At 37.9% G+C, this 125,827-nt stretch overlaps 2 protein-coding genes and 2 long non-coding RNA genes across 5 annotated transcripts; 3 read left to right on the top strand and 1 right to left on the bottom strand.

The window, feature by feature from the left end:
• The first annotated feature begins 5,000 nt into the window (after positions 1-5,000).
• LOC149090880 (uncharacterized) lies at positions 5,001-117,841 on the top strand. The gene is made up of 2 exons (XM_089264660.1): positions 5,001-5,745; positions 117,315-117,841. Exons 1-2 carry the CDS (start codon positions 5,234-5,236, stop codon positions 117,838-117,840), a joined length of 1,038 nt encoding a protein of 345 aa, XP_089120786.1. The 5' UTR covers positions 5,001-5,233; the 3' UTR covers position 117,841.
• LOC149090882 (uncharacterized) lies at positions 11,639-14,444 on the top strand. 2 transcript variants are annotated; one of them, XR_016197354.1, is made up of 3 exons: positions 11,639-11,976; positions 13,989-14,221; positions 14,306-14,444. It is a non-coding gene; the product is annotated as an uncharacterized LOC149090882 (long non-coding RNA). The 2 variants fall into 2 exon arrangements; XR_016197353.1 differs by lacking the exon at positions 11,639-11,976 and having other exon boundaries at positions 13,792-14,090; positions 14,127-14,221.
• LOC149090881 (uncharacterized) lies at positions 30,386-31,003 on the top strand. Its single transcript, XR_016197486.1, has 2 exons — positions 30,386-30,631; positions 30,708-31,003. It is a non-coding gene; the product is annotated as an uncharacterized LOC149090881 (long non-coding RNA).
• ArgRS (arginine--tRNA ligase-like protein) lies at positions 39,621-64,812 on the bottom strand. Its single transcript, XM_089264641.1, has 6 exons — positions 64,794-64,812; positions 63,909-63,994; positions 63,681-63,821; positions 63,285-63,622; positions 62,899-63,228; positions 39,621-43,510 (listed from the first exon to the last, which is right to left on the bottom strand). The coding sequence occupies exons 2-6, from the start codon at positions 63,981-63,983 to the stop codon at positions 42,361-42,363; spliced, it is 2,034 nt and encodes a 677-aa protein (XP_089120767.1). The 5' UTR covers positions 63,984-63,994; positions 64,794-64,812; the 3' UTR covers positions 39,621-42,360.
• Positions 117,842-125,827: the final 7,986 nt, after the last annotated feature.

Here is a 125,827-nt window from a genome sequence, read left to right as displayed (position 1 = left end):
ACGCAGGTCACAAATACTCATACATGTAGCAAGGGACTACAAGTGTGTGTGTGCATGCCTGTCGCGGGATCATATTCTTTATGCGCCTCAACGCATTCATACCCTTCCCTTAAATATGTATCGAAACCCTAACATTTTGTTTGCATGAATGTCGCAAACGATTTTAAGATTTCGGTATACTCTTCACTCAAAAGACAAGAGCTGGGACCGTCGCGAAGAAATTTCAATTTTTGTGCGCTGCTTAGCTTCATGAGAGAGAGAGTTAGAGAGAGAGAGGGAGAGTAAGACAAAAAACGAAAAGCGCATACATGACCATTTCGTTTGCGTGCTTAGAGCGCCCTGATTTCCTCGTGCTATCTTTCATTACCCGAGCCAGCCACTACCAAGCCGAGCGAATACGAAGTTGGCCGGGCCCTGCTAGACAGATTTTGCGGCGTGGAAATTTTAATTTCTGCTGCATTTCTTTAATTTCTACTGTAATCCCAATTGCCAATATGAGCTGCTGCAAAAAATCTTGCACGTTCAGGCAGGCAGTGCACTCTGCACAAGCGCAATTTGTAAATTGCTGGTTGTGTGATAATATGATGCATATTAAATGTGCAGGTCTCACTGGTCGTGATTACGACAAGATTATGTCCACAGTAAAAATTGGTAGTGGGGGTGTTCGCTGGTCTTGTCCGATTTGTTTAGAAAAACAGATCAAATTTTCTAAAATGTACAGCGCTGTAAGGGCTTAGTTTTTTAAACTGAAAAAGATATTTAAGCAGGTATTCAGTGATATGGCTGCAGCTGAAGAAATATTCACCCAGTATAATTTCGAGAGTCCTCCTTCTCACTTGGAGTCTTCATCGTTGTTGGTACCTCTTTCTGTACCAACATCGTCACCTAATTTGCTTGGCCCTCCCTCACCTAGCGCTTCAGTTTTGTCATCCGCTCCTAACTCACTTGATCCTATATCACCTGTTCCTGAAGCTATTGGTTCTTCTGTCGAGGCTGCTATTGAAACTCAGGTCTCTGTTCAAAAATTGAAATCTTCCGATTGTTGTTCAAGCCATGAGTGTCAATAATTCAGCCACTCCCGGCATATCCTTATCAGTCGTCTCTCCTCGAAAGCAAATTTTTTTATCTAGGCTTTCATCTGATACGACTTGTGAGGCAGCAGTATCTGCTTTTATTGCAAGCAAGACTTTGGCTAATGTTTTTATATCGAAGTTTAGCTTCGCATCTCCGCGTGAAATGGCCTCTTTCAAGATAAATGTGCCGGTAGAATATTTTAAAACTTTATGTGATCCAAACTTCTGGCCACCTCATGTAGTTCTTCATGAATTTACACCTAAAATCGTAACAGATCGACTCCGATTTCTGTAAATCTACCTTCGGTGCAATCGTCATCAAACATTGCACCAAAAAACTAAATACTTTCCAATCTTCTTCGCAGCTGTCTCTGATTTATCAAAGTGTACGTGGCTTAAATTCTACACTGAAAAGTCTCTTCTTACACAGTTTAAGCGTACAATATGATATTATTGCATTCACTGAAACGCGGCTAAGTAATAATATTCATAATAGTGAAATCATTTCAAGTAATATCACTATTTATAGACTCGACCGTTCAATGCGCAGAAGGGGTGGTGTATTATTTGCGGTTAAATCCAGTATCCTCTCCGATGTGTTCACCTTTTCGTCCCTTCATAAAGCGTTGATTTTGGGGGTTAAATTAACTCTCCCATCGCGCTCATTGTTTATCACATGCTCTTATATCCCTCCCTCTTCTGATTTACAAGTCTAATTATATTAAAGAAGTTTATGAACATGTGAATAATAGAGACTTGCTTCTTTTGTTGGGGGATTTTAATATTGTCAAGAAACTTGTAATACAAATTACTTTATTCCGACAATTAATCACTATCTTTTTGATGAATTGTTTAGCCTATCTCTGTTTCAGATTAACTCTATTTCTAATCATCTAAATCGCACACTAGATCTTGTGTTTATTAATCATGATTCGCTCATTAATGTCGTGAGATCGACTCCTTTCTGCACACCTGAAGATATTAACTGTTGATAATCATCTCAATTATACTTATCGCAAATGCGATTTTGTTTTGCTTAATGAATTAATTAATTCAACAGACTGGTCTATTTTATATAAGTTGAATGATATTAATTTGGCAGCATCGCTTTTTATAACCTGAACCCATTGAAAATGGGAAATCAGGGTATAATGGTTTTGTTAAAAGTATGTAACAGGCAGAAGGAGGCGTGGCAGACCCCACAAAGTATATATATTCTTGATCAGGGCGACAAGCTGAGTCGATTTGGCCCTGTCCGTCTGTCTGTCCGTCCGTCCGTCCGTCCGTCCGTATGTATGAACGCGTCGATTTCAGAAGATATAAGAGCTAGAGACTTCAACTTTTTTTTGAAATGTCCGTATATATAACGCGGATATCGAGATTATCATTAAAAAACGATAACTCATTCCGATACTTTTTTATCGATAAAAAACCTTATCGAAGATCACTTAAAAAATTATATCTCCTACATCTTTCAAGCTAGAGTCTCCAAATTGAAAATGTATATTAAGACGCATGTCATACAATTTCGGTTTTTGTTAAAATTTACCCCCCACCTCTAAATCCACCCCCTCACCCTCGTCTTTGTAAAAGTCGTCTATCAAATACTAGAAACTTGTGCTTCGGCATACACATACATTTTAACATTATGATCGGGGCGACAAGCTGAGTCGATTTGGCCCTGTCCGTCTGTCTGTCCGTCCGTCCGTCCGTCCGTCCGTCCGTCCGTCCGTCCGTATGTATGAACGCGTCGATTTCAGAAGATATAAGAGCTAGAGACTTCAACTTTTTTTTAAAATGTCCGTATATATCACGCGCATATCGAGTTTATCACTAAAAAACGATAACTCATTCCGATACTTTTTTATCGATAAAAAACCTTATCGACGATCACTTAAAGAATTATATCTCCTACATCTTTCAAGCTAGAGTCTCCAAATTTAAAATGTACATAAAGATGTATTTTATACAATTTCGGTTTTTGTTAAAATTTACCCCCCACCCCTAAATCCACCCCCTCACCCTCATCTTTGTAAAAGTCGTATATCAAATACTAGAGACTTGTGATTCGGTATACACATACATTTTAACATTATGATTACGTTCTGAAAGTTTCATTACGATCGTACGTCTAGAAATTAAATTATTCAACAAATAAGTTCTCATAATATCGCCAACACTGCAGCGCAACCCAAGCGCAATTGGCTATATATGTATGTGTATGTATGTATGTATGTGAGTGTGTGTGTGCGCGTGTGTTTGTTTGTATGTGTATGTGTGTGCGTGTATTTGTTTGTATGCGTGTGTGTGTGTGCGTGTGCGTGTGTGTGTGCTAACTATTATTGAAATATCAGTTGCTTGTAGGGTTCAGGGGATCTCGTAGTCGAGAAGTAATACGCAATACGAGTTTGCTTTATTTTTTCGATAACTCATCCGATAACTCTTTTATCGAGAATAATCGAAAAATTGATTTTGTTTTTTGAGCCTCATCGGAGTACTATTAGACGTGGAGACGTTGAGATTTACTGTGTATATACATATGATGAATACAAACATTTTGTAATCAACAGATTTTGGATACCACGCCCCTTTCGCTCCCAATTTGTAAAAAACGTATTTCAAGTACTAGAGACTTGTGCTTTGGAATGTACACACATTTGGACCATATAACTACGCCCTGAACATTTCATTAAGATCGGGCGCGTGAGGGTGTATGCATGTGTATGTATGTGTGCGTGCATAAAAGAAGTGCAGAATGATAAGAATATTAGCTTGGAGGGTTCAGGGTATCTCCTAGTCGAGCAGTCTCGACTAGAGTCTTACTTGTTTTATTCTACACTAAACTCTATTCTGGATGCTTGTGTCCCTCTCTGCCGTATTTTGCCAGTTTCAAAAAAGCCACATTGGTTTACCAAGACTCTTTTGAACTTGAGAAACATTAAAAATAAATGCTTTAAAAATTATAAAAAGTCTGGTTCAAGTTTTGACTGGTCCAAATATTCCGTTGCCAAGTTAAACTTCAATCTTTTAAAATCTAGCTGTTATGAGAATTATCTTATTCGTTGCAATCGTTAGTTTGCTCGAGATCCCAAACAATATTATTCATTTGTAAACTTGAAGCGTAAATCTTCTGGTTTGCCGTCCTCGCTTGTCCTTGGTGGTGAAAAAACTTACAATGACCAGTATTCCTCTGATCTATTTGCTGATTTTTATACCCAGTGGCATATCGTGGTTCACTTGTCACTTGTCACATCCCAATACTTTGTGGCACTGTGACCGAAGAGTAACTCACGCACATGTGTATGTATGTATGTATGTATGTATATGTGTGTGGTATAGGGACAGCCAAGTTACTCGCGGTATATATGTATTTAAGCACCTGAGTTAGCCTATCAGAATGCATTTTTAAAAAATGTAGTATCTGATCAGTGGGCAAAATGGGATGCGATTATCGATCCCTTGCATATTTGTATGTACATACATTTACAGGTGCATGCAAGTAAAAAAAAAGTGTAAAAAATGCAAGTGCGCTTGTCAGTGTAGTCAGTCAGCTACTGAAATATAAGCGCGCCTCTTCAAAACCCAAAATCGTTCGCACAATTTTAAGTTGAGGTAGGCACACGCCAATGCTCATGTCCCATGCTTACACACATGCACATACACACACGCACATATAAAGGCACAAAGGCAGTCAACTGTCGCAGCGACTGTGACCTAAAGGGCGCCTGTTTCAGGTGTGGAGAGATGGGTCACAGTGCAAAAGCATGCAATAAGCCACCAAAATGTAGCCTCTGCATCCGGAAAGGTGAAAAGCAGACGGACCATTCAGCAGGCAGTTTCAAGTGCCCATCTTACCGTGAAGCTGCTCGTAAAATGAAATGTTAAGGTTCTTGCAGCTTAACCTAAATCATTGTATTGCTGCCCAAGACCTTCTTGAGCAGACCGTTAGAGAAAAATGTATAGACGTAGCTTTTCTCAGTGAGCCCCACCACTGTATAACCAGCTGCCCTAGGACATGGTCAACTGACGTTAATGGCAAAGCTGCGTTGTGGGTATGCGGCAACTCAACGAACGTACTTTCGAATGTTAAGTCATTCAATGGGTTCGTACGCGGCCGATATGGCAACTTATGGCTTTACAGCTGCTATCTGGCCACCAACATGCAGCTCAGTGAATTCACGACGGTGCTCGACGAGCTTGCCGAGGATGCTAGGGGTCGGAAGGCCATTATAGCTGGAGATTTTAACTCCTGGGCGTTAGAATGGGGTAGCCTCACAACAAATGCCAGAGGTCGTATCCTACTGGAGATCTTCGCAACACTAGATGTTGCACTGCTCAACACTGGGCACGAGTACACCTTCAGTCGGGCGGGATACGGATCTGTCATCGACATTACTTTTGTCACTTCATCCCTCTTTCGGGGAGCAACATGGAGCCATTGCGATAGCTATACGGGCAGCGATCATACGGCACTTCTATTCACAATAGGTGAGCCACCTGCCAGGGCGTCACCCTTGTGGAGGGAGTCGTATCGGCTAGATACTTTTGATCCCGCGGTCTTTTCTGAGGCCATTCAGTCTCTGGGCACAATTGGTAATGCTGAGGCCAGAGCATGCCAAATGGTAGCCCAAATACAGAGTGCCTGCAATAGCAGTATGCTACGCCGCAAGCAGTTCACGCGACAACAAGAGCCTACGTATTGGTGGAATGCACAAATAGGTGACATTCGTCGCAAATGCATCCAGGCGAGAAGAAGCTACCAACGGGCTCGCGGTAGGTCTACGTTTTTAGAAAAACAATTAGCTTACCAGGCAGCTAGAAGACAGTTGAAGAGGGCCATTCGGGCAAGCAAAAGAGAATGTTTTTTAGAGTTGTGCGACTCAGCCGAATATGACCCTTGGGGCAGGGCATATAAGATAGTAGTTAAAAGACTATACGCAGGTAGACAGGTGCAGCCTACGGATCGTCTGGAGCTTAAATCGATTGTGGAAACGCTCTTTCCAGAAAGTTTAAGCTCCATTCACGCCCCTCGGTCCGAGTCTGCTGATCAGGGCTCAATGAGCACTGAAATTGTTTTAGTCACAGAGGAAGAAATTATATTAACTCTCCGGGGTCTTAGAACCAACACTGCTCCAGGGCCGGACGGGATCCCAAATCGTGCGCTAAAGCTAGCCCTCGCCTTGCACCCTAATACGTTCGCTGAATTATTCAACGAATGTTTAATACAAGAGACGTTCCCGGCAAAATGGAAAGCCCAGAACCTGGTGTTGCTACCCAAGGCTGGCAAACCACCAGATGAGCCATCTTCATACAGACCGATCTGCCTCTTAGACACCATGGGAAAGGTGTTTGAGAAATTGATCTGCTCCAGACTGGAGACTGCGATTACTAGCGCCGGAGGCCTGTCACCAAACCAATTTGGATTCCGGAAGGCCCGGTCAACAACGGATGCGCTAAACAAAGTTGTTGGTCTGGCCACCTCCGCCATCCATGGCACGAGATGGAAGCATGGGACGAAGCAATACTGCATTATTGCGACCCTGGACGTAAAGAATGCCTTCAATACAGCTAGTTGGGATATGATACTGAATGCGCTGTCACAATGTAATATCCCTAAATATCTTAAAGAAACAATAAAGAGTTACTTCAGAGGAAGAACACTGGTATACAATACGAGTGAGGGTCCCCAAACTCATACAGTGTCAGCTGGAGTACCCCAAGGCTCAGTGCTGGGGCCTCTCCTATGGAATATCATGTACGACGGCGTACTGCGCTTGGAACTACCAACAGGTGCGCACACCATCGGCTTTGCTGATGATGTAGCTGTCGTAGCCATAGGAAAGGAGCTCAAAGATACAGAGGATATGTGCAGCGAAAGTATCAATCGCATACGAAGCTGGTTGACTGGGGCTGGGCTCGAGCTAGCGGCACACAAAAGTTGTCCTAGTCAGCAGTCGCAAAAGAGTGGAAACTGCCAATATAAAGATCGGCAGCGTCACCATTGCGTCAAAGAGGGCGATAAAGTATCTTGGTGTCATGATAGACACAAGATTAACTTTCCGCGAGCACTTAGAGTATGTGCAAAAAAAGGCAGCTGATTCTTGTAGAGCTCTCTCGAGAATTATGCTTAACACGCGGGTACCTAAACAGCAACGACGTCTCCTTCTAATGAGCGTCATTAGGTCCGTCATCCTCTATGCTGCGCCCATATGGGCAAGAGCGATGGCAACGCCGAGCTACAGCCGGGGCATTTGCGCGGTCTACAGACTGAGCGCAATCAGAGTCAGATGCGCTTTCAGGACTATCTCCGATGACGCGGCGCTCGTCATAGCTGGTATGGTACCACTGGAGTACTTGGTCGCCGAAGCCGTGGAGCGAAATTCGCACGCGCCTGTGCGACCCAACGCTATCAGGACGAACAGCATTGCACGATGGCAAAGAAAGTGGAATAGCTCAGCTAAAGGGCGGTGGACGCACAAGCTCATCCCGGAGCTTGAACCATGGGTCAACCGCAAGCACGGCGAGGTAAACTACTACCTTACGCAGATCCTCTCGGGACATGGATGCTTTCGGAGCTATTTGAAGCGCTTTGGCCACGAGGAATCTGACGAGTGCCCCTGGTGCGAGCGAGGGCGCGTGGAAGACGCCAACCACATTCTTTTCGAATGTGGACGGTTCCTGGAGGAGAGGCGTCGTCTGGAAGAGGCAGTGGGCCGCTCCATCAGAGCGGACAACATTGTCAACACCATGCTGGAATCGGAGGAAGCTTGGGAACTAACAAGCACCTTCGCGGCCACAGTGATGATGGAGCTCCGCAGAGTCGAGCGAATGAGAAGTCGAGCTGTCCCAGGCTAAGGTAGCGCACAGTGCTTGCGAAGCAATGCTTTACGGCCGTCCCGCAAGCATCGCGCACTATCCTAGCCACCACGCAACTTGCACCTGTATAATTATAAAATCTGTTAATAAACGAATATAAAAAAAAAAAAAAAACAAAGGCAGTCAAAGGCTTCTACAATGATCACCCCATCATTTGTGAGCATCGCGGCTTCTGCGTACACACAATCAAACATATGTATGTATGCATGTGTGAGTAGTTCACAAGATCTACCAAATGCGAATTCGGGGCTCTGAAATCGCTACAGGCACCTACACACACAGGCACACAAATGCTCATAATACATATAGTAACAGAGACTGTGTGTGTGCACGCTCGTCGCGAAAGCATTTTCACTATGAGCACCAACGCTTTCATACCCTTCCCACAAGTAATATCGAAGACACATATACATATTTTGTACGAGATTGGCAAACGGTTTAAAGAGTTCGGTATACTCTTCACACAGAAGGGAAGGCATGGGTTCTTGCTGCGAAGAAATTTTAATTTTCGTGAGCTGCTGCTTGTGCTCACATGCATACACACATATACACATTTGAGAGAGCAAAGAGCACCGAGAGAGAGAGAGAGAGAGCAAAGGAAACATTGAGCACAGAGGGATCTTTTGTTCAACCATCGACCATCTCGGTCGAGCGCATGAAGCAGAATGATTGTGCTTTCGAATATTTTCGTTGCCTGAACCTAAAAGTGAGGAGCCGAGCAAATACGAAGCTGTGTGGGTCGTAATGTCAAAAAAAAAAAAGCGTGCAAAACACTTTACACTACGTGTTCGGTCTATGTGTTCTCTTTTTAGTGATATAATCAAAAAGCATAATTGTTTTGTACTAAATTTTTGTAAAGCCAAATTGAATTTGAAATAAGAATAAATGCCCCTTTGTAAACATAGCATCATGTATACGGACTGTGAATGAGTATTCCGCAGTCGGTAGCGCCCGAGAAAGTACAGCTCCAAGAGCTACATTTTTTATACCCTGAACCCATTAAAAATGGGAAATCAGGGTATAATGGTTTTGTTGAAATGTATGTAACAGGCAGAAGGAGGCGTGGCAGACCCCACAAAGTATATATATTCTTGATCAGGGCGACGAGCTGAGTCGATTTAGCCCTGTCCGTCTGTCCGTCCGTCCGTCCGTCTGTCCGTATGTTTGAACGCGTCGATTTCAGAAGATGTAAGAGCTAGAGACTTCAACTTTTTTTTTAAATGTTCGTTTATATCACGCTCATATCGAGTTTATCACTAAAAAACGATAACTCATTCCGATACTTTTTTATCGATAAAAAACCTTATCGACGATCACTTAAAAAATTATATCTCCTATATATCGTATATCAAATACTAGAGACTTGTGCTTCGGTATACACATACATTTAAACATCATGATTACGTTCTGAAAGTTTAATTACGATCGTACGTCTAGAAATTAAATTATTCAACAAATAAGTTCTCCTAATATTGCCAACACTGCAGCGCAACCCAAGCGTGATCGCCTGTATATGTGAGTGTGCATGTGAGCGTGTGTTTGTTTGTTTGTATGTTTTTTTTTTTTTATATTCGTTTATTAACAGTTTTTTATAATAATACAAGATGCAAGTTGCGTGGTGGCCAGGATAGTGCGCGATGCTTGCGGGACGGCCGTAAAGCATTGCGTCGCAAGCACTGTGCGCTACCTTAGCCTGGGACAGCTCGACTTCTCATTCGCTCAACTCTGCGGAGCTCCATCATCACTGTGGCCGCGAAGTTGCTTGTTAGTTCCCAAGCTTCCTCCGATTCCAGCATGGCGTTGACAATGTTGTCCGCTCTGATGGAGCGGCCCACTGCCTCTTCCAGACGACGCCTCTCCTCCAGGAACCGTCCACATTCGAAAAGAATGTGGTTGGCGTCTTCCACGTGCCCTCGCTCGCACCAGGGGCACTCGTCAGATTCCTCGTGGCCAAAGCGCTTCAAATAGCTCCGAAAGCATCCATGTCCCGAGAGAATCTGCGTAAGGTAGAAGTTTACCTCGCCGTGCTTGCGGTTGACATGATTCAAGCTCGGGGATGAGCTTGTGCGTCCACCGCCCTTTAGCTGAGCTATTCCACTTTCTTTGCCATCGTGCAATGCTGTTCGCCCTGATAGCGTTGGGTCGCGCAGGCGCGTGCGAATTTCGCTCCACGGCTTCGGCGACCAAGCACTCCAGTGGTAGCATACCAGCTATGACGAGCGCCGCGTCATCGGAGATAGTCCTGAAAGCGCAGCTGACTCTGATTGCGCTCAGTCTGTAGATCGCGCAAACGCCCCGGCTGTAGCTCGGCGTTGCCATCGCTCTTGTCCATATGGGCGCAGCATAGAGGATGACGGACCTAATGACGCTCATTAGAAGGAGACGTCGTTGCTGTTTAGGTACCCGCGTGTTAAGCATAATTCTCGAGAGAGCTCTACAAGAATCAGCTGCCTTTTTTTGCACATACTCTAAGTGCTCGCGGAAAGTTAATCTTGTGTCTATCATGACACCAAGATACTTTATCGCCCTCTTTGACGCAATGGTGACGCTGCCGATCTTTATATTGGCAGTTTCCACTCTTTTGCGACTGCTGACTAGGACAACTTTTGTGTGCCGCTAGCTCGAGCCCAGCTCCAGTCAACCAGCTTCGTATGCGATTGATACTTTCGCTGCACATATCCTCTGTATCTTTGAGCTCCTTTCCTATGGCTACGACAGCTACATCAGCAAAGCCGATGGTGTGCGCACCTGTTGGTAGTTCCAAGCGCAGTACGCCGTCGTACATGATATTCCATAGGAGAGGCCCCAGCACTGAGCCTTGGGGTACTCCAGCTGACACAGTATGAGTTTGGGGACCCTCACTCGTATTGTATACCAGTGTTCTTCCTCTGAAGTAACTCTTTATTGTTTCTTTAAGATATTTATGGATATTATATAGTGACAGCGCATTCAGTATCATATCCCAACTAGCTGTATTGAAGGCATTCTTTACGTCCAGGGTCGCAATAATGCAGTATTGCTTCGTCCCATGCTTCCATCTTGTGCCATGGATGGCGGAGGTGGCCAGACCAACAACTTTGTTTAGCGCATCCGTTGTTGACCGGGCCTTCCGGAAACCAAATTGATTAGGCGACAGGCCTCCGGCGCTAGCAATAGAAGCTTCCAGTCTAGAGCGAATCAGTTTCTCAAACACCTTTCCCATGGTGTCTAAGAGACAGATCGGTCTGTATGAAGATGGCTCATCTGGTGGTTCGCCAGCCTTGGGTAGCAACACCAGGTTCTGGGCTTTCCATTTTGCCGGGAACGTCTCTTGTATTAAACATACGTTGAATAATTCAGCGAACGTATTAGGGTGCAAGGCGAGGGCTAGCTTTAGTGCACGATTTGGGATCCCGTCCGGCCCTGGAGCAGTGTTGGTTCTAAGACCCCGGAGAGTTAATATAATTTCTTCCTCTGTGACTAAAACAATTTCAGTGCTCATTGAGCCCTGATCAGCAGACTCGGACCCAATGGCGTGAATGGAGCTTAAACTTTCTGGAAAGAGCGTTTCCACAATCGATTTAAGCTCCAGACGATCCGTAGGCTGCACCTGTCTACCTGTGTATAGTCTTTTAAATACTATCTTATATGCCCTGCCCCAAGGGTCATATTCGGCTGAGTCGCACAACTCTAAAAAAACATTCTCTTTTGCTTGCCCGAATAGCCCTCTTCAACTGTCTTCTAGCTGCCTGGTAAGCTAATTGATTCTCTAAAAACGTAGACCTACCGCGAGCCCGTTGGTAGCTTCTTCTCGCCTGGATGCATTTGCGACGAATGTCACCTATTTGTGCATTCCACCAATACGTAGGCTCTTGTTGTCGCGTGAACTGCTTGCGGCGTAGCATACTGCTATTGCAGGCACTCTGTATTTGGGCTACCATTTGGCATGCTCTGGCCTCAGCATTACCAATTGTGCCCAGAGACTGAATGGCATCAGAAAAGACCGCGGGATCAAAAGTATCTAGCCGATACGACTTCCTCCACAAGGGTGACGCCCTGGCAGGTGGCTCACCTATTGTGAATAGAAGTGCCGTATGATCGCTGCCCGTATAGCTATCGCAATGGCTCCATGTTGCTCCCCGAAAGAGGGATGAAGTGACAAAAGTAATGTCGATAACAGATCCGTATCCCGCCCGACTGAAGGTGTACTCGTGCCCAGTGTTGAGCAGTGCAACATCTAGTGTTGCGAAGATCTCCAGTAGGATACGACCTCTGGCATTTGTTGTGAGGCTACCCCATTCTAACGCCCAGGAGTTAAAATCTCCAGCTATAATGGCCCTCCGACCCCTAGCATCCTCGGCAAGCTCGTCGAGCACCGTCGTGAATTCACTGAGCTGCATGATGGGGGCCAGATAGCAACTGTAAAGCCATAAGTTACCATATCGGGCGCGTACGAACCCATTGAATGACTTAACATTCGTAAGTACGTTCGTTGAGTTGCCGCATACCCACAACGCAGCTTTGCCATTAACGTCTGTTGACCATACGTCTATACATTTTTCCCTAACGGTCTGCTCAAGAAGGTCTTGGGCAGCAATACAATGATTTAAGTTAAGCTGCAAGAACCTTAACATTTCATTTTACGAGCAGCTTCACGATAAGATGGGCACTTGAAACTGCCTGCTGAATGGTCCGTCTGCTTTTCACCTTTCCGGATGCATAGGCTACATTTTGGTGGGTTGGTGCATGCTTTTGCACTGTGACCCATCTCTCCACACCTGAAACAGGCGCCCTTTAGGTCACAGTCGCTGCGACAGTTTTCTGCCATATGACCGTAATCGAGGCACTTGAAACAGCGTTTAGGCTGTTCCACGGCTCGAATACGGCATTCTATTCTAATTTTGGACAGCTCGAGCAGAGTTTTAGCTTTACCAATTGGGAGAGCAACCGTAGCTCTTTGCTGTCCACCAAAAGCTGGCCGAAGCGATTTGTTAGCCTCAATGGGGAGTGAGCTATCCTTCAACTCCACCCTGATTGCCTCCAAGATCTCCTCTTTGCTCGCTAGCTCATCTAGGTCGCGAATCTCAATTTGAGCTGATTCGGTGTTTTAACTACCGCTCGGTCACCCAAGGCTTTGCCTACAGCTTCGTGCAGAGCCTCAGCGCTATGCTCCGGCTTCCTACTCAGTTGCAACAAAAGGTCCCCCTTAGCGGTCTTCCTAATTCCTTGGACGTCGCCACTCAGATGCTTTAAATTTGGGTCGCTCTTGACCACGCGAAGCATGTCCGCATAGCTGCAACCACCTACACCTGAAACCGCGATGGCGTCGCTTCTGGAACGTTTTTGCAGCGGCTTGCGTCCCTTAACAACCGTCCAACTGTTCGAATTCGTCTGCCGACCTACCTGGTTGGTTTTAACGGCTGCAGCCCGTAGAACCATTGGCTCTATTGGATTTGCTGCGCTTTTATTGTGCCTCGGCTTTTTCGAGGGAGTTTTCCTCTGCTGCTGTAGCACTAACGCTCGCTGTTTTAGCCTTCTGAGCTACTTCTTTGATCAGCGTGGTCTGCACCTCGCAGTCTTTGACCGGTCGGTTGCAGAACGCTTCGGCCGTCTTGTGGAGACTGACCAGCCTAGCCAGCTTCTCTCTCATTAGTGCATTTATATGACGCTGCCCCCCAAATAGGGCAGACAAACCCTCTAGCGTAACTCCTATTTGAGCTAACGCTTCTTTTAAAGACTTGGGTGCCTGGCACTCAGCCACTGGAGACTGGTTACAAGTCGACAGCTGCGGCAACGCCCTCTGTTGTTGCTGCAACGAGGAACGGCACGCGAAGGCTTGCAGCACCTCCTCCATCATGGCCTCCATATTGCTCCAACTACCACGGCGTGAAGCCTGTAGTGGGCACTGCCTACTAATATAATTTGAGTTTAGAGACCACAGTAACTTAAAGTCAACCTAACTACAGCGAGAGCCCGAAAGTATGCACTACTTTTAATACCTGCTACCTCACGCCAGCAGCTGGGTTGCTGTCTTTGCTGAGACTTAGCAACTCACCAAAGTTAGTGAGCAGCTGATTGTCCGCTGCAATTTCCAGCACTACTAACAGCTGTTAGAGTGAATGCACCTGATTATTTATTATTTGCACAAATGTGACGCCTAATGTGACAAATTATTTCGCGTTTAAAAAGAAAGGGAAGGAGAAAAGCCCTGACGCCAAAAACAGTGACGCTATTGCCCCCTCTCTTGCACCACCGGATTGTACCACTGGGGTACTCCGCGAGACCGCCGCGAAGTAAGTTTTGATTGTTTTTTGCCGTCGCTGGGTGCGTCGCGCCCACAGCAACCACGTTGTCTACAGTTCTTTCTACTTTCACAGGGAAAAACACAGATCAAGCTATTGTCCACGGTGGATCACGATGACGTCGACCGTACTCCACGAAAACGCAACTCGAACTCCTCTGTTTGTTTATATGTTTGTGTGTGTGTGCGTGTGTTTGTTTGCATGCGTGTGTGTGTGCATGAATTTGTTTGTATGAGTGCGTGTGGGTGTGCTAATTATTATTGAAATATCAGTTGCTTGTAGGGTTCAGGGGATCTCGTAGTCGAGCAGTCTCGACTAGAGCTTTCTTGTTTTTTTTTTTTTTTTGTGGGTTGAGGTAGGCGAAAATGCTTTATGCACCGTCAGTCAGGTCGTCATTCTGACCGGTGTGTCGTACTGCATGACTGCTTACCGACTAAAAAATCCTCCTCTTCTGGGGCTCGAAACCACCTTGGAGCCAGGAGTTATCCAGCATTAACCTACAAGGTGGAGCCCCATATTGTGCTCCAAGTGAGCGTTGCCCTCTGTGCCTGCGTCCAAGTCATACTTCTTCCGCCGAAGAACCTTTTCGGCGAAGTCATAGACTTTTTTCCAAGCATCTATGCTACTGCACATTTGCTGTACTAATGTCTCTACTTTGACTTCTCCAACTGTTTCTGCCAAGTCGATTCTTTCTTCCGACCACCTGTTGCAGTTGAAGAAGTGTGTTCTGCATCGTCCATTGCATTTTCGCAGTAAATAAAGCTAGATTCGGCTTATTTAGATACTTTCGAAAGTATCCATATCCGGAGAGTAGTTGTGTCAAATAGAACGACATTTCACAGAGTTTTCTATTTACCCACTTCTCTAGATCGGGGATTATTCTAGCGGTCCATCTTCCATACCTTTCGCATGACTATCTCGCCTTCCACGAGACTATGGTTTGCTGTCGTATACTCTTTGCCGCCTGTTCTGCGAATTCTCCACTTTGCCGAAGATTCCATATTTTTTTGCGCTCTTGGGCAAGCAAGTCAACCGGTATGACTACTGCTATCACAGTCACGGCAGCCCTTATCCTTAAGGCTGCTCTTCGTTGCACTGATAACATCGGTTTTCGCCTTATATTCGCCTATAAGTTGACCGCCCACACTTCACTTCCATATAGCAATATTGCATTTGTCGCTTCCATGAGAAGTCTTCGTTTTCCTGCCGTCGGGCCGTCAATGTTTGCCATCAGCCTACTCAAAGACCCCGTTGCTGTCGCTGTTTTCCGCGTGGCATGCTTCAGCTGTTCCCAGAAGGTAAGTTTACTGTCTAGTCTAACGCCTAGATAGTTCACTGTCCTCTGAGTCCTTATAAGGTTTCCGCTTACTCGCATATAATTTTCGGTTGGGATCTGCTTCCCCGTGAACAGAAGTAACTCTGTGTTATGAGTGAAAAGTTCCAATCCTCGAGAGCTGAGCCACGTCTGCGTGCGGGTCATGACTTGGGTAAGACTCTTGAGCCTCTACGGTGTTTCTGGCAGTAATAACGGCTGCGATATCGTCGGCATAACCAATTAGGAAAGTGTTTTCAGGCATTTCCAGTCTTAGGATGTCGTCGTAGCTGATATTCTACAGGTCTGGTCCCAGGATTGACCCCTGTGCAGCTCCTCCAGTCACTTTATACCGTTTCGTACCAGTCTGTGTGGAGTACAGGAGGAGTATTCGATCCTGAAAATAGCTCCTGATCATATTCATCAGGCACTCCGGTATATGGAAACGATGCTCCAAGGAAGTAAGCATATTGGTCCACCTTACACTCTGAACCCGTGTTGCCTGGGGCTAAGTCCTCCAGCGGTCTCTACTGCGGCAAGTAGTCTGGGTCTTATGAGCTTTTCTAACAGCTTCCCCGCTGTGTTCAGCATACACAATGGGCGATAAGCCGAAGGTGAGTTGGGATCGCCTTTGCCTTTGCTAATGAGCACCAGTCTCTGTTCTTTCCACGCTTATGGGAATATCCTTTCTTTTAGACATGCCTTATACATCCTAAGGAGAAAAGTAGGCCGTTCTGATGCTATCACCTTCAGTACCTCTGCCGGTATATTATCTGGTCCCGGCGCATTCTTATTCTTTAGGGAGAGAGCCGCAATTGAGTTGTTCCTCGGTGAAATTTGGGACTGAACCATCGAACTCTACGGGTTTTCGCACATGCGTCTCGTGGATGTGTGTTGGAAATAGTGTTTCCACTATGTGATCCATCGTTTTATCCTCCACGCTTGGCACTGCTCCGTAGTTTCTCAACTTCTTCATGACTATCTTGTAGCCAAGTCTCCAAGGATCTTTATTTATATCTTTGCAGAGCTCTATCCACTTGTCATGCTTACTGCGTGTGATAGCAATCGACAGTTCTTTTCTCGCAATCTTAGCTGCTAACGCTTCCGTCATAAAATTTCCAGAGTGCCGTGACCTTGTTAGCCCTCTTCTACATTGTATGCATACTTTCCTTTTTTCTGCAATATCGTGGTTCCACCAGTACGCATGTCGTCTACCTCCGTGTTTGCTGTGCGTTTTTGGCATCGAAACGTCACACGCTCTTTCCATAGCTGTTAGGCTTCTTTCGACCACTTGCTTCGAGGTCAATGTGCCGTCAAACTGTCGTTCACGTCTATCTAGTTCAGCTAGTAATTTTCCTGTATCTACATTGCTTATGTCCCATCTGTGGAAAGTCTTTCTTGGGCATGGTGGAGGGTTTTTCTGATTGATATATATATATATATATATATATGATATATACTCGTGATCACTGCCCGTGAAGTCATCGAGTATCTTCCAGTCCTTTATCCGATCTACGATGTGTTCGGATCCAAAGATTACGTCCGGTATTGTGCCTTCACATCCCGGCCTATGAGAGGTAGCTCTGCCTCCGCGGTTTGCTACCACTAACCCGGACCTAGCAGCCATATCCATGATTTTCCGTCCTCTAGAGTTAGTAGAGGACATTCCCCAGTCTACTGTTCGTGCATTCAGATCGCCTGCCACAATGAAGGGCCGCCGTCGATCCATGAGCAGATCCTCGACTGCATCCAGTTTATTCTGGAAGCTGTTTATGTCATCGCTAGGAGTCAGGTAGCAACTGACTACTGCGACTTCTCTGAAGCGTGCGTAGACGTAGCAGTTTCCCATCCTGCTTTCTAGTGGCCGTTGTCCACTACTACTGGGGATCCATATGGCAGCAGAGGATGACACTACTCTAACCAGACACCGGTTTCTTTTCATGTATTGCTTGTATTGCTCACTGATGATCACTACATCAATAGCATGTTCTGCTACTATCTGTGTCAAAAGTGCATCCGCCGTTTTGCTCCGGTGTAGATTACTTTGGAGACAACATTTGCTGTAGTTTGTCGAGTGCATGGGCATTTGTGCGATCCCGGCATGTGATCAACAGAAGTGCGCCCTGCATCCGGGCAAATGCAGCATTTTGGTGGTTTTGTGCAGTATTTCATCTTGTGACCTGATTCAGCACATTTAATGCAGATGCCACCACCACTTCGGTCCGGTCTTGTACAGTTGGTCTGCAGATGACCGACCACAAAGCATCTGTAGCATCTGCGGATGGGCTTACACATCCTGGGCCTAGTCCTGACAAAGCCAAATTTAATATCTGAGCTCAGCAACGTCTCCGCTAATTGGCTTTCTAAAGTTACAAAAGCCCTTACTTGCTCTCGACTGTTTGGTGCAGTGACTTTTATGCGCAAGTCCGCTAATGAATTGTCAAGGACTTGTCGCACTGCCTCAGCCACCTCAGACTCTACAGTTAGTGAGTTAAGATCTCGGATCTCCACTGTCGCTGTAGACTTTAACTCGGCTACCGTAGCTGTTTTTTTAACGGTAGCCTTTAGTTTTTCAACCAGCTCCGGTTGTAACTTTTCCCCTTTGCTCAGTTCTACAAGGAGTGCCCCGGATCGGGTTTTCCTTATGCCTCTCACATTTGCCTTTTAGTCCTGTAGATTTGTGCTGCGTATGTTTCGTAAAACATCTTCGTAGCTTTGTCCACTTTCAGGTTTTATGAGGACTGCTTCTGTGCGGGGAGGTTTTTTCTTCTCTTTCTTTGTTGGTTGTGCTACTGCTTTTGGCTTCACTGCAGGTGCCGAAGTAGTCTTTTCCGCACTTTGTTTCGAAGCCCCTTTTCTGGTGACTTTTTGCCACAGATTCTGTTGTCCCTTGCAAAGGTTTTTGCCGGACTTCCAAGATCCGTGCCTCTCTCTCTGCTGCTGGTTCTAATATTTTATGCTTAGTTGCTTCAGCTTCCAGCTTCTTCCAGGAGTTCCTGCAGTATCCTAGATTATCGAGCAAATCGTCTAGGTCGGATACCCCGCTTTTAACATCCAGACTGATGTTTTTTGCTTAGCGACAGCGGTTTTTATACCTGCTTCAGCGGTGTCGGTTTTTGGAGTTTCCTCCACACTTCTTGGCGCCTGTGCTACAGGGCTCCTTTGCATCTTTGAGCTTTTGCCAAAGCGCAATCTTGGGCTTGTGTCAGTTGTAATCTGGAATTGGGTCGTTGGCAATGAGTTGTTTTAGTTTTTCAAAAGCGTTAATATATTCTGGATTTTTAATGTCTATTTTTGGCTATGTCTGCAAAATTTTGAATAAATTTTCTATAGTGACCAGTTAATCCAGGAAAACTTTTTATTTCTTTAGTTTTTGTTGGAATTGGATAGTACACAATTGCTTTTATCTTATCAGGATTGGGTTTTATTCCATCCTTAGTTATGACATATCATAGGAAGGTAGTTTCTTGTTTTAGAAACTCGCATTTGTCAAGTTGTAATTTGAGATTGGCTTCAGAAAGCTTCTCGTAAACTAATTGAGTGTAGGTGTTCTTTTAAGGATGTCTAATAAACAATTATATAGTCAAGATATACTAAACAGTGCTTATTTAATAATGTTCGCGGGACATTATTCATGCAACGTTGAAAGGTTGCAGGTGCATTCTTTAATCTAAACGATATTCATAGTGGCCATGTTTAGTGGAGAAAGCTATTTTGTATGGAATATGGATGCATTCAAGTTGATGAAATCCTTTTGCAAGGTCTATTGTTGTGCATCTACCTAGCTTTCCTAAAATCACGTCCATATTTGGTATTGGGTGTCTGTCATTTATGGTTACGTCATTTAATTTTCTGTAGCCAATCACGGTTCTAAATTTGTCTACCAGAAGCATCTTGCTTTTTAGGTACGATCTATATACAATATAAATTTTCCTTCTTCATTTAAATGGTCTAGTCGGTAAGTGTTAGAATTCTTAGGTTTGTAATCGGAATATCGTTGATTAATTTATACTTTCCATTGTATAAATTTACAGTTTGGGATTTATAATACATAATGGCTTCTGATTCTGACAGCAGTGTTTTACCAATTAGTAGATCATAATTTGGTAAAAATTGATGTAAAAGAAATTCGTAATTATTTTGAACAAGTTGATGGAAAGAAGATTAATTTTTTTTGTGATACTTAAAGGTCCATTACTAGTTTGAATAAGACAGTCGGTATCATGAATTGGTATATTAAAAACATTGGATGTCATAATATTTACAGTAGATCCTGTATCTATTAAACAAATTTTCGGCTTGCTCGATTTCTATTTCATTTGGTTGTTCTATCTCTTGTTCGGCTGTGGCTGTTGGTGTGTATGTGTAGTCTGAGCTTTGTGGGTGACTTTGTTCTTGGTAATATTGAGGATAGTATTCATAGTAAGAAGCTGATTGAGCTTTCTTGGTAATATTGAGGATAGTGTAAGATCAGAAGCGTTTTTCTGTCTAGCATGAGTTCAGAGTATGGGGATGCTGTTCTAACTAAACTAATGAGCCGTATATGAAATTCAGCGCATCGTAGGTGCAACGTTTATTCGTAGAGTTCTTGATATACACTAAAAGTACAAACGTATGAGCAAGCGCAGCTTGCTTAGAGCTAGGCGAATTAATGCAAGTAATAAGAGTTCACCACGCAAGAGATATAGAGTAATTAGGGTGAACCCAAATGTAAAAATATAGGTATAAAATTCAAGTTAACAATAAGATAAGTGAATTTGGCCCAACATCCCGGCCCCATTGAATGACGCAGTCTTTCAAGAGACAGGAAGAATCGCTATTTTGTGAACTGGTCTCCGGATTATGCCTTTGGTAGTGCGGACATCTACCACTCGTACTCGTTGATCTCGTCCAGGAATTGTAGCTGTAATGCGACCCATTATCCACTTCTGAGAAGGTACGTTGTCTTCATGTATGAGAACCATGTCCCCGATAGAGATACTGGGTGATGGTTTGGTTCACTTGTGGCGCACGTTCAGCTCATTGAAGTAGTCTGTCAACCAGCGTCGCCAAAAATATTGTTTGATACCAGTTATCAAACGCCAGCGATCCAAAGATCTCAACTGTTCATCTTCTATATTGTGTTCAGGCAATGCTCGCAGGGAGTCTCCAACTAGAAAGTGACCAGGTGTCAGAGCACCCAAGTCCCTTGGATCTGATGATAGTGGTGTGAGTGGGCGTGAGTTGAGGATGGCTTCTACTGTGATTGTGGCCAATTCCTCAAACGTGCAGCGGGCGTTCATAAGGCTGCGCGTCATAATAGCCTTGGCGCTTTTAACTGCGGCTTCCCAGAGGCCTCCAAAGTGTGGTGCTCTGGGTGGGATGAAACGAAAGTTTATGAATTCATTTGTGCAAAAACTAATAATTGACTGTTGATTTTCTTGCTTGAAGAAGTAGGTTCGCAGTTCCTTTAATTGATTGCTTGCTCCAGTGAAATTCGTGGCATTGTCGCAAAATATATCCACAGGCAATCCTCGTCGTGCAATCATGCGCCTCAACGCGGCTAAGAAAGCATCCGTTGAAAGGTCAGATACCACTTCGATATGCACAGTTTTGGTGGCGAAGCATACAAATATGGCAATGTAGGCCTTGCGAGGAGCCTTGCCCTGAATGCGGAGATAGACGTTGACTGGTCCACAAAAGTCAACTCCACAGTGAGCGAAAGGTCTCGATGGCGTCAATCGCTCTACAGGCAGATTTCCCATGAGTTGCTGTTGCAACTTTGGCTTGTAGCGCACACAGTGCACGCACCTTCTGACAAAAGAGCGAGCCAGGTCTCGAGCATTTACGATCCAGAATTGCAGACGAATTAGTGCGACAAGTGCCTTTGAGCCAGCATGATAGTGTTGCACATGAAGAAACTGCACGTAGTGACGAACAAAATCACCTTTGCTGGGAAGTATGATTGGATGTTTCTGAACCTCCGGAGCATTTGCCAATTCGGGACGGCCGCCAACCTTCAATAGTTGACATCCGTCTGTAATCTGTAAAAATGGATTTAGAAATTTTATATGACTTGATATTTGCCTATTTTTGTTCAAAGCGTGAATTTCATCTGCGAAGTGTTGCTGCTGCAGATTGAACCTCGCCGTCCGCTGCAACTGTGCGTGCGTAAATGCAGCATCCATATGCACGTATGGAAGCGTCACAGAATCCATGCAAATGCAACTCCTTGTTGTTCGGCTGCATACAGAATCGAGGTATTTTCAGCGACTCTAGTGAAGTAAGTGATGCAGCAAACGATTTCCAAGCATTTAGCTTTTAGGTTTTGCGGCACAGACTCATCCCATTGTAATTTGACTATCCACAGTTCCTATAGAATGATCTTTGCTGTCACAATAATTGGCGCTACCAATCCCAATGGATCAAAAAGTGAAGATGCCACAGATAAAATTGTCCTCTTGGTGATTGCATCAACGGAGCATTTGGGTCGATAGGCAAATAGCAACACATCCAGACCTTGGTTCCATGCTAAGCCCAATGTGCTAGTAACTGAGCCATCTTCTAGATTCAAATCTTTGATCGTGCTGTCGTCGACAAAGTCCGGATGATTCGAATGCCATTTTGCTAATTCAAATTTGCCCTTGCCAAGTACTTCGATGACCTTTGCCTTGAGTTGTTGCAGGCCTTCTGCTGTGTCATGCCCACAAATAAAGTCATCCACGTAGAATGATGAATTTATAGCTTGTGTTAGAGCGTTAAAATGAAAAACACTCCACATTTGCCGAATTCAAGATCTTAACTGAACTGTTTATTGCTTAAAATCCTAGTTCTTATATACCTAACAGAGACTCTTAAAACTACTTCCAGTCACTGGAAGGGTGCATTTTCTCACACAAACAAGTGCCCAGATGTTTACTTAAGTGTCCCTTTTTTTGAATCTTTGGGCCCAGGCTCACGTTACATTTACATATATTAGACGCTGCATTGGTCGCTGCAACTAAGGGATGACATATTTATTACTTTGTGTCGGATAACGCGCAGGTTATTCGAGTACTGTCTCTATTTTTATTATTATGTATGTTCATGTTTGAACATTCTGCCAGGGCCCCAAAAATGTTGTGGTTGTAAAAATTTTTATTTTTTGTTCGATGACTCGCAGGTCATCCAGTATTCGCATGTTTTCAAACATTCTGCCAGAGGGGCCAAAAATATATTTGCTTTTTTGTTTTCATTTTAATATTAGTTTGATAACGCGCAGGTTATCGAATAAATTTTTTTGTCGGATAACGCGCAGGTTATCGAGTATTTTTCTGTATATTTTTTATATTTCAAATTATATGGGACCAGGAAATGTTATAGCTTTTAATCGCCTCTTTACATTACATTTTCTTATTGTATATATGATTAATATTAATGCAATCAAAATACTTATTAACATAGAAGCATGACCTGATATGTGATGAAAATGGAGCCCTTTTAATTCTATATGGCTCTCCTTCATTTGCTGTATTGCTATTTGTAAATGCTCAATTTCTTTCGTATGATTTATTCTTGACAGTGCTAATGGGTTCCTTTCGTTGTAAGTAATTGATATATTTCTTTTAGTTCTGTACCTGTCCTTTTCCCTGGTAAGACTAAATTCTCGGACAAACTTTCTTTTATCTTGGCTATTTCTTCCCCAAATTGGTAAGGCTTCAATATAACCGGGCTTAATCTGCTATGATTTATATCAATTAGCATATTTATTACCCCTGTTTGAATCTTGTCACATTCTTCAATTAAGGCATTTAATTGATTTGTTATCATAAAGAAATTAATTGCTTCCTTATACACATAATACGATTCTTTTAGCAATTCTGTCATATTGTCTATACGTATATTCATGTCATTGAAATGAATATTGATTTCCTCAGTGGTTCTTTTGAGTATATTTGCTGTGGAATCTATTATTGATGTCTGTTTCTCACTCAATTTTTTTTATGTTATGTTGGTTGTCTAATAAACTGACCATGTTTTCTTCCATTTGTTCTCGATCGTCTGCATCCATTATCCCAAATAGCAAGTGATATAATGAGCCCATGAATTCGAAAGGTGCACGTTTGGTTCTTGGTTTATTTTGTAGTATAAATAGTTTGTTATTATCTTCTAATTCTGCTATTCGTCTTTTTGTATTATTTAGTATTATATTACATTGGTCCTCGAAACTCTGTAGTTTCGTACACACTGCTCTCATTTTCCCTTCTAATTCACTCCCTTTCTTTAACATGTCAAAATATGAATCTAGGTTATAGTAAATAATTAGATCCCATGATGAGGTTACTATTTCTACTTCACCCATTGGATCTAAATAGATTGCTGAGTTGTTACCTAATTTTGAAATTGTTATCTTATCGCTTTTCGTTACTTCTGCACTTGATACCTGACAGAAGAGAGCTAAGACTAGCATTGCCATTAGTACTTTTAGTCTTGATCCTCCTTTCCCTCTGCTAGATTGTCTTGTGCTTCTTAGGTCTGAGTCTTCATTTTTTAATTCACCTAGCTGACATACTTTATTGATTGGTCGTGTAACTAACCCTTCTTGAGATTTAACTTTTACGACTCTAACTTTATTGTCTTGGCCTTTGTGAACTTCTTTTATTATCCCTAGTGGCCATCTAGCAGGGTGACAATTTTCATCCTTTCTTAATACTATTTGCCCTTCTTCTAAATTTGGCATCTCTTTTTTCCATTTATTTCTTTGCTGAAGGGTATATAAATAGTCATTTTTCCACTTATTCCAAAAATCTCTCCTCATTTTTTGGATCAGTTTCCATCTATCTAGGTTTCCTATTTTTTCTTCTCCTGTTGACTCCACTTCACTTACTGTGGGTCTACCTATTAAAAAATGTCCTGGAGTTAGTACTTCGATATTATCGATATCATCCCCTGTAGTGTATAGAGGTCTGGAGTTTAAGACTGCTTCAATTTGACATAATAGTGTCGTCATTTCTTCAAGGTTAAATTGCTATCTCCTATTACTCTTTTTAAATGATATTTTACTGATTTTACTCCCGCTTCCCAGATTCCTCCAAAGTGAGGGCTTGCCGCCGGGATAAAATGCCACTTTATTTGTTCTTTTTCTAACGTTGAAGAAATTTTTGTATTTTCTTGAATTGTTTTCTTAAATTCTTTTTCTAGTTTTTTAGCTGCTCCTACAAAATTTGTACCGTTATCAGAATATATGTTTAAGCATTTTCCTCTCCTTGCAATAAATCTTCTCATTGCAGCTAAAAATGCATCTGACGTTAAGTCACTAACTGCTTCTAAGTGTATAGCTTTTGTTGCCATGCACACAAATAATGCTATGTACCCTTTATACATTTTTTGCCCACGATACTTAGAACATTTCATATAATAAGGCCCTGCATAGTCTATTCCCGTATTCAAGAATGGGTATGACATTGTAATTCTATTCATAGGGAGATTTGCCATTATTTGTTGTGTGGGTGTATGATTATATCTAGTGCATGTAATACAATTACGTAAGTATTTCTTTAGACAGTTTCTGAGTCCAATTATCCAATATTTTCTTTGAATATAGTTTCTCATTACATTAATACCTCCGTGCAGAGTGATAGTGTGCGCATCTTTAATTATTAAGTTAACTAAATGGCATTTGTCAAGAATAATTGGATGCTTTACGTCAAATCCAATACTAGCTTTCTCTAATCTTCCTCCTACTCGAAGTATTCCCTTTTCATCTAAAAATGGATTCAAACTAATTATTTTACTCTTATTTTGTAAATATTTTTTCCCCAACAGCTTTCCTATTTCTGTTCTAAACTGACATGCTTGTTGTTGTTTAATAATTAATATTCTAGCGTTATTTAATTCTTCTACTGTTATATATTTTTGCGGCTTTTGTATCGTTTTTTTGGTTATGATTTTAATAAATCTAATAATAAATGCTACTACTTTTTGTAATTTTTGCATACAAGAATATCGTTTGATTAATTCACCTATTATATTCTTTTCTGAGTTCACACTTATTTTTTCTTCATCTACATTTTCTTCTTCTTTTGGCCAATGGTTCTTTGATTTGGCTAACCACTTTGGCCCATTCCACCAAATTTCGCATTCTACTAATTTATAAGTATTGATTCCTCTGGATGCTATATCTGCTGGATTGTCTTCTGATTTTACATGATTCCATTTAATTTCTGACATTTTCCTAATCTCATCCGTTCTTTTTCTAATGAATTTATTTTTATTCAATCCGTTTTGGATCCAAGCTAATGTGATAGTGGAATCACTCCACGCAAAGATTTCAACATTAATTTTAATCGATTCTGTTATTTTAGAAATGAGTTTTGTCAAAAGATGGGCAGCGCATAGTTCCAATTTGGGAATAGTTTTACGATTTTTCTTGGGATTAACTTTACATTTACTAGCTAATATCATTACCGAATTACCTACTTTGGCATATACTACTGCTGCATAGGCTTTTTCAGAAGCATCAGCAAACCCATGAAACTGTACTTCAATATCTTTTTGTATTTTGACCCACCTAGGTATTCTTAGGTTTTGTAGATGTTTCAAATTATCTTGATACTCTTTCCATCTTTGATTTCTTCTTTGGATAGTTCTTCATCCCATTTTTTATCAGTTAGCCATAGCTTTTGCATAAACAGTTTCCCTATTATGGTCACTGGAGCTAACCACCCTAAGGGATCATATATTTTAGCAAGTGTTGATAAGACTGTTCTTTTATTTATTGTTTTAATATTGTTGTCAGTGAAACTAAATTTGAATTCATCTTTGAGGGGTTCCCACTGTAGACCTAATGTTTTTATTGACTCATTCTCTTCAATGCTTAACACCTTATTTTCTTCATTTCTGTCTATTTCTTCAATTATTTCTGATTTATTTGAAATCCACTTTCTCAGATTAAATCCTACTTTTGCTAGTTCACTGGAAACACATTCAACAATTTCTTTACAGTTTTGTATGGACTCAGCGCCTGTCATAAGATCGTCCATATAAAAATCTGTTTTAATTATTTATTATGTCTAAAAGAACTCTAGTGGCTAAGTAAGGAGCTGATGCAGTACCATAAGTGACTGTGGTAAGCTTAAAGTTCTTTAGTTTTTTACTTGGAGAATCTCTCCAGACAATATATTGAAATTCTTGGTCATGTTTTGCTATTTTTATTTGCCTATACATTTTTTCTATATCTGCTGATACTACATATTCCCAGCGTCGCCATTTTAATATAATGTCAAATATATCTTTTTGAACTCTTGGTCCCGTCCACATAATGTCATTTAGACTTTTCTTATTTGTTGTTTTTGCAGATGCGTCAAAAACTACCCTTAGCTTCGTTGTCAGAGTACTATCTCTTAACACTGCCTGATGTGGTAAATAATATTTTCCTTCTTTATTTGTAGATATCATATGTCCTAACTGCAAGTAGTCGTTCATGAAATTTGTGTAGTCTGTTCTTAATTTTTCATTTTTTTGCAGCTTTTTCTCTAAGCTAAGAAATCGAGCTATAGCTTGTGGCTTTGATTCTCCTAATTCATTTTCTTCTTTGAACGGAATTGTTACAACATATCTACCCCTTGAATCAATTTTTGTTGTATTCTGAAAATTTTTCTCACAAAATTCTATCTCTTTGACATCTTCTTCTTCTTCGTTTTCTAATTCCCAGAACCGATCTAGGTCTTCTATTGCAATACTTGTCGCTACTATCGTTGTTTTACCTTTTGATTTTGTACAACCTGATACAATCCAACCAAATTCAGTCTTTTGCCCAAGTAATCCATCTATCTTTACTATCCCATCTTTTAGTACGTGTGGATATAAGTCTGCACCTATTATTATGTCTACACGACCTGGTTTATAAAATTGTGGATCAGCTAAAGTGAAATTGTGCCATTGAGCCATGTCTATATTTGCTTTACTAACTGGGAGAGCTTTCATTAACTTTGATAATATGATGGCCTCAACCCTAAACTGTTCTTTATTTGGTTCTCTAGGTTTTATTATTAGCTTAACTTTGTGTTTCGACCTACAAGTATTTTCTGATGAGACACCACTTATTTCTGTCTCATTTCTGATTCTGGGTAAATTTAGCAACTGTGCGGCCTCCTCAGATATAATTGTTTTTTGAGATCCACTATCTATTAAGGCTCTTAAGTTAATATAATTCCCCTTTATTGCTTTAACTTTAATTATCGCTGTGGCTAATAAGGCCTCTTCATTTGTTACTACTGTATTAACTTTTTCTGTATTTATATGTAACATTGTATGATGAGGCTTCTTACAAAAGTAACAATTCATGCTACTTGTACACCTATTAGTATTCGTGTGTCTTAAACACCTCAAACATAACTGTATCTTTCTTGCAGCATCCAATCTTTCTCTTGGGACCATTGCCTTAAATTTCGTGCATTGCGTGGTACTATGACCTACTACTTTGCATATAGGACAATTGTAACCAGAGTGAATTTTCTTTTCCTCCTTATTTGAAGTGGATAATGAACAATGTCGCTGATCTAAGTAGTCTATTACGTCAGTCAGTAATTGTATTTCTTTTGTCTTTTTTATTTGGCTTTCGTATAATTGAAGTGCCTCTTTACTAAATTTTCTTAGTATTATGTGTGCAAAGATTTTATCAACTTCTTCTGAAAGTTGAGCCTTACTTTTAATTATATGTATTGACTCATTAATTGTATCAATAAAATAATTGATACTTTTGGATGAGTCAATATTTAAATTTGGAAGGTCCATTATTCGGTTCAATTGTTCCGAAAAAATTTTCCTTTTATTTTCATATCGCTTGGTAAGTAATTCCCAAGCGGTAGAATAATTATCTGCGGACCCCGTTAATAAATGAGCAACTATGCTCTTTGCTTCTCCTCGTAATGAGGATTTTAAGTAACTGAATTTGATAGAAGGAGTTAAATCTTCTCTTCTATCAATAAGGTCGCAAAATAATTCAGCGAATAAATCCCAATCTTTGACATCTCCAAAAAATATTGGGACTTGAATTTTTGGTAGACCCGGAAGGTTATCCATTTTTTCGTGGATTATGGGTTGAATTGGGGTGCCTTTTTTGGCTTCTAACGCACTGATTGCATTTTGCACATCAAAATCTAATTCATTAACCTCTTCGTCAAACATTTTGTTTGACACATATTTATTTCTTAGCTCGTGAACTAGCTTTGAAACTTTATTCCATAAATATTTAATTTTATTCTTTCGAATCTCGAAGATTCCTACGTTTCCTTTTGCAATGTCCTCATATACTTCTACTAAATATAGTTTTAACTGTTCGACTTTGCTTTCAAACTCTACTTCTTCTTCAGAGCTTTTGTGAACTGTGACTGCTCTAACATGCTTCACATCTTTATCTTCTTCTTTCTCATAATTTCTAATTTCAAATCTTGTATGCTTTTCATCGCTTTATCAAATTCCTTATTGTTAAAGTATGCATGGTCTATTACCCCTACTTTTAACAATAAGGTATGATTATTTTCTAATTCTTCTTTTATTTTTTCTAACTCTCCTAAAATTTCGCTCGGTGGCCTAATTTCCTCAGATGAGTCTAGTTTTTTCAATCTGGACACTAAGTCCGATTGCATTTTCAAGAGCTTTATCACTTTTTCTGACAGCATTCTTTTTATTTTTATTTATATTTATTAAAAAAATTAAACTACGACTTATCTTTATGTTATCCGCGCTGTCCTCCTGTTGATCCAGTCTTCTCTGAAGGGGGCGCCTGATGATCTTGGTGATATTCCTCTTCCCGTTGGCCACTGACGGTTCTGATGAGTCGCTTTCTTTCGTCGAATTTCGCTGTAGTTTTACTCTGTCTCTCTTTTTGGATGGAGAACAGAAACCTTTTGGTAGTATTCTGCCTCTTCGCACTTTGCGCGAGAGAACAGAATTACTTCGATTTTTTATTTTTTTGAACCGAATTTTTCGGATTTTTATTTATTATTATTATTTTTTTTTTTTTTTTGTCTCCGCACTTCACGCGAGAGAACAGAATCACTTCAATTTTTGTTTTTGTTTTTTGTTTTTCTCTCTCCGCACTTCACGAGAGAACCGAACTTTTCGGATTTTTAAATTTTTTTTTTTTTTTTTCTAGTCCCTTTTTGGGAATGCAGACCCACCAGCACTACAAATTTTCTTTTTTTTAAATTTGAGCACCACTTTTAGTTTATATATGTATATACTCTGTCTCTTACCACTGGCGGGGGAAAACAGAGTAATATACTATATTTTGTCTTAAGCTGAGTTTTAAAACTATCAGCATTAAGACGCTGGTTCCTTTCTCTGTGTCTCTTACCACGGGTGGGGGAAAACACAGAGAACGCCGAAGGACCAAAATGTTAGAGCGTTAAAATGAAAAACACTCCACATTTGCCGAATTCAAGATCTTAACTGCACTGTTTATTGCTTAAAATCCTAGTTCTTATATACCTAACAGAGACTTAAAACTACTTCCAGTCACTGGAAGGGTGCATTTTCTCACACAAACAAGTGCCCAGATGTTTACTTAAGTGTCCCTTTTTTTGAATCTTTGGGCCCAGGCTCACGTTACATTTACATATATTAGACGCTGCATTGGTCGCTGCAACTAAGGGATGACATATTTATTACTTTGTGTCGGATAACGCGCAGGTTATTCGAGTACTGTCTCTATTTTTATTATTATGTATGTTCATGTTTGAACAGCTTGTGATCCCAATTTGTGAGTTTGCATATGTAGATCAGCCAAATATTTCATACTGCGTATGGCGAGATATGGTGCTGAGGCCGTACCATATGTGTTTAGTGAATATGTCCGTAGTGGCTTGTCTGTTGAATCCAAAGAATGTATTGGAACTTGCGGTCACGATAGTCCACCAATACTTGCCTGAACATTTTCACAACATCTGCAGTCAGTGCATATTTGTACGTTCGAAAGCGTAGCAGAAGCGTATATAGATCAGTCTGAATAGTCGGTCCAACCATTAGCAAATCATTGAGTGATTGTTGCGATGAAGATCGATTTGAGGCATCGAAGACAACTCTGAGCTTCGTTGAAGTGCTATTTGGCTTGAAGACGCAGTGATGTGGTATGTAATTATGTGGCTCGTCAACCCTTGGTGAGTGTACCAAACTCATATGATTTAAATCTTCATATTCGCGCAGAAATGCTATGTATGCTGCCTTTAGCTCGGGATTGCGATTTAAGCGCCGTTCCAGTGACTCGAATCTCAGCTTAGCAGACTCGTATGAAGATCCTAGATGTCGTGGGTCATCCTTGAATGGTAGCCGAACAATAATTCTACCATCTGCTTGTTGGCGTACAGAGCGAGTAAACATTTGTTCGCACTGCAGTTGCTCAGGTATGAACTTGTCGATTGGTTTACTCAAATCTTCGATACGCCAGAGTCATTCCAAATTGTTGTTTATTGACTCCTCCTGTGAGAGCGAGTAGCAGTGCGTCTTTTGCTGTCCCCCCTTATAGCGTCCAGACACAATCCATCCAAGTAACGTTTTCTGAAGCATAGGAAGGTTGGGACCCAATTTGATTTGTCCCACTGCAAGAATTTCAAAAAATGTTTCGGTGCCAATAAGTAAATCGATATGACGAGTTTTGTGAAACTTCTCATCAGCTAAAGGTGTGTTCTTCGGTATGTTCCATGATGAAGTGTCGATGTCCGATTCTGGCTGATAGGCAATGTGTGACGTTACGCAGAAATCAATGGGCATCTTGAAATCCTCCAAGGGTGATTTGATTGTGGCCGAAGTGCCAAACTTGATGTATGTGTGTGACTCACCGACGCTACAGATTCGCATGTGCCGTTTGACCTTTGGCAAGCGTAGTGGTTGTGCGAACTGTTCTGAGATGAAGTTCACCTGTGAGCAAGAATCCAATAGAGCACGACCGATCCTGTAGTTTCCAGATGCATCCATGACCTCAACGATGGCCATTGCTAGAATGACTTGGTCTGTTCGATTGGTGTGTGTATGTGTCACCACATCATTTGAATTCGAGCCGCTGGGCAACATAGTTGTCGATCTACTCACAGCTGCCTCTCGATGTAGTAAGCTGTGATGAAGTCTCGAGCAACATCGACATCGTTGAGTAGAAGGACACTTGGTTGCCTGGTGGCCCTTGCCAAGACAGTTTAGACACAGACCATGTCGTTTCGCTGCTTCATAGCGCTCTGCAACCGACATCTCTTTAAGTCGACTGCAACGTGAGACTCGATGCTCTGAGCTAAGACAAAGAGGACATGAGTGAGTTGAACAATTAAAAGACAAACCATGTCGCGTGGTTGTCTGGCTTCGTGGTTTGCTAGCAGTTGCTGTACGGGCCTGGCTCGATTCGGACTTACCGCATGATTCCAAATATTGGCAATGCCTCTAAACTACCTGTACACATAAGTCCCACGTAGGCAACTTGGAATAATCCAATGATTCGTTCCATTTGCGCTTAGTTTCCATGTCCATCTTATCCATAACAATGGCTATTAACATTGCCTGTGCGATTTGTGCCTCGTTGCCTAATGATTTTAGCGAGTTGTACAATGCTGTAGAGTTGTCAATCAAACTTCGAATTTCGAGGCTGTTTGACTTTGATACACTCTTGAGCATAAATAACGACGAGATATTGTCCAAGAACACTAATTTTGGATTGTCGTAGCGTTGATTCAAGCGATCAAGTGCCTTTCGGTAGTTTTCAGGTGTGATCTGAAATGCCTTTACCGTTTCTAATGCTGATCCCTTTAAGCAGCTGATTAGTTGATTAAACTTCTCGATGTTTGATAAGCTGTTCTGTTGATCCACCATTTGGTTGAATAGCGCACTAAAATTCTTATAGTCCGCATAATTTCCATCAAATGTAGGTAACGCAAGTCTGGGCAGCTTGGCCGACGATAAGAATGTGGGCCCAGATACCGCAGCGAATGTTGATTCGTGTATATCCTCCGTGAGTTGCTCTGTAATGCAAACCTTTATTTCTACATACAGTTCCTCCAATGCGGTGCGTCCTGTATCGGTCGAACATTCCTTTTCAATTTGAGTCTGCAATACCATTGCTTGCTTAAAGTAAGCTTCCAAAATTTCCAAGCGACACTTTAATTCAGCTTGAACTGGTGCAGATTTCCCTTCTCTTAATTTGGGATCGACAACATTGCGGATGCGGCTAATATTGCGGCGAGTATTCGCGCGCTGTGTTTTAAGGCTCTCCAGAGACATTATTCGATCAACAACAACTTTATGGGTTTATTTAAATAACGATGATCAAATTCACTACCAGAGTTAAACCCAAATTGCACAAAATATTTATTAGCGCGAAGAAAAATGCAAGTGACAAATTTCACTCAACTGAGCTAATGTTGCGTGATGAATATAAGAGCGACGAATAATGCAAGAGACAAATTCCACTCAACTGAGCTTGCAGAAATTCGGCGATGAGTTTCACTCAATAATATCATATAATATCAAGTGAAAAGAGTAATTCCAGCGGTGAATTGTATATGTATATGTGTATGTAAGTGCGTTTGTGATTAACCGCACTTATGTATTTCGAATTCGACGAATATGATTTATCCAAACGTTTGACGAATATGATAGTAAGCGCACTGCCAATAACTTGCTGCTGCGATCGCGAGGGGATCGTAGGGGTAGCGAAGTGACGAAGATTGCAAAGCAGAAGCTGCTTTGCTGCGAGAGATTGACGAAACGAAGAAGATGACTCGGTGATGCGACGGCGGGGGTCACAGAGCGACAGCGAAGTCAACCAAAGCGAATGACCGGTGCGAACAGCAAGGCAAGCGAGTGCATGCACAACTAATAGCTTGTATGCTGATATATCCCACTTATACACAGAAGTATGTATGCAGAATATGTCTGTACATAAGCCAAATTATAACTCTAAATGCGTTCCACGGAACTTGAACAGCAATGCCCCACGTTGGGCGCCAAAATTGTTCAGAGTTCAGAGTATGGGGATGCTGTTCTAACTAAACTAATGAGCCGTATATGAAATTCAGCGCATCGTAGGTGCAACGTTTATTCGTAGAGTTCTTGATATACACTAAAAGTACAAACGTATGAGAAAGCGCAGCTTGCTTAGAGCTAGGCGAATTAATGCAAGTAATAAGAGTTCACCACGCAAGAGAGATAGAGTAATTAGGGTGAACCCAAATGTAAAAATATAGGTATAAAATTCAAGTTAACAATAAGATAAGTGAATTTGGCCCAACAGATAGTATTCGTAGCAAGAAGCTAATCGATTATAATATACTTTCTGCATATAATCGTGATAATTTATTTCTCCTTGATTTCTAGTTTCTTCATCTATGCTCATTTTACTTTGTCCACTTTCTGCAGGTCTAAAACGCATTGTTGGTTGGTTGGCTAGAACTATTGAAAGGGGTTTGTTGTGGAGTTACTTGTATCTCTTGTCTGAAACGATTGTCAAATTGGTTTTGTCTAAAATTTGTTCTGGGTGTAGAATTAAAGGGTCTAACTTGATTTGGTATTGGTTACATTGGTTGCGGTGAATAATGTTTAGATTGAAAATTGTTATTGCTAGTATAATTAGGTTTGGGGGAAGATGTGATTGTTGAAAATATGATCGATATGGGACATAGGAATGATGAGGTTGAAGGAATGTAGGAAACTTTTGAATATTGAGATTTTGGTATAATGGCTTGAAAATTTTATCTTTTTCACTTTATTGTGATTTAAATTTAGACAGGGTTCTTCATAAAGATTTTTTTTACCCTGAACCCATTGAAAATGGGAAATCAGGGTATAATGGTTTTGTTAAAATGTATGTAACAGGCAGAAGGAGGCGTGGCAGACCCCACAAAATATATATATTCTTGATCAGGGCGACGAGCTGAGTCGATTTGGCCCTATCCGTCTGTCTGTCCTTCCGTCTGTCCGTATGTTTGATAGCGTCGATTTTAGAAGATATAAGAGCTATATATTTCAAATTCTTTTTAAAATGCCCCTACATAACGCGCGCATATCGAGTTTATCACTAAAAATCGTTAGCTCCTCCCGTTATTTTGTTATCGATAAAATACCTTATCGAAAATCAGTTAAAAAATTATATCTCCACATCTTTATAGCTAGAGTCTCAAAACTTTAAATATATATTAAGATGCATTTTATACAGTTTTGATTTTTCATAAAATTCACCCTCCACCCCTATATCCACCTCCACACTCTCATCTTTGTAAAAGTCGTATATCAAATACTATAGACTTGTGCTTCGGTATACACATACATTTAAACATTATGATGACGTTCTGAAAGTTTGATTAAGATTGTACGTCTAAAAATAAAATTATTCAATAAATAAATTCTCATATATTTAAAAGACAGATCATATGTTATACATATATAATTTTATCATTCAACTTTAAAGCAATGAAAACCGATTAGTCATTTTGGGACCATGCGGCGCATGTTTCTAGGCTTTAGTTAACTCCCCAAGATGGAAATGGGATCGCGAGGAATAACAGCAGGTAGCCAGCGATCATGGTAGGGTAGGCATGATCGGTCGCCTTAATATCTGAGGCCGACTTTCGTTGCGCAGTTTTATATTTGCCTGCGCAGCGAGACCCAGCTTCCCTCTCTCTCTTTCTTTTCTATCGAATCGGCCGATGACAGCCGATTTCATTTAATAAATATAGATTAAGCAGCGCTAGGAATTGCAGCTTCCCCTCTGTACCCTCTTCCTTCATCGGAATGTAGATCCACGTCGACCACCCAAGATCTTGATCTATAGTGGATATATCTATGCCCATTGGGGGCGTGGAAAATCAGATAAAACTATATCTCCAAGAGTCTTACAGCTAAAGCACCGAAATTTTGCATGTAAGCTAATGCTATAAAGTTTAATGAAAACATCATATGTCTACGCCCCGACCTGAAGATACATATATATAATAATTATTCGATTCAGAGGTTTATTAGAGACTAAAAAATACATAAGCATATACGCTGCAGCGCAGGTAGCCGAATATAGACTTAAAGCATAAACGAAAGAATGTCCGTTAACAGAACCTAACATGAAAATAATGTTAGCAAAAGAGATAGACATTCAGCGTTGTTTACATACATAATTTTAACACTCCTCCTCCGCGATGTCTACTTTACAAAATAGTATCATTTAAGCCCTAACATTCCTGTAAATTTTTCATGTTTAACTTTACATAAATTCTTCGTTAATACATCTGATATCATTTCATCTGTGGGAATGTACCTTATATATATTACATTATTTTTGTACATTTCCCTTACAAAATGGTACTTTATTTCAATATGCTTGCTACGCGAATGAAACTTTGCATCTTTAGCAAGGCACTGTGCGCTCTGATTATCGCTATAAATCAGCACCTTTGCGATTGGCCCGAGCTCCATTTCGTTGATCAATTTTCTAAGATATACCGCCTCCTTGGCTGCCGTAGAAAGTGCCACGTACTCGGCTTCTGTGCTACTGAGAGCGACTAAATTCTGCTTCTTTGACTCCCAAGAGACTGCTGCTCCAGCAAGGTAGAATGACCAACCCGTAAATGACTTCCGGTCGTCACTGTCGCCAGCCCAGTCTGCGTCAACAAAACAGTGGATAGGCACACCCGTTTTGTTATAGTGTAGTCTCAAATGTGAGGTACCTTTTAGATATCTCAATACCCGCTTGGCTGCAACCTCATGCTCTTTGTGCGGATCTGCATTTCTCTGCGCCAGCTTAGCCACAGAGTGTATTATATCTGGCCGTGTAGTCAACGCCAAATACAATAACGAACCAATGAGCGATTGATAGCGTGTTTTATCCACCTGGCCGCAGTCAACATCATCGCACCTCGTCTGGAAGCCAATTTCCAACGGGGTCGCGCTTGGCTTGCACTCTTGCATGCCGTAATCCTTCAGCAGGTCATCAATGTACTGCTTATGGCCTATGGAGAGACTACCAGTCTTTCCATTTCGCTCAATCTCCATTCCCAAAAAGTAGTGCAGCTCACCACCATCGACCACATCGAATTTGTTTGATATGAGCTGCTTAATGTGGGCCACATCTTCTTCTCTGGTACATGCAAGTAAAAGATCGTCAACATATACAACAATAATATTCAAATACCCTTTGTTTTTGTTTGTATAAATGCATGGTTCACTTGCACATGGAACGAAACCAATCTCCAAAAGAGTGCTCTCCAGCTTTTGGTTCCACTCCCGACCGCTCTGTTTCAAGCCGTACAACGATTTCTTCAGCTTCAGTACGCGCTTGGGATAATCAGCGTCGATAAAACCCTCTGGTTGTCGCATATACTCGTCATCGTGTAGCTCGCTGTTCAGGTATGCTGCAGAAACATCCATCTGATGCAAGTGCATCCCGTGCTCGACAGCTAACGCAATCACCAATCTGATTGAGAAGTAACGTGCAACTGGAGAGAACGTTTCCGTGTAGTTAACTCCGTATTGCTGTCCGCATCCTTTCGCGACTAATCTAGCTTTAAAACGCTGAACGTTGCCATGCTCATCACGCTAGGTGGTAAAAACCCATTTACAACCAATAACCTTTTCGCCTGCGGGAAGATCGACCAGACTCCTCCTGCATCGCCGATTTCCAGTCTTCACAATGTTCTGATCGAAGTGCCTCACTAACACATGTGGGGACAACAACATTTCGAGCGTCTAGTACATTCAGAACATTGTACTCTTTTCGTGGACGTCCTGAACGCCCAGTGCGAACAATTCGTGGTCTCCCTGGACCTCTTCTTCCTGTCACCTGCTCTTCCTCAGCATCTTCTTCGCTATCACTTTGCCACTGTCTATCAAAAGCTGGACTTTGCTGCTGCTCATCAGGGTCGTGACTTTCATCATTTTGCTCGCAATCAAGTTTTTCCCCTGGCTCAAGGATTAGCACATCTGACTCACGTGATGATCCTTGGTCGTGCTCCAATCCTTTCCTGAATTTGTGCTCTAAAAACACAACATCTCGGGATAACACAACGCTTCTTTTGACAGGGTTGTACAGACGATAAGCTTTGGCGGTTTCAGAGTAACCTACCAGTATATGCTGCTCGCCTTTTGCTGAAAACTTGTTTTTATGTTTTTTATTTAATACAATGACTTCCATACCAAATACTCTTAGATGAGAAACGCTCGGTTTTTTCCCATACCAATCCTCATATGGAGTTTTGCCAATCAAAGCTGCCCTATTGCGTAGATACGCAGCCGTCATTATCGCCTCGCCCCATAAACATTCACCAACTCCAGCATGCACCATCATACTTCGCGCCATCTCCACCAGTGTTCTGTTGGCGCGTTCCGCCACACCATTTTATTGTGGAGTGTAGGGAACAGTTAACTGTCTTTTTATACCATGGCTCGATAAGAATTTTTCAAATGTACCGCTCAGGTACACACGCCCGTTGTCGCTTCTTATAGCTTTTATGCGTTTTCCAGTTTGATTTTCAGCTAATCTTTTAAAGTCCTTGAATTTCTTCAACACATCACTTTTATTTTTTAGCATGTACACCGACATATAACGCGATTTATCGCCAATAAATGTTGCAAAATAACGCGCTCCACCTTGTGATGTCGTACGCATAGGACCACAAATGTCTGTATGAACTAAAGCTAAAGCTTCTTCACGCTAATTTTGCTTTTTGCACACGATTCGCACACAAAGTTATTTGTATTACACACACTAGCTGGAAGTCCATTAACTATGTTTTGGCTATCAAAATTTAAATGACCGAACCGATCATGCCATTTCACCAATTGATTCATATTTGCATTCACATTAGCTGAAACTACATTTTTCATACTACTTTCAAATAAAAACAAATCGTTATGTTTTTCTGCAACTAGCCAATTGTCATTGTTACCGTCATTAACAAACACTTTGTTTTTCTCAAAAATTACTTTCAACCCTTTTTCAGTTGCTTTTCGATCATTTTATTTTTCCACTTAACCAACACATTCCCGCAACCTTCAGTTTCTATGTAATTTTCGCCTGCTAGTTTTATTTTCTCTTTGTGCTCACGCATATTAATAAACATTGATTTGACCGCACACAAATGAGCTGTAGCACCACTGTCCACACACCAGACAATTTTTGTCTATTGGATTTTTCCAAGAAAAGAGAACATCGAAAAAACCGTTTTACTGTTCTATTCGGTCGTTTTTTCGCTTTCGTTGTGTTTATCAACCTTTCTCTCTCTTAATCTGCACTTCGCCGCGAAATGCCCGTTTTGCCCGCACCATGTCTTTCGGGTCTTTCTTTGTCTTGTTTCTTTTACCGTTTGTTGGACGCGACGAACAAATTTTATTCTCGCCCTTTTCACCTACTTCGCCAATGTTGCGAATCTGCACTTCGCCGCGAAATGCTCGTTTTGCCCGCACAACCATCACTTCATGTCTTTCGGGTCTTTCTTTGTCTTATTTCTTTTACCGTTTGTTGGACGCGACGAAAAAATTTTATTCTCGCCCTTTTCACCTACTTCGCCTATGTTGCGCCTCTCTCCTTCTTCCAACAATTTGATTTTTAGAGCGCTAAATGAAGGCAATGTGTCCCGTGTTTCGATAGCGACTATGAAATTGTCCAACTCTTCATGTAAACTTGCTAGTAATATTATTACAAGCATTTTACCAGCCACTTGCACTTGTATTTCATATCATTTTTCTAAAACATTAGAAAAATTATCCAAATGTTCACGAACACTGTCTGTAGCTGACATTTTCATATACAATTGCTTGAACAACTGTACTTTACGCGCGGGTCCCGAACGGCATGTAGATCTCGGACAATTGATACAGTTTATCTACGATGCTTTTACAGACAACAAAATGCTAGCTAGAGCCTTCTCATCTTTGTTGTCAAACAACGCTTTCTGTTCCACTGTATCGTTTTCATTTTTCAATAACCGGCCACATGTCACCGACCACAAGTCAGACTTTTCATCTGCACTGACCACGCACTATAGTTTTCACTATCTAGCTTCTCAATTGCAAACATTGAACTCATTTTGCACAAATTAATTAATCATAAAGAATATATATATGTTAGAGCGTTAAAATGAAAAACACTCCACATTTGCCGAATTCAAGATCTTAACTGAACTCTTTATTGCTTAAAATCCTAGTTCTTATATACCTAACAGAGACTCTTAAAACTACTTCCAGTCACTGGAAGGGTGCATTTTCTCACACAAACAAGTGCCCAGATGTTTACTTAAGTGTCCCTTTTTTGAATCTTTGGGCCCAGGCTCACGTTACATTTACATATATTAGACGCTGCATTGGTCGCTGCAACTAAGGGATGACATATTTATTACTTTGTGTCGGATAACGCGCAGGTTATTCGAGTACTGTCTCTATTTTTATTATTATGTATGTTCATGTTTGAACAATATATGTATATTGCATCAAAAAATTACATTGGATCTCGTTTGCTCGTTATTTGTGGGAAGGGTATGAAAGCGTTGGTATGCATAAAAATATGTATTCTCTACGAAATTGTAACGGCCTGCACACACACACGATTACATTGTCCTTCGCTTTTTCCTTATTATACCCTGAACCCACTAAAAATGGGAAATCAGTGTATAATGGTTTTGTGTAAAAGTATGTAACGGGCAGAAGGAATCATCGCAGACCCCATAAAGTATAAATATTCTTGATCAGGACGACGAGCCATGTCCGTCTGTCTGTCCGTCCGTCTGTATGAGTGCGTCGATCTCAGAAAGTACAAAAGCTAGAGAGCTGAAATTTGGCATGCATACTCGTATATACGCAGTACGAACACTAACCATAGAACACATAGACCGGACACGTAGGGCAAAGCGTTTTGCACACTTATTTTCGAGCATTGGCTCGAAAATTTTTAGGCTTGTGCTACTAAAATATGGGAACACAAAATCATTTCTCTTCATGCGCTCGACCGAGATGGTCGATTGTTTAACAAAAGATCCCTCTATGCTAAATGTTTCCCTTGCTCTCTCTCTCTCTCTCTCGATGCTCTCTGCTCTCTCAAATGTGTATATGTGTGTATGCATGTGAGCACAAGCAGCAGCTCTGAGCTGCCAGCTCACAAAAATTGAAATTTCTTCGCAGCAAGAACCCATGTCTTCCTTTCTGTGTGAAGAGTATACCGAACTCTTCAAACCGTTTGCCAAGCTCGTACAAAATATGTATATGTGTTTTCGATTTTATTTGTGGAAAGGGTATGAAAGCGTTGGTGCTCATAGTGAAAATGCTTTCGCGACGAGCTTGCACGCACACTCTCCCTTGCTACAAGTACTATGAGCGTTTGCGTGCCTGTGTGCGTAGCTCTTGCTGCCTGTAGCAATTTTAAATCCCAGCATTTGCATTTGGTTGATATTGTGAAGTGCTCACAAACATACATATGTATGTATGTATGTATGTATATACATTTGATTGTGTGTGTATGAATAGGATCTGAATCGAACAATTATGGGATATCACTTGTAGAAGCATTTGTATGACTATGTGCTTTTACATATGCGTGTGTGTATGTGCCTGTGTGTATGCATGGGAGTGTTCAGGGTATCTCCTAATCGAGCAGTCTCGACTAGAGCCGTCTTACTTGTTTTTTTCTCTGCTGGCAGCGACGCAACTCATATACTCGGCGAGGCATCTCATATACCCGGACTCATATTCATTCGACTCATTATCGTTCAACAGAATATTGTGCCTCTGAATCGTATACGATCGCATTCGCCCCGGTGCCACTCATTTCAATATGAGCATTGTTAACTCGAGTACGTTTTTTTGGGACTCATTCAGACCTCTAATATGTATACAATTGATGCTAGACACCTTCGATGCTTCGACCACAGGGGGCATGACAAACCGCAAAAGTTTATATCTTCTAAAGTATAAGAGCTAGAATCGTTTGGATCGTTATGTTACTAGTAACCTCCTCTATCGATGATCTAAAAATAATTTTTACGCCTCTTGGGGGCGTAGTATATTGAAATATACCCTGTAATTTTAACATTTTTTAACGTAAGCAGTCAAATTTTGCAGTTGGGTTACCGTTAGCTCGTTCTAAGAACTGATCAAAAATGAGATATCCACGCCCAGAAGGGCGTGGCAAATCGGGAAAAGTTAAATTTTCTACAGTATTAGAGCTAAATTTAGCTACTTGCTGATGGGATGTAAATGGGTATTTTGCAGTCAGTAACACCCGACTGCAACGCACTTAGCAGAGCGCGTGATTGTATGCATATGCCTTTATATATGTGTATAAAAAGTAAAAAATAATTAGAATATCATTTCTTTGCAGGGTCAAACCTTCATAAGATCGATAAATCATCTGATAACTTTTTATCGAGAATAGTCGAAAAATTGATTCTGTTTTTTTCAGCCTCATTGGAACAATTTTAGACTTAGAGACTTCAAATTTACTGTGTACATATGATGAATATAGACATTTTGCAGTTTACAGATTTTGGATACCACGCCCCTTTCGCTCCAAAAAAACGCATTTCAAGATTACGTTCTGATTGTATGTTCATTAAGATTGTACGTCTAGAAATCAAATTATTCAACAAATAAAGTCTCATTATATTGCCCACACAGCAGCGCAGCCCAAGCGCAGGCTCTGCTTACTGCGCAGTTAGCAGAGCGCGGCCTTATGCGTGCGTGTGGATGCAGGTGTATGTATGCATATGTCCATAAAAGAGGTACAGAATGATTAGAATATTAGATTGGAGGGTTCAGGGTATCTCCTGGTCGAGCAGTCTCGACAAGAGCCTTCTTAATTGTTTTTATTGATCAATTCATTTTAAATACATTGTTAGTCTTAGTACTACATTTTCGTTACAGGTTTTAAGCCCAATATATAGAAGCATTTTCTTAATACGGCCGCAGTTGCCTCACATATTAAAATTCTACTGTGGTTTACACTAATAATTTGCCCAGCGTCGTTTTTTTCAATGCAATAACAGCTATCATAGAATTCAGTAAATACAACGGAAACTTCATAGCAAAACTCACATAAAAAGTGTAGAAATAAACCATTTGCACATTTAATTAATATATCATGCAATTTTAGTAGTGTTTTTGCAAGTTTCCATTCTTTTTCGTGAATCAGTTCTATAGTAAATTTATCTAAAATATCTCCCACATTGCTAAAATCTTTTCCGGAGCTACGAGCAATAGAACAAATACGACTATACGTGTATAACAAGTATACAGCCGTATTTCCACGATCGTCAAGCATTTTATCAAAGGAAAATATGTAATCGCTTATACGGTTATGACATAAATCTGCATACTTTATACAGCCATATGCCACCGCTTCTTGAGCTTCGAGCAGTTCTTTAGGTGTTAATATCTTATCACGACCTCTCTGCTGCAACTGCTTTAGAGAATACTTCAACCCCTCATCCAGCAGGTCTGATAGTTTGACAGTATCACCGGATCGTGTCTTAAATTTTTTGCCATCATCTCCTAGCACCACTCCAAATTGTACATGATCAACACGATGGACTTCTGGATTTAAAATACCACAACGCTCTGCAGCCTTGAAAATTGCCTTAAAGTGGGTGCTTTGTCCAGAATCCACAACATAAATTATCCAAGTGGCATTGTCTTCTTCAATTCGATGTCTAATGGCTGCCATATCAGAGGTATCGTATGTAAATCCACCATCCGATTTCACAATGGTCAACGGAATGCCACTCTTACTGTCATCAGGCCACATGATTTCCCGCCCGTCGTCTAATTCAAGAAACCCCTTGTTTCGCAGAAATTCAACTACCGACACCATACGTGACTGATAAAATGATTCGCCACGTTCATTAATTGTTACGTCTAAGCGATCATAAATTTTCTGAAATTCTTTTCGCGAAACATCACATATGAGTTTCCAAGCTCTAATTGACTCTGTTGTTCCATTTTGGAGTGTAACAACGCGGTTGTAAGCCCGCTTTTTGAAATTGTCATCAGTATCAAAACTAAAAAGAAAAAAAAAACAATACATTAATGCACTTTCAATATTGAAATATGGAAATTAATCATTAAAGAGTATTTAGAAATAAATCTTAAAGGCATACAATATTACATAAAGAAAACATACCAATCAAAAATAAACAAGTAAGAAGACTCTAGTCGAGACTGCTCGATAGGAGATACCCTGAACCCTCCAAGCTGATATTCTTATCATTCTGCACTTCTTTTATGCACGCACACATACATATATATGCACCCACCCTCACGCGCCCGCGCTCTGATAACTGCGCAGGAAGCAGCGACTGCGCTTGGGCTACGCTGCAGTGTGGGCAATAATATATTTATTTACTTGGTGAATAACTTCATTTGTAAACATACGATCTTAATGAAATTTTCAGGGCGTAATTATGGTCAAAATGTGTGTACATTCCAAAGCCCAAGTCTCTAGTACTTGAAATACGTTTTTTACAAATTGGGGGTGAAGGGGGCGTGGTATCCAAAATCTGTTGATTACAAAATGTTTGTATTCATCATATGTATATACACAGTAAATCTTAAGTCTCTACGTCTAATAGTACTCCGATGAGGCTCAAAAAACAAAATCAATTTTTCGATTATTCTCGATAAAAAAGTGATCGGATGAGTTATCGAAAAAATAAAGCAAACTCGTACTGCGAATGGTATACACCAGTATGCACACAAAATCATTCAGCTCTCTAGCTCTTATATTTTTTGAGATCTCGGCGTTCATACGGACGGACGGACAGACGGACAGGGCTATATCGACTCAGCTCGTCGTGATGATCAAGAATATATATACTTTGTGGGGTCTGCAGTGATTCCTTCTGCCTGTTACATACTTTTACACAAAACCATTATACCCTGATTTCCCATTTTCAATGGGTTCAGGGTATGTTATGAAATTGACACTATTGTAGACAGATAATGGTCTAGTGTAAGAAATATCATTATGTGCTACACCATTGACCAAGGAACACATAGACGAGACATGTAGAACAAACTTTTTCAACGCCGTATAAGAGACAGTCTCTTGAGGTGTTTGCCACGCTCATACAAAATCTTAGTTCTTATGATTATTTCTAGGAAGGGTATGAAAGCGTTGAGGCGCATATAGAATATATTTTGGCAACGAGCAAATTTCAGTCCCTCGCTACATGAATGTATAAGCATTTGTGGCCTGTGTGCTTAACTCTTGCTGCCTTTGCACACACGCACATGTAAAGGCACATAGGCACAAAAATGCTTCTACAATGCACTACGGGCGATTTGTCGTTTTTGGCGGCATAAAGTCTAAAAATAAAGCCAGAATTTGTTTTATTATATTACTTGAATCTCGGATTTTTTTCTCTTAAAATGTGCCACGCCATCTTTTTTGCCCCCTTCTTAAGTATACGTAAATTTCAGATGTTTTCATATATAGAGAAAAAGTCTTTGCAAAAACTTTTACACTATTAATATATAGTAAAAGTTATTCGGCTGTGGTTGCTCTGGTTCCAAATATCAAGAAGCGTCTAGTTGGTGAAAGCAGAGGAAACTTTAAGTGCATTTTCTTTTAAAGGAGCAAAAACGAGTAAAAACTGGTTTAGTTGCATGCCATTAATAGTTGCATGTTTTAATTTGAACTTTTAAGTAAAACTCCACGGAAAACAATTTAAATTGTTAGATTCTTTGCAAAAAATGCAATCAGCAACCCTGGACATTAAAAAGCACACAAACATTTATCCACAGATAATGCTAGCAACAGATTACAAATACCCTGAGCTTTCTTCCATTTTGATTTTTGTATTCTAAACAATAATAATTATAGCAGCAGCAGAGCAGTTTCCGCGAGACATCAGCTGACTTTAAGGCGTTGCAACGTGGCGCCATAAAGAAAGAATTGGCCCCCAAAATAAGCAAAAAATATTTTGCATCTAATTGGACTGTTGACAATTTAAAAATAAAAAAATTTTCTTAATAATTCACCATAAATTTTTGGACTTTACGCCACTCATGACGGAAAATCGCCCATAGTGCAATGAATACCCCATTATTTGTGAGCATAGCGGCGTACAGACAATCAAACGTATTTATGAAAGTGTGTGAAGTTCAAAAGATCTACCAAATGCAAATTCGGGGCTCTAAAATTGCTACAGGTAGCAAGAGCTACGCACAGAGATACAGATGATCATGTAACAATGAACTGTAGTGTGTATGTACCCTCTCGTCGCGAAAGAGATTTCATAATTAGCACCTACGCCTTCAGACCCTTCCCAAAACTAATAACGAAAACGCAAATATTTGGTATGTGCTTGGCAAACGGATTTAGGAGCTCGGTATACTCTTCACACAGAAGGGAAGTCATGGGTTCTTGCTGCGAAGAAATTGTAATTTTCGTGAGCTACTGCTTGTGCTCTAATGCATACATACATATAGTAATATATCGGCCTCCTCACATAACGTAATAAATAAGCGACAAGCGCTTCACTTAGCAACAAACACTTGCCCCCTTTCTCATAAATTTATATTTCACATAAACGGGCTCATTCACCCTATATCCGCAAGTAGCATAACACTTGCATAAGCACTGCACGTGTAACCAACAGCCACTAGCCCCAAGCGTGAGAACGCCTGATCAGCAATTTTACCCTTAGCTGCCGAAAAGCGTGAGATCGCCTATTCAGCATATTGTCAATAACCAATCAGATTCACTTATACATATCGTCCGATCAAAAGCTCACCACTAAAAGCTCTCCAAAGCCCCACATATAATAAGCCAACAAAAAATTGTAATTTTAGTTATAAGCCACGGCTCTAACATTGCTGTAATACTTTTAATAAGATAAACTCCAACTGTTCGAATAAAAATAAAGTTATATTACATTTGTAAAAAATAGTTGTCAAACTCATTATTGGCGCAGCCGGTAGGATCAGTGAAAAAGTGAACTCTAATTATTCTATCCTTGTTCCGAAAGAACAGAGAACTAGTGAATTTGTGAACATTTAATTCAATTCTGATCCGCCTACAAGTATCTACGTGACCGTGGTCATACAAGAATTCCGTTACATAATAGATCCTTTGGACTATTGGAAATCTTGGGTAGCGAACGCAAATCGTTACATACCAATCCCTACGTCTGGGCCTTACACATCATTAAATCGATCCCTGTAAGCCGTAAGCATTGAAAAAAATATGCAAGCAGTGTAAAGTGCGTGTAAAAAGACATTCGTAATTAACCTTTAAACCGCCAAAATTGCACCTATCATCATCCCAGCCAGACTAACCATGACTTTGAAATTGTCTGAAACTCATTTAAAACAAGCACTGTCATCGTTACGACAGTTGCCATCCTACGATGGATCAACTGAAAATTTGAGTTCGTTCATCAGGAGGGTCGACTACATACTCAACTTATACCCAACCAGAGATGCCCGACAACATAACATCCTTTTCGGTGGTATCGAAATGCAATTATCAGGAGATGCGCAAAGGATTTCCCAGCTTTCAGAATCAAACAACTGGCCGGACCTGAAGACAGCTTTAATCAACGAACTAAAGACGCAGACACCGTGCGAGGAGTTGCTGAGGCGATTATACAAATCCAAATACAACGGAAATCTTCGTAAGTTCATCGAAGAATTAGAGAATAAGTCGTACATAATAACAAACAAACTAAGTCTAGAAAATAATGTAGGCAGTACACTTTTATACACAAACGCAATGAAAAATACCATCAAAGAAGTAATAACTAGAAAGTTACCAGATAGGCTTTTCATGACACTAGCTAGATTCGACATAACAACTGTCACAAATCTTAAGCAAGTTACATAGCTCAAAGAGAGGGTCTATACGAAAATAATACAGAAATAAAGAAATCAAATCAAAGCCAACAAAGTGGAAAAAGTGGAAAATATTTTCCCCAATCTATAGGTTCATCACCAAATACTTCCCAAACTAATCAAGCTGGTCAACATCCGAAATCGGATAATAATCCGCCTTCATTCAAAGAATTCCAACAGAAACTAAATCAAGGAAGAGTTTAGAACCCCTTGAATTATCAAACACATAAGTATTCGAATTCTCAGGAGAATCCTCCTAATCAACCAATGAAAAGACAAAGAGAATAAGCAGGATGGACATATCCGAAAATTTTCATCAAGAAGCCTTGGAACAGGAAGAGTCAGAGAACGAGACAGAAATCCATTCATTAGAATAATTCTTAATAATTAACCCCTCAAATGTATTTTTGACACTGGATATCAATAAACATTCTATCACAAAATTTCTTTAATTTCAAAACTCACTCAGAGAATTTAGAAGTCCATACTATCAATGGTGGTATTGAATTAAAAGAAACTGTTTTATTTGCACCTAGCAAACTTTGTCCAAATCACCAAAGATTTTACATTCACAACTTTTCAAACAATTACGATATGCTAATCGGAAGAAAATATTTACAAGCTTGTAAACCCCAAATTAATTATATCGAAGATTGCATAACTTTAGGAAGTTATACCTTTTATTTTAAATACGAAGATGAAACAGATCACGAAAAAGGAATCGAACTAAAACAATTTGACCCAATAATAACTAATGACCCAGATATCAACTTTGCAATTAATAATGAAATAAGCGAAAAAATGAATATCGATTAGATCACTTAAACCCAGAAGAAACCGAAAAATTAAAAAAGGTGTTATTTGAGTTCAGTGATATCCAGTACCGTGAAGGTGAAAATTTGACCTTTACTAGTACGATAAAACACTCGGTCCATACAAAACATGAAGGCGTTATTTATAAAAAAAAAACCTTATAAATACCCTCAAACCTTCGACCAAGAGGTCAATAAACAAATCCAAGAAATGATAGAACAAGGTATTATTCGAAAATCGAAATTACCTTATTGTTCTCCAATCTGGATCGTGCCGAAGAAACCGGACGCTTCCAATAAACAAAAATATCGTTTAGTCATTGACTACAGGGATCTAAATGAGATCACCATCGACGATAAATTTCTCATCCCACTCATGGATGAAATACTTGACAAATTAGGAAAATGTCAGTATTTCACATTTGATTTTGCAAAAGGATTTCATCAAATCCAGATGGATCCCGAATCAATACCAAAAACAGCTTTTTCAACAAAACATGGTCATTACGAATACACACGTATGCCATTCGGTTTGAAAAACGCAGATTTGATATACAAAGATTGCCTAGTATACCTTGATGACATCATAGTTTATTCCACTTCATTGGATGAGCATATGATGTCACTCAAAAAATTATTCACTAAGTTAAGAGAAGCAAATCTAAAACTGCAGCTCGACAAGTGCGAGTTCATGAAAAAAGAAACAGAGAGACATATAATAACAACAAAAGGTATTAAACCTAACCTTAATAAAGTAAAAGCCATAATTCAGTTTCCAATTCCAAAATCGCAAAAGGAAATAAAATCATTCTTGGGTTTGTGTGGATTTTACAGAAAGTTCATGCCAAACTTTGCCAAAATTGTCAAACCAATGACACTCAACCTTAAAAAAGGTGCAACAATTAATATTAACGATCAAAATTACATCTCAGCTTTCGAAAAACTCAAGCTCTTAATCACATCAGATCCTATACTGATCTACCCGAATTTTGATAAACAGTTCTCCCTCACAACAGACGCAAGTAACATAGCCATAGGAGCAGTTCTACCACAAGAACATAAACCAATTTGCTACGCAAGTAGAGCACTTAACGAACACGAAGTTAATTACTCCACAATTGAAAAAGAATTACTAGCTATCGTCTGGGCAACAAAATATTTCCGATCATACCTTTTCGGTAGAGGATTTGAAATCCTAAGCGATCATAAGCCTTTAGTATGGTTAAATAATATAAAAGAACCTAACATGAAACTCCAAAGATGGAAAATAAAATTAAACGAATTTGATTATAAAATAAAATATTTACCTGGCAAAGAAAATCACATAGCCGATGCACTTTCAAGAGTAAAATTAAATGAGAACTTTTTAGGAGAAACAAATAGTAATACCGCAGCAACAATACACAGTGCACATGAAGATATTGAGAACTACATATCTATAACAGAAAGACCATTAAACTATTATAATAGACAATTAGAATTTATAAAAGGAATATAAGAGAAAGTAGATATAACAAAATATTTTCACAAAACAAACATTAAAATCACTTACAAAGAAATGTCAAACGCATATGCCAAAGATATAATAAAACAATATCTTTGTAGCAAAAATAACGTAATTTACTTTCATAACGAACAAGATTTCCCCATTTTCCAACAAGCATACGTTGAATTAATACATCTCAATAATATCACTAAAACTATGAAAAGTAATATCATATTATCAAACTTATTAACTTACGCAGAATTTAAAGAAATAGTTTTAAAAAACCATAAAGAACTTCTACATAATAGAGAAAACAATTAATTGGTTCAGAGAAAAATTCTATTTCCCCGACTATCAACACTTAATACAAAACATAATAAATGAATATGTAACTTGTAACTTAGCCAAAACCGAAAATAGAAATACTAAATTAACATTTGAAATCACTCCAGAAATATATAACATTAGAGAAAAATATATAATGGACTTTTATATGATCGACAATTTACAATTCCTTTCATGCATTGACATATATTCAAAATTTGCAACATTAATTGAAGTAAAATATAGATATTGGTTGGAAGCAAAGCGAGCTATAATGAGAATATTTAACGATTTAGGCAAGCCAATAGAAATCAAAGCAGATAAAGATTCAGCATTCATATGCGCAGCATTACAGAACTGGTTAAAAGAAGAGAATGTTAAAATTGATATAACAACAAGTAAAAATGGAATTACAGACGTGGAAAGATTTCATAGAACAGTAAATGAGAAACTTAGAATCATTAACAACGGAAATAATATTGAAGATAAATTAACAAAATTCGAAAAAATACTTTATACATTCAACCATAAAACTAAACATAAAACAACGAACAGAACGCCGGCAGACATTTTCATATATGCAGGAACACCCGAATATAATACCCAGTTAAATAAAATCAGCCAGATAACAGATCTTAATAAAAACAGACACGAGTACGAAATAAACACTAAATATAGACAAGCACCGTTAGTTAAATTAAAAACAACATATCCCTTTAAAAAGACAGGTATAATAAATCAACTTGATGAAAAACACTATGAAGAAATAAATAGAGGACGTAAAGTCACTCACCATAAAACCAAATATAAAAAGAACAAGTAAGAAAGCTCTAGTCGAGGCAGCTCGACTACGAGATCCCCTGAACCCTACAAGCAACTGATATTTCAATAATAATTAGCAAACACACACACACACACACACACGCATACAAACAAACACACGCACACACACGCATACAAACAAACACACGCATATACACACACTCACATATACAGGCGATTGCGCTTGGGTTGCGCTGCAGTGTTGGCAATATTAGGAGAACTTATTTGTTGAATAATTTAATTTCTAGACGTACGATCGTAATGAAACTTTCAGAACGTAATCATAGTGTTTAAATGTATGTGTATACCGAAGCACAAGTCTCTAGTATTTGATATACGACTTTTACAAAGATGAGGGTGAGGGGGTGGATTTAGGGGTGGGGGGTAAATTTTGACAAAAACCGAAATTGTATAAAATGAATCTTAATATACATTTTAAATTTGGAGACTCTAGCTTGAAAGATGTAGGAGATATAATTTTTAAGTGATCTTCGATAAGGTTTTTTATCGATAAAAAAGTATCGGAATGAGTTATCGTTTTTTAGTGAAAAACTCGATATGCGCGCTGAATTTGACATTTGAAAAAAAAAGTTGAAGTCTCTAGCTCTTATATCTTATGAAATCGACGCGTTCATACATACGGACGGACGGACGGACGGACAGACAGACGGACAGGGCCGAATCGACTCAGCTTGTCGCCCTGATCAAGAATATATATACTTTGTGGGGTCTTCCACGCCTCCTTCTGCCTGTTACATACTTTTAACAAAACCATTATACCCTGATTTCCCATTTTCAATTCAAAAAGAAAATTAACAAAAGTAAATACGATAACTAATTACAGATCAACTAATAAAGACGACTCATCATTATAATGTCTAATATCAACTCAACATTCAGCCAAAGCATCGAGATAAACCCTGTAAAAGCACCCAATGGTTACCTAATATTCAAAACAGGCACAATGGATTTACCCACTAACTTCGAGTACCATTATCTTACAGTAAATTTAACGAAAATCGACATAACATATAACAATCTATTAAAACAGGCTCAAGAATTCAATGATGTCGTTCATATCCAATATTTAGCAGAAAAACTAAGTAGAGAAATAAATGGAATTCAAATCGTAAGACGTAGTAAGCGAGGTCTAGTAAATGCAATGGAAACAGTTTACAAATACCTTTTCGGAACCCTAGATAACGATGACAAAGAAGAATTTGAAGATAAAATAAAAAACTTAGCAGAAAACCGCATTCAAGCAAATGAACTTAATTACATAATAGACGCTATTAATTAAGGATTAGAAGCAGTAAATTCAATCGTCTCCGAAAAAGAAAAATCTATCAAATTAGAACTATTAATTTTTAATCTCGAACATTTCACAGAATATATCGAAGATATAGAAATGGGAATGCAACTCACCAGATTAGGTATATTCAATCCAAAATTACTCAAACACAATTATTTAAAACATGTAGATTCGGAAAAATTATTGAACACTAAAACTTCTACTTGGCTTAAAACAGATACAAATGAAATTATCAAAACCCCAATCTTTGAGATACTCTCGTATTCAGATCCCGAAAAGAACATCTTAACAGAGAACTCACATGATAAATATTATTTTGAAAACGAAAATGTATACAATAAAAATACCAAGCAATTAGAAACAAATGAATGTATAATAGGCATTTTAAAACAAGTAACGACCTCATGCAAATACACAAAAACTTTCAAAAATTATCAAATCACATACATAGAGCCAAATATTATTGTAACTTGGAATTTACCAAAAATTAAACTAAATCAAGATTGCGTAAACAATGAATTAACAATAGAAGGAAATAATATAATAAAAATTTACGATTGTTCATTACAGTTAAATGAAATATTTACTAAGAATTCATACTTTGACTATTCACAAAGCATCTATGTAACAAACAATATTACAAAATTAGAACCCATATCTTACCTACAAACAAAAAAAATTATTAACCAACATACAAAATATAACAGTGTATTCCAAACTATTCTATAATTACTTTTGTCATTATTATTTTAAGCATAACATTGTACTTAATCTATAAGCTTAAAATTGTACCACAAAAATTAATTATTAATGTTAATAACACAAAAAACCCGATTTAGAAATCCCAAATCCAGTGATCGAGCAAAGCCCTTCACTATACCCAAAAATATCCGCCTGAGGACAGGCTATTTTCTTAAGGATGGGGGAGTAATAAATATATCGGCCTCCTCACATAATGTAATAAATAAGCGACAAGCGCTTCACTTAGCAACATACACTTGCCCCCTTTCTCATAAACTTATATTTCACATAAACGGGCTCATTCACCCTATATCCGCAAGTAGCATAACACTTGCATAAGCACTGCACGTGTAACCAACAGCCACTAGCCCCAAGCGTGAGAACGCCTGATCAGCAATTTTATCCTTAGCTGCCGAAAAGCGTGAGATCGCCTATTCAGCATATTGTCAATAACCAATCAGATTCACTTATACATATCGTCCGATCAAAAGCTCACCACTAAAAGCTCAAAAGCTCTCCAAAGCCCCACATATAATAAGCCAACAAACAATTGTAATTTTAGTTATAAGCCACGGCTCTAACATTGCTGTAATACTTTTAATAAGATAAACTCCAACTGTTCAAATAAAAATAAAGTTATATTATTTTTTGTAAAAAATAGTTGTCAAACTCATTATTATATACATATTTAAGAGAGCAGAGACCACAGAGAGAGAGAGAGAGAGAGAAAGAGTAAGGGAAGCATAGAAGGATATTTTGTTCAACAGTCGACCATCTCTGTTGAGCGCATGAAACGAAATGATTGTGCCTTCGTATATTTTCCTAACCCGAACCTAAAAGTGAGGAGCCGAGCGAGTACGAAGTTGTCTGGGTTGCTACTGCTAGAAAACTGTGCAAAACTGGGATCGTCGAAAACAAATTTCAATTTTTGTGCGCTGCTTAGTTGGATGAGTGCAGATGAGTGACCATAGAGAGAGAAAGAGAAAAGAGAGGTGCTTCATATAAAATCAGGACCATTTTTTTAGACCGCTCGCAGCGCATTGGCTTTGTCATACTGTAGTGAAAACAGTGATCGAGCCTCAAGAGACTGATCCCAGCAAATACGAAGTTGACCAGTCTCTTATGCAAATTTTTTCGGCATTGAATAAGTTTGTTCTACATGTCTCGTCTATGAGCGCAAAAAATCTGTCGAAAACCTAAGAAAGAGCTAAAGGAAAATAGCTTGCTCACATTGGCTAAGCACGGTGGAGGTAATGTGATGAATTTGGGGGTGTTTTGCTGCTTCTGGAGTTGGAAACCTTGTATTTTTTTTATGACACTATAGACAAACATGCTTATAGAGACATTCTCATAGAGAATTGAAGTCCAAGAATTCAAAAGTCTCAGTGGCACCTATTGGCAGTATCAGCAAGATAATGACCAAAAATATTCTTGTTCAGGAGTGGCTCCTATACCAAACAGTTCAAAACACCGCCTGATCACCGAATTTGAATCCCTTTGAACAAGTGTGGCATCTACTGGAACAATAAATCCGATCTCACCAAGTCTTAAGCTGATTATCAAACGTCAAAAATAATAAGTAGCATGAATAGACGTTTGCAAGTATTAACGTGATTTAGCGACGATGGAAGAAATTGATTACACCTTTTGTGCCAGAAATGTTTTGATGAAAGTTTGTGGTTATATTTTTACTTTAGTATTATGTAAATAGGAGTCGTTCGACTAGACCTCGCACCGAACGGTTGTGTTATCGTAGAGTTCAGTTCACAGCTTATCAATTTCTCAAGCGTCTGTTTTATTTTTGTACACCCATTCTTCACCTTCCAATACCCACAGCAGAACAAATTTTCAATAATTTCAATCATACATCCAACATAAAATGATTCGTGCAATTTTGTATAAGAATACAATGCAAAAGAAATCGTACCTTTATGTGATGATTGTATTTCTAATAAAATATATATTTTACTACATATGGATAATTGTTAATCAATGCAAATAATTAAATTCTTTTTTATATGCTTCAAGCTGGTTAGTTTCGTCTTAACAATATAAAATTGATATAGGTCTTAATACAAAAAAGGTAAATGATTTCATTATACCCTGAACCCATTGAAAATGGGAAATCAGGGTATAATGGTTTTGTTAAAAGTATGTAACAGGCAGAAGGAGGCGTGGCAGACCCCACAAAGTATATATATTCTTGATCAGGGCGACAAGCTGAGTCGATTTGGCCCTGTCCGTCTGTCTGTCCGTCCGTCCGTCCGTCCGTATGTATGAACGCGTCGAGTATATATCACGCGCATATCAAGTTTATCACTCAAAAACGATAACTCATTCCGATACTTTTTTATCGATAAAAAACCTTATCGAAGATCACTTAAAAAATTATATCTCCTACATCTTTCAAGCTAGAGTCTCCAAATTTAAAATGTATATTAAGATAAATTTTAGACAATTTCGGTTTTTGTTAATATTTACCCCCCACCCCTAAATCCACCCCCTCACTCTCATCTGTGTAAAAGTCGTATAACAAATACTAGACACTTGTGCTTCGGTATACACATACATTTAAACATTATGATTACGTTCTGAAAGTTTCATTACGATCGTACGTCTAGAAAATAAATTATTCAACAAATAAGTTCAAGTTTAAATAAAGTAATTTCTAGAAAAAAAAGAAAAAATGATGGCTTTAAAAATTTATCCATATTTTCATTCTACGAAAAACCACCAAATATATTGGAAAAATTGCTATAAAAGCTAATTACAGTATAATAATACATATGTATATTCCGGAAAATACTTACATGCGTCTTAGCGCCACCAAGTTCCACCAAGATGGATCAAAAAACATCGATATCTCATGAAAGCCCAAATCAATCGATACTATCGATAGCCCCAATGATTGAATTTGCAGCCCTAGCACACACACACGCGATAAGGTTTATCGATAAAAATACAGGAATGAGTTATCGTTTTTTAGTGATTGACTCGATATGCGCGCTGTATATACGGACATTTAAAAAAAAAGTTGGAGTCTCTAGCTCTTATATCTTCTGAAATCGACGGGAAAAATCGACTCAGCTCGTCGCCCTGACCAAGAATATATATACTTTGTGCTGTCTGCCACGCCCCCTTCAGCCTGTTACATACTTTTAACAAAGCCATTATACCCTGATTTCCCATTTTCAATGGGTTAACGGTATAAAAACTACGTCCCGCCCAGTATTTGAACTCGAGACTTTCCGATCGACCTCGCCTTTTAACACGACGCCACCCCAATGTTTGAATTTCTAATGGCAAAACTGAAATAGATTGCTGCTGCAGGCCCATCTAGCAAATCTAAACCAAACTGACTGCTGATGTGATTCTAAGAATGTGCTAGAAGTTTGAATGTATGTGTGCACACGTATAGGAAAGCTGTTGTAGCTAATGCACGTACGTTTGTTAATTGGCCAAACATTTTCTTATTTTTTAACGTCGATTGACTTCAAATCAAGTCTCTAGCTCTCATATCTTCTGAAATCGACGCGTTTAATCAAACGGCCAGACGAACAGACAGACAGGCGGACAGAGTCAAATCGACTAGGCTCGCCGCTGATCAAGAATGTATATATGTACTTTGTGGGATCTACCACGCCTCTTTCTGCCTGTTACATACATTTTAACATAACCATTATACCCTGATTTCCCATTTTCAATGGGTTCAGGGGGGAGAACCCAATCAGTAGAACTGATTTGGGGCCAGTTTATATTCGGACTAGAGAGAGTTTATATCTTTTGCTACTTAATAATATAAAATATATTATTTCATTGAACAAAAAGTTGTTTATATTCTCAAGAACCCACCACAGCGTCCCCAATCACTAGTGCTCTTGGAGAGCTTAACTGGCGCCCGAGGGTTAAGGGTATAAAAAGACAGCAAATAAATAAAATAAATAAATTATGTAAATGAACCAAAGCAGAAATTAAATTTGTGAATTGCGGGAACGATTTTGAGTTTGAATTGAAGAGGCGCGCTTATATTTACATAAGTATCTGACTGACTCGCACACCTGATTTAAATGATCGTGGGTTAGCCTATCAGAATGTATTTTTAAACGTAGTATCTGATTAAGCTCAGCGGGCAAAGTATGGAGCCGAGTGAATCCAAAGCTGTCCGGGGTGGTACGGCCCTAGAAAAAGCGTTCAAAAATCTTTCCACTAGTTGTCTAGTCTATGTGTTCTCTGGTTAGTGCTAATACCGATATTGAGCGATGCATCGATGTTTTTCAAAACATCATTATATGCAAATGTCATTAACTATCCTAAGATATTCAAAATTGCAATAAAATATTTTCCGTTGATGACATCTTCTGTTCCATTTAAAATAATATGATTAATTTCAGTGAAATGTATAAGCCTGCTATGAAATATATCCATCTATATATATATCCGTCCTCATTTGTCCTTGGTGGTGAAAAAACTTGCAATGACCAGGATTCCTCTGATCTATTTGCTGATTTTTTACAATCAACTTATTCTTCTGCTAATCTCTACAACAACTTATATCCATATCCTCTTTCTGAATATGGGTCTATAAATACTCCTAAAGTTACTGCAGCCTCTCTGGCTGAGGCCATTAGGACGTTGAAATCATCTTTCTCTCCCGGTGCCGATAATATTCCTAGTTGTGTGATTAAAGAGTGCAGTGTTTCTCTTCAGTCACAATTACTAAAATTGTTTAGCTTGTCCTTGCATACTGCTGTGTTGCCTTCAATTTGGAAAGAATCTTTCATCATTCCCTTATATAAAAAAGGTGGATGATCTGATATTTCCAACTATAGAGGCATTGCGAAATTATCTGTCATTCCGAAGTTATTTGAGAAAATTATAACATCGGCTTTGCAGAATTTTTGCAAATCGATTATTCAACCATCTCAACAATGTTTTGTTCAAAATCGATCAACGTCCACTAATTTACTAGAATTTACTTCGCTTGTCAATGATAGTTTTTCTAAAAAAATGCAAACGGATGTTATTTATACTGACTTCAGTAAAGCATTTGACTCAGTACATCATCACATACTAATTCTTAAGCTTGAACGCTTAGGATTTTCGCCTAGACTTGTATCTTGGATTTCATTCTATTTAATTGGTAGAACCCAAAGAGTCCTGCTCAGAACAGTTGTGTCTAAAGTTATCTTTGTTTCGTCTGGTGTACCTCAGGGTAGCCATTTGGGTCCATTACTCTTTTCCCTTTTTATAAATGACCTTCCTAGTCGTATCTCGTATTCTACTATATTTATGTATGCTGACGATGTAAAACTTTGCCTTCCATACTCCAGGATGACCTAAATGCATTTCAACTTTGGTGTGTGGCAAACCAGCTGGACTTAAATTGCTCAAAGTGTATGACAATGACATTCAGTCGTACCGTTCCTCTAATTGTTGATTATAAAATTAGCAATATTTCCTTACGACGCATTCACACAATCAAAGATCTTGGTGTTTCTTTCGATTGTAAACTAAATTTTAATCTTCATATTTCTACCATCATTAATGAAGCCAAAAGTGTGCTTGGCTTTATTAAACGTTGGTCCAAGGAATTTAAAGATTCTTTTATCACCAAGCGCTTATTTACGTCGCTTGTGCGTCCCATCTTAGAGTATTGCTCTGTTGTTTGGTCTCCGCAGCATAAACTGCATCAAGATCGCATTGAATCGGTCCAAAAACAGTTTCTTCTCTTTGCTTTAAGGGATCTTCGATGGGACAGTAATTTTCGATTACCGTCTTATCACAGTAGGCTCCAGCTTATTGATCTTCCATCGCTAACCAATCCCAGAACAATTTTAGGAATTGTTTTTCTGCATAAATTGATTAGTGGTGATATTGATTCGTCCTCTTTGTTGGGTCGTCTAAACTTTTCGGTTCCATCCCGAACAACTAGACACTATCGTCCGCTTCATTTACTGGTGTGCACTAGGGATTATTCTTTGCACAGGGCGTTTCATGTTCTTAGTGTTAATTTTAATACATATTATCACGTTTTTTCCTTACATTAAAAGTTTGCTATTAGCTTATCTTAGGGAAATCACTCACAATGCCCAGACATAAGCATTGGTATGCATTTTCGTTGTCAATGTTGTGTAGTGATTTCTCAATTCTATCCTATATTCTATTCTGTGCTCTTCCTTTACTCTTTTCTTTTTACTATTTCTTATTTATTTATTTTTATTTTTTTATTATTAACTTTTCTTGCAATTTCTTTCAAAACCTATATATAAAAAATATATATATATATATATATATATATATATATATATATATATATATAATTTTTATTTATTTATTTTTTTTTTTTATTTTAAGAAATATTTATTATTTTATATGGCATCATTAGTTTCACTGACCTTATTTGGCTGTGAGACGTGGGCATAGCTGGCCGGACTGGCAAATAAAATACCCCCATCGTGTCGGTGTTATTATTGATATTATATCCTGTACTTTGTTTGGGCTTTTTCTTTTTTTTTTTTTAATTTAATTTGACTCTCGTGTTTGTCAATAGCTTTAAGAAATAAATAAATAAATATAAAAGAAAGTTGTGTAAAAGCATTCGACACTTATAACGCAAGATCTGCTGGACCAATTTTCATGGTTTTTGATTTGTTGGATTTGTCTCCGCTACGAGTAGGATAGTAGATCTTAAAAATACTGAAAAAAATTGACGAATACTTGAAAAACTCGGTTTTTTCCCTAAAGACTCAAATTTCCATTGATTCTCAGTAGGCTTGATAACAGTGACAGTTTTCGGTCCTGCTCTCATGTTATACAATAGTATAAAAGCACTGACCAGACAACACATAGATGAGACATGTAGAACAAATTTTTCTACAGCTCGAAACTGTTAAGTTGGTCGACCGCTATACTTCGTATTTGTTCGTCTCGGTCGCTGGAGGTTCGAGCAATGAAAATACTGCACGACAAAAACAGTGCGCTGTGAGCGCTCAATCCAAATGGTCCCGATTCAGTATGAAGCACATCTGTGAGACATTTTTTCTACTCTCTCTCTCTCTCTCTCAGTCCCTCTCTGTCGCTCTCTATGGTCGCTGAAATCATCACTCTCAGCCGCGCACAAAAATTGAGATTTTTGTTCGCGACGATCCCAGCTCTTTCCTTTTAAGTGAAGGGTATACCGAAATTTGTAAAGCGTGTGCCAAGTTCATACAAAATGCTAGCTTTCTCATGATTGTTTCTAAAAAGGGTATGAAAGTGTTGATGCTCATAATGAAAATGTTTTAGCGATGAACATGCACACACACAGAGCATTGTGTGCCTGTGTGCGAAGCTCTTGCTTCTTGTAGAAATTTTGAAGCCCAGCATTTGGATTTGGTCGATCATGAGAAGTGCATACATACATACATATGTATGTATGTATATACAATGTACATTTGATTGTGTGTACGCATGCGATGCGATTGTCACAATTATGGAATATCACTTGTAGAAGCATTTGTATGCCGCTGTGCCTTTACATGTGTTGGCAACGCTTCACGTGTTGGCAAACCATCCGCATTATTTCTTCTTGCACCTGACCAAAAAACAAAGACTGTCGTTAACCACAAGGTGCTTGAATGAAAATCCGATTAATAAATTAATCAGAGTGTATCCCAACCTGAACAACATAGCTAACATAGGGCAATGCAACGTTTGCCGGGCCAGCTAGTATTTATATACATTTAAGTTAAGCCCTATGCAATATACTCCTACAAAATTGTATTTTTAATTAATTTTTTTTTTTTTTTTTAATAATGTTTCTTTTTTTTTTTTTGTACCCTGAAAATAAGAAATCAGGGTATAATGGTTTTGTTATAATGTATATTCTTGATCAGGGCAACGAGCTGAGTTGATTTGGCCCTGTCCGTCGAGTTTATCACTAAATAAAAAAAAACCTTATCGAAAATCAGTTGTAAAATTATATCTCCTACATCTTTAAAGCTAGAGTCTTTTAAAAATATATTAAGATGCATTTTATACAATTTCGATTTTTGTTAAAATTTACCTCCCAAACCCTAAATCCACCCCCTCACCCTTATCTTTGTAAAAGTCGTATAACAAATACTAGAGACTTGTGCTTCGGTATACACATACATTTAAACATTATGATTACGTTCTGAAAGTTGCATTACGATATTACGTCTAGAAATTAAATTATTTAACAAATAAATTCTCATTATATTGCCAACACTGCAGCGGAGCCCAGGCGCAGGCGTCTGTGTATGTGCGTGTGTGTGTGTGTGTGTGTGTGCAAATTATTATTGAAATCGTAGGGTTCAGGGGATCTCGTAGTCGAGCAGTCTAGAGCTTTCTTACGTTTTATTTTTATATTAATATTCCCCCGGCACGTGTAAAAAATTTTTTAAAGATATATGTATATACAGCTGGGAAAAATAAAATAGCACCACTTGCATATTCAGAGTTTGAGGAGTTCTCCTGGACACATTTATAAATGTATTGATGTAATTTTTTCATTCAGATAAGCAGAAATTAATTAGTTATTACGGCAAAAAAGAATTATCACAAAAATATTCATAGTTTTTATATAATTCAAAAAATTCTCAAAAAAGCCGAAAAATTGACGAAAAAAATAATAGCACCACTACTCCTTTTCGAGTGAAAGCCTGTATTTTTATCAGAGTTACATATCTTCAAAAGCACTTATTGATGAGATTTGTTGTTTATATACCTATTTTAATTAAAAAATTTACAAAATTTGTAAAAATTTGCAAAAAAAAATGGGTCGTGGAAAGTATTGCACCCCCGAACAACGCAATCTAATCAAAAAGTTGATTTCGGCTCGAAATTTTCACAGGAAAGTTGGTCGTTTGATGGGTTATTCACATAAAAAGATCCACCATGCATTAATCCATAAAAAAAAATTATGAAAAATGAGGACAGCGGTGAGTTCTGACCTAGCAACAGATGACTTGACTCATTCGCGTGAGTAAAAAAGATCCTTTTAAGTCGGCTACTCAACTGAAAAAGGACCTAAACATATCAGCAATAGACCAAACAGTACGGATATACTTAAAACATTACGATTTAAATATTTTCCGTTCAAGAAAAGTACCACATTTGAATAGAAAACATATTTCTAAACGGATGGCATTGGCAAAGGATCACAAATATTGGTCTGCGCAAGAATAGAGCAACATTCTTTGGCTTGATGAAAGTAAGATGTTAATGTTTGGTGGAAAGGGATCGCGGTCCAACGTTAGAAGTCCACAGAAATTGCAATTTAACCCTAAACGTACAACAAAAACCATTAAAGGTGGAGGATCATATTTAAGGGTATGGGGTTGCTTTTTGTACTATGGTGTAGGCCCAATTCATTGGATCAAAACCATAACCGACCGACATTTTTATGTTGATATATTGGAATAAGTGATGCTGGATACAATATACCACTAAAATGGGTCTTCCAGCAAGACAATGACCCCAAAAACACCGGAAATAAAGCGAAGGAATGGTTCCAGGAGAACTCAATCGACTAACCTGCACAGCCCTAATTGCTAACAAAGGCAAAACAAACAAATGCTAAACTTAAGGGAGTATATTTATTTTCATTTGTCATTAACAATAAATTAAAAGTTTTTACTCATTTTAATTCTTTAAATGATTTTTAGAGCAAAATGAAAAAGTGGTGCTATTATTTTTTTCGGCATTTTTGAGAATTTTTTGAATTATATACAAACTATGAATATTTTTGTGATAATTCTTTTTTGCCGTAATAACTAATTAATTTCTGCTTATCTGAGTGAAAAAATTACATCAATACATTCATAAATGTGTCCAGAAGAACTCCTCAAACTCTGAATATGCAAGTGGTGCTATTTTATTTTTCGCAGCTGTATATTCGTTTTATAATCGAATGGAAAAGTTTTAAAACATCAGTCATTTCAATTCGATATATCAATCCAATGCTTGATTTTGAAATCATTGATGGACATCGACATCGATGTATTAATTCAAATTTACATCACCAAATTTTAAAATAATTGTTATAACACTTACCGTTTTTTAGATTCTTTGTAAAATTCTTGAAGATCTCCAATTGGTGGACTCTCGTTTTGAAAATTTGGAAAACGATCTTCTAGATGAGCTATAAGCATACCAAACTGCGTTCCCCAATCCCCGAGATGATTGATGCGAATTACATCATGTTGTAGAAATTCAAGAAGCCTGCAGATTGACTCCCCAATTATGGTGGAACGTAAGTGACCGACATGCATTTGTTTTGCGATGTTTGGAGAAGAAAAGTCAACTAATACGCGTGTTTTTGGAACCTTTGGTGGCTGAATGCCATACCGCAATATGTTTGTTAAAGAAAGCACAGCAAGTTTCCTGAAAGAAATAGTATATGCGTTACCATATTTAAATAAAATTTGGTTTTAACTTACTTGCTGATAAAAATGTTGATAAAGCCAGCACTTGAAACTTCTACTTTCTCTATTATTGAGGACTCTGGAACAAACTTTTGAATATCTAGAGCAATATCTCGTGGAGTTTTTATAATTCCTTGTTCCTTCATTTTCTTGGCAAGTCCCATAGCGTTATTACACTGGTAGTCTCCGAATTTTGACGACACATTCACAGCCGCAATAATAGTTGGAACGTTACAAAAACGGGGATATGCATTCGCAATTGCTTTTGTAAAAACTTTTTCCAAATACCCCGTAATGGAAGGAATATTACCTTCTTGCATTTTAAAATTTGTATCTTGCTCTTCAGTTATTGACTAAAACATGAAATTCTTTATTATACGATGTGTTATAGTTACATATGTATAAACTAACTTTTATGATTCTTGCGAACCGGTGTTTAAGTTTAATATTTTCAATTTGCAGCTTGATGAGATCATCATAATCTTGAAAACACGTGGTCTGTTTCACTGTAGACTGCTTTATTTTCGTATGTAGGCTTGCCGTCACATATTCCTGTTGGCCGTTTAAATCATATATGTATGTATGTACAATGTATATTGCATTCATCAAAGAGCAACAGCAAACCATTGAGATACATACCAAATTTTCAAGTGTATTCAATTCAGTTTTTAATTCAGGAATCATTCCAATAGATTTATTTGTAATTCTAGACATCAAGAAAACTTCTGCAACATGAATATATAATATGGGAAGGTTAATTTAGTAGACTATCGAAATTACATTGACGTGAAACCGATACATGTAGTTAAATTACAAATTTTCTGGGAAAACAAAAATGATGAATGTAAATCATTGAATCTTTATTTGAATAGAAAAATGCAAATATGTACAGCGGCTCACAGCTTATTTCGTGCAGCGATAGCGTACAATTTTAAAGCCGTATTCCCTCTGAATCAGTAAAGATATTCACAAAATTTAAATTAAGTTTTATTTATCAGTTTCAGTATATTAAACCTCGACTCATGTGCATATATGTATATTGGATGAATGGCCAAAAATCTCTACCAAAGTCACCCGAAAATTGTTAAGCCTAATGAAATCACGCTTAAAAGAGGCGTTTAAGTAAAAAGGTCAAAAAAGACTAATTTAAGTATTTTTGGGAAATAGTCATTGAAAGTCTTGAAATAAAAATTTTCTAGTTACCTTTATTTTAAATGTTATTTGTTAGAACAGAACAAAATGAATTGCGTTAATACATATTGACTAATATATAAGACCCCATTTAAATTTGTTCTACATATCTTTACTGGTTTAGCGGGAATACGGCTTTAATATTGTACTATACCGCTGCACGAAATAAGCTGTGAGCCACTGTATATACGCGTGGAATATGATTAAATTCGAAGCTGGATCTGGAGCAGCGATCCGTTCCCTCAACACATTTCTGACGATTTCATTACTTTTAAAGAAATTTCGGGAATAATTAATTATATTGACAAATAAATAATATAAATTGAACTTTACCGCTTCAGTTTTTAACAAATATAATCACCTTACGTTGAGGCACGCGATGTGTCACAGTAAATTAACGATTAATTAGAGCTGGCCAACAATCGAGATATCGAATATTAACGTTTCTACACCACTATCGATATTTTATCCACTGTCGATACTGAACACATTAAGGATGCGCTTTTTTCACATCACATGACCTAAAATTGTTGATGTGCATGTGTTTTTAGAACACAATAAATGGATCTCCAAGCAACTTTTTAATTTACTTTTAGATATAAAAATGTCTTTATCAGTTACGAAGAAATATGTTAGCCACGAAGAAATTCAAGTTCAGATTTTTACTAAAGTACTATCACTAACCAGTGGTACTATAATTTTTTTTACTTTTGGTAGTAAGTATGAAGAAAGCTGTTTGCAATTTAGAAATATTACTTTAATTTTTGTCTAAATTATTTTTACCATAATCTATCTATATATAAGAGAATTGTGTAAATGTGTTCTACACTTATAACTCGAGATCTGCTGGAACAATTTTCATTGTTGGATTTGTCTCCGCTACGAGTAGGATAGTAGATCTTAAAAATACTAAAAAAAAAAATTGACGAATACTTGAAAACTCGGTTTTTTCCCTAAAGACTCAAATTTCCATTGATACTCAGTAGGCTTGATAACAGTGACAGTTTTCGGTCCTGTTCTCATGTTATACAATAGTATAGAAGTAAATAAACAAATGTCGTCATTCAGTCTACGGCTCAGCCTCTGGCGAACCTGACTATTCATAAAAAAAAAGCACATTTGATAAAAATAATACGCGTGCATACAGAAGCTAAACATCTCGAAAGTTCAGGTATTTGTTTGTCTCAGACATAAATTTGTTTAAATTATTTGTATTTATATTTCTCGGTGGATTTTATGTGGTTTTGTGCGAGGGCATATTCAGTATTACTATTAATATAATGCCGCGTCCTAGAAGATCTTATCTTTCCCGGCGGACCCATGATGCAATTAGGCAAAGGAATATCGCGAGTCAATTAAGACGAAGAACGAGAAATCGCCCGAGGAAGCCGCCGCGCTAGTACCCAGCAGAGAAGGGCCTTAATTCGTGCTTCTTAAAGAGAGGCAACCCGTGAAATGGCAATAAGAAATGGTTCAAGGATTTTATTATCTGGCGATTTCCGACAAACACTACCAGTAATTCCAAGATCTACTGCTGCCGAAGAAATCAACGCTTGCCTCAAAACATCAAATCTGTGGCGATTTGTAACCAAACTTCAACTGTCTGTAAATATGAGAGTTGCATTGTTGAACGATCTATCTGCTGATGATTTCTCGAAGCAATTGACGAATCGAGTGGCTTGATTTCATTTCCTCAAAATTTTTGCAATTTGAGCTTATCAACAAAGTATTTCCGAATATCATTGCTTTCCACAAAAATACTAAATGGTTAAGTGAGCGAGCAATTTTGTCGGCTAAAAATAAAGATATAGATGACCTTAATTTTATAACTCAAAATAAAATCGTTGGTACTCTGTATTCATTCAAATCTATCGACTGTGTAACAAACAAAGAAGAAGCCACTTATTATCCAACTGAATTTTTGAACTCATTGGATGTGCCTGGTTTACCACCGCACAATTTACAACTGAAGGTTGGCTCGGTAGTTATCATGCTTAGAAATTGAAACCAACTAAAACTGTGCAATGGAACGCGTTTGGTGATAAGAAAACTGATGAGCAATGTGATTCACGCTTCGATACTCAAAGGAAAATTTAAAGATGAGGAAGTTGTTATTCCTAGGATTCCGATGATCCCAACAGATATGCCCTTTGAGTTTAAACGAATTCAATTCCCGATTCGTCTTGCCTTCGCCATAACGATCAACAAATCACAGGGCCAATCTAGAAAATGCGTGTTTTTCTCATGGTCAATTGTATACTCACGTGTTGGCAAACCATCCGCATTATTTCTTCTTGCACCTGACCAAAAAACAAAGACTGTCGTTAACCACAAGGTGCATGATTGAAAATCCGATTATTAAATTAATCAGAGTGTATCCCAACCTGAACAACATAGCTTTCAACAATTTTTTACCTAGAAATAATGGATAGGGCAATGCAACGTTTGCCGGGCCAGCTAGTATTGTATAAGATATTTTCATACAAAAATTATAGTAATTTGGAAAAAATAATTCAGACTATATAAAAATTAATCATACTCCATGCCGAAAAATCTGTCCAACCAATTTTTGCTCTGCTTGGTATTTTTTGGCTCGCGTTATGAAAGATAGCACAGAAGCAGAATCATTTCGCTTCATGTGCTCGACCAAGATGGTCGACTGTTGAACATAAGATCCCTCTATGCAAAATGTTTCACTTGCTCCCGATATTTTATTATCGATTAAATACCTTATCGGAAGCTGGTTAATTAATTATATCTTCTACACCTTTAGAGCTAAAGCTTCTAAATTTTAAATGTAGATTTATATGAATTTTATATAATTTAGATTTTTGTTAAAATTTGCCCCCCACCCCTAAATTCACCCCCTCTTCCACACTTTTGTAAAATGCGTATTTTAAGTACTAGAGACTTGTGCCACTAACCAGACAACACATAGACTAGACAACTAGTGCAAAGCTTTTTGCACGCTTTTTCTGGGACTTTAGCGCCCTAGACGGCTTTGAATTCGCTCGGCGAATTACTTTCAGACTCGAGCTACGAAAAAATACGAAAGCACAATCATTTCGCTTCACGCGTCCGACCGAGATGGTCAAATGTTGAACAAAAGATCCCTCTATGCTCAATGTTTCCCTTGCTCTCTCTCTCGATGCTCTCTGCTCTCTCAAATGTGTATATGTGTGTATGCACGTGAGCACAAGCAGCAGCTCTGAGCTGCCAGCTCACGAAAATTGAAATTTCTTCGCAGCAAGAACCCATGTCTTCCCTTCTGTGTGAAGAGTATACCGAACTCTTTAAACCGTTTGCCAAACTCGTACAAAATATGTATATGTGTTTTCGATATTACTTGTGGGAAGGGTATGAAAGCGTTGGTGATCATGGTGAAAATGCTTTCGCGACGAGCGTGCACACACACAGTCTCTGTTACTATATGTATTATGAGTATTTGTGTGCCTGTGTGCGTAGCTCTTGCTGCCTGTAGCAATTTCAGAGCCCCGAATTCGCATTTGGTAGATCTTATGAACTACTCACACATGCATACATACATATGTTTGATTGAGTGTACGCAGGGGCCGCGATGCTCACAAATGATGGGGTGATCATTGTAGAAGCATTTGACTGCCTTTGTGCTTTTATATGTGCGTGTGTGTATGTGCATGTGTGTAAGCATGGGACATGAGCATTGGCGTGTGCCTACCTCAACTTAGAGTTGTGTGAAAGATTTTGGGTTTGAATTGAAGAGGCGCGCTTATATTTCAGTAGCAAGATGGCCAAAAATTAAAATTATGTATACTCGGGCTGACCACTCAAGTCAAAAAAGCTTCGACGGATATATATTAGGCCACAGGGGGCGTACCAAACCGCAAAAGCTTATATCTCTTAAACTATAAGCTATCCAAAGTTGGATATTTAAGTTACTACACTAACCAAATAACACATAGACTAGACATGTAGAGCAACTTTTTTAACAACGAAAAATCTGTGTAGTAGGTACAAATCAACTTCGTATTCGCCCGGCTCAGTATTCTCTGGCTCGGGTAATGCAAAATGGTACGAAAAAATCAATGCGCTGCTGGCATGCAAATGAAATGGTCCCGTCGTATGCGCCTTGCTGTTTTTTGTCCTCTCTCACACACTCAATCTCTCTCTTCTATTTCACTATGGCACATAGAAATTTGCAAATGCATGTGCTTACTTCACAAGGTCGACCAACGGTAAATTTTGGACTTTACAATCTGCAGCAAGAGTTGCGTACTCAGGCACACGAATATTCATACATTCAGCGAGGGACTGAAATTGTGTGTGTGCATGCTCGTCGCCAAACATATCCTTTATTCATACCCCTGCTATAAATACCCTTCCCACAAATAATAACGAAAACGCAAATAGTTTGTACGAGCTTGGCAACCGATTGGGATTAATCAGGTATTATATTTTTAAAAGAATTCATTCAGATAGGTTAACCTACGATCATTGAAATGAAATCAGGTGCTTAAATATAAGCGCGAATTATCCGCCAGTCACTACACCACACACATATGTATATGTGTATGAGTCCCTCGCCGGTCACAGTGCGACATAGTATTGTCAGTTTCAATTCGAGGCCAAAATCGTTCACTCAATTCTAATTTGAGGTAGGCACACGCCAATGTTCACGTCCCATGCTCACACACATGAGTTAACACACAAAGTTACACCAAACGCGCCCCAAGTAACTTAGCAACAGTGCTAGTGCACTGAACCCAAGGTCCCGTGCGCTGCGTCAGCATTCCCACGGAGTCGAAAGCAACAACAACAACAGGCCTCCGATACGTGCGCTGCGTCAGCATTCCCACGAAGTCAAAGAACAACAGAAACTGCAGCGGCACCAGCAGCGACGGCAGCGACAACAACACCAAATCGACCAAATACAAATAGCTTTAAAATTGCTACAGACAGCAAGAGCTTCGCACAGAGACATACAGATTATCATACGTGTAACAATGCACTGTAGTGTTTATGTACCCGCTCGTCGCAAAAAAAGTTTCATAATGAGCACCTACGCTTTCACACCCTTCAAAAAATAACAAGTAAGAAAACTCTAGTCGAGACTGTTCGACTAGGAGATACGCTGAACCCTCCAATGTGATATTCTACTCACTCTACACTTCTTTTAGGCACACATACATACACACACGCGTCTTAGTGCGCGCTCTGCTAACTGCGGTAAGCAGCGACTGCGCTTGGGCTGCGCTGCAGTGTGGGCAATATTATGAGAATTTATTTGTTGAATAATTTAATTTCTAGACGTACGATCTTAATGAAACTTTCAGAACGTAAACATAATTTTTAAATGTGTGAACATTCCAAAGCACAAGTCTCTAGTACTTAAAATACGCATTTTACAAAAATGAGGGAGAGGGGGTGAATTTAGGGGTGGGGGGTAAATTTTTACAAAAACCGAAACTATATAAAATACACATAAGTCTACATTGAAAATTTAGAAGCTCTAGCTCTAAAGGTGTAGAAGATATAAATAAATAACCAGCTTTCGATAAGGTTTTTAATCGACAATAAAATATCGGCAGCAGTTATCGATTTTTAGTGATAAACTTGATATGCGCGTGATATACACGGACCTAGGAAAAAAGTCTCTAGCTCTGATATCTTCTGAGATCGACGCGTTCATACATACGGACGGACGGAGGGACTTTTTATTTTAAGAAGAGAGAGCTCTAAGGAAATAACGTGATAATATTTATTCAAATTAACACTAAGAACATGAAACGCACTGTTCAAAGAATAATTCCTAGTGCACACAGGTAAATGAAGCGGACGATAGTGTCTAGTTGTTCGGGACGGAACCGAAAAATTTAGACGACCCAACAATATCAATATCACCACTAATCAATTTATGTAGAAAAACAATTCCTAAAATTGTTCTACGATTGGTTAGCGATGGAAAATCAATAAGCTGGAGCCTACTATGATAAGACGGTAATCTTAACATCAGCATACATAGATATAGTAGAATACGAGATACAACTAGGAAGGGCATTTATAGCAAGTAAGAAAGCTCTAGTCGAGACTGCTCGGCGACGAGATCCCCTGAACCCTACAAGCAACTGATATTTATTTCTTAAAGCTATTGACAAAAGTGAGTTTAAAAGAAAAAGCCTAAACAAAGTACAGGATATAATATCAATAGTATCACCGACACGATAGGGGTATTTTATTTGCCAGTCCGGCCAGCTATGCCCACGTCTCACAGCCAAATAAGGTCAGTGAAACTAATGATGCTATAAAAAGTAGTGTTAGTAGGAAAACTTAGAAAAAAATATTAAATGTAGATTTATTAACAACATATAAAATAATAAATATTTCTTAAAATAAAAAATAAAAAAATATTTAAAAAAAAAAAAAAAAATTAAAAAAAAAAAAAAATATATATATATATATATATATATATATATATATATATCGTATATATATATATATATATATATATATATATAGGAATATATATATATATATATATATATATATACTATATATATATATATATATGTATATATATGTAATAAATAAGAATTAGTACAGAAAAAGAAAAAGTAAGGTTTTAAAAGAAATTGCAAGAAAAGTTAATAATAAAAAAATAAAAATAAATAAATAAGAAATAGTAAAAAGAAAAGAGTAAAGGAAGAGCACAGAATAGAATATAGGATAGAATTGAGAAATCACTACACAACATTGACAACGCAAATGTATACCAATGCTTATGTCTGGGCATTGTGAGTGATTTCCCTAAGATAAGCTAATAGCAAACTTTTAATTTATCTAAGGAAAAAACGTGATAATATGTATTAAAATTAACACTAAGAACATGAAACGCCCTGTGCAAAGAATAATCCCTAGTGCACACCGGTAAATGAAGCGAACGATAGTGTCTAGTTGTTCGAGACGGAACCGAAAAGTTTAGACGACCCAACGAAGAGGACGAAGGTGATGATGTCCATTTGCACCGGGGTATGGAAGGCAAAGTTTTAGATCGTCAGCATACATAAATATAGTAGAATACGAGATACGACTAGGAAGGTCATTTATAAAAAGGGAAAAGAGTAATGGACCCAAATGGCTACCCTGAGGTACACCAGACGAAACAAAGATAACTTTAGACACAACTGTTCTGAGCAGGACTCTTTGGGTTCTACCAATTAAATAGGATGAAATCCAAGATACAAGTCTAGGCGAAAATCCTAAGCGTTCAAGCTTAAGAATTAGTATGTGATGATGTACTGAGTCAAATGCTTTACTGAAGTCAGTATAAATAACATCCGTTTGCATTTTTTTAGAAAAACTATCATTGACAAGCGAAGTAAATTCTAGTAAATTAGTGGACGTTGATCGATTTTGAACAAAACCATGTTGAGATGGTTGAATAATCGATTTGCAAAAATTCTGCAAAGCCGATGTTATAATTTTCTCAAATAACTTCGGAATGACAGATAATTTCGCAATGCCTCTATAGTTGGAAATATCAGATCTTCCACCTTTTTTATATAAGGGAATGATGAAAGATTCTTTCCAAATTGAAGGCAACACAGCAGTATGCAAGGACAATCTAAACAATTTTAGTAATTGTGACACTGCACTCTTTAATCATACAACTAGGAATATAATCGGCACCGGGAGAGAAAGATGATTTCAACGTCCTAATGGCCGCAGCCAGAGAGGCTGCAGTAATTTTAGGAGTATTTTGTAGTATGTTGTATGATATAAGCATATGTTCACAGTATAGTAGTGTACACAATATATGATTTTACATTTGCCCGAACATTATCATGCCCACAACATAGCAACACTTTGTTGCTTTATTTATATTTTAACAGCTATACATAAGTGCCGTAATATGATCGGTCACTTATGTATAGACCGGCCTGCAGCGTGAGATCTGCAACGTAAGCATTGTTACGCCGCAGCTTAAACGCTAAAATGTATATGCCTTCTGCATATACATAAAAAAATAAATACACACACATACCACATGCTATATACTCCCATTTTGCCGCTTCTTTTAGCGACAGAATTCCTTAAGTAAACTTTATGTATTTAGGCTAAGTCGAAACCTTTTATAATTCAATAAATCATTCGCTTATTACACACACACATTCGCTTATAGACCCATATTCAGAAAGAGGATATAGATATAAGTTGTTGTAGAGATTAGCAGAAGAATAAGTTGATTGAAAAAAAGTTTGTTCACTACCAAGGACAAATGAGGACGGCAAACCAGAAGATTTACGCTTCAAATTTACAAATGAATAAAATTGCTTGGGATCTCGAGCAAACTGACGTTTGCAACGTATAAGATAATTCTCATAACAGCTAGAATTTAAAAGATTGAAGTTTGACTTGGCTATGGAATATTTGGACCAATCAACACTTGAATCAGACTTTTTATAACAACATTTAGTTTTAATGTTTCTCAAGTTCAAAAGAGTCTTGGTAAACCAATGTGGCTTAATTGAAACTGGCGAAATACGACAGAGAGGGACACAAACATCCAGAATAGAGTTTAGGGTAGAGTAAAAGAACGATGCTGCCAAATTAATATCATTCGACTCATATAAAGTAGACCAGTCTGTTGAATTAATTACTTCATTAAGCAAACAAAATCGCGTTTACGATAACAACGACTTGGATTAGAAGGCAAAGGAGTATAATTGGGATGATTATCGACAGCTAATAGTACTTCTAAAGTGGGGTGATGTATATCCTCAGGTATAAAGAATGGAGTCGATCTCACGACATTAAAGAGCGAATCGTGATTAGTAAACACCAAATCAAGTGTGCGATTTAGGTGATTAGAAATAGAGTTAATCTGAAACAGATACAGGTTAAACAATTCATCAAAAAGATAGTGATCAATTGTCGGAATAAAGTAATTTGTTTTACAAGTTGCTGACCAAGAAGTGTTGGGAATGTTAAAATCCCCCAACACAAGAAGCAAGTCTTTATCATTCACATGCTCATAAACTTCTTTAATACAATTAATATGATGAGCATAAACTTGTAAATCAGAAGAGGGAGGGATATAAGAACATGTGATAAACAGTGAGCGCGATGGGAGAGTTAATTTAACCCCTAAAATCTCCGCATCATGAAGGGACGAAAAGGTAAACACATCAGAGAGGATATTGGATTTAACCGCAATTAGCACTCCACCCCCTCTGCGCATTGAACGATCAAGTCTAAAAATAGTGAAATTATTTGAAAGTATTTCACTATTATGAATATTATTACTTAGCCACGTTTCAGTAAATGCAATAATATCATATTGTACACTAAAACTGTGTAAGAATAGACTTTTAAGTTTAGAATTCAAGCCGCGTACATTTTGATAAAGTGGAGACAGCTGAGAAGAAGATAGGAAAGAATTTAGTTTTTTGGTACAGTGTTAGATGACGATTGCACCGAAGGTAGATTTACAGCAATAGGAGTAGATCTGTTACGATTTTTAGGTCTAAATTCATGAACAACCACATGAGGTGGCCAGAAGTTTGGATCACATAAAGTTTTAAAATGTTCTATCGGCACATTTATCTTAAAAGAGGCAATTTCACGCGGAGCTGCGAAGCTAAACTTCGATTAAAAAACCTTAGCCGAAGTCTTGCTTGCTATAAAAGCAACTGCCTCACAGGTCGTATCAGATGAAAGCCTAGATAAGAAAACTTGCTTTCGAGGAGAGACGACTGATAAGGAAATGCCGGGAGTAGCTGAATTATTGACACTCATGGCTTGAACAACAATCGGAAGATTTCAATTTTTGAACAGAGACCTGAGTTTCAATAGCAGCCTCGACAGAAGAACCAATAGCTTCAGGAACAAGTGATATAGGATCAAGTGAGTTAGGAGCGGATGACAAAACTGAAGCGCAAGGTGAGGGAGGGGCAAGCGAATTAGGTGACGGTGTTGGTACAGAGGGAGGTACCAACAACGATAAAGACTCCAAATGGGTTAGTATTTCTTCAGCAGCAGCCATATCACTGGTTAACTGCTTAGAAATCTTTTTCAGTTTTAAAAACTGAGCCCTAACAGCGCTGTACATTTTAGAAAAGTTGATCTGTCTTTCTAAAGAAATCGGACAAGACCAGCGAGCACCCCCACTACCAATTTTTACCGTGGACATAATCTTGTCATATTCACGGCCAGTGAGACCTGCACATTTAATATGCATCATATTATCGCACAACCAGCAATTGACAAATTGTGCTTGTGCAGAGTCCACTGCCTGCCTGAACGTAAAAACAAAGAGAGTAAAATATGCTGACAGAGCGAGTCCAACAACAATCAGTCGTTGAAGAGCAGAACGAATGATTATGTTGAGAGAGATAGTCAACAACAAAAACAGACGTCACAAAGCGTAACGAAAGAAACACAGACAGTTATTCGCACAGCACGACGACCGAAATCGAGAGAGCAAGTAAGCTCACACACACACTAACTAACGTGTAAAGAGTAAAGACAGGGAGGAAAGTGCAAACTAAATGTAAATACGACGCTGCACCAAACTTCAACAAGATTAAAAAGCAATTTTAAAAGAAAACACAGCAAACCACGGATCAAACCTTGCACAGGACTATTTAAACAAACCGACCGCAGTTGTGTGAACAATTAATAAAAATGATTAATTAAAAAAATCAGGCAAATTTGCGGAGCAGAAAACGAAAACGACCGTACACTCTCACTGAGAACTCTTTCAATAATAACAAGTAAGAAAACTCAAGTCGAGATTGCTCGACTAGGTGATACCCTGAACCCTCCAATCTGATATTCTGCTCACTCTACACTTCGTTTAGGCACAAATACATACACACGCACGTATTAGAACGCGCTCTGCTAACTGCAGTAAGAAGCGACTGCGCTTGGGGGTAAATTTTTACAAAAATCGAAATATATAAAATACGCATAGGTATAAATTTAAAATTTGGCTCTACCTCTAGAGGTGTAGAAGATATAATTTTAAAACTAGCTTTCGATGTTTTTGATCGATAATAAAATATCGGGAGCTGTTATCGATTTTTAGTGATAAACTCGATATGATATACACACGGACCTAGGGAAAAAATTTTCAAATCTCTAGCTCTTATATCTTCTGAGATCGACGCGTTCATACATACGGACGGACGGACGGACAGACAGACGGACAGGGCTAAATCCGTATATAGCGCACATATCGAGTTTTTCGCCAAAAAGCGATAACGCATCCCGTTATTTATATCTGTTATAAAAATATATCTCCCACATCTTTAAAGCTAGAGTCTCTAAATTTCAAATGTATTTTAAGATGTAGTTTATGCAATATCGATGTTTGTTCAAATTTACCCCCCACTGGATATAGAATCCACCACCTCACCATCATATTTGTAAAAGGCGTATTTCAAATACTAGAGACTTCAGTGTATACATACATTTGAACATTATGATTACGTTCTAAAGCTTCATTAAGATTGTACGTCTAGAAATTAAATTATTCTCATAATATTGCCTACACGTCGCCCTGATCAAGAATATATATGCTTTATGGGGTCTGCCTCCTTCTGCCTGTTACATGCATTTCAACAAAACCATTATACCCTGATATCCTATTTTCAAAGGTTCAGGGTGTAACAAGTTACTGTGCCATTCTCCATCGTTGAAAATACTCGATTAGAAAACTGAAATCAAACCCATAGTAATAGCGCTTCGATTATGCTAAGTAATACAACTTTATTATACTATAGTGAACAACCGAAGTATATGTGGAATATATACATATGTATGATATGAATACATAAAAAGGCTTTTAAAGTTAGTTTTATTTCAATTACATATTTTACATGATTTCGTATGTAACTTAATTCATAATTTTACAGCTAAAATTACACGTAAAATTCATAAAATAAATAAAAATAATATATATTATGAAATATTTTGTAAGCTATTATTTACATTAAACGAAAGGTCTTTACAAAATATTGCATGTATTGGAACAGCAACGTCCAGATCCACTTTTACTCTTTAGCCTCTGATCTGCAATAAGCAAAATGAATACAGACTTTACTTTCATTTCTTAATTTTATTAAATCGAAGTATTTAAAGGTAATAAGGGGAAATCAGTGTATAATGGTTTTGTGGAAATTTATCTAACAGGCAAAAAGAGGCTAAATAGGAGCATGGAGGTGAGCCTACTTAACCATGGTTGTATGTGTGTCAATTTGAGCATGTCGATGAACTTAATTTATTATTACTTTTTATTGTCGAAGATCTACTCTTCATGATACTTTCAGATCATGAGTATCGCGACGAAATGTTTGCGTTTGCGAACGCAGAAGTCTCGAATATTTGCAATACGCTTACATATTTAGAGTGAGGGAGTGGATATATGGGTGGGGGTGAGCCATAACAAAAAAAGGAAATTCTCTAAAATACTTAAGAATTAGCATTTAGCATTTGGATGCTGACGCTCAAAAAATGAAAAAATACAGGGTATTTTTTATATGCCAGGTCCCCAAGGATGTGTAACAATATTATTTGGGGAATCCATAGAAGACCATATCCATAGACCATACTAGTAACTTAACTATCTAAATTTGAAGCTTCTAGCTCTTTTGCTGTAGGAGATATACTTTTGCGGTTTGCCATGCCCCCAGTGGGCGGATATATATCCACCAAAGCTTTTTCATCTTGGGAGGTCAGCACGAGTATATATATATATATATATATATATATATATATATATATATATATATATATATCGGAAAATGCATTTTCAGATTTGCCACGCCCCTAATGGGCGGGGTGGGAAAATTTTAGCACTTCATAAATCGGTATACACGATATAAATAGATATACACGAGTATGTGTTCCAAATTTCAAGTCTCTGGCTTTAATAGCACCGAAATGAACTGCGTTCATACGGACAGACGGATGGACAGCAATACGGACATTGCACAAAACCAATGTACTCATTTCACTTTCGTTAATGAGTATAACTATATCTCGATACGGTTTTTCATAGATAACAAAGTAACGGGATGAGTTATCGATTTATGGAGATATATTATACATAAAAAGAGTTTCAAGTCCTTAGCTCTTATATCTTCTGTGTTCGACGCGCTCATTCTTACGAATACATACCAGAATATATATACTTTATGAAAAATTGACATAATAGGGTATTTTTCAAAATGCCACGCCCATAAAAGGCGTAACAATTATTTTTTGGGTATAGAAAGAGGAGGCTATTAGTAGTGATGGCAATGATAGAACACGTAGTGTAAGGCGTTTTGCACAAACGCCTCTATACTTAATTTTTCCCTTGCTCTCTCTCTCTCAAATATGTATATGTATGTATGCATGTGAGCACAAGCAGCAGCTCACGAAAATTGAAATTTCTTCGCAGCAAGAACCCATGTCTTCCCTTCTGTGTATAGAGTATAGCGATCTCATCAAACCGTTTTCGTTATTATTTTTGGGAAGGGTATGAAAGTGTTGGTGTGCATAAAGAAAATGTTTTCGCGATGAGCATGCACACACACAGCTTACCTTGCTACATGTATTATGCGGATTTGTATGCCTTGCTACATGTATAAAGCCCAGCATTTGCATTTGGTCGATCATGTGAAGTGTTCACATGCATACATACGTCTGCATGTATATACATTTGATTGTGTACGCATGGGCTGCTATTAAACCATTATGGGAGATCACTTGTAGAAGCATTAGTATGCCTATGTGCCTTCACATTTGCGTGTGTGTATGTGCATGTGTATCTGCATGGGAGATGAGCATTGGCGTATGCCTACCTCAACTTAGAATTGGTTGACCGATTTAGGGTTCGAATTGTAGAATCGCGTTTCTATTTAAGTACCTTTTATTTTGTATCAATGATCGTGTGCTTACCTATCGAAATCATTAATTCTTAAAAACAATTGCTTCAAATAGGAATCTGTTTAAAATAATTTCATGAATTCAATAGATTCCTATTTGAAGCAATTGTTTTTAAGATATATATATATATATATATATATATATATATATATATATATATATATATATATATATATATATATATATATATATATATATATATTTACATTTTATCAGGCCAACGAACTTAAACATACATTGGGTTCAGTCTTGTCTAGTATGGAAATCTTCATCTGGAATACAATTTCCAGATACCGGATATATATATATATATATATATATATAAGATAATTCAATAAATTTATAAATCAATAACTTGTTAATGTTTTCCAAATGTTGATTATTTCCAAAATCTGCATTATACACACAAAGTATAATGTGTTACATACATTAGATTTAAGGGTTGAAATTATGCATGAGTCTGGGTATATAAGCCCAAGCTCAGAAGAATAAAGATCAATACAAAACTAAAACCATCATAGTCAAGTGTATTCGTTCAGTTGTTTTTAACTCATTTTTATAGGAAATATTCCGGTACCTGATATTGGTGTTTAAAATGGACACGGACTGAGCTGGCGGTTTCCGGTTATGCGGGCAGTTCCATACTAGACAAGACTGAACCCAATGTATGTTTAAGTTCGTTGGCCTGATAAAATGTAAAATCCTATTTCAGGGCCAGATATTCAGCACTTTGGATAAGATTTTGCTTCAAAACTTTTAAGTTCATATTCTTATCCATGATGCTTTCAATGAAAGCTAGTTTTCGCACTCCAGAGGCAGACATACAGGCCCACACCATCACAGACCCCCATGCTCTACTGTGGGTTTCAGGTGCTTCTCTTATAGCTCGGTATTCGCTTGTCGCCAGACGTAGGGCCTCCCATCCGAACCAAATATGTTAAACTAGGACAGGGAAAATGACTTTGTCCCAGTAGCTGGTGTCCTTGTTTATATACTCTTTGGCGAATCGGAGCCGGGCAGACCACACAAAGTATAAATATTTTTGATCAGGGCGATGAGCAAAGTTGATTTAGCCCTGTCTATCTGTCTGTCTGTCCGTCTGTCTGTATGTTTGAACGCGTCGATTTCAGAATATATAAATGACCGTATATACAGCGCGGATGTCGATTTTATCTTTAACAAGTAAGAAAGCTCTAGTCGAGTCTGCTCGACTACGAGATCCCCTGAACCCTAAAAGCAACTGATATTTCAATAATAGTTAGCACACACACACGCATACAAACAAATACACGCATACACATACACATACAAATAAACACACGCATACCCACACACACACGCATATACAGGCGTTTACGCTTTGGTTGCGCTGCAGTGTTGGCGATATAATGAGAACTTATTTGTTGAATAATTTAGATTTTAGACGTACGATCGTAATGAAACTTTCAGAAAGTAGTCATAATGTTTAAATGTATGTGTATACCGAAGCACAAGTCTGTAGTATTTGATATACGACTTTTACAAAGATGATGGTGAGGGGGTGGATTTAGGAGAGGGGGGTAAATTTTAACAAAAACCGAAATTGTATAAAATTCATCATAATATACATTTTAAATTTGGACTCTAGCTTGAAAGATGTAGGAGATATAATTATTTAAGTGATCTTCGAAAGGGTTTTTTATCGATAAAAAAGTATCGGAATGAGTTATCGTTTTTTAGTGATAAACTCGATATGCGCGTGATATATACGGACATTTTTTAAAAAAAGTTGAAGTCTCTAGCTCTTATATCTTCTGAAATCGACGCGTTCAAACATACGGACAGACGGACGGAAGGACGGACAGACAGACGGACAGGGCCAAATCGACTCAGCTCGTCGCCCTGATCAATAATATATATACTTTGTGGGGTCTGCCATTTTCAATGGGTTCAGGGTATAAAAAATCGATAAAACCGATATTTTATTATCGACTAATATATTATCAAGGCCAAATATTTGGCCAATTAACAAACGCGCGTGCTGCAGCTACATCAGTTTTCCTATACGTGTGCACACATACATTCAAACTTCTTCTAGCACATTCTTAGAATCACATCAGCAGTTAGTTTGGTTTAGACTTGCTAGATGGCGCTGCAGCAGTGAATCTATTTCAGTGTTGCCATTGCACTTTCGAGCCGTGAGGGGGCGTCGTGATAAAAGACGTGGCGCTCGATCGGGAAGACTCGGGTTCAAATCCAGAGCTGGTCGAAAATTTTTTTAATTGTTTCAAAATGTATATATATTTAATTAAATGAGTTTCCTATTTCATTTATATTTTTAAATACATCGCAATTGAAATTTTAGCCATACTAAATATGCGTTTTTATTAGTTTGGTTCAGGGTAGTATCCAGTCGAGCACTCTAGACTAGAGTTTTCTTACTTGTTCCTATTGTTTTCTGTTTTCAAAAACATATCAAGTTATTTTATTTTTTACTGTAGATTCCTGTAAATTAACAATCACTGCAACTTCGCGCCGCGGAATTCCATTTTTAAAATGGTGTTACACCAATGTGTATTGTTGTGATGTATTGTGCGCTTTCCCATAATTACAAAACACGTGTTTTCTTAACAAAATCTCACTTTGAATGGTAAAAATACTTCAAATTTACAATGCGAATTCAATCATCAAAACAAAACCTGAAAAAGTACCGTTAATTTCCATTTTACGCGATTGTAACTGCTCTTAAAACAGTGTGGGTCAAATAAGCTGTGACATTGAATTCATGAGTTTAAGTTTTTGTTATTTTCTTATAAATATGAATAAAAAATAATAATAATAATAATATTGAAATAACAATTCAATGTTTTAATTTTTGGAAAATTTGTATTGGGTATAAAGTAATGAGCACATGAAATTTTTATTTCACGATGGGTCAAATAAATGTGAGCATGTGTATACGTGTGTTTGTAATTGGATATATATACATATACATACATGTAAGTAAAAACAAACTCATTAAACGCATTTATTTATGCCATTCATACAAATACCAAAAATTTTAAAATTTTACATAATCATTGTGAACTCTTTCAACAGTCGGGTATACTCATCAATCAGAAGGCCAATAATGGGATCTTCGCCGAGGAATTTTCATTTTTGTGCGTTACTGGCTTGTGCGTGCATACATATACATATGTATACATACAGTGGCTCACACCTTATTTCGTGCAGCAGTACAGTAAAACTTTGAAACCGTATTCCCGCTAAACCAGTAAAGATATCCAAAAAATTTAAATGAGGTCTTTTTTATTGGTTATTCATTATGTATTAACGCTTTCAGTTATTTTTCTATTATAATTAATAAGAATTAAAACTAAAGAAAACTAAAAAAACAGTCCTTTTCCATGTCACAGCTTATTTTGTGTCCCAAAATTTGTAATTAGGATAATTTGTTAACTCATTTTTGTTTAATCACCTCTTTGAATCGTGATTCCATCGAGTTTATTCATTTTCGGGTGATTCCGCTGGAAATTTTTGGCCAATCCTCCAACAGGGCCGTTTTGAGGTCATTTTTATTGAATATTGACCATTTCCGAATGGCCACGCCCAATTTTGCCCACAAATTTTCTATAACGTTCAGGTATAACCACTGGGCCAGCGGATTTACCACACTTGGACTGTTTCAGATCAACTAGGACTAGTCAATACCCGATTTATTGTGTTAGTCATTTACCTAATGCAATCGGGATTGCTCTTCTAGACCCAGTTTTTCTGCATTTTGGAGCAAATTCTTGTTTAAAGAGGATAGGTTCAGGTTATTCTTCGTATTACCATCAATGAAAACTAAGTATCCAACTCCCAAACCCGTCTTGCAGGCCCAATCATGCAACAGCCACTGCCATAGCTCATATTTGGTTTTAGCTGCTGATCTTGGAGCTCAGTATTTGGTGGGCGCCAGGCATATTGCTTCCAATCCGACCCATATATGCACATGAGTCGAAATTTAATATATTTGCGTCGGATAGGTTCCAATATGATTGCCGCTAAGCAAATACGGAGCTCGAAGATCAGCAGGCTGTTTTTTTAGTTTTCTTTAGTTTTAAATCTTATTAATAATAATAGAAATATAATTGAAAGCGTTAATACATAATGAATAACCAATAAATAAGACCTCATTTAAATTTGTTGGATATCTTTACTGATTTAGCGGGAATACGGTTTCAAAGTTTTACTATGCTGCTGCACGAAATAAGGTATGAGCCACTGTATGTACATACTAGAGGCTTGCATGGGTATACTTGCTTTTGGTCCAAATATACTGATATTTGCATGTGTTTGAGCATCGCAAGCATTGCTGCAAAATGAAACGAATGATACTCAAAGTCGCCAAGTATTCGGATTTACTTTACTTACTATTTGAGCAGAGTAAAACAAAAACCTAGACAAACGAAACGAGAAGAATTAAGAATAAATGCTGGAATAACACGTAAAATTATAAAAACGAACTGGTATGTTAAAAAATTACCATTTTTTTTCTTACTTGCTGAAATGCACAATTTTTTATAATCTACTCAGTAATATAACTAACCAGAGAGCACATAGACTAGACAACTAATGGAAAGCTCTTTGAACGCTTTTTCTGGGGCTTTAGAACCCCAGACAGATTTGGATTCGCTCTGCGCTTTACTTTTAGGTTCGATCTACGAAAATATACGAAAGCCCAATCATTTCGCTTCATGCGCTCGACCGAGATGGTCAAGATCCTTCTATGCTCAATTTTTTTCTCGCTCTCTCTCGATGCTCTCTGCTCTCTCGAATGTGTATATTTATGTATGCAGCAGCTCACGTCAATTGAAATTTCTTCGCAGCAAGAACCCATGTCTTCCCTTCTGTGTGAAGAGTATACCGAACTTTTCAAATCGTCTGCGAAGCTCGTACAAAAAATTTGCGTTTTCGTTATTATTTGTGGGAAAGGTATGAAAGCGTTTGTGCTCGCACTCTACAGCCCCTTGATACATGTATGATCATCTGTATGCCTGTACGCGAAGCCTGTAGCAATTTCAGAGCCCCGAATGTGAATTTGGTAGATCTTGTGAACTACTCACACTTACATACATACATATGTTTGATTGCGTGTACGCAGGGGCCGCGACATTTTCAATATGAGCACCAACGCTTTCATGCCCTTCTTAGCAATAATCATGAAAACGCTAGCATTTTTTATGAACGAGGTAAACGCTGTACAAATAGCTGTGCTTCATACGGAATCGGGACCATTTCGATTAAGCGCTCACAGCGCACTGTTTTTGTCATGCATCATTTTCATTGCTCGAACCTCCAGCGACCGAGACGAGCAAATACGAAGTATAGTGGTCCGCCAACTTTAAAGCTTTGAACTGTAGAAAAATTTGTTCTACATGTCTAGTCTATGTGTTCTCTGGTCAGTGATTTAATTCAAATAAATTTGTTTGTCGGGCTACACTATCGATGGGGCTATCGATACTGTCAAAGTCACTATCGGCCCTTTCGGTGGTTCAAATTAAACAATCACCGAATATCGATGGCGTCCAATATCGACAGCTCTCCACTCTAGAATAATCACGCATGGTCTGCTTGTGGCTATACTATGGGAATATAATTGTTTAATAATTTTTATTATCGCTGAACTATCTACGTTTAATCGCGATCATAACATTGACATGTGTGCTAGAGGTTGATAATAGTTGATGTCACTATCGGTACTATCGAGTTTAGGGCATGCGGTGGTTATCAATAGTATCGGCAATAACTTGGGTTTCACAGCACTTAAATAAATTTTGGCGCGTTTTTCAGTTTGAGCGTAAAAAGCTTAATAATGTAAAGAAGCTGCTATGAGCTGGGGTACAATTTTAAATCTTCCCCAGGGTTATTTACAAGAATATTTGTAATTACCGGGATCGCGGAATGAGAGGCAACGTGGGGCCGCGTTTGCCGAATTATCCGGGCTTTGGGCCCAAGAGATCTTGCTGGAAAACTACAGTTGCAATGGGGCGGCCTGGGCGCACTGTATCGGCCGGCCTATGGCCCAATGCTCGTCGCTTCGACCAAGCTCTGAGTGGGGTCGCGTTGCACCCTATGTGTGATTTGGTGGGACACCGCCTCGACCCAGCTCTGGTGTATAAATCCCGCAACACTTGCTGGGCTGTAGCGGGATACCTGAAATGGGGTAACCAAGTCTGGAAAACAGTATAGCTGGCGGCCTCCCAGTCCCGGCTAGGGTGTATAACACTTGGAGCTTTTCGTGTGATAGCTGCACTTCACTATATAAGACACAGTCGATTTGATTTGTTTCAGTTTTTAATCGTTCACTATTTATTTCGCTTTAACTATTAACTATTTTAAAACACCCTATCGCCTATCATTCCTCATCGATTCGGCACTCGCCCTCAGTAAATTAGAAAACACGTGGGACATAAAATCCGTCTGCTTACTAGCGAATTGGAGCGGGAGGCGTCATGTTGAGGTCGTAGAGAAGGTTCCGTGGGTACGTCCGCTCGCTTCCAGAGTTCACAGAAAAGTGTACGTGCTTCACTTCTGCGCTTAGCGCTGTGCCTTCGCTGCTTGAGAGTCTCAGCGCAGCTAGACGTTTTTGCTGCAATTGAGTGTGTTTTGTTGTGCAAGATCTTTTTACTCCTAGTGTCACTCTGCTCTCTTTATCTGCGATGCTGCGATGCTGCATTGTGTGGTATGCGAGCTTTTGGCTCTTGCGTAGCTATGCGCTCTTAGCTCTGCGCCGCTACGTTGAGTCGTATGCGCTTTGTTCCATAAGAGCATTTGGGTCCCATGCATCTATGCGCTCTTGCTGTGCGCTCTTTTTGTTTAGGCTTCACTGCTGTGAGGCGCCGTTCGATTTCCAGCGTCGTTTCTGTGGTTGTTCGATTCTGACTTCTGTACATTGTAATGAGCGATATGAGTATGCACGTATTAATGTAATGCATATACATATTGCTCCACACAACGACGCAACTACTGTAGGAGCGACCCTCGTTACTGGAAAGGAGTCCAGGTCTGACTATAGTCGGCCTCTTTCGCTCCTACAGATTCAGCAATGGGCTCGCGTCGCACGGACGACGGTCATCGAGGACCGTTAGCCGAGGCGCCGTTCGAGCCGGGTGATAGTAGTGGACACTTTCACTCGCAGGGCAGCAACGGTACTTAGGCAAATGCACTATGGGTAAAAAGTCAGATTTTTTGGCATAAATCCAATTTTTTTTTTCAATATTCGCCAACTGTTTTTATTTCCTCCAGCCGACTTAAAAACTATTTTTATAATGCCAAATTTAATTCTGATTCCCTTTTCCGTTCTCTTGCACGGCTATAGAGCGCACTGCAAGTTAATTTTGATTGTCGTCAAGCTCTGTTTATGGGATGCTGAAGAAATATTCTTCTCAAAATGCTGTAATATTTTTAAATTTTGTTGACTACTAAGAACATAATATGTGAATGTACTGTGTTGAAATAAACAGGGACAAACAGGAGCAAGGACTTGTCGCTCACCAAGTCCAAGCTTAAAATACTGGTCTTTAGTAAGGAATAAATGCACAAGTCAAGGAGTTTTGAAGAACTGATTTATGGACAGATAACAGCTTCTTGAAGTACCAAAAACTAATTTTTTTTTGCCAAAATGCAAAATTCTCCTAGAAGAGAAAACCATGGTTCATGGTTCTGTCATACTCTAAGGACTTATTGCACTCATTCCTAGCACTGACTTAATTAAATAGGGCTAGCATTTGACTATCTTTAAGGATCATGCCATTCTCTCCGAGGATAGTCATATCGCAAAAAAATGTTCCCAGTAGCAGTACAATGCTAGTTGCCATGATAGCTCGGGTGATATTTAGCTTTGTTAAGGAAATTAGTATTAGTATTAATGTTATTATTACATTCATGTTAAAATACTTATGTCACGTCCTAAATTTAAATTTAAAATTTGTATATGTCGTATCGATATTTTTATTTTCTTTATTAAGCTTTATTTCAGCTGTTTTGTTATTCAATTAATTCTTGTACCATCACTGATCGACATATATATTACTCTAGTAAGCGAAGTAAAGAGAACGAAAGAGAGCCAATGGGTTCTATCCCTTCCTTTAGGTGTAATTCGTTCGCAAGCCCAACAGATCTTTCTGTTCTGCGTAGTATCGGCCTGACAATGCAACGTATTAGAATTGAGCGTGGTATGTACCCACTTGAGTATAGTAAAGAAAAAGTAACGCGCAATAATGTTGAAAGTCAAGGCGTCAAGGTTGAAAAAATGAAAAAATAATGGTGGAACCGGTCGATATCGATTCAGCGACATACATACCGTATGTCCATTAATTGTTTGCAAAACCAAAACAGTCGTTCAAATTCAACTTTAACATCATATTTTATTAGGAAAGGCACTTTTTCTCAGATTTTTTTTTACATTACTTTTGTTTCATATATTCTTAACGAAAATAAATAACAAAAATAATAAGAATAGCAACAAAAACGTACAAAATAATTCCAAACAAAAAAAAAAAAAAAAAAAAAAAAAAAAAAAAAAAAACAGCAAATATCGACTGTCCATTGATTCTTTGCAAAATGCAAACATTAATCAATATGTATCTCTCTCAGATCGGTTTGGAATTGGCTAATATTTGGTATGTCCACCATTAACTTGCATTACACCTCTGACATCGTCAATATTAATTCATTTATGTCGTAGTAATCCGGTATTTTGCGCCACTCCTCGTGTATGCAACGAATTAGCTCGTTTTTCGTCTTAGGGCTCCGTTTTCTTCGGCAAAGCCCACAAATTCTCAATCGGATTGATATCCGGGCTTTGGGGTGGGGTGTCAATAACTTTGCTGCAGTTATATAAAAGCCAAGTGCGACACAGCAATGACTTGTATTTCGGATCATTATCCTGATATATCCGTATTTGTGTAAATTGAGAAATTTTTTTCCAGTCTCGGGACACACTGTCTTTTGAAGGTTTAACCTAACCGTCACCGTGTATGGTTTTTTTCCACTGTCTTAAGAATTTGAGAACAATCCCGTCGAGAGAGCTTTGCTGGTCTGCCTTTAGAGCTGTTTAGCTCCAGTCTATTTTCTTTTTCTGCCCGATTAATATTATAAACTGTTCTAAGCTTAATCATTGTCCAGACAACACATAGATGTGACATGTAGAGCAAACGTTTTCAGCGCTGAAAATATGTGGATGAGAGAGCTCAACTTCGTATTTGCTCGGCTCAGTATCTTGATGCTCGAACAGTGAAAATGCAGCACAACAAAGACAGTGCGTTGCGAGCGCTCTGAAAAAATGGTCCCGTTTTTATATGAAGCACGGCTGTGCGCTTTGTGTCCTACCCTCTCTCGCTCTACCTCCTTCTCTCTCTCTCTATGGTTGTGCGATGGTAAGGGGGTGTATGGCTGCAAGTGCGCAACCTTGACTTCCTTGACTCCACAATGGATCACAAGGCATATCTACATTTTAAAAACAATTAGCTCAGTAGCTGCAGGAAAGTAGGGTTTGGTGCTGACATTTGGTTCCAGCAAGACAATGATCTAAAGCATTCAGCCCACGATGTGAAGCTATGGTTACTATATAATTTGAAGAGCCAATTAAACTCGCCACTCCAGTAGCCATATTTAACTCTTATAGAACATATTTGGAATTTTCAGCAACATTGCATTCGATTACGATTAATTAAATTCCAGGATATGTTGAAAAACGCATTGATAGAGTGGCTAAAAATACAGTCCAAAATTACTAGAAAAAAAAAAAATTCAATGCCAAAGAGGTTGACAGAGACTATTAAAAGGAAGGGGTATCCCACGTCTTACTTAATTTAATTTTATTTTAATGAAAAAGTTTCTTTTTTGTTGTGATTTTAGGGTGTACGCATACTTTTTCTGGTCCGAAATCCGATGATTTTTTAGTCTTTTAATTATAGAAAAATAACCAAATGTCATAGCGATATAAAATTTGTTGTAAACATTTCATAATGAATGTGTTATTCATCAAAAAATATCATTTAGTCAACAGCACACCTACAAGTCCTTTTTTTACTGCTAAAGTTTTGCGTACTAAGTATACAAGAAATTTTAAATTAATAGACAATCGGAAACTGTGTTCCATTCCATTTCATTTCTATTATTTCAAGGACTATTTGCCGTCATTAGTTTGAGTTTGGGCTGTCGAGCAGTAATGTTGTATTGTATAGTAATGTTGAAAAGATTTGATAGTTAAACCTAATGTCTAATGAAAAATAGTCTGGAGATATAAAATATTTTATTTGCAGTTGGCCTCTTTTTATTTGACCCGTGCGATCAATTGCACAGAAGTATAACCTACGCGACCATAAGACATCCTCGCCAACACTAAGCAAACTTCTCAACGACATATTATGGCATAAGATTCCATTAAAGTCCGAAAGAGAGACCTTAACCACAACCACCAAAAATAAAGGAAATCGAAATCTTTAAAACTATTATCATCATAATATAGAACTACCTCATCTACACTCATGCTGAAAATAATAGGTACACTTCTTAAAATTGAGTTTAGTCATGACCTCAGGCAAGCCCAAATACGCAGTCTAAGTCATGGACCGACAAAATGTAAGAACAACAAGATGTGGGAGATGAATTCTTATAACTGATTTTCATTAGGGTTTTTTATCGAAAAAAAAGAAGAAAAATAGAGAGTAAGTTATCGTCTTTTAGTGATAAGCTCGATATGCGCGCGCTATATAAGGACATTTTAAAAAATTGAAGTCTCTAGCTCTTATATCTTCTGAGATCGACGTGTTCATACATACGGACAAACGGACAGACAGACTGTCCGTCTGCCAAATCGACTCAGCTTGTCGCCCTGATCAAGAATATATATACTTTGTGGGGTCTGCCACGCTTCTTTCTGCCTGTTACATACGTTTTAACATAATCATTATACTCTGATTTCCCAATTTCAATGGGTTCAGGGTAGAGGGCTGCATGAGTGCCAAAAATAACGTACTCGAGTTAACAATGCTCATATTGAATTGAGCGGAACCGAGGCCAACTCAGAAATGGTATGAGTAAGTGAGTGCGCTCATATATGATTCAGAGGCACAATATTCTATTAAACGAGAAAGAGTCGAATAAATATGAGGCCGGGTATATGAGTTGCTTCACCGAGTATATGAATGGCGTCGCTGCTAGCAGAGAAAAAAAATTAGCGAAAAAACGAAGGGCAATGTAATCGTGAGTGTGCAGGCCGGACGGCCGACCAACGGCAAATTTGCCGTTACAATTTCGTAGCGAATACATGTAACAATTATTTTGTATATAATTGTGTATTTATTAATTAGATTGAGTATTTGCGTAACAATTATTTTGTATATAATTGTGTATTTATTAATTAGTGAGTATTTGTGACAGCGTGTACGTCTTTCTTCTTCTAATGTTTCTTAACAGCACGTCTTCTTTCATCCACACCTTCACAATCACTGCCTTCGTCTTTTAATGGAGTTGCCACCCTTTTGCTATCGTGCAACCAGAATGCCACACCGCTCGACAAAGCCTCTCATGCCACATTACATTCGGTCATCCTGATCATCATCTGCCCCAGATGATTCCTCTGAATCTGTTCCTTCGTTGTAGTCCAAATAACGCCAAAGCTTCATGTTGTCTTCACTGGTGCACGTCATATTCGGGCCTGAAAAATCTGCAGACTTCTTTACTTCATACCTACCATTTCTTTTTACTTTGGTAATTTCGTATGGTCCAAGATATTTGTTTGCCAGCTTCCTGCCCGTTACAAATTGTGTGACTCTAATGGCTACTAGGTCTCCCAACTGATAGCCGTGTGGTCCCTTTCGTTTTTTGTCAAAGTTGCGCTTATATTTGGCTGGTGCTTTTTGTATTTGCTGTCTTGCTTCCGTTTATACGGTTGCGATCATCTTTCTGTTAGCTGTTGTCTCTGCTTCTCGTGATTGGTGTCGGCCTTAACGCTCTGTTCCTTCAGCTGCTTCAGCATTTCCTTGTAGTTCTCCAGTTTGTCTTGCAGATGTTTACATTCGTCAGTTTTGGCATTAAATTTGAGCTCACGCGCATCCAGCTTATGTACCGTACAAGCCAGCTCTTGTTTCTTCTCCGCCAGCTTTTTCTCATATCTTTGTTCGACACCTATTTCGTCTTTGGAGCTGATCACATTTAGAATATTGTAGTCATCAGCGCTGCTCTCTATTTCTCTATTTTCTGTAAAAGTGTACCCCTTAGTATTGAACATGACTGAGAATTTCTGCAGAAAATCATAGCCAATTAGAATATCGACTTGCAATTTGGAATTAGGGACAACCAAAAATGTATGTTCTGTACTTAATCCATCCACCTCGACCTTGGCAGTAGCATCACCTAGTACCTCCGTAGCAACATTGCCAAGTCCCAGTTTAGTGCAACGTTTCTGAAGCGGATAATCTTGAAAAAGTTCATCGTATTTTCCTCGCGTCATTATTGATACGTCGGCGCCCGTATCTATCAAACATCTGAATTTCCTGTCTTCAATTTGCATTTCCTTCATTCGGTTGTCGTTGTATGTTTTAACGACTATGTTTATTGTTTTCATCTCTCCCGAACATTCCTTCGATACATGTCCGAATCCACCACATTTGAAGCATTTAATACCTTCCTGGCAATAGGCTTTTTTATGATCCGTTGATCCACAATTGAAGCAATGCATTTTTTGAATTCTGTCGTTTAATTTGGCTTGCTCACTGGTTGACACATCATAACGATGTTTATTACGGCTGTTTTTGGCCACTGCATCTATTAAGTCATAACACTTCTTCAATTGCTTGAACGACGTTGAACTGTATAATGGATATTTCAAATCATCTCGCACTTCTAGTCCATCCACTATGTAGCTTATAATTGATTCATCTTCGATTTTGCCTAGTGCAGCGATTTTACGCATTTCTAACACATAATCATGAAAATTTTCAGTTTGCCTCTTTTTACGACTTCTTAAACGTTTGTGTATTTCTGCACTGCTCAGCTGTTGATCAAACTCCTCTATCAATTCCATACACAAATCATCATAATTAGCAACTGTAATGGTTTCCAAAAATAATTTTGCCGTGCCTGTCATCTTATTGCGTGCATTAACATATTTTTGTCGTTCAGTCAGCTGATAAGCATCTGCATTTTCTTCAAAGTTTTGCAGCCACTGCCGAATCGGTATCGATATTCCATCATAGTCTGGTACCACTTTTGCAAAACTATCGACCGATATATTTATTCGATTGTTTTCAGTCTCTTCAAATTGCGTCGTTAGCATTCTGATCAGCGTACCTAATTCCCTATTGCGTACCATTGTGTGTGTGCTTCCAGAATCTTCTTCTTCGGCGCCTGTATGTCGCATTTGGTCTGAGTTTTTTAGCGTGCCACTTGTGCCTATTACTTCTGTCTTTCTTGCACTTTTCTGCTGCTGCATGTCAATTTCATCATTTGCCGCAAAAGTCCGATTCATTGCTTCCACTTCCATTCGATGTTGCATTTGATTTTTTCCGACTTTCTTCTTGGTTGAGCGCTGCATTTTCTTCGTTAATACCCTTTATTCATCCGTTCCGCCGTTCATCGGTTGAGCGTCCATGTAACAATTATTCGTACTCTTTTAGTCAGTTCAGCGGTTGAGCCCCCATGTAATTATTTTGTATATAATTGTGTATTTATTAATTAAATTGAGTATTTGCGTAACAATTATTTTGTATGTAATTGTGTATTTATTAATTAGTGAGTATTTGTGACAGCGTGTACGTCTGTCTTCTTCTAATATCTTCTTAACAGCACGTCTTCTTTCATTCACACCTTCACAATCACTGCCTTCGTCTTTTAATGGAGTTGCCACACCGCTCGACAAAGCCTCTCATGCCACATTACATACATATTCTTTATGCGTACCAACGCTTTCATACCCTTCAAATGTAATTTTGTTTTGCAATACTTAAATAAACTCGTTGGGAGTATTATTATTTGCTCAATTTGATATTTTGTATAAAGCAATTATAATTAATATTAAAATTAATAAAATTATGTATAGATCGATATATAAGATAATGACACGAAAACACTAACATGTTGCATGAGCATGGCAAACCCTTTCAAGAGTTAAATATACTCTCTAAAAGGAAAGGGCATAGAAAGATCCAGAACATGAAAAAATAGGCGCGCAGTTAATCTTCATATTAAAACGCATGCTTTTCGTTTGAGGGATCGCAGCGCACTGATTTTGGTATGAGATTTTTTCACTGATCGAGCCTCAAGCCACGGAGCCGAGCAAATACGAAGTGTTGACACGAACATATATGTGCACTCAAAGACTCGAGTCACTCGACGCCAATATGCTTCGGATAACTGTTGTATTCCTCTTTAGGTCTTATTTATTCTTATTCACTATATTGAAGGCAGAGGGTTATGAGTCATAGAGTCCATGCGCACTCCAGCTCACTCAACGATATTCTGTCTAGGACTCACTCACTCAGTCTCATCTCGAATGAACTCTATTTTGCTAGGTTATGAGTGCCGCCATGCAGCCCTCTAGTAGATATAAATCTAACTCCAGAATTTAGTACTCTAGCTCCAAAGATGTAACAGATATAATTGTGTTACTGATTTTCGATAGTTGATAACGGGATGAGTTAGCGGTTTTTGGAGATAAACACAATATCCGCGCAATTTATACGGACATTTTAAAAATTTTTGTTCAAGGCCCTAGTCCTTTAATCTTCTGAGATTGGATAGACAGACAGGCAGGTCTAAATCGACTCAGCTCATCGGCCTGATCAAGAATATATAATGGGATCTACCACGCTTCCTTTTGCCTATTATGTACATTTTCACAAAACTTTTATACCTTGATTTCCCATTTTCAATGGGTTCAGGGTATAATTAAAATCACAGTATTGGCTAAAATAAACAAGTAAGATAGCTCTAATCGAGACTACTCGACTACGAGATCCCCTGAACCCTTCGAGCAAATGATATTTCCATAATAATAACACAGGTGAATGCGCTTGGGTTGCGCTGCAGTTTTGGCAGTATTTTGCGAATTTATTTGTTGAATAATTTAATTTCTAGAAGTACAATCTTAATGAAACTTTCAGAACGTTCAAATGTATGTACATTCCAAAGCACAAGTCTCTAGTACATGAAATACGTCTTTTACAAATATAAGGGTGAGGGGGTAGACATCAAGGTGGGGGTACATTTTTTATGAAAATCGAAATTGTATAAAATGCATCTTAATATATGTTTTAAATTTGGCGACTCTAGTTTTAAAGATGTAGGAGATATAATTTTATAACCGATTTTCGATAAGGTTTTTTATGGATACAAAAATATTGGAATGAGAAATCGATTTTTAGTGATAAACCGATATGAGCGCTGTATATATGGACATTTTAAAAAAAATTTAAGGTCTATAGCTCTTATATCTTCTGAAATCTATGCGTTCAAGCATACGGACAGACGGACGGACAGGGCCAAATCGACTCAGCTCGTCGCCCTGATCAAGAATATATACATTTTGTGGGGTCTGCCACGCCTCCTACTGCCTGTTACATATGTACATTTCAACAAAACCATTATACCCTGACCTACCATTTTGATTGGGTTCAGAGTATCACTATGTAAACCAGAGCTTATTAGAGGTGCCAAACTATCGATGGCACTATCGTCGCTATCGATGGTCGGGCACTATCGAGCGACTGAACTATCGATGGTTCAATGTCTCGATAGTGGACGATAGTATCGTCAAAGGCGCGGGATAAATAATTATAATTTTTCTTATTATGATAGCTTGCAAATGATACTTGATCGTTTTTTCGAATATGCTCTGCTTCATAACATAACATAAAAAGCGGCTCTCTTTGTTTTGGTCAAGCGCTTCGCATTGACTCATTGGTGTCACGATCTCAAATGAGTGTCGCGTAAGGAGTAATACGATTTTCGCTTACACAAAGACTTTCAGCAACACAGTGCTTGACTTGACCGAAACGAAAACTGAAATAACTGTCTCGCTCAGAGCTAAACCATACGCGACAAAAACAATGTCTGTTTGAGTCTTTTTTATTGTCTGTTTTACGTCTGTGGAGTCGGAGAGAGCTTTCAGCAAGGCGGGACGAATTGTGTCTGATAGGCGGACACGGCTTAAAGAAGAAAATGTGAACGTTTTGCTGTTTTTGAAAAAACATCTATCACTACAATAAAAAACAGAACTTAATAGTTTTTAGTTTTTAGCTTTTAAGTCAATTCAGCTTTTATCTTAACATAAAATTTCACAAAATTTCAGTGTTCAAATTTTTAAGGCCAAGAATCACTGTTTTTTGTTGCGACTATCGACCACTATCGATGGTACTATCGACATCTATCGATGGTTTGGAAATTACTATCGTCCTCAATCGATGGGGCCCACCATCGACAGTTTGGCACCTCTAGTGCTTATGCCTGGGCACTACGAGTGATTTCCCTAAGGTAAGCTAATAGCAAGGGATTTTATTTTAGGAAGAGAGAGCTCTAAAGACAATACGTGGTAATATTTATTAAAATAAACAACTAGAACATGAAACGCACTATGCAAAGAATAATTCGTAAAGCCCAAGAGTAAATTAACCGGATGATAGTGTCTAGTTGCTTGGGACGGAACCGAAACATTAAGACGCTTCAACAAAGAGGACCAATCAGCATTTTCCGATATGCCAGAAATCAAGTTAGTTGAAGAGCTAAAAAGCCGAAAAATTAAGACGCTTCAACAAAGAGGACCAATCAGCATTTTCCGATATGCCAGAAATCAAGTTAGTTGAAGAGCTAAAAAGCTGAAATTTTGTATATAGATCCGCGTCGACAACCGAAGATCACCAGCTATGGTGGATATATCTCCACCCATTGGGGGCGTGGCAAATCGGATAAAACTGTATCTCCCAAAGTTATAAGTCTAGAATGCTGACTGCTGATTTTGCACGTGAGCTAATGTTTCGATTCTTTAATAATGGGTGGAAAAATTTTAAATCTACGCCTACTAGGGGCGTGGCAAATCGGACCTGAAGAAATAGTGATTTTTCAAATTCTGCTATATTTCAGACACTATTTTATATAAATTTTCATTAAACCCGTTAAGCCGATCGACGTTAAAAAATCTTATAATGTTTGGCCAATTAACGAACGTACGTGCAGCAGCTACAACGTTTTCCTATACGTGTGCACACACTTGCTTGTTTTCCAGCTATTTCAGATTGGACTGATGTTGCAATCATAATATTTCATGCTAAAAGTAAATACTCATGGGTGTGATCTTGTTTATTTCAAAACTGGCAATGCGGCTTCCAAGGAGATAGATTAGTGAAATATTATTTATTTCTCACCTTGCGAATTAGGTTCTGGCAAATTATCACGAGGTACTAAGTGCATGACAGTTGTTTTCCCCAATGGAAGCCCTAATGCACCCAATGTTACGTTGCAATGTAAAAAGCGGCCTTGATATATGAGACGTAATATTTCAGATTTTGAAACAGCTTCTTGTCTCCAATCTAAAATAAAAAAATAAATTAATAAATAAATAAAAATTATTAGTTAGTAGCTTTGTTGACAATTTTTCTTAAAGATATCGATTAATCCTTTATATTTTTATACATATGTATATGTCAGCTGAGTTTGATTTAAGGCACTCACAAGGCAACACATAGATGAGACATGTAGAACAAATTTTTCTACAGCTCGAAACTGTTAAGTTGGTCGACCACCATACTTCGTATTTGCTCGGCTCCGCCGCTGGAGGTTCGAGCAGTGAAAATACTGCACAGCAAAATCAGTGCGCTGTGAGCGCTCGAAATGGTCCCAATTCGTTCACACAACTCTAAGTTGAGGTAGGCACACGCCAATGCTCATTTCCCACGCTTACACACATGCACATACACTCACACACATGTTAAGGCACAAAGGCATACTAATGCTTCTACAAGTGATATTCTATAATTGTGACAATCGCATCGCATGCGTACACACAATCAAATGTACATTGTATATACATACATATATATGTATGTATGTGTGCACTTCTCATGATCGACCAAATCCAAATGCTGGGCTTCAAAATTTCTACAAGAAGCAAGAGCTTCGCACACAGGCGCACAATGCTCTGTGTGTGTGCATGTTCATCGCGAAAACATTTTTATTATGAGCATCAACGCTTATACCTTTTTTAGAAATAATCATGAAAAAGATAGCATTTTTTATGAACTTGGCACACGCTTTACAAATTTCGGTATACCCTTCACTTAATAGGAAAGAGCTGAAATCGTCGCGAACAAAAATTTCAATTTTTGTGCGCTGCTGAGAGTGATGATTTCAGAGACCATAGAGAGCGCGGGAAAGGACTGAGAGAGAGAGAGAGAGAGAGAGAGAGAGAGAGAGAGAGAGAGAGAGAGAGAGAGAGAGAGAGAGAGAGAGAGAGAGAGAGCTCTCTGCTCAGAAAAAATGGCTTATAGCTGTGCTTCATACGGAATTGGGACCATTTCGATTGAGAGCTCACAGCGCACTGTTTTTGTCGTGCTCGAACCTCCAGCGACCGAGCCGAGCAAATATGAAGTATAGTGGTCGCCCAACTTAACAGTTTCGAGCTGTAGAAAAATTGTTTCTACATATCTCATCTATGTGTTCTGTGGTAAGTGTTTGAGTTAATTAGAAGTCATATTTTCATTCATTCGAAAATATTTACATACATATGTGCATAAATAAAAATTTTAACAAAAACCGAAATTTTATAAAATAGACATGAATCTACATATGAAATTTGGAAGCTCTAGCTCTAAAGGTGTAGGCGCTATAATTAAACACCTAGCTTCCGATAAGGTTTTTAATCGATAGTAAAATATCGGGAGTACACACGGACCTAGGAAAAAATTTCATGTCTCTAGCTCTTATATCTTCTGAGATCTACGCGTTCATACATACGGACGGACAGACAGACGGACAGGGCCAAATCGACTCAGCTCGTCGCCCTGATCAAGAATATATATACTCTGTGGGGTCTGCCACGCCTCCTTCTGCCTGTTACATACTTTTAACAAAACCATTATACCATTATATAAAAATCAGCTGACAAGAATCACAATCATTTCATTATAGTGTTTTAAATACTTTTTACTTAAAAATAGTACTTCTTTTGACCACCGTTGGCATCTATGACTGCTCCCAAGCGTCTATTCATCGATTGGACAAGGTTTCTGACATATTCCACTGGAATATTTTACCATTCTTCCAAAACAATAGTTTTCAGCTCAGTTTTATTTTTGGATGCCTCTTGGCGGTCCTCTTCTTCAGATAAGCCCACAAATTCTCAATGGGGCTTAAGTCCGAGCTATGAGCTTGCGTATCCAACACATTTTTACAGTTATAAAGTAGCCAGCACCTCACAATATTTTCCTTATGGCTCGAGTTAAAGCCCGCAACAGGAAGGCCTCGTCTATTATCACCCAGGGCAGAGCGAATAACGCTCAGAAAAATGGATGAGAAACCAACTATTTTCACCAGGAAGCTTGCCAGTGAATTGAAGAAGATGTCTCGTCTCGAGCAGCCCAGAAAAAAACAAGTAAGAAAGCTCTAGTCGAGACTGCTCGACTACGAGATCCCCTGAACCCTGCAAGCAACTGATATTTCAATAATAATTAGCACACACACATGCACACACACACGCATCCATTAAAATACACGCACACACACACGCATACAAACAAACACGCGCACACACATACACATACAAACAAACACACGCATACACACACACACACACACTCACATATACAGGCGATTGCGCTTGGGTTGCGCTGCAGTGTTGGCAATATTTGGAAAACTTATTTGTTGAATAATCTCATTTCTAGACGTACGATCGTAATGAAACTTTCACAAAGTAATCATGATGTTTAAATGTATGTGTATACCGAAGCACAGGTTTCTAGTATTTGATATACGACTTTTACAAAGATGAGGATGAGGGGGTGGATTTAGAGGTGGGGGGTAAATTTTAACAAAAACCGAAATTGTATAAAATACGTCTTAATATATATTTAAAATTTGGACACTCTAGCTATAATGATGTAGGAGATATAATTTTTTAACTGACTTTCGATAAGGTTTTTTATCGATAAAAAAATATCGGAATGAGTTATCGTTTTTTAGTGATAAACTCGATATGCGCGCGATATATATGGACATTTTAAAAAAAGTTGAAGTCTCTAGCTCTTATATCTTCTGAGATCGACGCGTTCATACATACGGACAGACGGACGGACGGACGGACGGACGGACGGACGGACGGACAGACAGACGGACAGGGCCAAATCGACTCAGCTTGTCGCCCTGATCAAGAATATATATACTTTGTGGGGTCTGCCACGCCTCCTTCGGCCTGTTACATACATTTCAACAAAACCATTATACCCTGATTTCCCATTTTCAATGGGTTCAGGGTATAAAAACACTGATGTCGACAGATCACGCTCAAAAGCGTCTAACGTTTGCTCGAATGCACGGAAATGGATTCATATCGGGATGATGTAATATTTTTCGATGAAACCAAAATGATGCTATATTATATCAATGCTCCAATTAGAGTGTGGCGCAAGCTCCTAAAAGCCGTCGAGAAGAAAAATATAATAACGACTGAAATGTTTAGAAAGCTTTCGGTAATAATCTGGGGGTGCATCCCAAGCATAGGAGTTGAATATTTATGTTTTATTGAGAACACCATAAGATGCTGGATATTATTTGGACATTTTGCGCACACATTTAGTAACCAGTGGCAACGAATTTGGGTTCTTTGTCAATTGCAAACCAACTCTTAGGCTTTATCAAGACAATGATCCCAAATGTAAGACAAATATTTTGTGATACTGGCTATTTTATAACTGTAAAAATGTGTTGTAGACGCTTGGGAGCAGTCATAGATGCCAACGGTGGTCAAAAGAAGTATTATTTTTAAGTAAAAAGTAGTTAAAACACTATAATGATGTGATTGTTTTAGTTGTGTAAACACATTCTTGTCAGCTGATTTTTATTACTTCTTTTGTTCCTTGTTATTTTCTTTTCTTAATGGAAACATAGTGTTAATTTTTTTAACTTGCTAATATAGTTTATAGTTCAAGTTACCTATTTCCATAAAAATTTTTTTTGAAAATTAATATTCTTACTGTTTTTATTTCGCCTCAAAGCAAAAAATTAAAATTTTTTCCCTGTGTGTAAACACTTTCTTGCCAAACTGTACATATGTATAGTTGCAAAGCGGTCGACGTCAATGTTTTTAATTCTGGAACCAATATATGATCATCGATATAATCGATGAATCAAACACTTGTAAGTGAGCGACAATTTCTATTATAAAAATAATATATATTTTTTTTTCATGTTTGGTCTAATTTTGACGGCAGAAGTAGCTTCCCTCACGAGCATTAGCTATGATACATAGGTGGAGTTTCCGTAACCCTCTTGTGGTGCTTGTTCCTTGAGTTGTGCGAGTGAGTAGCTGCTGAGTTTGGTTTGTGGTAGGTGCTGAAGCTGATTTCGTATTGGTAGGATTGGACGACCCCGTTTCACCGGGTACACTTTTAATACGATTAGCATTTCTTGTTAGATCTGGAAAATATCGATAGTGGTCCATTTGATATTTGCCATAGTTTAAGCACTAACCAGAGAACACATAGACCGGACACGTAGTGTAAAGTGTTTTGCACACTTTTTTTTTGACATTACGACCCACACAACTTCGTATTTGCTCGGCTCCTCACTTTTAGGTTCAGGCTACGAAAATATAGATGGTCGATGGTTGAACAAAAGATCCCTCTGTGCTCAATGTTTCCCTTGCTCTCTCTCTCTCGGTGCTCTTTGCTCTCTCAACAGCTCTCTCGCAAGCAGCAGCTTATAAAAATTGAAATTTCTTCACAGCAAGAACCTTCCCTTCTGTATGAAGAGTATACCGGTCTCATCAAACAGTTTGCCAAGCTCGTACAAAATATTTGCGCTTTCGTTATTATTTGCGAGAAGGGTATGAAAGCGTTAGTGCACGTTAATGCACACACACACTCTCCCTTGCCACATGTATTATGAGTATTTTTATGCCTGTAGCAATTTTAAGGCCCAGCATTTGCATTTGGTTAATCTTGTGAAGTGCTCACATACATACATATGTATGTATATATGTACATTTGATTCTGTGTACGCATGACTGTTTTTGCCTTTTGGAAAAAGTTTCGGATTGATGCTCCATTAAGCCACCTTTCCGTTTATTTAAAGTAAATGCTTTTAATTCGGACTGCAGATCGCCTCTTGTTTAAATATACGACGTGTGACTTAAACGCTGCAATCGAATATCAAAACTTGCTAGCAACGCAAAAGTGACAGACACAGCAAATTCCTCAGTATCTATTTGTCCCCATTTATCGTCAGTTCAGTAACCATACTGCTTGCATGGACTGCAAGACATTCGCCGTCAGTCGGTCGATTTGATAGCGCATTTAAAAACATCGCGGCTGGCGTTTCTACAGTGTCAAAGCGCTGTATGAACCATGCTTTAATCTTGGTCCAGGTAATTTCAGCACTTCTCTCTAATGCTGAACTTAAGGTCACGACCAACGCACTTTCCTTTAATTCATTTTCATTTAAAATAATTTAAGCGGTATTACACCACGATGAAGCGTTGGCGACTGACTTGTCTGGGTTTTATTTAGGTAGTTGCACAGATATACTTTGCACTGTGTCTGTTGTCGTTGTTTGTTTACTTTGCATTTTCATTATAGCCTTTCATGACGCATCTACTGTTCCAATTCTGATGTCGGAACACTATTTTCTTCAGCCATTGTTTTCGCGCAGCGAGTTTCGATCGCACTCTAATTTTAAACACAAATAACTTTTAGAGGTGGAGAGCAATCGATGTCACTATCGAAACTATCGAAGTTGGGGCACTCTGAAGACAGCACTCTGTTAATAACATAACCCAGTTCTCCTACTGGTTCGCTGTACTTGGCGCCCCGCGGAGTACCTCGTCCCGACTCGACGGTCACTTGGCTCTCCTGGTATTGCCGATATATATATCTTTACTAATGCTATACGAGCAACACAGCTTTAATCTAAGAAATAAAGACGAGGAAATTACAACCCGGTCTTTTTACTTATCGGCGACGCCACCACTCCAACACTTTGTTTTGGTGAAGCACTTCGCATTGACTCATTGGTTTAACGATCTCAAATGAGTGTCGCGTAAAGAGTAATACGATTTTCGCTTACACAAAGACTTTCAGCAAAAGACAGTTTGAATAAAAAACTCAACAGAAATTATCTTCGTGCGCATGCAAATACATACATATATAAAGCAAAAATTGCGTGTGATTACCCATACATACGCAAAGACAATGCTGAAATAGACGAAAATTGAAATAACTGTCTCGCTCAGAACGCGACAAAAACAATTTCTGTCTGAGTCTTTTTTATTGTGTGAGTGAAAGACACTTATTTGCAGACAACGAAAATGTATCAACAACTGTTTGCGAGCTATATTTTATATGTAAGTTAACGAGTGCCCCTCGCACGTAGCAACTTAAGACTTTATATATCATTGGCTAAACAGTTTCGCGCATGGTGCTGACGCGGCGAATGCCTGAGTTCAGTGCCCTGATCGCAACGGCCAGCGACGGTAACCTGATCCCTTGCGCATGTCGTAAGAGCAGCGTTATCGCTTATGCTGAAGTCGGCTTGCCGACTATGACGTTGTAGTTTATGCTGTGTCAGCTACAGTGCGTAGCTTAAGCTTGACGATTGTATGCTTAGAATAGCCTCATTCCGATTCGCATTGGAGCGGAAAATCAGTTCTGTTTGAGAGTCCAAAGCTGACGCCAGCTTTCAATAAATATTAATTCAAGTAAATAATTTGTGTTTCAATTGTGTCGGAGACATTGTACCAGCTGAGCTAAAACACCTAAATCTTTTATCGAGTTATAAGTACCGATAACGCCTCATATCAGTCACCTAGCAGCATCAAGCATCGTGGGACTGACTATCATCTCAGAAACTCATCGTTGGACAGACTCATCAAAATAATTTGTATATTAATTTAATAAGCCATCTCCGGTAAATTCAAACTTGTCTGTTCGTTTGCTCAATGCAACTCTAGTTTTATCGACTTATCCGATAATTTATCTCGATACACCTATTCTCGCTTTTATAAATTTGTGGTGCACAAATATTTAAAACTGTAAAGTGTAAAATTGTTAAGTAAAAATATAGAAATGGATTGCCCCACAAGAAATGGACCCTCTAGTATGGATCAAGGTAAAATTAATAAATCTTCGATACATAAAACTAAGTTTTGATAATACATTTAATTGCAGGTCAATCAGGCAGATTTTCCATTATTATAATTATAATAATTTTCCATTATTATATATTATAAAGATTTTCCATTATTATACTGATGTTCAAATATTTATGCATCCCCTCAACGTCTGTGGAGTCGGAGAGAGCTTTCAGCAAGGCGGGACAAATTGTGTCTGATAGGCGGACACGGCTTAAAGAAGAAAATGTGAACGTTTTCCTGTTTTTGAACAAAAATCTATCACTACAATAAAAAACAGAACTTAATAGTTTTTAGGTTTTAGCTTTAAAGGTAATTCAGCTTTTATCTTAAAATGTAATTTCACAAAATTAAAGTGTTCATATAAGCTCAAATTTTTAAGGTCAAAAATCACTGTTTTTTATTGCGACTATCGACCACTGTCGATAGTAGTATAGAACTCTATCGATGGTTTGGAAATTACTATCGCCCTTAATCGATGGGGCCCACCATCGATAGTTTGACACCTCTAATTAGAATGTATTTTAGCATTACAGAATTGCCCCGCCGGCTTCTGACTGTAATAGTGCGGATACTGCAACAATTACGCCGACAGAGGCGAAAAGAAATATTTCAAGAGGTTTGGGGACAACAGATTTGCAAAGTGCCTTACATGTGTAAAAGAATATAAAACAAGCAGCAGGTAAATCAAAATGATTTGCCCTCTATTGGAAGCCTTCTTTGCAATTACATCTGCACTCCCGCTACATCATTAGAATCAGAAAGAGCATTCAGTGAGCGGGCTAAATTATTTCAGAGGCGAACACGAGTCAAAGAAAAAAATATTATCAATCTTTTATTTGTAAACTTTAACTATTGGATCAAGTAGACCTTATATTTCTTATATTCGATTCAAAAAAATTAGTCGTGCTACACTATCGATGGGGTTATCGATATTGTCGATGACACTATCGACCCTATCGGTGGTTCAAATTCAACAATTAACGAATAGATTTTTATAAATACATATATGTATTTCTACACAGCACTTTGAAAATAATAAAACTGTTCAATTATTTGTTTTGTTTCTAATCACTAGTGGCAACCACAACACGTTTATCCTATCCAATTTATCCTACTTAAATTAATTATTTCCAAAGTCGAACTTCAAGCTAAGAATTTATTTATTAAATTTATCCTTATAAAATAAATTAAATTGTGACCTTTTCTTCTTTGTTTTCGCCTTATTTGCTTAACAAGACCATAAAAGCTTTCAACTTTCAACTTCCTTCTTCTGCATTACTCTGTTCTTTGAGTGACTTTCTGACCTCGTATTAGAAAGTTTCGTCAGCTAATTTCCATGTCTGATCGTTTGAGACGAGCGCAGTGGTGTACAGCTTTTACAGCGGTGTACAGCTCAGTTAACTAGGTTGATCGATGCCGTTTCAGCATCAAGTACACCGCCCATCAGCCGATGCAAGCGCACAAGTCGCAGAGTATCCTCTCACAATCGACGGTTTTGCATCGGCTTGGGTCTCCTTATTTGATCGGTTCGAGGATAAGGACTGTTAGTCAACAGCCAGCTTAAAATTCATCTCAACCTTTCTAAAACCACCAAGGAGTCAGGCTCGGCTCTCAGAGAGTTGCATAGTACTATGCACAGATGTTTCACGACAATAGAGCGAGTTCAGATACACACTTCAAATTCGCCGGAACAAGCTAGATCTCTTTTCGGAGCATTCATTGACACGAAAAGGAGAAATTCCAGCCTGGCTGGACGTTAGTCACTTCTTTAGCGAGGGCGTCGTGCTCTTGAGGCTATGGAAGGTGATCTTTCTGTTCCAAAAGTACCTAAGTGACTTCCGAGATCTGCGAACCCTGCTCTTCCCAAACGAATGAACTCGTTCAAAACGCAAATGGACACATTAGGCGAATCGAAGCTTCTGCGCTCAGCGTTCCAAATCTGGCTGGTGACATCCTTTCGTCTCCAATTCTTGTTTTACAAGAGTGCGGAAATTGATGTCCTGATAGGCGCGGATATGCTTCCGACTATTATTCAGGGAGGTTATCATCCTAATAATTGTCGACCTCTTATAGGTCTGAAGACTGTTTTCGGTTGGGCACTGATAGACCCACTTTGACAGAAAGTGAGGGTCGGTTTCAATGCTCTCCGTCCATCACTGAATGATAAGAGCCTGAATAATATTCTTATAATATCAGTCAAACCCGACCCTCGTTCTCCTTGTGCTGTCGAACTACCTTTCATGTCGTGTTCCAAGCAAGTCAGGCTCTTAATCAAATAATCTTTCAGAAAAAGATGACGTTGTTAGGAGTTATCAAGCCGCCTGGATCAACTTCATTCCTGTGACGCGTCTGCGAAGGAATCCACGGTATTCGGAACTGCCGGCGCTTTTTGTGTCTTTCAGAGGAAAGCCGAATGCGTACGGTACTTATAAATAAGTACTGCGCAAACTGCTGGACTTACGAGCACTCCGGGCAATCCTACCATATCAAGGGACGATGGAAAACATGTAGCCAGGATCACCACTCCAAAATAGTGTAAAGTCGTGAAAGAAAAGTGAGCTCGAGAAGTTCCTGTGCATAAAGGACATTGCATACAGAAAAGTAAAACTGAAAATGAGTTCTATGTACGATATAGAAAAGCTGGATGACACTAACTGACTGTTAGAGTGTCATGGTAGAAAGTGTTTTGGTTCATCAAAACCGGAACCGAAGATGAAGCGAATGAAGCGTTCAAGACATGGAAACGGAAAAACGACAAAACAAAAGCAGTGCTAATTTTTTCGATGAGTGCGTCGCAATAAACGACGTGAAGAGATGCATTTACGCAAAAGATATATCGAATGAACTAAAAAACTGAAGTTTTCAAATATTGTTGAAAATCTATCAAAAATTGGCATTACGTTACAAGAAGAGTTATTCGTCATCATGCTACTGGCAAGTCTACCATCATCGTTCGAGAACTTTGTTCTTGCATTAGAGACTCGTGATGAATTTCCAGATTTCAACAGCATAAAATGTAAGTTGACAGAGGAGAATGAGAGGCGAAACATCTGCGATCAAAAAGAGGCTACTCAATCATTTTCGGCAAGACAAAATGACGAGGAAGAAATGAGACGACAGGCAGACGCTGCTATTTCACATGCTATTATTGTGGTCAGCAAGGCCATTAAGTACCGAAATGTACGACGAAAGAGGTGAACGAAAAGTACGGCAAAGAACGGCGCGGGAAAATTAACGAAAAAAGCGAAAGTGAAAAAAAGGGAAAAAATAAAAAAATAAATATACGCATTCAAATCAACGATCGTTTTCTGGCATCATGGAAATACATTGTATGAGTTAGATTGCTTGGGTTATCGATAGTGTAGCAACATCACGTATGTGCACACGTCGCGATTTATTCGATAACTTTGAGAAACACAACGAAAGTTTCGAATTGGCCGGAACTAATTTTACGACGGTCTGTGGCAGAGGCACAGTAGTTATCGATAGTCTGCAAGGCTTTGAAATTACTTTGAAATACGTGTTTTCTGTATCAGGGCTGCAATGTAATTTCATATTAGGTGGCAAGGCAGTTACAATCGGATGGCCTGCATTTAAATGTACAGAGCCATCTTAAAAGCAAAGATATGATGCGTGGATTGGCACTAAACTCTGTAATTTTGATTGTATAAGTTGCTTAAAAAGGAAATGTAACGCTAGATTTGCAGACTCAAAGAATAGATCAAAACAAATATGTGAGTTGATACATAGTGACTTGTGTGGGTCGAACGGCTGTGCTAATATCCGTTACATTCATGTTTGCTTTATGAATCAAAATTATATGAATGAAAGAAATATAAGGTATATTTGATTCAATAGTTATGGTTTACAAATAAAAGAATGTTAATATTTTTATTTTTTTTTTTTTAGTCCGCTTATTGAATGCTCTTTCTGATTCTAATGATGTAGCGGGAAAGCAGATGTAATTACAAAGAAGGCAAATCATTTTGATTTACCTGTTGCTTGTTTTATATTCTTTTCCATAAGACCTAAGACCTGTTGAAATATTTCCAAACCTCGGAAATCATATTTCTTTTCGCCTGTGTCGGCGTAATTGTTGCAGTATCCTGCTGCAATCATAAGCCGACGGGGCAATGCTGTAATGCTAAAATACATTCTAATACTTAACCAATACCTTCTTGAAAGAAGCGGTCAATTTTGTATAAGCATATAATATAGTAATACTTTTATAATAATTAAGTTTTTACGCTCAAATTGAAGAAACCCAAAAATATCGACGACACTACTGATAACAATCGCGTTTTTTTACCATCGATATAATGATAGCTCGATGGTACCCTAAATTCGATAGTTTTGATAGTGACATCGATTATTCTCCACCTCTAGGGTCTACAGGGCTGAAGCCAGTTGGCTGCACAGCAATTGCTCTGGAAAAGAGTTCAAAGAAGTTCCAGAAAAAAGTATAGAATGGTCGGATACTCAAAGTCATCAAAAGCAAAAGCAGAGACGTGTATTTCGTGAGTCAACTAAAGTACCATACGTATGATCCTGGCTATGGCTGCAGAACACGAAACCAAGGTGACATATGGTGGGTCTGCTCGATGAGATAGGCATGTCCAACTGCCACATTACGCCAGCAGTGGAACCTAACTTCCAAGTAAACTGCGAGAGAAAATCGTGTAAACGCGTTGATATCACAAAGTAGCCTTAGTCTACGAGAAGACCGAAGGGGAGATTACTTTCGGATTGGGTTAGAGCCTCCACTGATATCAAGTAAAGTAAAAATGTATGAGGATAACGTAAGCGCGTTAAATATTGTGAACAACCCTATATATTATGTACGAAGCAAACATATTGATACTGAATATCATCATATACGAAATTGTTATGAAAATAAGTAAATCAATTTATATTATTGTCCATCAAATGAAGTGCCGATGGCTTAACTATGACTATGCCAAGAGCAAAGTATATAAAATGTACAAGTTGATCGGCTGCTCAAGCATGAACATAACACATACATAACAATATAGACAATGCGCCTTATCCGACACCAAGCAATACATATGTCATCCCTCTGTTGCAGCGACCAATGCAGCGGCTAATATAAAAAGGGAGACTTAAGGAAACATCTGTGCACTTGTTTGTATGGGAAAATGCACCCTTGCAGTGACTGGAAGCAGTTTCAAGAGTCTCTGTTAGGTATATAAGAGCGAGGATTTTAAGCAATAAATAGTTCAATTTTGATCTTGAATTCGTCAAGTGTGGAGTTGTTTTATTTAACGCTCAAACATCGGCCTAATGTAAATATAAGACTTAACGAAGAGTGTTGATCTGGTAGATCTCATATTAGTGCAACGCTATCGTGTAATTAGCTATTTAGAAACATAATAAACTCAGTCTCAAAAGGACAACCAAACGTTCTTCTCATCCACTCGCTCACAAATACTCAAATACACAAATGCTACAACAAGGGGTTTATTTATTTTAAAATAGTATATATTTATTCCTCCTTTTGCGTTAAATACAGCCTGAACTTTTAGTTTGGACCAAATTTCATTATTTCCTTGAAGGTATCATCCCGTACACGATGTTTGTTGAATAATCTTTTTGATATCAGGAAAGCCCAAACATTTCTATTTGCTTATATCCGGATTTTCCGCAGGTCAGGGTAGAACGGCTTGGTTTAAGTTCCTCAAAAACTTTCTGAGTGTTGATCTTTTAGGGCAAGAAGAAAATATCTTGCTGTACCAAGTTATTGGTTGGAAATAGTTTGTTTCCTAAAGCAAAAGCATGCTCATTTAATATAAGCAGATATCCTGATTGATTTAGGGTGCTCTCTATTGGCACAACTGTAAGAAGTTTTGCTTTAGATTATATTGAAAAGATAAAGCAGCGTTTCAGTTTCACGGCTCATTTGAAAAGAGTCTTATGCATTTAAGTCGAAAAAAGTAAGCTGCAGTGCAGCCTCTTACCAGCCTCTTTGAGATTCGCTGCCAATTGAGGGCACTTAGTACTTAGCTCGCAGGTATTCGTGTATTGTCTAAATATTTATGTCTACAGCATGTTCATGCTTGAACAAAATTAGTTTTGCAGTTTATTTGTGTTTTCAGCTTTAAATTTAAAGTATTTTTTTAAGTATGCCAAAATGATGTCGGACGGTATTTAAAAAAAATTTTTTTGTTTGCTTTTATTATTCTAAGTTATATCTATTTTTAGCTTTAAAAACGTGCTAGATAGAAAAGGTAATAGCTATCAGGTTGCAGACTACATACTCGGGTTAACAGCGTTTGCGCTGTGAATGAGTATTCTGATACCGGTAACGCTTGAATGCAACGTTATTTTTTTTGTATAGTCAGTATTCATAATTTAAAAATATATAATTTAATGGTCGCTTTTGAATATGGTATCCATTTAAATTACTCACCAACAGGCCAATTATCAAACACAGTCTGAGCAATGTCGCCAGCAGAATCTGTTGCATTAAAAACAAATTCTTTTGTTTTACCGCTAACCAAAATCAAACGTAAGTTGATCTGTAAGAAAAAAAAAAACTTTGAAGTTTTATGTATACAAGTTTTTATAAATCATTATATGTTGATCTGGAAATTCTCACCTAAGTGACCACGCTATCATGTTCTTAGCTATTAATAAGCATAATAAACTCAGTTTCACTAAAACAACCAAACGTTGCGTACATATGTATCAGAACACTCCACAAGATTGACCAAATGGAAATGCTGGACTTTAACATTGCTACAGGCAGCAAGAGCTTCACACACAGGCATATAGTTCATAGTACATGTAGCAACGGAGAGTGTGTGTGTGTGTGTGTGCTCATCGCGAAAACATTTTCTTTCATATCCATCCAAACAAATAATAACGAAAACGCAAATATTTTGTTCGAGCTTGGCGAACGGTTTAAAGAGTTCGGAATACTCTTCATACAGCAGGGCAGTCTAACGCGACATGCATACATACATTTACACATTTGAGAGAGCAGAGAGCAGAAAGAGAGAGACAGAGCCAGAAAAAAATTGAGGATAGAGGCATCCTTTATTCAACATTTGACCATCTCGGTCGAGCGCATGAAGCAAAATGATTGTGCTTTCGTATATTTTCGTAGACCGAACCTAAAAGTGAAGGGCCGAGCAATTACGAAATTGATAGGACCAACTAGACAGATTTTTCGGTGTTGAAAAACTTTGTACTACATAGGTTATGTGTTTTCTGGTCAGTGGTAGTATTAATGTTTTTTATCATATACGAATATCTGGTCGCATTGAATTATGCTCCTTTTACTTCCTCCAAACATTTTAAAGTGCGTAGTATTGGTGGCGCATACTAATCTATAAAAATAAAGATAATCCTTAAATCAAAGTAAAACAAAAGGCTCTATTCTTTCTTAGAATATTAAAACAAGTCTTCCAACAGAAACTTTCAAAACGAAATCATAGTGTTTAAATGTGTGTATATACCGAAGCACAATACGCTTTTTATAAATATGAGGGTGGATATACAGGTGGGGGGTAAATTTCAACAAAAATCGATATTATATAAAATGCATCATAATATATATTTTAAATTTGGAGACCCTAGCTTTAAAGATGTATAATTTTATAACTGATTTTCGATAGGGTGTTTTATCGATAAAAAAAAATATCGGAATGAATTCTAAGTGATAAACTCAATATATATACGGACACTTTTAAAAAATTTGAAGTCTCTATCTCTTATATCTTCTGAGATCGACACGTTCATACATACGGTCAGACGGACAGACAGACAGCCAGACAGACAGAAGATCAAGAATATATATACTTTGTGGGGTCTGCTACTCCTCCTTCTGCCTTCTGATTTCCCATTTTCAATGGGTTCACAGGGTATAAAAAGATAAGTTTAAAAATAGCTTTTCTCAGCAAGACTCTTTGGGTTCTGCCGTTCAAATAGGATGAAATCCACGACACAAGGCAAATGTTTTACTGGATTCAGTATAAATAAGATGAGTTTGCTTTTTTTAATAAAACTGTCATTAACAAGGAAAATAAATTCTAGTAAACGTTGATCGATTCTGAACAAAACCATGCTGAGATGGTTGAGTAATCGATATGCAAAAATGTTGCAAGGCCGTTGTTATAATTTTCTCAAATAATTTCGGAATAACAGATAATTTCTCAGTGTCAATATAATTGAAAAAATCAGATCTTCCGCTTTTTTATACTCATTCACGAAAGTGAAATGGTTTTGTGCAATGTCCGTCTTGCTGTGCCACCGTCTGTCCGTATGAACGCAGTCTATTTCGGCGCTATTGAAGCTTGAAATTTGGAACAATTTGGATTTATAAAGTGTTAAAATTTTCCCAAAATCGGAAAATGCATTTTCCGATATGCCAGATATCATATTAGTTCAAGAGCTTGAAAGCTGAAATTTGGAATGTAGATCGGCATCGACCACCCAAGATCACGCGCTATAGCAGATATTTCTACGCCCATTTGGGGGCGTGGCAAATCGGATAAAACAATATCTCCTAGAGTTTTTAGGCTAGAACGTTAACATTTTGCACGTGAGCTAATGTTATGATTCTATAAAGATTGATTTCCCCCCACAGCACTATGGGTAAAAAGTCGATTTTTTTGGCATTTATTCAAAAAAAATTTTGTTTACAATTTAAAATTTTCTTTTATTTATTGAATATATATACTTCAACTAGATTGAATTGTATTTTTTTAAAAATTTAGCGACTACCATTAATATTTTACACATACTCAAAGTCAGCTGTTGCATAGTTGCGTTTGATATATAAAAAGCGCGGGAAATTTTGTTCAACTTGCAATTAAAGTGGAGCTTTTGTGTAAACATAAACAAAAAAAAGTGTATAATGGAAAACGTACCTAATGGTGTGTACAATAAGTTATTGCTATTACTTTTTGATTGTAATTGTGTTATTGTCCAGTTGTCCAGTGTGTTGTCTGTGTGTATTTTTAGCTAAAAATTAACAAATGTACTTGTGTTCCGTGGAGTATTACTTTTGTGCAGCACACCACTTCACAGAGGTTTGATATAACAGTTGTTGTGTATTATGTCCAGGTTCGGAATCTATTAACCTCGTTTGCTCCTTTTTGTTCCTTTTGGAAAAAAATTAGTTTTTGCAGTTAAAAACGAGTTTTGTCGTGCAGAGCTTGTGGAGGTATGGACCAACAACAACCGCCAAGAAGACGCGGTAAAAAACTTTATTATTGAAAAAATGATCAGAAGTGGCAAAAGAAAAATTGAAATGTAGGCCAAAAGATATATGTTTCTCTGAAACAAAAGCCGAAGTGCGTCTACAAAATCAGTTAAATCATACGGTTGATCGCATCCTTGATATGCAGCAAGATGTCCTTAATGTTTCTGAAACAACACATTATAAATTGATTTTGAGTTATGGATTTGATGGTTCAACAGGGCAAAGTATCTATAAGCAAAGATTTCAATCGGATCTTAATGCCTTGGATCAATCACTATTTGTAACAACAGTAGTTCCTTTAAAATTAGTTGATAACCAAAATCAAATAATTTGGCGCTACGTTACGCCACAATCAGTACGATACTGCCGTCCACTGAATATTGGATTTATCAAAGAAACTACTGACCTTATATTAAAGGAAAAAAACGATTTGGACCAGCAAATACAAAATCTTTGTAATCATTTGTATGTTTTTCAAAGAAAAACTATACATATTGCATATGAACTCCATATGACGCTTATCGATGGGAAAGTTTTGAATATTTTAACTGGGACTAACTCCTGCCAATCATGTCCCTTATGTGGAGCCAAACCCATTCAACTTCTTAACACCAGTGATTTCAACTCGGAAATTTTTAGAACTTCTTCTACGAATTTGCAATATGGAGTTAGCCCTCTGCATGCTTGGATTCGATTCCTTGAGTTTGTATTGAAAATATCGTACAGAATCGAAATTAAAAAATGGCGTGTTAAGGATGTCGACAAACAAAAGGTATCATTGCGTAAACAAGAAATTCAGCGCAGGCTGTGGGATGAAATGGGTCTTCATGTGGATAAACCCAGGCCTAATGGAAGTGGAAATAGCAATGATGGGAATACAGCAAGACGAGCTTTCGGAAATGTTGATCTATTTTCATCGATTTTAAATTTCAACGCTGATATTTAAAAAAAAATTTTATATAATACTTATAAGCATATCATGCGAATATAAAGTTGACTCAACAAAATTTAAAAAGTTTTCCTCTGAAACATTTAGTTTGTATATGTCAACTTATTCTTGGTATCCGATGTCCCCAACTGTTCACAAAATTTTGGTGCATGGATATCAAATTATGGGCAGTTGCATAATTCCTGTTGGCATATTAGGAGAGAACGCGTCTGAAGCCCGGAACAAGCTGTATAGAAATGATAGGAAATCTCACGCCAGGAAATGTAGCCGATTAGAGAATTTAACTGATATATTTAATAGGGCTTTAGACTCATCTGATCCACTTCTCTCTTCACTCAGTTTAAAAGAACGCGAAAAGAAAAACAAGAAAAAAAATTCCCAAAAGAAGTTATTGAACTTTTGGAAGATCCCAATTTTTAATTACCAGCAACATTTGAAGGCTTAATGGAGCCAACCTTAGTTGAAGAAGAAAATGAAGACGAAAATGAGGATGAGGATGAGGAAAATGAAGATCAAAACATAGATGATAAAAGTTTAGAGTTAAATTTTGAATTAGATGAAGAAAATGAAGACCATTCAGTTTAAAATTATATCGCATATATTTTATATATCCCTAAGAGTCTTCAAATATTAATATTTGCTTGCAGTTGAATGAAATATAATAAAAATATAATTTAAAGTTGCTAAAAGTGTACAAAAAAGTTATTAAAAATAATTTGAGCCCACAGGTAATGATTTTTAATTTCATATAATATGTAAAAGGGGCGGAAAATTTGAATGCCACGCCCAATTGTAAAAAAAAAAAAATCCGAATTTCCTTTTTAATATTAATAATATATTCCTAAAATTTCAAGTTCCTAGCTCTTCATTTACAATTAATGCCAAAAAAATCGACTTTTTACCCATAGTGCACAGGGGGCGTGACAAATCGGACCTGAAGATATTGTGATTTTTCAATCCACCAACTATCTTATGACGTCTCTTTCAACGTCCCAGTTGGAATCTACCAACTTTACATGACATCAATTTCAACGTCTTCACTTTCATTTCCACTATACACATTCAGATCACTGGGAATCTCTTCCGCTGGCATACGTCTCAAGGCTTCATTCAGATATCTATAAATTCGCTTGTTTACTAAAGACCTCTGTCACCAGACTTTTGAGACAATTTTGTTTGGTGCCTTTCCTGGTAAGCATTTGTTTTAAAAGTCTTATAACGCTTTTTACCTGTAAATTTATTTTTTGTATCGAGCAAAAATCAGAAAAGCCTGACCCAGTAAACGATTTATCCTGGTCTGCAATGATACGTGTTGGTACGCCAAATATTGATATTGCCGATTTTACGGCATCTATACAACTTTCACGGCTAATATTTACGTTGTGAACGCATCTATTTGTACTATAATTTATTCCTTTTGATCTTTTTCACCGCTTAATTTACCCGTGATATGGACTGTGTGCCATGTGACATCTATTTTCGATATGGGGTGAAGTTCAATTGGCAACTTTCCTGGTGGAGGTTTGGCCAATTTACAAGTAATGCAATTATCTGCAAACTTTTGTGCATATTTAGCCATATGCTCGAACCTGTAAAACTCGTACATTTTGTCTAGAGTTTTTTCCCAACTAAGATGTACAATCGCTTCGTGAACATGATTCACTACGAACCACTTAAAAGAAGTTTTTGATGCACTTTCATTCATTATTTGAAATTTTTTGAATAATTAAGGCCGTTTTTGAGTCCTCCTGTGTTTCTGCTATAAGCCGTTTGTCACTTATTTTAGCTATCAAAACATGTTTATTTTCCAAGCTTGTACAAGATTAAGCCATTATTTCATTTGCCCCTGGATTACGGGAAAGGAAATCAACACGAGCCATTTTGACATTCGGTCTATATTGAATACCGAAATCAAAAGACTGCACGTATGGTCACCATCGACGGAGTCTTGGAGTGATTTCGATTTTTTATTTCTTGTGGCTTTCAGAGAGTTACATTCAGATAGTGTCGGAAAAAAGGGGGTCGAAAAAAAGTTTTTTTTTTTTTTTTTTTTTTTTTTTTTTTTTTTTTTTATACGGAGTTTTTAAATCAGTTAATTTCGATGGCAACGAAGGGTCGCCTTGAAAAGCTACATTGTTTTTGTGCAGTTGCATTGATTATTGAATAGATATAACTAATTCAAAGTAATGACTTGCTTACTAAAGCCAGCAGAAGATGGTAAAAATACACGTGTTGCTAACAACAGCTGTCAATGGATATCGCTTTTTAGGAATTTTTCGGGAAAACTCATAGTTCTGCACATTATTTTCAAAGTTTTCAAAATTACTGCACATTAAGAATAGCCTAGAGTGTTTAGTGCCTCTGCTAGGTCTTCATCTTCTCCATCCTCGTTGTCACTTGATAGACTCGACATATCCACATCCGACATATCCACATCCGTCAAACCATTTATAGCGAACTCTCAAAACCATTATTTAATTTCTATTAACAAGATCCAACAATAAATAAAAATCACACACAAGTCACACAATAAGTGCAAGCAGTTGTGAAATAGCTACTGATAACACATTTTGCCGTGGAGCCCGAAAAGTGCCTCAAGGCTCTTATCACTTTTACGAGGCTACAAAGTACGGCTCCAACATTTTTGCACATATTAAACTGCATTTAAATAGTACAGTATCTCACATGTCACGAAAAAAATGTTGAAACAGTTACAAATTCGCTTATATCAGCACTCCAAGAGACAATGTGCAGCAGCTGAATTTTTAGTGCTAAATAATATATGATTCGATATGTTTAGTAAAAGTACTGTTTAAAGGGTCCGAGAGCTTTAAAACTTTATCAGAGCATTTATGCAAGTATTTTTAACAGTCCTACCATTTTTAAATTAACCAAAAGCTCGAGATCCCCTGAAGCCTTCAAGCAAATGATATTTAAATAATAATTCGCACACACGCACACACAAAAAAAATACAAACACACACACACGCACACTTGTGAATTCAATCATGAACGCTTTAGACATAATTTGTACTACTATTTAACATAAAGTTTAAACCACATATTTTTAGATAAAAATTGTTAAATATAGTCATAATATTGTACAAAAATGTGAAAGTGTATGACAATCCAATTTATATATATATTTATACCCTGTAAAACTATTTTTTTTTTTAAATGAGGAAAAATTTGTTTTTTTTTTTTTTTTTTTTCATTTTACCTATAACAAATTTAGAAAATTAAGATCAGTAGTCTTAATATTTTACATCTAATTCGATATTCAAATTGTATAAATCATGTCTATCTTCGTTTTCCTTTTCAATTTCCGGTTTCGCTTATATCATCCTATCGTTACTGAGACGTAAATAATGGACGCTCAATCAGAGCAAATATTCCAATCAGTTGAAAATTTAATTGTTTTGAAGAGAGAGAGAGAGTTTTAAGTGCATCAGTATCCTCTGAAAAACATTCGTGATGTTGTTAAATTTACTGCTCTTTCGAACAATTTAATTTGTATAAATTTTGTTGCGAGCTTTTGTTGCGTTTCTTATTCTTGACGAAAACGCAACAAAAGCTCGCAACAAAATTTATACAAATAATCCATTAGCTAGTATTCATGGATCAAAACTATGTGCACAGCTGGGACACAGAATACGAAGCATAGTTAATCATTTATATTTTAATAAATGCGCACACAACGCTCAAAATTTGTCACTTTTTATATAAAGCTCAGAGGAAATAGCAAATAGAGTGTTCTTGTCGTACAAGATAAAAAGCAAGTTTTATCTTCACCTAAGTGACAGGTTTTGCATAATAAACTTCCTTATGAAGAACTTTATTTCACGAAGAGCTCGACTCTTTTGAGTTTCTCAAGATTCTACCCGTGAATAAGTTGTTTTGATTTTTTATAGATTCCGGCTTGTTTTTGGCAAATATTTTTAATAAAATTAAAAAATTTGACAACTTGAGCAGACATAATGTTTTCCATACTTTCGTCCATATTGTTATTCATTTTCTCAACGATAAACACATTGTTTTAACTCTATTTGGTAATTTTTGTTTTATCATACGTCTAGAAATTTTTAACGCTGAAATTTATATTTTACTAAAAAATTATTCTCTAATAATAGAGGGTACAGACAATACGTTTGCACTTAAACTTTATCACTAATTGCCTCTATTTGTAAGTTATACTCTACGAAACACAAACAATATTTTTATTTTTTAGCTAAAATACACGACAAGAAAACATTGGAAAACAAGTAAGAAAGCTCTAGTCGAAAGTGCACTGCACTGCACTGCACACACACACACACACACACACACACACACACACACACACACACACACACACACACACACACACACACACACACACACACACACAGAGACACACACACAGAGACACACACACACACACATACACACACACACACACACACACACACACACACACACACACACACACACACACACACACACACACACACACACACACACACACACACACACACACACACACACACACACACACACAGACACACACAGACACACACACACACAGACACACACACACACACAGACACACACAGACACACACACACAGACACACACACACAGACACACACACACACACACACAGACACACACACACAGACACACACACACACACACACACACACACACACACACACACACACACACACACACACACACACACACACACACACACACACGCACACGCACACGCACACACACGCGCACACACACACACGCGCACACACACACACGCGCACACACGCGCACACACACGCACACACACACACACACACACACACACACACACACACACACACACACACACACACACACACACACACACACACACACACACACACACACACACACACACACACACACACACGCGTAATCATAATGTTGAAATGTATGTATATACCGAACCACAAGTCTCTAGTATTTGATATACGACTTTTACAAAGATGAGGGTGAGGGGGCGGATATAGAGGCGGGTGGTAAATTTTAACAAAAACCAAAATTGTATAAAATGCGTCTTAGTATATATTTAATATATATTTTATTTGGACTCTCTAGCTTTAAAGATGTAGAAGATATAATTTTATAACTGATTTTCGATAAGGTTTTTTTATCGATAACAAAATAACGGGATGAGTTATCGATTTTAGTGATAAACTCGATATGCGCGCGCTACATACGGACATTTAAAAAAAAGTTGAAGTCTCTAGCTCTTATATCTTCTGAAATCGACGCGTTCAAACATACGGACGACGGACGGACGGACAGACAGACGGACATGGCTAAATCGACTCAGCTCGTCGCACTGATCAAGAATATATATACTTTGTGGGGTCTGCCACGCCTCCCTCTGCCTGTTACATACATTTTAACAAAACCATTATACCCTGATTTACCATTTTCAATGGGTTCAGGGCATAATGAGACAATGAGACAAATGTACTCAAAAATTGGAATTGACAATTTATAGTACGTATAGTATTGTTTTCCATTTTTAAAGTTTAAAGTTTTCTTTTTATTTACCGCAGCATTGAACTTCAAAGTTGCACAAACAACAGAGTAACAACGCGCTCTGCTAACTGCGCAGTAAGCAGCGCTGCAGTGTGAGCAATATTATGAGAATTTATTTGTTAAATAATTTAATTTCTAGATGTACAATCTTAATGAAACTTTCAGAACGTTCAAATGTATGTACATTCCAAAGCACAAGTCTCTAGTACATGAAATACGTCTTTTATATATTTATATAAGGGTGAGGGGGTAGATATCAAGGTGGGGGTAAATTTTAATAAAAATCTAAATTGTATAAAATGCATCTTAATATATGTTTTAAATTTGGCGACTCTAGTTTTAAAGATGTAGGAGATATAATTTTATAACTGATTTTGGATAAGGTTTTTATCGATAAAAAAGTATCGAAATGAGTTATCGTTTTTTAGTGATCAACTCGATATGCGCGTGATATATACGGACATTTTAAAAAAAAGTTGAAGTCTCTAGCTCATATATATTCTGAGATCGAAACCAGCATGAAATAAAATTCACAACATTGTATGCAGCTTCGCGATTGCCTCCTCATGTGTTTGTGATACAACCATGATGTCGTCCATGTATACCACGACATACGAATGTGCGAAGTCGCCCAATGGTGGAACACAGACGGTGCGTTTTTTAACCCAAAGGGCATAGTGATAAATTCGCATTTATCCACTATCTAACTATTTCTTTATCCTCAATACTTTGACGGTATGGTCTCCGATGCACAGTCTTATTAGGATCAATCAGACAGATCACCTGCACTAACCTGTTTTTTTTTTTTTTAAGTTCAGTTACTCTGTCTCAAGGCCTGAAATATTCGCTGCATTTCGGCTTGCAATTTTGTTAAGCGAAATAAACAAACTGAACTTATTTGAATGTGAGAGTTATTGTGGTCAGACTTAGCAGTGGTCTTGTCTTGGCTAAAAGTAGAGCCATTCAACTTCAATGTGTTTGTCTCTAACAAAATTCGCGTCATACACCAGCTCACAATCGGCAGTGGCATTACGTGCCAACTGAAATTAATCCTACGGATATGTTATCCATAGGAGCGTCACCGTTGGAGCTCTTGAACTCAAAATTACGGATGCATGGACCATCTTTCTTGCAACAGGAAAAATGTTATTGGCCTAGAAACTGCTTGTCTGAAGCATGCCTTCCTGAAACTCGTTAGTTTTTTTCTCGACAGAGCATGTAAATATCTCGTTGTCATTTAAACATATAATTTTGTTTTTGAATAATTAAACACATTTTTGGTTATGTTCATAAATTCATCCGGAAATTAAAATCACCTAAGATGATATCGGACGATTTTCGTCAAGGATCGTTCTTATTATGTCGTCTTGTTCAAAGAGCTTAATTGCAATCGGAATACTCTACCCTACAGACTGGAGAGAATATACATTTATCAAGCGCCATTTATTCGCTATCTCCGCTTATGGATGATTTTGGTCTAGTAAGAGCTGGGGGTCGTTTGGGATATTCACGACTTCGATACCCAAAAACCATCCCTTAACCTTCGCTATAATCTCCCATCTTCATCAAATGCATCACCAAGCAGGACGCAGGCTTTGCTTGGAGCGATTCGACTGCAGTTTTGGCCCATAAGCGGCATGAAAACTGTTGCCTGATCATTGCAAAAATTTATAATTTGCTGCAGATCTTGACCTCGCCTAATTGAGCATATAATGGCGGACTTGCCTAAGGAGCTTGCACAGTGCGCGTATTGAAAATTCTGCTGATCTTGTAGTTTCCTGATTGTCGACCACTTATCGATTTCCCCGACCCAGACATATCTTGGATTTATCATAATCGCCTCGGTGCAGCAGCTAATAAGTGCTCTTAATAGTTAATACATTTTTCTTAATTAAATCTTTTGCTTTTTTTCATTCTCGTTCGCTGTTATTGCAAACACATAACAAAATATGGGCATTTCGGCTGCTTTGTTACTTGCGTACTCCTCCTTACTTATATTCGTTAAACTCTATCCAAAAATTGTCTTCATTTGCTTACTTACATATTTTTAGGTCTCGCATCTTAACTTTGACGAGACAATAATGAGCTAAATTAAATTGTATGAACATTAAGCATGTATTCCAGCACCGTTTCAAATTTCCGTTAATTATATATGAAGTCTATTTCAACGCTTTCATTATCATCAAATTCCGCGGAAATCTGTTTGCATAGCTAACAAACTTTTTTTAAGTTTTTTTTTTTTACTTGCACGCACATGTATATGTATGTACATATGTACATATATGAACAGGTGCAACGGATCGAAGATCGCATCCCATTTCGTTTACTGAACTTAATCAGATACTAATTTTTTTTTTTTTTTTGATTCCTTCTAATAGACAAACCCACGATCATTATAATGAAATCAGGAGCTTAAATATAAGTTACCCGCCACGTTAATTCCGAGCCCTGCCCTGGGTTCGAATCCGAGTCTTCGCGATCTAGCACCACGTCGCTAATCACAACGCCACCTCATTTGTAAAAGTCATGATGTCAAAAGTGAAATAGATTTACTGCTGCAGCGCCATCTAGCAAATCTAAACCAAACTGCTGATGTGATTCCAAGAATGTGCTAGAATTAGCAAACTAAAAAAGTATGGTTAAAATTTCAATTTCCATGTACTTAAAAATATAAGAGAAATATAAAACTCATTTAATGAATTACCTATATATAAATATTTTGACACAATTAAAATAATGAACATCAATTGCACCCCTGGAGTCGAACCCGAGACCTCTCGATCGAGCGCCACAGCGCTAATCACAACGCCACTTCTATATTGTGATGGAAAAACTTAAATACATTCACTGATGCAGCGCCATCTAGCAAATCTTAACTATACTAACTGTTGAGAGCAGTAGCACAACAACAGCAATGTGATTCTAGGAATATGCTATAAGTTGGAATGTACGTTTTACGTCGATTGACTTAACGGAATTAAATGAAACTTTCAGCATATGATCAACATATTTTATTAAATATTTGATATATTTAAAAAAATGCCAAATCAGTCACAATTAGCTATGTATACTGGCATCTGACCTGCACTGGGGAGTTTGCTGAATTTGGAGTCGGTATCAAAAAAATAGCAAAAACTGTATTTTTATAAAAATCAACTGAACATATTTAAACACATCTTCGATTTATACCGAGTATAAAGTATAATTTCTTGAATAAGTTTATAAATTTTACACTTCACTTAGAGTACAATTTATGATGAGTCGCTTACGCAAGGCACTCCTGCCACAGGAAGCCGAGTGCAGGCTCAGCGTACTCCGGCTGGGAGAGTGTAGCTCTAAGACACGCTAGTTTAGCTTGAGCTATTCAGAAAGCGCCAGGATCTGGATCTGTAAACTCAGGCGGTTCGCTCGGATATACAGGCCACTCCTACTATTCGATTCGCTCACAGCACACTAGTTTCGTTTCACACACAAGGCACTTCTCTTACGCACGGTTACGTGAAATAACTCACTCCTGTATCTTCAGGCCTCGCTTAAGCTGCTTTTTTATTTGTTGAATAATTTAATTTCTAGACGTACGATCTTAATGAAATTTCCAGAACGATATCATATTGTTTAAATGTATGTATATACCGAAGCACGTAGCAGTCTTTAGTATTTGAAATACACTCCTTACAAATATGATGGTGAGGGGGTGAAGATATGTTTAAAATTTGGGGACTAGCTTTAAAGATGTAGGAAATAATATTTATAACAGATTTTCGATAAGGTTTTTTTTCTCAATAAGAAAATAACGGGAAGAGTTATCGATTTTTAGTGATAAACTCGATATTCGCGCGCTATATACGGACATTTTTATATATCTTCTGAAATCGACGCGTTCAAACAGACAGACGGACAGGGCCAAATCAACTGAGCTCGTCGCCCTGATCAAGAATATATATACTTTGTGGGGTCTGCCACGCCTTCTTTTGCCTGTTACATACATTTTAACAAAGCCATTATACCCTGATTTCCCATTTTCAATGGCTTCAGTGTATAAAAAGCCAAATCATTTACAATTAGTTATACTGGCATTGCCTTCAATGGGGAGTTTGGTAAAATTGGAGCCGGTATTCAAAATATAACAACAACTAGAATTGTATAAAAGCATCTGAATATACAAATACTAGCTAGCCCGGTGAACTTCTTACCGCCTAATAGTCAAAGAATGTCGTTTTATCTTTTTGCTGAACAATAGTAATATAGAGAGGAATATAAAAGTATTTTATCATGATGAATGATGATGAAAAATGGAGGTCATCAACATCTGTATTTTCAGCTGCCAAAATTTCTCGCTCACTTAAACATTTAATATTTTTGTGGTTAGCAATGACTTCCGGAAATACTTTGTTGATAAGGTCATCTCTTGATGAGACGAAATTGCAAAAATTTAGAGGAAATGAAATCAAACCGCTCGATTCGTCAGCAGTAGATCTTGGAAGTACTGGTAGTGTTTGAAACCGCCAGATAATAGAATCATTGAACCACCAAAGCATCTAGAGCCATTGCGCAGATCTTTTAATGTTCGGTCTAGTGCTCTCTGCTTAGGATTCAACAGTGGTACATTCCTTTGAACTGATTGGATTAGTTCATGTGGATCATATTTACGTTCACGTTACAATTCTCGATTAAATGTCATTCATTCCGCGATCTGGCGCTGGCATTCCTAGCCTAACTAACAAACTGCCGCCTATGAGGTAACACATATCTTCGATCAAGAGCAAGGCATAGTTATGCATCTCCTGATTTGCCTTAAGATCGGGACTTCTTGAGTTGACACGAATTCGATAAAAATGTCTTATGACATGTTATCTTTGTATTTGTTGCACAGGCTACGTGGTATCGATGGGAATAAAGCTTTAATTTAATAAATAATTTACACAAATTAAAGTCTAAAACAAACAAATATGACAGGTCCAACGCCACATTAACACATTAAATACAAACACAATATGTAGTCACGATCACATATTAATACGGACAGTCGGATAGACGGATATTGAACAAAACCAGTTCACTTTCGTGAATGAGTACAAAAATGTGCATGAATAATTATTTTACATGAGAGCATGACCGAAAACTGTCACTTGTATCAAGCCTACTGAGAAAATTCTAAATGACAGTGCAAAGACAGATCCAAAATGAAATAGAGTAGAATCCGCTTATAACGACTCCGCTTAAAGCGTCCAACTGATTATGTCGACGAAAATTCGATGTCTTGGTTGGTCCCCATACAAACTTATATGAAAGAAACCTTCTGGTTAAAGCGTCCAGGTATAGCGACGTAAAATCGTCGGTCCCTTGAGTGTCGCTATAGCCGGATTCTACTGTAACTTTTAGGGGCAACGCATTTTTCAAGTATCTGCTAATTGCTCAAGTCTGCTAATTGGGGCGGAACAAATTCAACAAATTAAAAACCATGAAAAGTGGTCTAGCAGATCTTGTCACAAACAACATTTTTTTATATATATAGATTAAACTTGGAGAGTATCTTTAAAGATGGTGGAGATATAACTTTATCACAGATTTCCGATAAGGTGTTTGATCGATAAAATAACGGGATGAGTTATTGATTTTGGAGATGAACTCGATATGCGTGTGATATACACACCCTTGGAAAAACTTCAAGACTTTAGCTCTTAAATCTTCTGAGACGCGTTCATACATACGGATGGACAGACAGACGGCTAGTGTATATAGTGGCACGTGTATATACATTACTGATTTTCCATCCTCAGTGGTTTGCCAACTCTTAGCACATCCGAAAAAAACTGATTTTCGGGGTCTGGTTTCGAATAAAATTTTCGCCCTTTAGTTATCGAAAGATTTTGATCAGTTATAAATCAGTTACAAATACATCATCGACAAGATAATAAATAATAATGATATAGTCTAATATTTAATATATAAGTCAACTTGAAACTTACTTTATCTGATGGTATTGTTCGCGGCATCTTATGAGTAAACAAGGGAGTAAAGTTTTCTTTTGTGTGAATATGCAAGGACGACAGTGTTTCATCCAGCGGAGTTGTTTGGCTGGACGAGCTCGTTATGTCAATATCATTATTACAACCAGAATTAGATCCTTGTGTTTGCAGAATAAAATTACGTTGATGGTAGGATGACATCTTTGTTGAAGGTATTTTACTACAAGTTGCTATAGCCGGCAGGTATGACGTCTCCTTCGTAGTTAACATTGTTGTACCAATTGAAGTGCTCATGTCGACGCTTTTAACGTTGAATGAATATGTTGTATATAATTTGTTTTGTTTGGAAAATGGGATTTGATGCTGGTGGTGGCTTTTGCTAGTACTGGTAGCAATAGCAGTCGTTGAAGTTAGCATATTATGTGTTTCATAGTCGTCTTAAAAAAATGACGTTGCATTTACATACATAGAAAATGTGAAAAAAATAACCCGATATGATTAGATATAGCTTACAAAGACCTTTGTGTAGGTACATATTTATGTATATATGTAAATGTATATACTCAAATGCCAATATTACGGAGATGATTTCTTACAAGTTCAATATACATACATATGTATGTACTTACTTAGCTTAATCAATTGCCAAAGTAGAATCCTTAACGCGGGACCCAATGAATAATTATGCTTCAGGTTTTGTAGTGTACTGCAAAAGTCCAAAAACACGCGGATATTCGAACTTGTTTGTTTTTCTTCAGAATGAATCTTTTAAATATCTAGAAGTAGATGCTGTAAATCTGCTCTGATTTGCCTTCATCTACAATTGATTTGAATATTTTGATTATTTACGTTTATATTTATGTGTTTACAAAATTGCATACAAAAATAAATATTAAGGGACGCGCTAGCGCATGCGTATTGCATGGGTTCATTGCTTTGCATAAGTAGTGTATTTTTAATTGAATATTATTCAATTGAACTGCCACACCTACGTATCTACATCAAACTCCAAGTGCGCAGCGAATAAATATTTAACCCCAATATTTGTGGAGTAAAAGACAAATTTGTTTTTAATATACAGAAGAACAGTCCCGAACGCAAATACTTGATTACAAAGTTGTAAAAACTATCATCGGACTTCGACTATAATGATATCGAGTTTTTACGCACTATCAGCAGTGCTGCCAACTTTTTACCAGAATAAAAAGCTGTTTTTAGATGGAAGAAACGGAAAAAAAAGCTGAAAATTTTTACAAAAAAGCCTTAAAAAAAAGCGGTTATTATAGTTTGATTGTTTCTTTTTTTTTTTTTTAATTTACAAGATTTTTAGCATGCTATCTAATTCTTCGCGACTAGCATCGGTTTCAGAATCGTACGACCTGT

The sequence above is a fragment of the Drosophila navojoa genome, chromosome X, assembly GCF_054131105.1.
Source record: "Drosophila navojoa isolate 15081-1374.11 chromosome X, UAZ_NAV_1.0, whole genome shotgun sequence".
NCBI classification, from domain to species: domain Eukaryota; kingdom Metazoa; phylum Arthropoda; class Insecta; order Diptera; family Drosophilidae; genus Drosophila; species Drosophila navojoa.
This window is presented reverse-complemented; position numbering and strand designations above follow the sequence as displayed.

Bases quoted from the DNA above. Each gene is read 5' to 3' on its own strand.
- LOC149090880 (XM_089264660.1), top strand. From the start codon at position 5,234: ATGCAGCTCAGTGAATTCACGACGGTGCTCGACGAGCTTGCCGAGGAT. The intron at 5,746-117,314 runs GTTCACGCGACA...ACACACACAGAG, and splicing joins AGTATGCTACGCCGCAAGCA to ACACACACACACACACATAC.
- ArgRS (XM_089264641.1), bottom strand. From the start codon at position 63,983: ATGTCTAGAATTACAAATAAATCTATTGGAATGATTCCTGAATTAAAA. The intron at 63,623-63,680 runs GTTAGTTTATAC...TTCATGTTTTAG, and splicing joins GGTTCGCAAGAATCATAAAA to TCAATAACTGAAGAGCAAGA. The intron at 63,229-63,284 runs GTAAGTTAAAAC...TATTTCTTTCAG, and splicing joins ATCAACATTTTTATCAGCAA to GAAACTTGCTGTGCTTTCTT.